We start from the raw sequence: 121,896 nt of genomic DNA, 5'->3' as shown, positions 1-121,896 counted from the left end.
AAAACCCTTTTGTACTTATATTAGCACAGCTGAACACTGTTGTTAAAGAAGCAATGAAACTGGTCTTCTTAAGACTAGTTAAGTATCTGGAGTGTCAGCATGTGGGTACAGGCTCAAAATGGCCAGAAACAAAGACTTTCTTCTGAAACTCAGTCTGTTCTTGTTCTGAGAAATGAAGGCTATTCCATGCGAGAAATTGACAAGAAACTGAAAATCTTGGTACAACGCTGTGTACTACTCCCTTCACAGAACAGCACAAACTGTCTGTAACCAGAATAGAAAGAGGAGTGGGAGGCCCCGGTGCACAACTGAGCAAGAGGACAAGTACATTAGAGTGTCTAGTTTGAGAAAGACACCTCACAAGTCCTCAACTGGCAGCTTCATTAAATAGTAGCCGCAAAACACCAGTCTCAACGTCAACACTGAATAGGCGACTCCGGGATGCTGGCTTTCTAGGCAGAGTTGCAAAGAAAAAGCCATATCTCAGACTGGCCAATAAAAAGAAAAGATTAACACAGACACGGGACAGAGGAACTCTGCCTAGAAGGCCAGCATCCCGGAGTCGCCTCTTCACTGTTGACATTGAGACTGGTGTTTTGCGGGTACTATTTAATAAAGCTGCCAGTTGAGGACTTGTGAGGCGTCTGTTTCTCAAACTAGACACTCTAATGTACTGCCTGCTTAACCTGGAAGCCAGCTTCACCAATGTGTCGGAGGAAACATTGTTCAACTGAGGACCGAGGTCAGCCTGCAGGTGCCCCGGCCAGCCACAAGGTGTCGCTAGAGCGCGATGAGCCAATGTTTAATAGCCCCCCCCCCCAAACCCTCCCCTACTCGGATGACCCTAGGCCAATTGTCCCGATCACGGCCGGTTGTGACCACAAACACAACGTTCTAACAACGTTCTAATCAAACGTTGTTTTTGAAGTTTTCTGATGTTCTCATGCATTTGGTATGGAAGATTGATCTACCAAGCTAGAAATAGCTAAATGACTGTAGACATGGGGAAAAAAGGAATGGTTATTTATGGGGTCACACAGAAGTTGGGGTCAATGTGAATGTAATAACATTGATGAGAACTGTGAAAAAGAAATGCCCCTAGGCCACAGCAGGGAGACGTCGTCGAGGATCTTGACAGAGTCTGTGACAGCGAGATCGAGACATTTTAGTACCTAGGATGACTCGTTGGTTTTGTTCTGTGCAACACACGAGATGGGCCTTGGGACCATTGTCTAATTTAATGGGTTTTGTGAACATCCAGACATTCTTAGTATTGAAGTTGCTATACTTATATTCCTTTTATATGTAATAAATCCCTCCAGATTAACTAGTTCATTAAATAAGTTATCATGAATTCACTGTTACAATGGATTCTAATTTACTATATTTCTTGATGGTGGAAGAAAAAAAAACTCAAGGATAAGTCGATTTGGACGAGCCAAACATTCAGTAAACACCACTATAAGAGCCATGCACTTCAGTACTTGCATGGGCTGTTTAACTAAATGCACTCCCGACCTGCATTCCTTAGCTCTCCTCTCGTTTCAAAACACTTAGATTATAGAGTGATTCAAAATAATTTAAAACATCTTAAAAAAAAAAAGGGATTACATCTCTATGCGTATTTCTACATATTATTACATGTACACGTTGAGCACAAAATGAGCGAATAACATTTAATTGAGCAAAAACCATCCATCGGCTCCTGATATGGCATTGTGGCTGTTTAACAGTACAGGTTGTTGTGAAGATGTGACATGAGGATTGGTCTGCGAGGGTGTCGCTGAGAAAGAGTAGAGGGACAGGGTCTGTGGGAGGGGTGTGTGTGCCGCCCTCATTCCCAGGGTCCTTTGGGGGCAAAGCTAGGCGTAGAAGGTCTCCACTTTGACTGCATGGCAGAACATCGTCATAGAGAACACCAAACCCAGAATCTACACAAAGGGATCACATACACAACCAAAATCAATGTGAGACAACTACATCATCAATAAAGTGGCCCGTGTCCAAATACCCGTACTTGCGTCCTAAATAGTAGGCCATTTGAGTACACAAATGTTTTTACATTTTATAGCAGGAAATCTAGTTTACTTTAAATGCCCGGATGTCATACTCATTTCGGCTTTGACAACAGCTGATAATCAGCTATGGGGATTTGCTACAGAAATGAACAGACGCATTCTCAGTATGCGGAAATAGAAAGTTTTATAGTATATACACTACTGGTCAAAAGTTTTATAACACCTACTCGTTCAAGGGTTTTTCTGTATTTTTACTATTTTCTACATTGTAGAATAATAGTGAAGATATCAGAACTATGAAATAACACATATGGAATCATGTAGTAATCGGAAAAGTGTTCAACAAATCAAAATATATTTTATATTTAAGATTTTTCAAATATACTTTATACTTGAGATTCTTAAAATACCCTTTGCCTTGATGACAGCTTTGCACACTCTTGGCATTTTCTCCTCAACCAACTTCATGAGGTAGTCACCTGGAATGCATTTCAATTAACAGGTGTGTCTTGTTAAGTTAATTTGTGGAATTTCTTTCCTTCTTAATGCGTTTGAGCCAATCACTTGTGTTGTGACATGGTAGGGGTCGTATACAGAAGATAATATGGGCTTTGTCTTTTACCAAATCATGCTATGGTAAGAATAGCTCAAATAAGCAAAGAGAAACAACAGTCCATCATTACTTTAAGACATGAAGGTCAGTCAATATGGAACATTTCAAGAACTTTGAAGGTTTCTTCGAGTGCAGTCGCAAAAACCATCAAATGCTATGATGAAACTGGCTCTCATGAGGACCCCCACATGAATGGAAGACCCAGAGTTACCTCTGCTGTAGAGGATAAGTTCATTAGTTACCAGCCTCAGAAATTGCAGCCAAAATAAATGCTTCAGAGTTCAAGTAGCAGGCACCTCAACATCAACTCTTCAGAGGAGACTGTAAATCAGGCCTTCATGGTTGAATTGCTGCAAAGAAACCACTACTAAAGGACACCAATAATAAGAAGAGACTTGCTTGGGCCAAGAAACACGAGCTATGGACATTACATTTTTGGTTCCAACTGCCATGTCTTTGTGAGACGCGGTGTGGATGAACGGATGATCTCGGCATGTGTATTTCCCCCTGGGAAGCATTAAGGAGGTGTGATGGTGTGGGGGTGCTTTGTTGGTGACACTGTCTGTAATTTATTTAGAATTCAAGGCACACTTAACCAGCATGGCTACCACAGCATTCTGCAGCGATACGCCATCCCAGCTGGTTTGCACTTGGTGGGACTATCATTTGTTTTCCAACACACCTCCAGGCTGTGTAAGGGCTATTTTACCAATAATGAGAGTGATGGAGAGCTGCATCAGATGACCTGGCCTCCACAATCACCTGACCTCAACCAAATTAAGTGAAGTAAAAGCAGCCAACTACTGCTCAGCATATGTTGGAACTCCTTCAAGACTGTTGGAAAAGCATTCCAGGTGAAGCTGGTTGAGAGAATGCCAAGAGTGTGCAAAGCTGTCAAGGCAAAGGGTGGATATTTGAAGAATCTTAAATATAAAATATTTTGATTTGTTTAACACTTTTTTTGGTGACTACATAATTCCGTATGTGTTGTTTCATAGGAGGTGTGATGGTGTGGGGGTGCTTTGTTGGTGACACTGTCTGTGATTATTTGTCTTCACTATTATTCTGCAATGTCAAAAATAGTAAAAATAAAGAAAAACCCTGGAATGAGTAGGTAGTGTACATTTAAGAAAATCTAGGATGTTTATACTAATTTCAGCTCATCATCTAGTAGAATTCGATGCACACTTTCCCACAATGCATTGGAAGAGGGGCGCTGTGAGTGACGAGCCCAAGTTCTCGTCAAGTAACCAAACAACAAAACTATGCTACTTAATTGGGAAGATGCCGATAGCGAAGCTTCTGCGGTGGTGTTCACGAATATTGCATCGTAGGCTACATCATTTAAAAAAAAAACTCTTATTTTATTTTACCTAACATGGATTTCTGTTTTCTCATAAAGTGTTTCTTGTTCTCTTGGCCTTAGTCAGAGCTTTTAAACTAAATACTGAAACATGTTGATTTCTGAGTGTGTCGGCACCGGGGACTCGGGATGTGGCTGCGTTATTGATTTCATGTTAATCAGGTTTTTTGTTTTGAACATATGGATTGTTTAGGTTTTGTAGGCTACCTGTTTCATTATTTAATGTATGGATCAAGCCTTAACTCCTTCCCAATGATCAGTGCTTTAGTTCATTATGTTGCTGTCCAGCGGTTCTGAATTTGCGATGCGCCCATCTGTCCACGTTTTTCTGTGCAATAGCCTTTTGATTTGAAAAGTTTTGGTGTGTGTACTAGGCTAATGTATACGATACAGCACTTTGGTTTCACTAAGAAATATGTTGAAATGGGACCAAATTATTTGTTTCGGTCTTCAGTCCCTTTGAAATAGGATAGAATGGCTATATGGGCTACGGTATACTGTTGGATAATGCGATGCAAGAAAAATCCACCCGCACTCAGCCCCGCCCCACGTACTCAGCCAGTCAGGATCCACCACTACGTTGCGGTCGCGGCATACTGTATACTTATTACTATGCGACGATGAGTACATAGCATGCAGTTTAAGTATATAATAAGCTAGTAAGGGTATTCAGACACAGCCAGTCTCCATTGAGAATAAAAAGGTACAACCTCATGAATTTGAGTTCACTGTAATAGTTAACAATAGTGGCTTACTTTCAAATCATCTAATTTCTTATCAATTGTTAGTGATATTAGCCTGGTTCCAGATCTATACAATATGTGCTTTTACCCAACTCTCTCGACCTGACTTTTGTCGTCATGCCATTGTCTGACCCCAATGCAAGCTACCGTAAAACGTTCAGGTGCGCAGATATTTGGAATGGGGTCTGTGTATAGCAATGACAACCAATGGTCAAAGTCGGAAAAGCAAAATGCCGATCTTCTGGTGCCAAGCTAAGATGCTGTGGTTCCCTGTCAATAGACATCTCTCTATAAAATGTATTGGTCACATACACGTGTTTAGCAGATGTTAATGGGGGTGTAGCGAAATGCTTGTAAACTGTACAATGGTGTCACCAGTGTCTGTACCTGTGTGAGTGCCGTACACATAGCAAAGATCCACAGGGCCACCAGATTCTCTTGTAGCCAATCCTTCACCCGTTCGTAGCATGGCTGTGGAGGCACACAAGAATGGAAACAAATATTTTAAAGCACATTATACAAAACCCCCGAAGTGTAGCCTACAGCAGGGTTGAGATCAATTCCATTTCATTTCAGTCAATTTTTAAAATTTAAAATTTAATTTATCCGTTATTTTAACAGGTAAGTTGACTGAGAACACGTTCTCATTTGCAGCAACGACCTGGGGAATAGTTACAGGGGAGAGGAGGGGGATGAATGAGCCAATTGTAAACTGGGGATTATTAGGTGAATAGAACAGCCATAGAAAAAAGTGATTTTACCTGAAAGGTTAGAGAAAACAAAAACTAACATTTTAATGTGTTTCCTCATTCACTCCATCTGGTGCTAGTCTTGGTAGACTTACAAGAGTATTGGCCCACAGACTCTTTTATACACTGGCCAGCACAGTGACGCATCCCACACACGCCTTTTCCTCTGAAAATCATCTCCTTGTCATGTTAGCTAAGTGGGTCCCTTGCCTTCCACATTTCGCCCAACTCTGCTCTGTTGTTCCCTGGGATGGCTAACATCCCTATCTAGTGCGATGGATGGAAGGATGGGAGTGACTTGCAGATACCATCACTCTGTGCTGGGACAACATTTAGACAAGTGAGTGAGCTGAATTTTTCATGGCCAACTCGAACGGGATATACACATAGGCGACGTCAACCAAAGTTTCTCCGACTCTCCCTTTCCAACATTCATTACGTGTAACACTGAAAAGGATGATGGACCACTAGACAACTACAAGTCCTTATGTAAAAAAAAAAAAAAAAAAAAAAAAATGTGAATAGTTTATATATCCTCAAAGTGGTTGTTGTAATAATTCAAGATAGTGGCATAGACAATGGCAGACAGTGATGGGACTGGCACAGAGTGCATGAGCCTGGCATGGTACACGGCAGAAAGAATGTACGCCTTACAAGGGAACCCAAACCGGCTGCACACATGCACCATTGTACATAAATGTATTTTATCCCCCCACACCAAATGCAATCACGACACGCAGGTTAAAATATCAGAACAAACTCTGAACCAATTATGTTAATTTGGGGAATTTGGGCACTTGCTAGCTAATTTGTCCTATTTAGCTAGCTTGCTGTTGCTAGCTAATTTGTCCTGGGATATAAACAATGAATTGTTATTTTACCTGAAATGCACAAGGTCCTCTACTCCGCCAATTAATTCACACATAAAACGGTCAACCAAATCATTTCTAGTTCTCTCCTCCTTCCAGGCTTTTTATTCTCTGGACTTTATATTGCGATTGGCAACTTTCATAAATTAGGTGCATCACCGCCACCGACCTTGTTCGTCTTTCAGTCCACCACGTGGGTATAACCAATGAGGAGACGGCAGGGTACCTGCTTCTACAAACCAATAAGGAGATGGGAGAGGCAGGACTTGCAGCGCAATCTGCGTCAGAAATATAACGGATTTCTATTTTAGCCCGTGGCAACGCAGACGCTCGTTTGGCACGCGCAATAATTGAATAACACAGATTTCTACATTTATTTTGCAACGCGAGCGGTGTAGTCAGCCTGTTGGTCTGTAGCACTGCTGTTTTTCAGTCTTCCCTATAATCATGGATTTAGACCTGGGACACAAGTTGAGTGGATTCTCTCGCCGAACACGGGGATTATTCAAGTAATTATATATTAACTAACTACCAGGGGCGAAAGAAAGTCAGCACTGCTGCTGCAGACCTCGAAGCCGAGATTTCAAAACAGAGTTGATTAACATAAACAAATCCACATCAAAATCTGTCTAGAGATATATCTGTGGAAATACTACTCTGTTTGTCAGACCAGGAAGCATCCTGAGAATCGGTCTATGACCCCACTATGGTGTTCTCCGTTTTTTTTCCATATGACTCCCACAAGTGTCACGGGACTAGTCTAAAGGTAACCCGGGACCAGTTTAAAAAATGAATGAATGTATGGAAGTAGTTTTGTGCCCCCAAAAAAGGGGTTAAATGTGTCCCCCCCAAAATTATACAATTATTCCTGAGCTTTCTCCTAGATGTAAACCTTATTCTTTATGATACATTTTTGACTGTCTGTTTTGCCATTTAAGAGTGTGCTATTACTTGTGCAGTAAAGACACCCCCCCCCCACACACACACACACTTTTAGGGATTAAATACCCCTTATATTTGAATATGCTTTTTACCCCAGGTATAAGGAATATGAGAACAGGTAGTTCTCCTCAGCACAGCAGTTTCCCAAAGCATGGGTAGGGTTTTAGCAAAAGCTCTGTGGACTGTGTGGATTGTCTGAGATTTTTCGCAGTATAATGTTTTGCTTAGCTGGTTGGTCACAAGGGAGGCTTTTAGACAAAACATTTTTTTTTAAACATTTGGACACCAAAAACTACAGAATAACATTTGGGAACGAACTAGTGTGCATGCGCGTGTGTATTCATTTCAGAGAGACAGAGTGTGTGTGTGCATATGTGTTTGTTCGTGCATGTTTTTATCCTGTGCATCTTACCGCAGTCCACCAGGTCCCTGGGTTCTCGAGGCCACAGTTGTCGCTGTACTCCAGACAGCAGGAGTCAGGCACACGGCTGGCGTTGTACACATCAAACCAGTCCGTATGGTTGGTCACGCCACAGCAGCGGAACTACACCAGACAAGGACACTGCATGTCAATGACAGAACAGAGAGGAAAACCGAACATGCTACACACTAAAACCATTCTGCATGATTCATAAACGATCGTTCTCAGGCACTGACATGTTAAACATATCTGTCACATCGTTTTTTTCTTTTTAGATAGTTCTCCCTCATCACTCCAAATGGGCCATTACTGAATGGGAACTAGATTAACATTTTGCAGTGTGGTAATGTATTCAGTGGGGTGTGGAGAGGGTAAGCTTGGTTTTATGGAATGAGAACTTTTCTTGCTGCGGTTTTGACATTTGACCCAATCTAGAATTTCACGTTGAACACATGGTCACTCACATACACACACACATACACACACACATACACACACAACTAATGCACACTACAAACAATCAAACTGGACTCTGTAATGTAAAAGTGGCCCCTTCTGTGATAAACAGCCCAAAGTCTGATATCGTGTATCTGAAGTCTATCGGCAGCTTTCAGCATTTTTATTAGCTCCTTTTGTTCAACCTTTCCTCTATCTTTCCTCACCTTGTGTTTCCTACTTTCCTTTGCCCATGATTTGAGCATTGGATTCTTGGTCATGAATAATACAAAGCCGAGCACATCAAAGTCAGTGTTGAAACAAACAGTGTTGTTCTTCGGGGAGCGGTCCAATTTGCATTCCTCTTACTGATTGACAGCCTATTTAAAGAATCGAAGGCTGTTCTTATTGGTTGGAATCAGGTTTGATTGTATAATCCCTTGTCCCTATGAAGTGGTACATATGATAATGTAATTAGCCTGCAGTACTGTATTTCTCCAAGCTTGAACTGTTTTAACACTAGCCTGGCCCCAGATCTGATTGTGCTGTCTTGCTAACTCCTATGGCCATTGTCATTCAGTGTCATAAACCGATCTAGGACCAGACTAATTTAAGACTGTACTGTTCTACTGTTGACCACCAGGGGGAAGTCTAAGCAGGACAAGTTGACTTACATTTAACATTTTAGTCACTTAGCAGACGCTCTAGATGACTTACAAGAGCAATTAGGGTTAAGTGCCCTGCTTCAAATAAAATAACATTTTATTGGTCACATACATATGGTTAGCAGATGTTATTGCGAGTGTAACGAAATGCTTATGCTTCTAGATCCGAGAGAAGAGCAGTATCTAACAGGCAATATTGAACAATTCCACAACAAAACCTAATATCTAACAAATTCCACAAAACCTAATACACACAATCTAGTAAAGGAATGGGATGAGAATATATAGGTACAAAATATATGGATGAGCAGTGACAGAGCGGTTAAGATGCAATAGATAGTAAAGAATAGATAGTGAAGGATACAGTATACAGCATATACCGTTGAAGTCGGAAATGTACATACACCTTAGAAAAATACATTTAAACTCAGTTTTTCACAATTCCTGACATTTAATACTAGTACAAATTCCCTGTCTTAGGCCAGTTAGGATCACCACTTTATTTTAAGAATGTGAAATGTCAGAATAATAGTAGAGAGAATTATTTATTTCAGCTTTTATTTGCCTTTAAATTGTTTAACTTGGGTCAAACGTTTTGGGTAGCCTTCCACAAGCTTCCCACAATAAGTTGGGTGAATTTTGGCCCATTCCTCCTGACAGAGCTGGTGAAACTGAGTCAGGTTTGTAAGCCTCCTTGCTCACACGCGGTTTTTCAGTTCCGCCCACACATTTTCTATAGGTTTGAGGTCAGAGCTTTGTGATGGCCACTCCAATACCTTGACTTTGTTGTCCTTAAGCCATTTTCCACAACTTTGGAAGTATGCCTGGGGCCATTTTCCATTTGGAAGACCCATTTGCGACCAAACTGTCTGATGTCTTGAGATGTTGCTTTAATATATTCACATAATTTTTCTACCTCATGATGCCATCTATTTGGTGAAGTGCACCAGTCCCTCCTGCTGCAAAGCACCCCCACAACATGATGCTGCCACCCCCATGCTTCACGATTGGGATGATGTTCTTCGGCTTGCAAGTCTCCCCCTTTTTCCTCCAAACATAACGATGGTCATTATGGCCAAACAGTTATATTTTGTTTCATCAGATCAGAGGACATTTCTCCAAAAAGTATGATCTTTGTCCCCATGTGCAGTTGCAAACCGTAGTCTGGATTTTTTTATGGTGGTTTTGGAGCAGTGGTTCCTTGCTGAGTGGCCTTTCAGCTTATGTCGATATAGGACTCGTTTTACTGTGGATATATATAATTATGTGCATGTATCCTCCAGCATCTTCACAAGGTCCTTTGCTGTTGTTCTGGGATTGATTTGCACTTTTCGCACCAAAGTACGTTCACCTCTAGGAGGCAGAACGCGTCTCTTTCCTGAGCGGTATGACGGCGCGTGGTCCCATGGTGTTTTCCAAGCTGTTTACAGTCACAGTCAATTTAGTCAATTTAGTGTATGTAAACTTTTGATACAGTGAATTATAGGTGAAATAATCTGTCTGTAAACAATTGTTGGAAAAATGACTTGTGTCACGCACAAAGTAGATGTTCTAACTGACTTGCCAAAACTATAGTTTGTTAATTAACAAGAAATTTGTGGAGTGGTTGAAAAACAAGTTTTAATGACTCCAACCTAAGTGTATGTAAACTTCCGACTTCAACTGTACATATAAGATGAGTAATGAGAGATATGTAAACATTCTTCAAGTGGCATTATTTAAGTGACCAATGATTTCAAGTCTGTAGGTAGGCAGCCGCCGCTGTGCTTGTGGTGGCTGTTTAACAGTCTGATAGCCTTGAGATGGAAGCTGTTTTTCAATCTCTCTGTCCCAGCTTTGATGCACCTGTACTGACCTCACCTTCTGGATGGAATCAGGGTGAACAGGCAGTGGCTCGGGTGGTTATTGTCCTTGATTGTCTTTTAAAGCCTTCCAGTGACGTCGGGTGTTGTAGGTGTCCTGGAGGGCAGGTAGTTTGCCCCCAGTGATGCGTTGGGCAGATCGCACCACCCTCTGGAGAACCCTGCGGTTGTGGGTGGTGCTTTTGCCATACCAGGCGTTGTTGCAGCTCAACAGGATGCTCTCAGTTGTGCATCTGTAAAAGCTAGTGAAGGTTTTCGGTGACAAGCCACATTTTTTCCGCCTCCTGAGGTTGAAGAGGCGCTGTTGCGCCTTCACCACACTGTCTGTGTGCGTGGACCATTTCAGTTTCTTGGTGATATGTACACGAGAAAATTAAAATTTCCACTGCCGTCCCATCGATGTGGATAGGGTCCCTTTGCTGTTTCCTGAAGTCCACAAATATCTCTTTTGTTTTGCTGACATTGAGTGAGAGGTTATTTTCCAGATACCACAGTCCGATGGACCTCACCTCGTCGTTGTTGGTAATCAAGCCCACTACTGTTGTGTCGTCTGCAACCTGATTATTGAGTTGGAGTCGTGCATGGCCACGTAGTCATGGGTGAACAGGGAGTACAGGAGGGCTGAGAACGTACCCTTGTGGGGCCCCAGTGTTGAGGATCAGCGGAGTGGAGATGTTGTTTCCTACCTTCACCACCTGGGGGCAGCCCGTCAGGAAGTCCAGGACCCAATTGCACAGGGTGGGGTTGAGACCCAGGGTCTCAAGCTTATTAAAGGATGAGTTTGGCATGTACTATGGTGTTGAATGCTAAACTGTAGTCAATGAACAGCATTCGTACATAGGTATTCCTCTCGTCCAGATGGGTTAGGGCAGTGTGCAGTGTGATGGAGATTTCATCGTCTGTGGACCTATTGGGGCCTTAAGCAAATTGGAGTGGGTCTAGGGTGACAGGTAGGGTGGAGGTGATATGATCCTTAACTAGTCTCAAAGCACTTCATGATGACAGAAGTGAGTGCTACGGGGCGATGGTCATTTAGTTCAGTTACATTCGCTTTCTTGGGAACAGGAACAATGGTGGCCATCTTGAAGCATGTAGGGACAGCAGACAGGGATTAGTTGAATATGTCCGTGCATGCATTTAGGACGTGGCTAGGGATGCCGTCTGGGCCGGCCGCCCTGCAAGGGTTAACACGTTTAAATGTTTTTTTCACGTCGGCCACGGAGAAGGAGAGCCCAAGGTCTTTGGTAGCGGGCCGCGTTGGTGGCACTGTATTGTACTCAAAGCGCCCAAAGAAGTTGTTTAATTTGTCTGTAAGCAAGACGTCGATATCCGCGATGGGGCTGGTTTCCTTTTTGTAATACGTGATTGTCTGTAGACCCTGCCACATACGTCTCATGTTTGAGCCATTGAATTGTGACTACACTTTGTCTCTATACTGATACTTTGCTTGTTTGATTGCCTTACGGAGGGAATAACTACATTGTTTGTATTCGGCCATGTTTCCAGTCGCCTTGCCATGATTAAATGCGGAGGTACGTGCTTTCATCTCCTATCCACTTCCTTATAAACTGGCTCACTGAGTCCGCATGTACGTCAATGTTATTTTCTGAGGCTACCCGGAACATATTCCAGTCTACGTGATTGAAGCAATCTTGAAGCGTGAAAGTTTCCTAAGGACTAGAAACAAAACTGCCATCTCTATCGGTGACATCTTGTGTACACACACACACACACACACACACACACACAAACACTCTGCTTAAGGACTTACATCCGTTTGTACGATCATCCAAGCGTTGGTCAAGCCCACGTTGCCCTCGGTGCCAAAGAGCTGGAGTCCCCTCTTCAAATCCCTCTGGGCATAGTGATCAATCTGGATACAAGACACACAAAGACATCAAGGTGAAGACACACACACAAAAATTCTGTCTCTGTCTCCGAAACACATGACTTAACCTTATTTACACATTCAGACAGTCAACAAACAAGATATCAATCTGATTGATCGCCATTGCTCTCTCAAAAACTGTGCCAGTAGAGTAATGTAGTCTTTTGGCATGTTTGTGTAGAGGGCTACAGGCTGATACCCTCAGTGGTCTGTTCAACCCACTGTCAAAAGGGTTTTCCCACTCGACTAAATCACATCTGTTTACATCCGTTTCAACACAGCCGCAATGTAGCATGAGTAATAGACTCTACACCTGATATTTTTCTGAGCAATATAATATACTGGTACAATGTAAAACACAAAGGTAACACAAAGGATCAAAGAGCATGGGTAAGGCCTTCAGGGGAAGTTACTAAAAAACAATTTCATTAGTTTAGCTTTGTACTTGTCTTGTATTCCCTTTCTGAAAATAACAGGAGCAACTTAACTCTGACTTTTGCGTCATTCATTGACGTTAATGGGAGACAAATTTGAGTTTAGTGCTATCTCAAGTCAGAATATGGCCCAGAGCAGATACTGTCTCAGACTTCCAATCATGCCTCTGCTGACACTGCTGTAACTTTAAAAAAAAATGCATGATCAAATATGTCTGGTGAAAGACTAATCAAATCTGATATTTTTTTTAAACTTCTACTCAAAGTTTGACTTTTCAAGCTGAGCCTAATAGACTCTCATTAGTAGGGAGTGTGAACTGCTGTTTCACTGTTAGCTCGGTATCGATGTTGACCTTGGGACTGCCGTCGCCTCCTTGACTACACCAGGCAAGGTAAGGAGGGAGGCATCAATTACTTAGAAGTAGAGAGAGAGAGCGTAGGTGAAGGGCAGAGAGAGCAAGATAATGGGATAATGGGATAGAGAGAAAAGGGGGAGAGAGAATGGAAGAGAGAGCAGGAAATAAATGAACTTCTTATGGCTGGGGGGCAGTATTGAGTAGCTTGGATGAATAAGGTGTCCAGAGTAAACTGCCTGCTACTCAGGCCCAGAAGCTAAGATATGCATATTATTAGTAGATTTGGATAGAAAACACTCTTAAGTTTCTAGAACTGTTTGAATGATGTCTGTGAGTATAACAAAAGTCATATGGCAGGCAAAAACCTGAGAAAAAATCCAACCAGGAAGTGGGAAATCTGGTTGGTACAGTGGGATACAGTGGGATATTGGTCATATTGCACTTCCTAAGGCTTCCACTAGATGTCAACAGACTTTAGAACCTTGTTTGAGGCTTGTACTGTGATGTGGGGGCGAATGAGAGGGGAATGAGTCAGAGGTCTGCCAGAGAGCCACGAGCTGGTGACGCTCGTTCACGTGAGAGCGAGCTCTGTTCCATTGCATTTCTACAGACAAAGGAATTCTCCGGTTGGAACATTATTGAAGATTTATGTTAAAAATATCCTAAATATTGATTCTATACATCGTTTGACATGTTTCTACGGACTGTAATGGAACTTTTTGACTTTTCGTCTGCTCATATGCTTGCGTGTCATGAATTTGGATTACTGGGTTGAACGTGCTAACATAAAGGAGGTATTTGGACATAAATGATGAACTTTATTGAACAAATCAAACATTTATTGTGTGATTCCTGTGAGTGCATTCTGATGAAGATCATCAAAGGTAAGTGAATATTTATAACGCTATTTCTGACTTCTGTTGACTACACAACATGGCGGATATATGTTTGGCTTGTTTTGGTCTCTGAGCGCCGTACTCAGATTATTGCATGGTTTGCTTTTTCGATAAAGCTTTTTTGAAATCTGACTCAGTGGTTGCATTAAGGAGAAGTTTACCTAAAGTTCCATGTATAATACTTGTATTTTCATCAACATTTATAATGAGTATTTCTGTAAATTGATGTGGCTCTCTGCAAAATCACGGATGTTTTTGGAACTACTGAACATAACGCGCCAATTTATACTGAGATTGTTTTATATAAATAGGAACTTTATCGAACAAAACATACATGTATTGTGTAACATTAAGTCCTATGAGTGTCATCTGATGAAGATCATCAAAGGTTAGTGATTAATTTCTCTCTATTTGTGCTTTTTATGACTCCTCTCTTTGGCTGGAAAACATAATCGTTTGTGGTGCTTTCGCTGTAAAGCCTATTTGAAATCAGACACTGTGGTGGGATTACAAGAAGTGTGTCTTTAAAATGGTGTAAAATATGTGTATGTTTTGAGGAATTTTAATTATGATATTTCTGTTATTTGAATTCGGCGCCCTGCACTATCACTGGCTGTTGTCATATCGATCCCGTTAGCGGGATCTCAGCCATAAGAAGTTTTAATAGCAGAGGCAGCATAAGATAAGGTACACAAAAAATCCCCCAAAACAATACGGAAGACCATAATTCACTGCTTTTGCAGCTGCGTCCTGAAAGTAAACATAAACAAAGTTTGCATTATGTGGGTAGAAAACGCATTGTCGTAGGCGGGGTAAAATCCATTTCAATAAAACAAATTTAAAAAAGATGTCATTCATGGCATCAGGTCAACAGAAGGAGAGAACTTGTGAAAGAAGTATCTTTCCAGTGAAACCAGCACTACAGACAAACATATACATTTTCTCTCAAGTCAGGAAGAAACATAGAAAGTGAGAGGTAATTGAAAGGAAAAGGGGGCTTTAAATACAGTAGGGGGAGAGACATGAGCATATCCTCTGTGTATTGCCTTGGAACACACTGACTCATAATATGCCGGGTCACCACAAGACAGCTAAACCTGCCATATAAGATCATTTTTCAGCAACTGGCAAAGCTTTTCCAATCAGTGCAGTGAAGGGAGAGGAGAAAAGTTTTTATTTCAGACATTATATTCAGAAAGTATTCACACCCCTTGACTTTTTTCATATTTTGTTACGTTACAGCCATTTTCCAAAATTGATTCAATTGTTTTGTCCCCCTTCTCAATCTACACACAATACCCCATAAAGAAAAAACAGGTTGTCAGAAAAAAACGTAAAAACCTCCAAATTTACATAAGTATTCATACCCTTTACTCAGTACTTTGTTGAAGCCCCTTTGGTAAGAATTACAGTCTCGAGTCGTCTTGGGTATGACGCTACAAGCCTGGCACACTTGTATTTGGGGAGTTTCTACCATTCTTCTCTGCAGATCCTCTCAAGCTCTGTCAGGTTGGATGGGGAGCATCGCTGCACAGCTATTTTCAGGTCTCTCCAGAGATGTTCTGGCTGGGCCACTCAAGGACATTCAGAGACTTGTCCCGAAGCCACTCCTGCGTTGTCTTGGCTGTGTGCTTAGGGTCATTGTCCTGCTCTGGGATTTGATCTTGCAAACTTTCAGTTACTAGTCCAACACTCTAACCACTAGGCTACCTGATGCACCATGCTTCACTGTATGGATGGTGCCAGGTTTCCTCCAGACGTGACCTTTTGGCACCTAAAGGGCTGTCGTGTGCCGTTTGCTGAGGCTTACGTCTGGCCACTACCATAAACGCCTGATTAGTGGAGTGCTGCAGAGATAGCTGTCCTTCTGGAAGGTTCTCCCATCTCCAAAGAGAACCTCTGGAGCTCTGTCAGAGTGGCCATCGGGTTCTTGGTCAACTCCCTGACCATGGCCCTTCTCCCCTGATTGCTCAGTTTGGCCGGGCAGCCAGCTCTAGGAAGAGTCTTGGTGGTTCCAAACTTCTTCCATTTAAGAATGATGGAGGGGCCTCCCGGGTGATGCAGTGGTTAAGGGCGTTGTACTGCAGTGCCAGCTGTGCCACCAGAGACTCTGGGTTCGCGCCCAGGCTCTGCCGCGACCGGGAGGTCCGTGGGGCGACGCACAATTGGCCCAGCGTCGTCCGGGTTAGGGATAGCCGTTAGGGATATCCTTGACTCATTGCGCACCAGCGACTCCTGTGGCAGGCCGGGCGCAGTGCACGCTAACCAAGGTTGCCAGGTGCACGGTGTTTCCACCGACACCTTGGTGCGGCTGGCTTCCGGGTTGGATGCGCGCTGTGTTAAGAAGCAGTGCGGCTTGGTTGGGTTGTGTATCGGAGAACGCATGACTTTCAACCTTTGTCTCTCGATGAGACAAGATAGTAGCTACTAAAACAATTGGATACCACGAAATTGTGGAGAAAAAGGGGGTATTTTTTTTTTTTTTTTTTTTTTTTAAAGAATGGAGGCCACTGTGTTCTTGGGGACCTTCAATGCTGCAGAAATATTTTGGTTCACTTCCCCAGATCTGTGCCTTGACACAATTCTGTCTAGGAGCTCTACGGACAATTCCTTTGAACTCATGGCTTGGTTTTTACTCTGACATGCACTGTCAACTGTGGGACGTTTCTAGACAGGCCTTTCCAAATCATGTCCAATCAATTGCATTTACCTCAGGTGGACTTCAATCAAGTTGTCGAAACATCTCAAGGATGATCAATGGAAACAGGATGCCCCTGAGCTCAATTTCGAGTCTCATAGCAAAGGGTTTGAATACTTATAAGTAAGTTATTTCTGTTTTTATTTTAATAAATGAGCTAACATTTCAAAACCTGTTTTCTCTTTGTCATTATGGGGTATTGTGGGTAGATTGATGGGGGGAGGGGAGGGGGGGTCTATTTAATACATTTTAGAATAAGGCTCAAATGTAACAAAATGTGGAAAAAGTCTAGGGGTCTGAATACTTTCCGAATGCACTGTACTTCAGACATGGTACTGTGTGACATGTTTATTGGACAAGGAATCAGGAAATATGAAGAGAAGGGGAAGGCTCTGTGCATCGTCCCAAAATGGCAAACTGCTTATCTGTGCTCGTCTGTGATAGCTCCTTGCAAGGGGTGAAGTGTGAAAATGGGGCCTTTTTTGGATTCTATTCTCTCTGGAGTCATTCCCCTTAATTTCGTATGTTCATTCAAATGCATTCATATGTATTCATAGGAAAACATTGACAGAAGCTGTTCACGTTTTGTTATCCACAGCCTATTTTCCTCAATGCTGCTTTGCTCCTTTCTAGTTCTTGTATTATGGTTTTCTCTCAACCTGATTGCAATATTGAATTAGACTGTTTTCCTACCTGACGGTTTGTACACAACCCTCATTCTGGCTTATGGGGCTCCCGAGTGGTGCAGCGGTCTAGGGCACTGCATCTCAGTGCTAGAGGCGTCACTACAGACACCCTGGTTCGAATCCAGGCTGTATCACAACAGGCCGTGATTGGGAGTCTCGTAGGGCGGTGCACAATTGGCCCAGCGTTGTCCAGGTTTGGCCGGTGTAGGCCGTCATTGTAAATAAGAATTTGTTCTTAACTGACTTGCCTAGTAAAATAAAAAACAATTGTGCCTACGAAGTTCGAATCAACAGATACTTTTCCCAGACGTGGGGTCAAATAGGCTAGTATTTGTACTTTGCGTGTTTGGTTGAGCCTGCCTGCCAGTTAATCCTGCCAGAAGTCCAGCTAAAGCTTTTGAAACGAAACAAATACCATTTGAACCCAGGTGTTGTTGTTTTTTACTGTCAACACCACTACAAGATTTCACCAATGGGTTCCTCCTTTTCACATAAAGAGCAGAACATTTGACATGTTTTGTGGGTAGTCCAATTAATTAGTCATTTCATGTTTCCATTCATTTAATGGGTAAATCAATATGATTAGTGGTGCGTTTTACCAATGAAACATTTCTCTCAGCGTGAAATGAAACTTTTCCATGCTTGAAATTCATTCAGGCAGTGGGTTACATGACTCAATTTCAAATTGCTACATTGAACCTCAGAAGTCCCATGTTGCTGAGGTAAAATGTGCACCTTGTTAATCTAAGAAATATGATTCATACTAAGATTAAATACAACAAACTGAGTTATGCCAACGTCAGTTCTAAAAGAAACAGTGACATTGAAGAAAACATCACTGTCTTTCATTTAAAATATGAGAATAATATTGACAGGTGTCTCAGTGAATTGAGCAATTTGGATGTATAATTGATTTATTTTATAATGTGTAAACTAACTGAAAATGACTGACAACTTCCATTGAAGTGAGTCTGTTCTATTTTTAAAAACATGTATTGAACCTTTATTTAACCAGGTTAAAACCCATTGAGGTTAAAAACCTATTTTGCAAGGGTGACCTGGCAAGAAAGCAAAACAGCAGCGAGTCCATAAAACATGACAGAAAAATACAAAATGCACACAAAAGACAACGTGTCACAAGTTAAAGATACAACTGAAGATCAGAAACAACTGCAGTTGTCGATCAGAGTCTTAAAAACAGGCAAAGACACTAACTCCCCTAACTTTAAGGTCTTCTGAAGCATGTTCCAGGATGAAGGCATTATGGGATTTGTATTCTTTTTTTCTTCCCCATCTCGGTTCTAGACTTAGGAACAGACAAAGTCAGCAGCGACTGTGAACTATATTGAGAGACTGATCTGGCCAGTAAATAACAAGAGATACAAAGGGAGTTGTCCCATCAATGCTTTGTACACAAGTGTACCAGTGCTTTAGCCTCCTGGTGGAGAGAGAGGTCCCTTTCACCATAGCGTACAGATCACAGTGATGGGTGAGGGATCAAGCATTTGCAATAGATCTTAAAGCACCATGATACACTGTGTCCAGAGTTTAAGGTACTTGCTGAGGCCTGCATATAGACAATATCCCCATAATCCAGCACAGATTTTTTTTTAAAGTGCTTTGAACAAGATATTTTCTGACTAACATTGAAAAGCAAGATTTGTTCCCGTAATAGAAACCAAATTTCAACTTCAGTTTCTTGGTCAAGGTATCAATGTGCTGTTTAATATTCAACTTTTCATCTAATCAAATCCAAATATAATTATAGGAGGTGACCCTATCAATTTGCTGGTGTTTTATAGTTAAAATATGCACGTGACTCCATCTGTTTACTTTCAGGGAAGAGAAAACCATAATCTTTGTTTTCCTTTCATTAAGCACAAGTTTCAATTTGAAAAGTTGCCTTTGAATAACATCAAAGGCCAACTGTAAGTCCTGAAAAGCCTTCTCAATATTAGATGCGCTAGAATAAATAATTGTGTCATCAGCATAAAGATGGAGATTTGCAGAGTCAACAGTCTTCCCTAAATCATTTATATACAGTGTAAAAAGGATCAGACCTAAAAAAATTGAGCCCTGGGGAACTCCTTTTGTAAGTCTTCGAAACTCAGATTTCATACCCTCCTGAGTTACACACTGTGTTCTGTCAGAAAAGTAGTTTTGGACCCAATCCAATGCATCAACACTTAAACCAACCTTTTTAACCTATACAACAGCACGGCATGGTCAACAGTGTCGAAGGCCTTCGATAAAGTCAAAAAGTGAAACAGTGATTCTCCTTCACCTACAATCTTACTTACAGCTGTAATTATACTATGCTCGGCTCTAAATCCCGGCTGGATTTGAGATAAACTGAGTTATTATAAAGAAAGTCTTTGAACTGTGAGGTCACCAAGTTTTCCAAAACTTTTGCCAGCGCAGGCAGTTTAGATAGTTCTCCAACTGGGACGGATCTACACCTTTATGTAAAGGCGTGACATCGGCTGCTTTCCAGACTTTTGGAATGGTATTACTCACCAATTAAAGATTTAATATATGAGTGAGAGGGGCAGCAATGATCTCTGCACCATTTTTTGTTTTTAGAAAATATGGGTTTAATTCATCTGGGCCAGCTGCTTTCTTAATATCATTAGATTTGAGTTCCTTTACAACTCCTGAAAGCTCAATCTCTGTAAAATGAAATAAATGAACCGTAGGTCGGCATGTGGCAGTTTCATTCACAGCCTCATTTGAGATGGTTGGAAGGAGTTCATTACCAAATAAATGCCCAGCTTTAGCAAAATGCTCATTAAACATGTCAAGCAGTTCATTCTTGTTAGTCATATCCATTGAATTTGAGGTCAATTTCAGCAGAAGACCAGAGGAGTTTGTGTTAACATTCATGGATTTAATGGTTTTCCATAATTTTGTCGGGTTATTGAGGTTTTCCTTGGTATATTCATAATAGAAGCTAGATTTGCATTTCCATATTAACAAGGTGCACTTATTTCCAAGTGCCCTGAATAACTGTCATTCAGTCTGGGAATTACCCTTCCTGGCTTTGGCCCACTGTGTATTTTGTTTTTGGATTAAATCAGATAATTCTGTAAACCAGGGATTGTCTACCCCTTGCCCGGTACTTTTTGAGAGGGGCATATTTATCACAGATAGTAGAAAACATAGAATGAAAATAGGAGAATGCCTCTTCGATATCTGGAATAAGTGCAATCCTGTCCCAGTTGTATATGCATAAAGTTCATGCAGGAAAGCATGCTTACAGAACTGCCTAAAATGTTGTTTGAATATGAACCGAGAGGGCACTTTGGGGATTTTGGTGTCTTTAATGCAAGCAACTGCACAATGATCACTTAAAATCATTAGCGAAAATCCCAACGGCCGAGTATTTATGCAGATTGTTTGTTAGAATAACATCAATAAGTGTTGGCTTAGAGATGTCTTTGGGATTGAGTTTTGTAACCTCATTCATCATTTGAGTAAAATGAAATGTATTGCACAGTCCTCTTATGGCCTCAGAGTTTGGAGATAACCAATCCCAACTTAAAATCGCCCATAAGGACCATTTCACCCCCCCCCCCAACCACGGATCAGTTCAGCCAGAGAATCCACTTTTGCAGATGGAGGTCTATAACAGCCTATCAAATCTAAGTTCACAGCCTTCGATAACTGCAGCTTCAATGCTAAAAACTCACAAACTGTTTTGGTTTAGATAAAGACCTTAGTTCAAGAACCACATATGTCATTAATATAGATGGCTATACCCCCCTTACTTTGTCGGTCACATCGCTAAACATTAGAACCATCCAAGCCTATAGACTGATTTAGAACAGATTTCTTAAACCGGGTCTCGGACAGTACTAAGACATCTGGGTCAGCAATCCATCCAATTGAAATTGTCCAATTTCAGCATCAAACTCCTCCTGATATGCATCAGTCCCAACCCTGATCTAGTTTTAAAATAATTTGGAGTGGGAAGTTCATCCATAGCCAATGGTCCTGGGTTTGGGTGAATGTTTCCTGATCCATAGACAATGGTCCTGGGTTTGGGTGAATGTTTCCTGATCCATAGCCAATGGGCCTGGGTTTGGGTGAATGTTTCCTGATCCATAGCCAATGGGCCTGGGTTTGGGTGAATGTTTCCTGATCCATAGCCAATGGGCCTGGGTTTGGGTGAATGTTTCCTGACACCAAAAGCAGAAGAATAATAAAACACCTCAATTGGTTTCTTCCTAAAATCTCTCTGCAGATCATCTTAGATGATTTAAAATAATCCAAACTACAGTCATCTGATACAGCAAACAGTTTCTAGCCAGACCAAACCCTGTAGATGAGAAGGTTTTATGTGCCCGTCACAGTAAGAGTCAAATGGTAACACAATCTGATCCCTCTGAAAGATAAAAGCTGCTATACTATCAGTCAAAGTAGGGTTTAGAGGCATCTCTGGGTTAGGGAGATGAGATTTGTTTTTGAGCGTTGTTGCCTTAGTTAGAGCGGTCAGAGCGTTCAACAACCGCTGCAGGAATGTACTGACAGGGGATTTTGCCCAGTGTGTGGGTCTAGTCGATGCACCCAGTCACCTTGCAGTAGGCTACCGCAGAGCGGGCCCAGTAGACCAGCCAATCACTGGTTGCTAGTCCACCTGGCAGGGGTATCCTGGGCTAAGAAGCCTAGGAGACTCCGGTAGAATGTCGAAACACCGATAAAAACCTGACCGTCGAGGAGTATCCAAGGCTAGTTGGCTCAACATGTCGAGACCGTCAGTCACAGCACAGATGTATCCTCTCTCGGCTTTCAGGGAGAGCACCACACCGGCTTTATCTCCTCATGTAGAAAACAGCAGATGTCAATTTAACGCCTTAATTGCTTTGATCCTGTAGGATTTGAGATTTTGCCTGTTGTTTAATGCAGCCTATAATGGTTGTGCTAAGTAATTAAAAACGTGTAACACTTGAAACAAACAAACAGTGTGACACAACACGCTCGGCAAAGCTGCCCTGCCGCCATCTTGAACTAGTGTCTAGTTTGAGAAACAGACGTGTTTATGGACACCGGACGGATCACCCTTTTCCTACAGTAACTTAATTGGTTTGACTAACAAGGTTTCCTAGTTGGAAAGGAAACCCTGCCTGGCTGCCGTAACTTTTTTTTAGTGACCCTATTTGATTAGGTGGTTATGTGACTAGCTGGTGATGAGACTAGGTTAGCGTTTCTCGATCCTGGTCTTGGGGACCCCTGAGGGGAGCACATTTGAGGGTTTTTTCTCCCAAAGCTAGCACTACACACCTGATTAAAATAAACAAAAGGCTTGATGATAAGTTGATTATTTGAATCAGGTGTGTAATGCTAGGGCAAAAACAAAAATATGCACCCCTTGTGGTCCCCGGGACCAGGATTGGGAAACACTGGACTCGGTGGTACTGGCATGACTGCCTGGAGTTACAGGGATTGAAGTCAGTCAAAGATGGCAAGGTTGGCAGCTGTAGGCTGGCATTAGGTGCCACGGGCTGATGTGGTGATGAGACAGCTGGGAGTGTTCCAGGCCATCAGTGGAGCAGCAGAGTTGTGGGAATGAGACCCGGCAACAGAATACTGATGAGGGATCAGGGAATCAGCTCTCTGGGCAAAGTTTCCTCGTTATTTCGTACTTTCTCAATCATGTTGAACCAATGTTGCTGGTAGGTTGAATATTTCTGAAAAAGGCAACAACATACTGTACGCTGTTTTAATGTAACAGATTTGCAGTGGGAACTGATAAATTTGGCTATAACGCAAGTTGACATAACCGTTAACGTCACGTACCAACTCATCTGATCACCAAGACCGTGCTTAATCATGTGTGTTAGTGCTGGGCTGCCATAAAAGCCAGCACACACACATCTCCCTTCCAGTACTTGGAATGGAAAACACTTAAAAAAATAGCCTTCCCAACAATAACATTAACATATAGCTCTTCTGTACATGTGGAATGACTCCCTGCTGTTCAAGAACAACGTAGAGTCCATTTAAAATAGCCACTAGAGGACCATTCCCCCTTTGTCTTCCTTCCTAACAAGTCTTACAGTACATCTACAGTACGCCTGACTCTTACAGTACTCCCCTCGTTTACTCAGTTTCTCGTTGCACTGCTTTGTGTAGAACAGTTAAGAACGGAATCAAAATAATTCAGACACGGAATGGAGGATAGGGAAACAGGGGAATGCTAGACATAGGGACTAGGGTGGGGACGGAGGTAAGTTAACATTCATAACGGATGGGATGTAGTGGCTGAGAGCCCAGGAAGATGCTACCAATCCAGGAACTCTTCTAGAATTACACAGCGAGTGAGACAAACCAAAGGATTATAATGGCTGTGGGGCGGGGGATTCCGATTTAACAGAGCCTGTATGGGTTTTATTACATAACCACAGATAAAAAGCTATACACAGTACGAGAGTGGGGGAAAATGTAATACACTCAAAGGAAATAAAGAGGGTGGAGAAAAATATCAAAAGGATAGGATCATTATTTACTAAAAGGTACAGAAAGAGACTTTAGACACCAACAGCCTTTGTCCTGGCCCCCGGGGTAGCGAGGACGCCACAACTCATGCATAATGGAGTGGCGTGGTCGATAAATTGGAGGGTGTCCCGTCATTGGAGCAACGCTAGTTTAGACGGATTGAATTTGGAATGCCGTGAATTGTATTACTGTGTCTGTGCGTGCCAGCATATGCGTGCGTATGTAGGAGCAGGATGTGTGTGTGTGCGCGAAATGCATTATTAATACCTTCCCAAGTCGGAAATGCTCTGATGTGTAGTGTAGAGATTGATTTATGTTGAAAAGCCATTGCTCCTCTGCCTTTCAATCAGACTTGCTTATTGTACAGGGGGGGGGAAAGCATATAGGATTAGTTTAAATCAATATATATTATGTTATTATTCTGTGATACTTAACTGTACCGGAATCGACCACAGTAAAAGAAATAAGAGCGAGACGTCGCCTTACCTGGTCTTGGTAAACAAAGAAGAGCGTGATGGACAGAATCTCCAAGAAGAAGATCAGAAGGAGGAGGATGAAGAACTGTGGAGAGAGAGAGAGATGGAGAGAGAGTGCATTAGAACTTTAACTTGAGAAACAAAGATACATGATACATGGGAGAGACAAAAGTGTCAGGAAGAATGAGTTGAAGATACATGGGAGATCCAACCCCTTTGGATCATTCCGCCTTATATATTTATATATATATGTATTTATTTATGACTGACAGAGAAGGAGAGGAGTGGGACAGTAATACTCAGAGCGACAGATTGGGCCGTGATACAGTGAGATCCAAATGTATTGGGACAGTGACACATTTATTATTGTTTTGGCTCCGTACCTCAGCACTTTCAATTGATACAAAGACAATGAGGTTAAAGTGCAGACTGTTAGCTTTAATTTGAGGGAATTGTCATCCATATCGGTTGAACTGTTTAGAAATTAGAGCACTTTTTGTACATAGTACCCCTATTTTAGGGGACCAAAAGTATTGGGACAAATTCACTTATGTGTACTTGAAGTAGTAAAAATGTAAGTATTTGGTCCATTATTCATAATATGCAATGACTAAATCATGTGACTCTACAAATATCATACCCCCCCAATAATGCTAACTTCCCCTGTTATTGTAATGGTGAGAGGTTAACATGTCTTGGGTGTATATTTGTGCATCTGCAACTTTCCCACTCATCATTATTCACTTAGGATTGTCCGTAATCATGTTAGCATCCACATTCATGTAGAAGTGTTTAGATACACGTTCTATTCTTATTTACAATAAAAGTGACTCCAAAATGACACAACACATTATTTACCATTCATTTCTATTGGGCACAAAATAATCTAAATCACAACCGAAACAGAAAATGCATCCAACAAATTTGTAGAGTCACAAGCTCGACGTAGTCATTGCGTGCTATGAATATGGGACTAAATACTTAACTTTTTACTACTTTAAATACACAAGTGAATTTGTCGTTACTTTTGGTCCCCTAAAATGAAGGGACTATGTGCAAAAAGCGCTTTAATTTCTAAACGGTTCACTCGGTACGGATGAAAATACCTTCAAATTAAAGATGCCAGTCTGCACTTTAATCTCATAGTCATTGATTATCTCAAATCTAAAGTGCTGGAGTACAGAACCAAAACACTAACAAAAAATGTCCTGTCCCAATATTTTACGTGATATATAACCTAACCTGTATGCCTTTCATATTTGGAAATGCTCACATATTTTAAATCAACAAACCCTACCTTCTTGATCGTTTGCTAGATTAGATGTATTACTCAAACTGTTCCCCCCCCCCTACAGGCCTCACGCGAGCGCTCAAAAAAGTTACCACCCAATACATCCTACCCCCGCAAAGCAATCGTTCCGTCCCTCTCGCAGAAAAATACTTGACTAATCTCAAACGGAGAGGAAAGGAGAGAACATGGGAGGGTGATGGAATGACAGCGAGTTTTCGAATGTCAAGGGAGTGAAAGTGTGAGTTTACGAGTGTGACTGTCACGCCCTGACCTTAGAGAGACTTTTTATTTCTCTATTTGGTTAGGTCAGGGTGTGATTTGGGTGGGCATTCTAGTTTTTCTATTTCTTTGTTGGCCGAGTATGGTTCCCAATCAGAGGGAGCTGTCTATCGTTGTCTCTGATTGGGGATCATACTTAGGCAGCCTTTTTTCCACCTTTAGTTTGTGGGATCTTGTTTGTGTGAAGTTGCTTTCTGCACTGCATGTAACTTTACGTTTGTTTTATATTTTGTTGTTTTTCGGTGTCATTTAAAATAAAGAAAGATGTACTTCTACCACACTGCAACTTGGTCCAATCCATCTCTAAACGAGCGTGACAGCGACTAAGTCTGTGAAGACAATACTTTGGTTTACTGCAGTCTGGTGTATGGTGCATTTGTCTTTTCTAACTGCTAAAGCGTCATTTTCAGGCCTTTCTAAGTGTGAAAGGCTAGTTAGAGTGGTTCTCACAGTCCTCATCAGGTTTGGGTGGACGTCGCCTTCAAGGACTGCTTGGCAGAGCTTGTTTGAATGGGAGACCAAAGCAGGGAGGATAAAAAAAACAACAACTCTATATTATAAAAAAATGGCTGACTTAGTGAAGACCTTGCCTCTGCTCTCTCCTCGACTCAACCAGGAAGAAGCTGTTCTATGAGCTTGTCCTTTGTTTCCAGACACACGGGCTGCGTGTGCCGGCTTTATTAATGCATTACTTCAGTGTCTCCCAAACTCAGTCCTCGGGACCCCGTTTTGTTTGTTGTCCTAGCACTACACAGCTGATTCAAATAATCAACTAATCATCAAGCTTTGATTATTTCAATCAGCCGTGTAGTACTAGGGCAAAAATCGAAACGTGCACCCATTGGGGTCCCCAGGACAGAGTTGTGGATATGCTGCATTACCGTTATGCAATCGTGTGGGAAAACGATCATTTTAAAAACACAAGGCTGAAGGGGTCATAGAGAGAAAGGAAAATGGTGCGGCAGGTAGCCTAGCTGATTGAGAGAATGCCAAGAGTGTGCAGAGCTATCATCAAGGCAAAGGGTGGATACTTTGAAGAATCTCATATTTTCACTTGTTTAACACTTTTTTGGTTACTACATGATTCCATGTGTTATTTCATAGTTTTGTTGTCTTCACTATTAGTCTACAGAAAATAGTAAAAATAAATAAAAACCCTGGAATGAGTAGCTGTGTCAACTTTTGACTGGTACTGTGCGCGCACATGTACATGGCTGTGAGGGAAGCCCCCCACTACAGTAGCCAAACCAGCCCTGTTATTTATGTTATGACTTGTTTCTCCCCTCGTCAGGCTTTACTGATATCCCAGTTTAGTGGAGATCAATGCCTTGTCAGGGAGAGCGATGAGGAGAACTATAATCAAACTGCTGGTCTGCCATTGATCTCGGGGGGTTTATCGACTCTCTGTGATTCCCATTCAGCATGAAAGCTACCGAGGCTCTTTGTTGATAGACGGACAAGGGAGAAACTGAAGGCGTGCCACTGTTAGACGGTGCCTCCCAAATCAATACCTTGAGGAATTCAGCTGTGTCGGACCGGTAACGAACTAACTTGGGGTGGCAGGGAGGTTACAACTGTGCTAGGTCCCAAATTACTCTCAAATGGCAGCCCCTTTTTGCTTTGTTCTGTAGCCACTGATCTGAAAGGACTGGCTAGGCGAAAGCAATGTGGTCGTGTTTTTCAAGATTGTGCCGGAATCTGGCCTTGGTGCACTAACTAAAAGCCAACCTCCAGCTCATCACCTTTGATCTCGGGCCAGTCTTGCACGTCGCATTTTACACCCATAGAGATTTAGTGGAGATTTAACTCCTGAACTGTGACTTAATGCAGTGAGTCTGCGGTGGAGGTAGAAGCTTCCAGAGAGGCTGTTTTTAGCTGGAGGCAGGGCTCTAAAGTGTGACCTATTTGTTCACATATGCAACAAAATATTTTTCTGTGCGACCAGGAGTTTTATTTTGGGAGCACTGTGCCCCTAGGAAAAAATCTCCCAGATAATAATTGCTGTAATAATAAGGTGAGTGCAGATTCGATAGCGTCGTGGTTGCACCATTACTACAGCGAAAACGGCTTGCTTATAGCCCAACTTGGTCAAAAGGTCCGACCCATATTCCCGGCACAATATTTTTATCTCCCTATAGTGGATTGCAGGGACCACATTTTACATTCCTTAGCCATGTCTTGGGCATTTCTAAAACTACTCGCGCGTCATTTACACTTTGTTCAGTCATTTCATCTCATTGGCTAGCTAGCTAGCTAACAACCTGGTAACATGACCAGTATCTCCAAACATTTGGGGCCACAGACAGAAAGGAAAAGGTCATAGCAATGAATAAATGACAGATCTCTTGCATGTCTTCGTCACCAACCTGACGTTTTTAAAGAGACAGTGCACAATTTTCAATGTAATGCATCTCAATAGGAAAACAGTGCTTTTACACAATGCAGAAACCGATTATTCCACAAACAACTTTGTAATATCAATGACAGGTATTCGTATCAACATTTGAGCTTTTATAATAAACAAATGCCTTTACCGTGTCACATATTACCCACTGGGCACAGACCTCAATTCAACGTCTATTCCACGTCATTGCATTGCAATGACGTGGAAACAATGTTGATTCAACCAGTGTGCCCAGTGGATAGTTTCTTCTTTCTAGGGAACAACATGTGCTTAAAGTAGCTAGAATTCATATAGGCTGTATCTCAATCAATTAAAGAAATCTAATATTCTGGTGCTACCAATGAAAAATGTCATTTAGAGCCCTGGTTGCAGGTTAACCATAATGGAACGCTCGACAACCCAGTTTAGAGCGACCTGGTTCAAATGGACTGAAATGTGTTATCGGATCTGAAATTTGTCCCTACAAGACCACTTCAGAGCATTCAGACTAGAAGGAGCAGTCTCCAGTGTAAAAGTATGGCAGTCCACCAAGATGGCTGTTAGGCTACGTTCCATATTAGTACACTACTTAGAATGTGTGCCTAAAGCTTTGTTCCAATGTGCATTCTAGCAAACCACTTGAAATGTGTGCACAAGGGCAAGGCTCAGTGGTGATACATCATTCAGGGCAGGTGGGGCAGAGCCTGTTTTGAGCCCCACCTTTCTAGCCTGTTTTGCATGCTATTTTGGCATTAATACGTGTCACATATCAGTTTGCAAACAATGTAAAAAAATTAAAATACATTTAGTTCATAAAGCCGCATACAAACATGGTCTTTTTTTGTGCTTTCTTGAGTAAAGCGGCTCCAAAATGCATGTGTTTCAGCCTAGCTCAGTGCTTTCTGTGGTGGTGGGGCAGCCAGCGGAAAATACGGAGCATAGGGGTTGGTAATGTTCTCTAGTTGCACCGTGATTGGCTCAGTGTTCTGTCACTCATGGGGACACTACGTCACCGTCAAATCTAAGGGTAGAGCTCGAAAATTCAAGCCCCTTGGATGCTGCCATAGAGTTACATTAGAAGTGCACATCCAAGAAGGCTCAAGGTCATTGGCCACAGGTCAAATGACGTTATATCTATAGCAGCTTTGAAGTTGCAAGCTAGCAGTCATCATGAATTAAGTCGACAATCTACTTGCAAATCCTTTTTAATGAAGAGAAATGATAGATAAAACGTATCGGTGCTCATCGGCCATAAACATCACACAACAAGTTGGAAATCACAAATTCAGCAATGTGTGGTTTGAAAGTAATCGGTGGCTAACTGCAAGCATTGCAAAGCAATCACTAGCCAGCTATTCAGTGAAGTGTGTGTGTGGTGCCAAGTCTCTTTTCCAAGCTTAAAAGGATAAACATTAAAAATTGGCCATTGTGTCAATCCAGCATGTTTGTTGTCGTGCTGAAAACAACTGGAAACTCAGAACTGGGAAATCAGATTTCAGTGAGTTCAAGACAACTGGAAACTGGAAAAAAAAACTCAGACGGGGAAAATAAGCTTTGAACGGTCATCTCGGAATTGCAAATCGGGAACTCGGGTCTCTTTCTAGAGCTCCGACCTGAAGATCACTGACATCATCATGATTTGACCCTGTTTTTTTCCCCCGAATTCCCAGTTGTCTTGAGCGCTATGTGACCAGGTCAAACGTAGTGCACTACATACAGTGGGGCAAAAAAGTATTTAGTCAGCCACCAATTGTTCTCCCACTTAAAAACATGAGAGAGGCCTGTAATTTATCATAGGTACACTTCAACTATGACAGACAAAATGAGAGAAAAATATCCAGAAAATCACACATTTTTTATGAATTTATTTGCAAATTATGGTGGAGAGATTGTAACATTCTTTGTTACACGGCAACATGGCTCACTCGGGATACGTTATCAGAGTCGGTACAGCCACCTGGTTTCTTCATGCATCGATCCGACAGAAACAAACATCTCTCTGGTAAGAAGAAGGGGGGGTATGCCTTATGATTAACGACTCATGGTGTGATCACAACAACATACAGGAACTCAAGTCCTTTTGTTCACCTGACCTAGAATTCCTTACAATATAATGCCGACCGCATTATCTACCAAGAGAATTCACGTCGATCATAATCACAGTCGTGTATATCCCCCCCCAAAGCAGACACAACAATGGCCCTGAAAGAACTTCATTGGACTCTATGGAAACTGGAAACCACATATCCTGAGGCTACATTTATTGTAGCTGGGGAGTTAACAACATTAATCTGAAAACAAGGCTCCCTAAATTGTATCAGCATATTGAATGCGCGGCCTGGGCTGGCAAAACACTGGATCATTGTTATTCTAACTTCTGCGACGCATACAAAGCCCTCCCCCGCCCTCCTTTCGGAAGATTTGACCATGACTCCATTTTGTTGCTCCAAACCTATAGACCGAAACTAAAACAGGAAACGCCCGTGCTCAGGTCTGTTGAACGCTGGTCCGACCAATCGGATTCCAAGCTTCAAGATTGCTTCGACCACGTGGACTGGGATATGTTCCGGATAGCGTCGGACAATAACAATGATGAATACGCTGATTTGGTGTGCAAGTTTATTAGCAAGTGCATCGGTGATGTTGTACCCACAGCGTCTATTAAAACCTTCCCCAACCAGAAACCATGGATTGATGGCAGCATTTGCGCAAAACTGAAAGCGCGAACCACTGCTTTTAATCAGGGCAAGGCGACCAGAAACATGACCGAATACAAACAGTGTAGCTATTCCCTCCGCAAGGCAATCAAACAAGCTATGCGTCAATATAGAGACAAAGTAGAGTCGCAATTCAATGGCTCAGACACGAGAGGTATGTGGCAGGGTCTACAGTCAATCACAGACCACAAAAAGAAAACCAGCCCCGTCGCAGACCACGATGTCTTGCTACCAGACAAACTAAACAAGTTTTGCTCGCTTTGAGGACAATACAGTGCCACCGACACGGCCCTCTACCAAAGCCTGTGGGCTCTCCTTCACTGCAGCCAACGTCAGTAAAACATTTAAACGTGTTAACCCTCGCAAGACTGCCGGCCCAGACGGCATCCCTAGCCGCGTCCTCAGAGCATGCGCAGACCAGCTGGCTGGTGTATTTACGGACATATTCAATCAGTCCTTATCCCAGTGTGCTGTGCCCACATGCTTCAAGGGGGCCACCATTTTTCCTGTTCTCAAGAAATGTAACTGAGCTAAATGACTACCGCCCCGTAGCACTCACTTCCGTCATCATGAAGTGCTTTGAGAGACTAGTCAAGGACCATATCACCTCCACCCTACCCGACACCCTAGACCCACTCCAATTTGCTTACCGCCCCAATAGGTCTACAGACGACGCAATCGCAATCACACTGCACACTGCCCTAACCCATCTGGACAAGAGGAATACCTATGTAGGAATGCTGTTCATCGACTCCAGCTCAGCATTTAACACCATAGTACCCTCCAAACTCGTCATTAAGCTCAAGACCCTGGGTCTCAACCCCACCCTGTGCGACTGGGTCCTGGACTTCCTGACGGGCCGTGGTGGTGAGGGGAGGAAACAAGATCTCCACCCCGCTGATCCTCAACACTGGGGCCCCACAAGGGTGCGCTCCCAGCCCTCTCCTGTCCTCCCTGTTCACCCATGACTGCGTGGCTATGCACGCCTCCAACTCAATCATCAAGTTTGCAGACGACACTACAGTGGTAGGCTTGATTACCAACAACGATGAGGCGGCCTACAGGGAGGAGGTGAGGGCCCTCAGAGTGTGGCGTCGGGAAAATTATCCTCACACTCAGTGTGAACAAAACAAAGGAGATGATCGTGGACTTCAGGAAACAGCATATCCACATCGATGGGACAGTAGTGGAGAAGGTGGAAAGTTTTAAGTTCCTCAGCATACACATCACGGACAAACTGAAATGGTCTACCCACACAGACAGCGTGGTGAAGAAGGCGCAGCAGCGCCTCTTCAACCTCAGGAGGCTGAAGAAATTCGGCTTGTCACCAAAAACACTCAAACTTTTACAGATGCACAATCGAGAGCATCCTGTCGGGCTGTATCACCGCCTGGTACGGCAACTGCTCCGCCCACAACCGTAAGGCTCTCCAGAGGGTAATGAGGTCTGCACAACGCATCACCGGGGGCAAACTACCTGCCCTCCAGGACACCTACACCACCCGATGTCACAGGAAGGTCAAAAAGATCATCAAGGACAACAACCACCTGAGCCACTGCCTGTTCACTCCGCTATCATCCAGAAGGCGAGGTTAGTACAGGTGCATCAAAGCGGAGGCCGAGAGACTGAAAATCAGCTTCTATCTCAAGGCCATCAGACTGTTAAATAGCCATCACTAACACTGAGTGGCTGCTGCCAACATACTGACTCATCTCTAGCCACTGTAATAATAAAAAATTGGATGTAATAAATTTATCACCAGCCACTTTAAACAATGGCACTTTATATAATGTTTACATACCCTACATTACTCCTCTCATATGTATATACTGTACTCTATACCATCTACTGCATCTTGCCTATGCCGTTCAGCCATCGCTCATCCATATCTTTTTATGTACATATTCTTATGCATTCCTTTACACTTGTGTGTAGAAGGTAGTTGTTGTGAAAATGTTAGATTACTTGTTAGATATTACTGCACGGTCGGAACTAGAAGCACAAGCATTTCGTTACACTTGCATTAACATCTGCTAACCATGTGTATGTGACAAATAACATTTGGTTTGATTTAGGGAACAGGGTGCCATTTGCGATGCAGTCTCAGTGCCGTAATCCTTTTAAGAGTTTATTTGCTGAGAAAAAGAAAACTCTCCAAGGCTCTAGTCTATTCATTGTGAAGCCAGACTGCCGTCCCTTTCAATAGATGAGTATAATACAGTGTGTTGGTTATACTTGAGCACTTACTTTTGTTAAATTGGTCTGCTGATGGGTGTTATGCTATGTCTGATGTCCTTGTGGTAAAATGAAAACTAACAAAAGCAGCAAAAGAAGTAACTATCAAAAGTAAACGATGGCAGTTCTATATATTTTTCCAAACAATGTCAATGTAGCCTACCATCTTTTAAATTGAAAAGCACATGCTTGAGAGAAAGTATAGTGATGAAACCTTCATTATGACATATTTTTGTGATATGCTAGTGTGGCTATTGGAAAAAATGCTTTGTATTCTCCAATGAATCTCATGGAGATAATAGAATAAAACATGAAAACATAACCTCATTAATAGACTTACAAGACGTTTAGTACACAACTGTTGTAAGTTATTGCCATGTTACAAATTACCACTCAACCTTATTACTTTGAATTACAACACATATCAGGCACGAAACACCACAGCAATTAGCACTGTCAAATCTTGATCTATTTCCCCCTCAATGATCAGTTCAGTTATCAAATCTCTAATTGTTTTTTTTTACCCTGTTTTCTCCCCAATTTCATGGTATACAATTGGTAGTTACAGTCTTGTCTCATCGCTGCAACTCCCGTACGGATCAGGAAGAGGCGAAGGTCGAGAGCCTCCGAAATACAACCCAACCCAAGCCAAGCTGCACTGCTTCTTGACACAATGCCCACTTAACCCGGAAGTTGCACCAACGTGTCGGAGGACACACTGTGCACCTGGCTACCGACTCAGCGTGCACTGCACCCAGTCCGCCACAGGAGTCGCTAGTGCGCGATGGAACAAGGACATCCCTGCCGGCCAAACCCTCCCCTAATACTGACGACACTGGGCCAATTGTGCGCTGCCCCATTGGTCTCCCGGTCGCGGACGGGCCTGGAGCCTGGACTCGAACCCAGAATCTCTGGTGGCACAGCTAGCACTGCGATGTAGTGCCTTAGACCACTGCGCCTCTCGGGAAGCCCCTAATTGCTTTTGTAATGAAAGCAGAGGGTTAGAGCTGTCTCTTTTGAAATCGATGTGAAGGCTCAAGATGATTCGTCAGTCGCTGCGAAAAAGCCTTCGCGAACATCGTCTTCCAATCACATCGACACAGTGGTTCAACCGGCAAGGCGTTCTGGGAGAATGTGAAGGCTGATACTAATGATGGGCTTTTGCTCTGCGATACGTTTGATGGTCGGTCCCATGGGGCAAGTAATTGAGCCACCTGCTGCGCTGATGTCATAAACTTTATTTAAAACGTAGGTTTAAAGGCTAAATTAACAGACAGTTGTTTGAATTAAATAAAATGATATGGTTTGTTATACGATGTGAGACTTGTTCTTATCAACCAGAGACAATTTTGACTTGAAATAGTGTTTTTAAATGGGAAGATGGAGTTATGAATGTGTGGTTCCAATGACTGGGTTGAAGCATGGTGCTGGTTGTGGGTTTGATTCCCGCACGGGCCGCATATACTGAATATCGTCATACCCTGATCTGTTTCACCCGTCTTTGTGCTCGTCTCCACCCCCCACCAGGTATCTCCCCTCATTATCCACAGTGTGTTTATACCTGTGTTCTCTGTCTGTTGCAATTTTGTCAAGCGTTTTTCCCATGCTCCTGTCTTTTTCTAGTTCCTGTTTTCTAACTTTCCAGTTTTTTGACCATTCTGCCTGCCCTGACCCTGAGCCTGCCTGTCGTTCTGTACCTTGTGACACCACCCTGGATTACTGACCTCTGCCTGCCCTGACCCTGAGCCTGCCTGCCGTTCTGTACCTTTCGGACTCTGCTCTGGACTACTGACCTCTGCCTGCTCTTGACCTGTCATTTGCCTGGCCCCCTGTTTTTGTAATACAATTTTGTTACTTTAAAACTGTCTGCATCTGGGTCTTCTCCTGAGACTTGACAAATATACACAATGTGTCACTGTCTGTTGAGGTTGACATTTGTACATTGCTTTGGATAAAAGCATCTGCTAAATTGTAAAAGTGTGAATATAACATGATGCTTACAGCAGAAATGTGAATGTTTATAAATACTAATTATCAAGGGTATTTTTGTCATCAAGAATGGCAGATACTCACGCTCAGCAACAGCGGACGACTTTCTTTGACAGCTCCGACACAGCCGAGGCAACCAATCACCATGATGATGGTCCCTACCACAATGAGTAGATTGGCTGCTGAGAGGGATGGGAGGGATGAGGAGAGTGTGGCAAAGTTGCCCTGGGTCACTGACAGCCATACCCCCACGCCCAGTATTCCACAACCCCCCAACTGTCAGAGAAAGAAGGAGAGAGATAGACACAAGAAGAAGGAAAGAAAGAATAGAATAAGTGAGTAGCATATTAAAAAAAACACACAACATAAAATACTTTGGGATTATTTGGTGCACACATATACATTTACACACAACACAACACACACAAATCCCAAGGCGATGCCAGGAAATGCATTGCCCGGCATGCTCAACCAAGACATGGAGACTCGATTTGCGTGGTTAAATATGTGATTATTGTTTTTCTCCCTAACTTCTATCCCAACTGTACAACCACACCAGATCGGTTTTAAATCAGCTATTGAGGTCAAAGTAGGGCAGGTCATGAATAAAACTGCTCTGAAGCACTGTGTACTGCCGCTCCAATCACTCCAATCACTTAGACAGGTTGGTGCAAGTCATCCATCACCCTCCACCATGATCAGAATACTAGAACAGCTGGAAATTAGAGGATGATTATACTGCTGTCTCTCCTCATACAAGCCTATCATCATACCCCTGAGAGAGAAGTCAGAAGGGAATCAGAGAGAGAGAGAAGTCAGAAGGGAATCAGAGAGAGAGAAGACAAGGAAATTGAAAGACACAGAGACAGACAGACAAGGGTTCTGCAGTAATGTACATGAAATAACAATGACAAGGTAAAACAGATATGATACATGCTCCAATGCCCTATTTTATCGACACATAGCGCTTTACATACGTACATACCACATGCTCTGTGCCTCAGTCGATACAATGTCATACTTAAAATTAGAGGTCAACCGATTACGATTTTTCAACACCGATACCGATTATTGGACGGCCAAAAAAAAGCCGATACCGATTAATCGGCCAATTTATTTATTTATTTGTAATAATGACAATAACAACAATACTGAATGAACACTTTTAATATAACTTAATATAATACATCAATAAAATCAATTTAGCCTCAAATAAATCATGAAACATGTTCAATTTGGTTTAAATAATGCAAAACAAAGTGTTGGAGAAGAAAGTAAAAGTGCAATATGTGTCATGTAAAAAAGCTAACGTTTAAGTTCCTTGCTCAGAACATGAGAACATATGAAAGCTGGTGGTTCCTTTTAACATGAGTCTTCAATATTCCCAGGTAAGAAGTTTTAGGTTGTAGTTATTATAGGAATTATAGGATTATTTATCTCTATACCATTTGTACTTCATATACCTTTGACTAGTGGATGTTCTTATAGGCACTTTAGTATTGCCAGTGTAACAGTATAGCTTCCGTCCCTCTCCTCGCCCCTACCTGGGCTCAAACCAGGAACACATCGAAAACAGCTACCCTCGAAGCATCATTACCCATCGCGCCATAAAAGCCACGGCCCTTGCAGAGCAACTACTTCAAGGTCTCAGAGCGAGTGATGTTTGAAACGCTATTAGCGCGCACCCCGCTAACTAGCTAGCCATTTCACATCAGTTACACCAGCCTAATCTCGGGAGTTGATAGGCTTGAAGTCATACCTTGCGAAGAGCTGCTGGCAAACGCACAAAAGTGCTGTTTGAATGAATGCTTACGAGCCTGCTGCTGCCTACCACCGCTCAGTCAGACTGCTCTATCAAATATCAAATCATAGACTTAATTATAACATAATAACACACAGAAATACGAGCCTTAGGTCATTAATATGGTCAAATCCGGAAACTACCATTTCGAAAACAAAACATTTATTCTTTCAGTGAAATATGGAACCGTTCCGTATTTTATCTAACGGGGGGCATCCCTAAGTCTAAATATTGCTGTTACATTGTACAACCTTCAATGTTATGTCATAATTATGTACAATTCTGGCAAATTAATTACGGCCTTTGTTAGGAAGAAATGGTCTTCACACCATTCACAACAAGCCAGGTGGCCCAAACTGCTGCATATACCCTGACTGCTTGCACGGAACGCAAGAGAACACAATTTCCCCAGTTAAAAGAAAGTCATGTTAACAGGCAATATTAACTAAATATGCAGGTTTAAAAATATATACTTGTGTATTGATTTTTTTTAAAAGGCATTGATGTTTATGGTTAGGTACACATTGGTGCAACGACGGTGCTATTTTCACAAATGCGCTTGTTAAATCATCACCCGTTTGGAGAAGTAGGTTGTGATTCAATGAGAAATTAACAGGCACCGCATCGATTATATGCAGTGCAGGACACGCTAGATAAACAAGTAATATCATCAACCATCTGTAGTTAACGAAGTGATTGTGTTAAGGTTGGTTGTTTTTTTAGAAGATAAGTTTAATGCTAGCTAGCAATTTACCTTGGCTTCTTGCTGCACTCGCGTAACAGGTAGTCAGTCTGCAACACAGGCTCCTCATGGAGTGCAATGTAAGGCAGGTGGTTAGAGCGTTGGACTAGTAACCGGACGGTTGTAAGATTGAATCGTCGTTCTGCCCCTGAACAAGGCAGTTAACCCACCATTCCTAGGCCGTCATTGAAAATAAGAATCTGTTCTTAACTGACTTGCCTAGTTAAAAAAATTATAATTTAAAAATAATAATAAAATGTAAAAAGAAATCGGCCACAATCGGTGTCCAAAAATGCCGATTGCCGATTGTTATGAAAACTTAAAATTAATCGGTCGACCTCTACTTAAAATATCACATGTTCTGTGCCTCAGTTAGTACAACATCTCCATAACATGCTTTTGCTGAGAGGGCCTCATACTGACATCTACAGTATGTGGGCTGCCCTCTAACCCTGAACTGTGACGGAGAGACTAGAGAGATGTACAGATCAGAACGCCTGACAGCGCCAGAGGGTTGATAAGGAAATTATCTCTGGAGTCTTCGAAGAACTCCCGTCTGCCCTCCTTGAGACTACACTTCCCTCTTTTCATGGTTCATGAATCCATGGTGTTCTATGTGAGACACATCTTGTATCACAAATGGCACCCTATTCCCTATATAGTGCACTACTTTTGACCAGAGCTCTATGTGACCAGGTCAAAAGTAGTGCACTACATAGGGAATAGGGTGCCATTTGCGATGCAGACTCTGTGCCGTAATCCTTTTAAGAGTTTATTTGCTGAGAAAAAGAACTCTCCAAGGCTCTAGTCTATTCATTGTGAAGCCAGACTGCCTTCCCTTTCAATAGATGAGTGTAATTCAGTGTGTTGGTTATACTTGAGCACTTACTTTTGTTAAATTGGTCTGCTGACGACGGTGTTATGATGTCTGATGTCCTTGTGGTAAAATGGGAAAAAGCAACAAAAAAGTAACTATCAAAAGTAAACAATGGCAGTTCTATATATTTTTCCAAACAATGTCAATGTAGCCTACCATCTTTTAAATTGAAAAGCACATGCTTGAGAGAAAGTATAATGATGAAATCTTCATTATGACATATTTTAGCCAGCAGATGAGCTGTGCCAACTCAAGTTTTGATAAGGGCATGGCATCATGAACACACCATAAAATTACTTTCAACTGGTTATTTTATTGCTTGGAATATAATCTGCCAGTCTATGTCTTAGTGGTGTAGAAATTGTCACACCCTGATCTGTTTCACCTGCCATTGTGCTTGTCTCCACCCCCCACCAGGTGTCTCCCATCTCCCCTCATTATCCCCAATGTATTTATACCTGTGTTCTCTGTTTGTCTGTTGCCAGTTTGTTTTCTTTAAGTCTACCAGTGGTTTTCCACTGCCTCCTGTCTTTTCTATAGTTCCTGTTTTAGACCATTCTACCTGCCATCCTGTACCTTGCCACACCACACTCGATTACTGACCTCTGCCTGCCCTTGACCTGTCGTTTTGCTTGCCCTGTCATTTTGCCTGCCCCCTGTTCTAGTAATACACTTTTGTTTGCATCTGGGTCTTCCCTAAAACATTTAAAATGTCATCTTTATTTAACCAGGTAGGCCAGTTGAAAACAAGTTCTCATTTACAACTGCGACCTGGCCAAAATAAAGCAAAGCAGTGCGACAAAAACAACACAGAGGTACAGATGGGAAAGGTAAACATACAATCAATAACACAATAGAAAAATCGGTGAGTGCAAATGAAGTAAGGAGGTAAGGCAATAAATAGGCCGATAGTGGCAAAGTAATTACAATTTAGCAATTTACACTGGAGTGATATATGTGCAGATGAGGATGTGCAAGTAGAAATACTGGTGTGCAAAAGAGCAGAAAAACAAATATGGGGAAGAAGTAGGTAGTTGGATGGACTATTTACAGATGGGCTGTGTACAGCTGCAGCGATCGGTAAGCTGTTCTGACAGCTGACGCTTAAAGCTAGTGAGGGAGATACAGTTGAAGTCAGAAGTTTACATACACCTTAGTCAAAAACATTTAAACTCCGTTTTTCACAATTCCTGACATTTAATCCAAGTAAAAATTCCCTGTCTTAGGTCAGTTAGGATCACCACTTTATTGTAAGAATGTGAAATGTCAGAATAATAGTTTTTTATTTCTTTCCTCACATTCCCAGTGGGTCAGAAGTTTACATACACACAATCAGTATTTTGTAGCATTGCCTTTAAATTGTTTAACTTGGGTCAAATGTTTTAGGTAGCCTTCCACAAGCTTCCCACAATAAATTGGGTGAATCTTGGCCCATTCCCCCCCTGACAGAGCTGGTGTAACGGAGTCAGGTTTGTAGGCCTCCTTGCGAGATGACATCAAGGTTTTTATTGACTATTCAATTCGGGACAGGTTGCATCCCACATCATCAGGTTCAAGTCGTTTCTTGTCAGCAGCTAAGAACAATTCACCATACTTAAAGGCTATAGGCTACATCTCAGCAGTCCTATTCAACAGAAACCCAGTACACTTATAATCGGATTTAGATGTGTATTAAAACTAACTGTTTATTCGGCATGGAAAATATTGCAAAGGTAATTATGGAGAACTTCAGCATTAATTACCGGTGATTAATTGGACAAATTGATCAAATCAGTAAGGGACTCATCCTATTGAATCTCTCACCAGCAGCGAGTTGGTTCAACACCAACACCAAAATAATTAGTGAGTCTAAGCAGATTGTTCATTCTTTGTTAAGTGGGTTGGGAGAGGGAGCTGACTCGCTCCGAGGCCTTCTGGTGTCTATAGCTAAAACTTGGGCCAAACAACTGTTTTTTTTTTTTTAGCCTCTTCCTAAATCTGTTTGCTTGGTCTTGCCAACTCCTATATGACAATCACCATAGAAGTTGGCAAGACCGCACAATCGGATCTGGGACCAGGCTACTGATTTGTATCTTCTTACATATCAGTAATCATAACATCATCTCTATCCTCCAGATGTTGTGTTATAGATCTCTATCCAGGAGTCCCCACAGTAATGCTGTATTATCTGCCAAATGTTGCCCTCCGCTCTGTGACATCTCCCACAATCTGCTTGTATATGTGGGAGTTAGAATAGATAAAGGGAAAATGCTTTCAAGTATGCATCTATGGTGTTTTGTGCTAGTGGGAAATCTCTCATTTAAATCCAGGTCTCAGATATTGGAATTTAGACACTCCTATTCTCAAGCAACGTAAGAAAGCACCAAGGGAGCACGTGTTTCAGGATGTGATTTGGTGTCGTCATAAAAAATAAAAAAGTGTGGTGGTAATTTATGCCAGAAGAAAGCAAAGCCAATAAAGCTCTCAGCATTTTAATGTTTTAAACAAAAAACAATGACTATATGGACTCTGCAGCTGATGCAAAGCAATATACAGTAATCTCCCTGTAGAGTAGAGCCAAGGTTCATAAAAATAATACTCTATAATAATAATACCCCCCCCCCCAAAAAAAACAAATGGAGGCACACAGGAGATCATCTGATGAATACACAGCCTGAGAGCCAGTGGAGCTCTTGAACACCTCCTGGTAGTGCTAGTGAGCTTGCTTACATCCCCCTAGTACTGTCTTGAAAAGCTAAAGGGTCTTGAATATTAAGATGCTCTCATCCTCAGTACTATAATGTTTCCCCTTCATGTTGAATAGAGAGCTCTCAGCTGGTAGCTAGCCTCCTCATCACCATATTCCAGTGGGGGCTACACATTGGCGGTAGAGGAGGGCATTCACCTCACATACAATGTAGAGCGTTCTGAGACCTTGGTCGAACGTAAAAATGCAATTTATCACTCAGGTCGGTGGTTCGTTCAAGACTGAGGGCCCAATTCAATCTAAATGCTTGTCTTTAACAAGAACGCAATCCAGGAGGAGGAGGATGCATTGCATCTTGAGACCATAGCTTTTTCAGTAGTATAGCCAAGTGGGGGTTTGAAACTGAGTGAGAGTGTTTAATAGTCACAGAGTGGCAGGTGTGATTACAGCAGACAGAGAAAATCTTAGGCTTCGAGCTCCAACATGCAGGACTAGTGAAATAAAATAATGAAAATGGTCATAAACAACAATAGAAATAGCACTATATACTTAATAGTAACTGTGGCAGTGATGACAAAATACAGTTGAAGTCGGAAGTTTACATACACCTTAGCCAAATACATTTAAACTCAGTTTTTCACAATTCCTGACATTTAAACCTAGTCTTAGGTCAGTTAGGATCACCACTTTATTTTAAGAATGTGAAATGTCAGAATAATAGTAGAGGGAAGGATTTATTTCAGCTTTTATTTTTTTCATCACATTCCTAGTGGGTCAGAAGTGTACATACACTCAATCAGTATTTGGTAGCATTGCCTTTAAATTGTTTAACTTGGGTTAAACGTTTCAGGTAGCCTTCCACAAGCTTCCCACAATAAGTTGGGTGAATTTTGGCCCATTCCCCCCTGACAGAGCTGGTGTAACTGAGTCAGGTTTGTAGGCCTCCTTGCTCGCACACACTTTTTCAGTTCTGCCCACAAATTTTCTATTGGGTTGAAGTCAGAGCTTTGTGTTGGCCACTCCAATACCTTGACCTTGTTGTCCTTAAGCCATGTTGCCACAACTTTGGAAGTATGCTTGGGGTCCTTGTCCATTTGGAAGATCCATTTGTTACCAAGCTTTAACTTCCTAACTGATGTCTTGCGATGTTGCTTCAACATATCCACAATTTTCCTCCCTCATGACGCCATCTATTTTGTGAAGTGCACCAGGCTCTCCTTCAGCAAAGCACCCCCACAACATGACAATGCCACCCCTGTGCTTCACGGTTGGGATGGTGTTCTTCGGCTTGCAAGCCTCCCCCTGTTTATTTTGTTTCTGGTGTCCTTTGACAGCTCTTTGGTCTTGGCCATAGTGGAGTTTGGAGTGTGACTGTTTGAGGTTGTGGACAGGTGTATTTTATACTGATAACAAGTTCAAACAGGTATCATTAATACAGGTAACGAGTGGAAGACAGAGGAGCCTCTTAAAGAAGAAGTTACAGATCTGTGAGAGCCAGAAATCTTGCCTGTTTGTAGGTGACCAAATACTTATTTTCCACCATAATTTGCAAATAAATTAATAAAAAATCCTACAATGTGATTTTCTTGATTTTTTTTCTCCATTTTGTCTGTCATAGTTGAAGTGTACCTATGATGAAAATTACAGGCCTCTCATCTTTTTAAGTGGGAGAACTTGCACAATTGGTGGCTGACTAAATACTTTTCCCCCCCACTGTAGATACTTTTGTACCGGTTTCCTCTAGCATATTCACACGGTCTTTTTCTGTTGTTGTAAGTGAGAATTGAGGGTGTGTGTGGGGGGGATGTCCATTAGGGGGAAGAGTGGGGGATGTACATGGGGGGAGTAGCAGGGGGAGGGTAGCTGACTATTCAGCAGCCTGATGGTCTGAGGGTTGAATTTTACAAAATGTAATGTAACCTTTAACTAGGCAAGTCAATGAAGAACAAATTCTTATTTGCAATGACGGCCTATCCCGGCCAAACCCGGACGATGCTGGGCCAACTGTGCGCCGCCCTATGGAACTCCCAATCACAGCCGGATGTGATAAACTATTGGCCAGTCTTTCAGTTTTTGCCATGATGCTCTTGTACTGTGTGCGTCTGAGTGATTGAAGCTGGGAGAACAGGTCATGGCTTAGGTGGCTGGGGTCCTTGATGATCTTCTTGGCCTTCCTGTGAAACCTGGTGATGTAGGTGTCCTGTAGGGCAAGCAGTGTGCACCCAATGGTGCGTTAGGCTGCACGTATCACCCTGTGAAGAGCCTTGCGGTCCGCGGCGGCGGAGTTGCCGCACCAGGCTCCGGTGCAGCCCGATAGTATGCCCTTAATGGTGCTCCTGTAGAACACTGTGAGGGCCCTAGGGGACAGGCCACATTTATTCAGCATCCTGAGGTTGAAGAGTCAGTGTCATGCCTTCTTCACTATGGTGTACATGTGGTTAGACCATTTCAGGTTCTGTGAACACAAGTACACAGCGGTGGTGCATAATATGTGTCAAGCCTCTGGTGAAATTCCACCGAGTTCCACAGCTTCTTGCATTGATGCAGTGGTTGGTTGTAGGCCTATTAGAGAAGAAAGCTCATCTCTTCACACTGATGCTGTGATCTCGGCAGATGGGAAGAGCTCCAGCAAGCATGGTTTACAGAAGGCGGGGTACGATTGTCTCTTTTGGAGCACGGCACCAAACAAAATAACACAGCCCCTGCAAAACCCTATAAATAAACTGTGGCTGTTCGAAAGAGGGAGCGAGGACGAAATAGAGATTGAGAGGAAGAAAGATGTAGAGAGAGATGGGAAGGGAAGGAAAGAGAGCGAGGGAGGGAAAGAAGGAAAGAGAGGGGAGGGTTGAGAAAGAGAGAAGGACGCAAATGGTAATCAATAATGCTCTCATCTCTAGGGGATTCTCCCTTGTTCCTGCTCTACTTCCTACTCCTACCCCCTTGTTCCAATAGCAGGTACCATACACAAACACACATGGCTCACACATACACAATCACGGCTCACACACACACACACACAATAGCATGTACTGTACACACGGCAAAAGCACACACTCACACCCACAAGGCTCACACACAGGTACCCCAGAGTCTAGGCTCATTATATCGACTCTGCTTGGAGAGAACAGTGATTTGTTGTGGTAGCTGCCAAGTTCGTCAGACCTTGTCACACTCCCCCTTAACAGCAATCAACTCTGTTCATGTCACTCAGCAAAGGCCCGGGTCTCCGGCATTAATATGCTAGGATAATTTTGCTAACGTTGTGTTTAAGCTAGCTCGTAAACCATTGGAAGTACACTGAACAAGAATATAAATGCAAAATGCAACAATTTCAAAGATTTGACTGAGTTACAGCTCATGTGAGGAAACCAGTCCATTTAAATACATTAATTAGGCCCTAATCTATGGATTTCACATGACTGGGTATATAGTTATGCCTTTGTTGGTCACAGATACCAACAACAACAAAAAGGTAGGACCATTTGCCCCATGCGGCGCGACACATCTCCTTCACATAGAGTTGATCCAGCTGTTGATTGTGGCCTGTGGAATGTTGACCCCCTCCTCTTCAATGGCTGTGTGAAGTTGCTGGATAATGGCAGGAACTGGAACACGCTGTCGTACACATGTCTGGTGAGTAGGCAGGCCTGGAACATTTTCAGCATCCAGAAATTGCGTACAGATCCTTGCGACATGGGGGCCGTGCATCATCTTGCTGAAACATGAGGTCATTGTGGCGGGTGAATGGCACGACAATGGGCCTCAGGATCTCGTCACGGTATTTCTGTGCATTCGAAGGTTTTGCATTTGCACACGGAAGTCGGTTACGACGCCAAACTGCAGTCCGGTCAAGACCCCGGTGAGGACAACGAGCACGCAGGACAACGAGCATGCAGGTGAGCTTCCTGGAGACAGAATTGCTGCACAAACTGTCAGAATCATTGGTTGTGCAAACCCACAGTTTTATCAGCTGTACTGGCGGCTGGTCTCAGAAGAAGACGGATGTGGAGGTCCTAGGCTGCGTGGTTACAGGTGGTCTGCAGTTGTGAGGCCGGTTGGACGTACTCCCAAATGCTCTAAAACGACGTTGGAGGCGGCTTATGGTAGAGAAATTAACATTCAATTCTCTGGCAACAGCTCTGGTGGGCATTCCTGATGTCAAATCAAATCAAAATGTACTTGTCACATGCGCCGAATACAAAAGGTGTAGATCTTACAGTGAAATGCTCACTTACAAGCACTTAACCAACAATGCTTTAAAAAGTTAAGAAAAAAAATAAGTGTTAAGTAAAAAATAGATAAGTAAAAATAGAAAATAAATGTAGCAGTAAAATAACAATAGTGATGCTATATACAAGGGGTACTGGTAGAGATGCAATGTGCGGAGGCACCGGTTAGTCGGGATAATCAAGGTAATATGTACATGTACGTAGAGTTCAAGTGGCTATGCATAGATAATAAACAGAGAGTAGCAGCAGCGTAAAAGGGGGGTCTGGATAGCCCTTTGACCAGCTGTTCAGGAGTCTTATGGCTTGGGGGTAGAAGCTGTTAAGAAGCCTTTTGGACCTAGACTTGGCGCTCCGGTACCGCTTGCCGTTGCCGTAGCAGAGAGAACAGTCTATGACTAGGGTGTCTGGGGTTTTTGACCATTTTTAGGGCCTTCCTCTGACACCGCCTGGTAAGAATGTCTACAAAAAGTCTACCACACAACCTTTAAAAAAAGTAACATCAGAAGCTATTTACTGTACTTGCCAATCAAATTTCGAACACAAATGTGACACTCTTTTCTTTCCAGATTTCTTTCATCCTCTTCGATAAGGGTTCCATATGGCCCGGACTCAGACGTACTCTCTGTGTGCCTGAGAGATAAAGGCATCATGGATGACACACATTAGTGACATGACGGGGGATGAGATTTTCTCAGGGTTGAGCCAACAATGAGTGTATGAGATCAAACAGCAGGGGAAGGAAGAAAGAAAGAAGTAACAGCACAGATAGAACAATGAGTCAGACATTTCCCCGAATGTGTAAATGTGAATCATCTGGTTGCCGTTTCCACTCACTACCAAATATGGCGGTGAGAGGAACCCGTGGCTGGAAGTGGGAGATGATGAAGCGAGACAGATTTTTTGGCCGACATTCTGCAAATTTCCTCATCGATAAAACATTTTGAACATACATTCTGGCCTAATGACGACACTTTTGTGGTGTTTTTGTGTAACAGATGTCTCTATCCATTCATCACTGTTTGGAGACTGGGAATATGTTGCGAGTGGATGAACGTGCGCGTTCCGCCTAGTAAAGGAGCCCTTTGAAGTGCTTGTATGACACAATATATATTTTAAACGTTTTAATGACAAAACCTTTATGACTAGGCCCACAGAGATCCTATTGAATGAATAAGGGTTCTACAGTATATGTAATCGCACCGGGAAGACATGTATTCTACTTTTCACCACTGTATATAGACCTAAGGCCGGGATTAAAAGAAGACACAGTGGCTGAATAAATTCAACCATACCTTTGTTTCATCCCAAAACCGGAGAGAAACATCTGTCTGGTGATCAAGCAAGTTCATGTTTCCAACATTTTTGGACTACAAAACTACTGATTTTGAACCACTGAGAGTTACCGCAAGTCGCAAAGAAAACAGGAGCTGCCTCCACTAATCACTATTGCAGCACTATTTCAACTGAAACATCATCAAATCACCTCTGCTTAGTCTAATACAGTGACCACTAAAAGATACAAAAAAACAATTTAGTCCAATCAACGCAAGCTAAATATGATGTGGTTGTCCATGGTAGCCTACATCTAGCTACATATTGAACTTCCATCCTCTCAGGCCAGGGGGGCACAGCAATGTATGACTTAATGGTTGGATCAGAATCCCCATTATAATCATTGGCCAGTACGGAGAATTAAGTAAAACCACAAGTCCAAATCTCTTATCTCCATCTATGGCTAATTTAGGAAAGGGACCATTTTAGTTAGCTAGCTAGCTAGCCACTGGAGGACAACAACACAATGATATGCAACAATTCAAGTTTTCTTCTGTCAATGACTTTTTGCTTTTGATGTGATGTAATTGGTGTGAAGCCAAAATCCAAACTGGTTTCCCTTGACACTTTTTTTGGGGGGGGGGGATGCACAGGGACCCAAACTCAAAGGAAAATGATGAAAACACAAAGACTAAATCAAGTAATTGTATGTTTTTTTTTTCTTGGTAAATGTTTTGTGGGAACCTGGCTTCCCTTGGCATCGATGAATACACGCCACTGGCAACGAGAAGTGTACTGCAGAATGGCAGTTGCATAACACATTAATAATGGAGGGAGGAAGAAGAGCGCGAGCGAGAGCAAAAGAGACATAGAAGCAAACAGTGACCCGTGAGAACTATACAATAGCCTGGCGGTAGCAGCATAACAAATCTGTGAGAGGAAGGGAAGGATGAAGGAAGAAGATTAAGAGAGAGAGCAGGTGCAACACAGAAAGAACAAGGGAAGAAAAAAATAGGCTCAACTCGAGGAAGCTAGAGAGCGAGTTAAGATGGGAGGAAAAATGGACTCAGCGAATCTGACGAGCACACATTGGAGTTTCATTAGGCTGGTGACTTATCCTGAAATGGGTCAATTTCCCTACGTTTACAGTTAACGGATGCACTCCCCCAAGGGCCCCTTCCATGGAGGCACTAAATCTCTGCGCCTAAGAAAATCATTTATCAAAATGTGTTCCAACTCATAAGCTAGCAATCAAACACCCCCGACCACGACACCTCACTGTGTGTGTGTGTGTGTGTGTGTGTGTGTCTGTCTGTTTCCGTGCGTGCAGACTTCCCTAGTTCAATCTCGGAGTGTGTGTGTATGTTAACACTCAATTTGAGTGAGACTGGACACAATTCCCTTGTCCTTCCTTCCTCCTCCTGTTCCCCTCTCTCTCTTTCTCTCCATTCCTCCCTCCCTCCCTCTCCCTCCCTCCCTCACTTCCTTTCTCTCATCCACCCTATGGTAGTCCATATTTCCCACTGCAGCCTTAATCATCCCACGTTCACACATTTTTTTCCTTCTCTCCAAATGGCAAATCTACCCTGGGTGAATAGCTTATAAAAGTAACAGGGGCATCTCAACCAGCCAATGCTGCTCTGAAGAGAGTGGCATGGGAAGAGCACATTTGAGGATTACTATAGAAGGGGTTTCAGGCTAGTGGGAAGGTTAGTTAGTGTCGAACATTTCAACAGGGTTCGGCGTCAAACGGAATGAGGTGGGAGCAAAATGGCAAAAGAGGGGTTGTAAATTCCCCTTTTGTCAAACAACTTTGTATCTGCTAAGGAACAAAACGAGTGCATCGGAAGATGTGACCTGATCATACACACGAGCGGCGCGTGGCTCTTGGCGGAACTGTAATGACTGATGTCTCAATAGTACTGTATATAATTTAAAATAACCATGGTAAAATAACACTTCACTTATAGCCACCGTCATAAGAGCTACACTAGGGCTATCATGATAGAATACCTAGTCATTATTAAAGGGGAATGGCAGGTGGTTGGCTTAGCTAGCATCATTTATGAGCTGATCTATGAGCTGATCTAAAACAGCATGAAACAATCCACATTGTCACGGGTCACAGCTTAAGACTATCACAATGACGCGTCATTGGCTACCCCGTGGGTGAGTAGACTGCTTAGGGGGCGTGCGCTGCTGGAGTCTGACTTACAATCAGTTGGCACACCATTGGCCTGCTTACTTTGCTAAGCATTTAGAAAAGCCATACATAATTAACAGTCCTATCACCAGCTGCAGCATCAACTAGCTGGCTAGCCGCAGAAGAGCCCAGTTCATTTCAAATGAAATCAAAGAGTGCAGTTCAAGAAGAAGAAAATATTTACCATGTAGACTAAAATAAAAAGTAATAATAAAAAGTAACACAATAAGAATAACGAGGCTATATACAGGGGGCACCGGTACCGAGTCAGTGAGCAGGGGTACAGGCTAGTTGAGGTAATCTGCACATGTAGGTGGTGGTGAAGTGACTATGCATAGGCAACAAACAAACAGTGAGTAGCAGCAGTGTACAAAAGGGAGGGAGGGTGTCAATGTAAATTGTCCGGTGGCGATTTTATGAATTGTTCAGCAGTCTTATGGCTTGGAGGTAGAAGCTGTTGAGGAGACTTTTGGTCCTAGAATTGTCGCTCCAGTACGGCTTGTTGTGCAGTAGCCGAGAGAACAGCCTATGACTTGGGTGACTGGAGTCTCTGACTATTTTATGGGCTTTCCTCTGACACCACCTATTATATAGGTCCTGGATGGCAGGAAGCTTGGCCCCCGTGATGTACTGGGCCGTTCGCATTACCCTCTGTAGCGGCTGACGGTCAGATGCCAAGCAGTTGCCAGTTGCAGTGGGAGGGGTTTAGTCCCAGTCTAGCTTAGTGATGAGCTTCGTGGGCACTATGGTGTTGAATGCTGAGCTGTAGTCAATGAACAGCATTCTCACATAGGTGTTCCTTTTGTCCAGGTGAGAAAGGGCAGTGTGGAGTGCGACTGAGATTGTGTCATCTGTGGATCTGTTGGGGCGGAATGCGAATTGGAGTGGGTCTAGGGTGTCCGGATGCTGTTGATGTGAGCCATGACCAGCCTTTCAAAGCACTTCATGGCTACCGACGTGAGTGCCACGGGGCGGTAATCATTTAAGCAGGTTACCTTCGCTTCCTTGGGCACAGGGACTATGGTGGTCTGCTTGAAACATGTAGGTATTACAGACTCGGTCAGGGAGAGGTTGAAAATGTCCGTGAAGACACTTGACAGTTGGTCCACGCATGCTTCGAGTACACATCATTTGACTGGCAGTCAAGGCTGAGGGAATATACTTGACAGTATCCTCTCTGCTAGTGTATGCCAGCGACTCGCTAGCAAATATTTTGAAGAGAGAAAAGGAAGCCACTAGTGACTACTACTACATTGGTAGATGGTGTGGCCTTTCAAGATAGAATTATCCTGTATTCATTCTCTATTTAAAAACACACAAAAACAAGGCCTAGGCTAGAGGTTAGACATATGAACCAGAGTCGGAGGGTTGCCATTTGAATGTCAGGCCTGGCAACAGTGGGAATGAGACATGAAGTGGCAAGCTGATGGTTGCTGTTACCATGTACAGTACATCTGTTGCCCTTAGGCAAGGCACTTAACACCTAAATTGCTTATGTGGCACTGCACTGTTGCTGACCCTGTGATTCCAACCAACACATGGGTGTCTTTCTAGCCCGGACTGGGGTTGGGAAAAAGCAAAACACTACAAATATCAGAATCTGAATCTTAGAAAGCCTACCGTCAACTGCCATTAGGCACTCAACACCTAAATTACTTAGGCTAACACCTGCAGTTGAAGTCGGAAGTTTACATACACTTAGTTTGGAGTCATTAAAACTTGTTTTTTCAACCACTCCACAAATTTCCAATGACATTCGTCACTGTTGCAGTTGTTAATATGCATATTATTACTTTTTTTGTTTGTTTCATTTCACTCAGTGGTCATGCTGTTGCTCCCACTATGGTCATTCCACCCCACCCCGTCAACTGTCTTTACTCTGCCTCCACCCCAATGGACATGTACAGTTGAAGTCGGATGTTTACATGCACTTAGGTTGAAACTCATTTTTCAACCACTCCACAAATTTCTTGTTAACAAACTATAGTTTTGGCAAGTCGGTTAGGACATCTACTTTGCGCATGACACAAGTCACTTTTCCAACAATTGTTTACAGACAGATATATTTCACTTATAATTCACTGTGTCACAATTCCAGTGGGTCAGACGTTTAGACACACTAAGTTGACTGTGCCTTTAAACAGCTTGGACAATTCAAGAAAACGATGAAACTTCTGACCCACTGGCAATGTGATAAAATAAATAAAAGCTGAAATACATCACTCTCTCCACTATTATTCTTGGCATTTCACATTCTTAAAATAAAGTGGTGATCCTAACGGACCTAAGACGGGGAATTGTTTACTAGGATTAAATGTCAGGAATTGTGAAAAACTGAGTTTAAATGCATTTGGCCGAGGTGTAAACGTCCAACATCCACCGTCCATCGCTCCAATGCTGCTGCATTGTGGCTGACCCCTGTAATTATCTCGCAGACTCAGTTGTATTCTCCTCTTATGTTCCTCCACCAAAATATTGATTTTGGAAAAGAGGCGACACTTGACCGTTTCATTGTGATAACCACAAAGGAGGTGTATTTTGAGTAATGTGACTAAAGCATCCTGAAAATCATAGGATCTCAAAAGAATGTGTCATGATTCAAATCGACCAGTCTCCTTGAAAAGCGCGTTTCTTTATCTCCGGCATTGAAGCACAATACTGTAAGGCCAGACAGAGCCCCATCCATGTAAGCAGAAACAGACAGATCGGGAGGAAAGGGAGGCTTCCCAATGAGCAAAAAAGATACTGTGCATAACTTAGGAGGGGACCATTAAATATTAGAAACCTTCCCTATGTGGCAGCCAGCAAGGTCATATTAAGTGTATAATTGTATCAATATATCATGGGGTTTAATAAATAATAAATCAGACCAAAATACTTGTGTATTATTTCATACCTGCGCTACTAGATATACTGATCAATAGACGCATCAACTAATTGTGAATAACACAGACCTTTGGCTATTAGGATGGAATGGTGCGAACTGCTACAGAAATCTGTATCCATATTGAGTTTGCTTCCATTTATTACAGCATGGAGCTCATTTTCCATTAACAAGCTCATTCCGGTCCTTACATGATCATCAAGGTGGTTTATGAATCAGTTGGCCTGACCCTTTCCATAATGTTCCCCTCCCCCTACGCCTCCTGCTGTTACTCCACCTGTTCCCTTGACCCACCGATATGCATCCCTACATCCTTCTCTCGTCCCTCGTCTCCACCCTCTTCTTTGCCTTCTTCCCGAGGCAGTCGGCCCGGTATTTCGCTCACGGGCCCCACAGTGTTTACAGATTTGCTCTTTCTATATCGATGCCATTAGGACTCCCTGCTGAACCTAATGCATTATCGTTATATAGCTTGGGTCGTCCTAATTCATTTATGCCACTGTGTGCTTAGTGTTTGTCTTTCTAATATGAGGCACCTTTCTCGCACGGGCTGGGCTGTCCGTCTCAGTGTTTACTGCTCAGGCAGTAAGGCAGCTTTCTGTGGACTTCTGCTCTGCAGAACCAGGCTGGCTCAATTACTGAACAAGGGCATTAGGGACGAAAAACCAGGCTTTGTCTCTCTCGAGGGCAGGAGAATCGCAGAGCTGAGAGCCCACTCCACGCTGAGCCACTTCCCAACTACATCCCTGATCCCCTGCTCTTTCTTTATCATTTCCCCCCTGCTTGGGATAAAACTTTAATGCCTACTTGCTTCCCCTCTCCCTCCACTCCAGCTTTCCTCTCTCTTTCTGTTTTCCTCTCTCCCTGCCCCTCTTATTTCTTTCCGGAAACTCTCTCTCTCTCAATTTCCTTTGTCGATAAGAAGATGCATTTTTATCTGTGTTAATAAACCCTCTATTTTTATAGCCTGGCAGGGGATTAGGGTCCATGTCTTCTGCCAGTGTGTTTGTGTGTGTGTGTGTGCACGCGAGTTTTGAGAAAGAGAGAGACAAAATAAAGCAAGAGGGGAAAAGGCAAGCATGATACACAAATATCTACAGTACCAGTCAAAGTCTGGACACACCTACTCATTCAAGAGTTTTTCATAATTGTAACTATTTTCTACATTGTAGAATAATAGTGAAGACATCAAAACTATGAAATAACACATATGGAATCATGTAGTAACCAAAAAAAGGTGTTAAACAAATCTAAATATATTTGTCACTAGGGTGGGCAATCTATGTTATCTATTTCTTTGTTGGCCAGGTATGGTTCCCAATCAGAGGCAGCTGTCTATCATTGTCTCAAATCAAATCAAATGTATTTGTCACATACACATGGTTAGCAGATGTTAATGCGAGTGTAGCGAAATGCTTGTGCTTCTAGTTCCGACAATGCATTAATAACCAACGAGTAATCTAACCTAACAATTCCAAAACTACTACCTTATACACACAAGTGCAAAGGGATAAAGAATATGTACATAAAGATATATGAATGAGTGATGGTACAGTGACATCGGGTGGTGTAGGTGTCCTGGAGGGCAGGTAGTTTTCCCCCGGTGATGAGTTGTGCAGACCTCACTACCCTCTGGAGAGCCTTATGGTTGTGGGCGGAGCTGTTGCCGTACCAGGCGGTGATACAGCCCGACAGGATGCTCTCGATTGTGCATCTGTAGAAGTTTGTGAGTGCTTTTGGTGACAAGCCGAATTTCTTCAGCCTCCTGAGGTTGAAGAGGCACTGCTGCGCCTTCTTCACGATGCTGTCTGTGTGGGTGGACCAATTCAGTTTGTCTGTGATTACTGTCCCATCGATGTGGATAGGGGGGTGCTCCCTCTGCTGTTTCCTGAAGTCCACAATCATCTCCTTAGTTTTGTTGACGTTGAGTGTGAGGTTATTTTCCTGACACCACACTCCGAGGGCCCTCACCTCCTCCCTGTAGGCCGTCTCGTCGTTGTTGGTAATCAAGTCTACCATTCTAGTGTCGTCCGCAAACTTGATGATTGAGTTGGTGGCATGCATGGCCACGCAGTCGTGGGTGAACAGGGAGTACAGGAGAGGGCTCAGAACGCACCCTTGTGGGGCCCCAGTGTTGAGGATCAGCGGGGTGGAGATGTTGTTACCTACCCTCACCACCTGGGGGCGGCCCGTCTGGAAGTCCAGTACCCAGTTGCACAGGGCGGGGTCGAGACCCAAGGTCTCGAGATTGATGACGAGTTTGGAGGGTACTATGGTGTTAAATGCTGAGCTGTAGTCGATGAACAGCATTCTCACATAGGTATTCCTCTTGTCCAAATGGGTTAGGGCAGTGTGCAGTGTGGTTGAGATTGCATCGTCTGTGGACCTCTTTGGGCGGTAAGCAAATTGGAGTGGTTCTAGGGTGTCAGGTAGGGTGGAGGTGATATGGTCCTTGACTAGTCTCTCAAAGCACTTCATGGTGACGGAAGTGAGTGCTACGGGGCAGTAGTCACCGCCTTTGAAAGTTTCTTCAAGTGCAGTCGCAAAAACCATCAACCGCTATAATGAAACTGGCTCTCATGAGGACCGCCACAGGAAAGGAAGACCCAGAGTTACCGCTGCTCCAGAGGATAAGTTCATTAGATTTTCCAGCCTTTGAAATTGCAGCCCAAATAAATGCTTCACAGAGTTCAAGTAACAGACACATCTCAACATCAACTGTTCAGAGGAGACTGTGTGAATCAGGCCTTCATGGTCAAATTTCTGCAAAGAAACCACTACTAAAGGACACCAATAATAAGAAAAGACTTGCTTGGGCCAAGAAACACAGACTGGTGGAAATCTGTTCTTTGGACTGATGAGTCCAAATTTGAGATTTTTGGTTCCAACTGCTGTGTCTCTATGAGACGCAGAGTAGGTAAACGGATGATCTCGGCATGTGTGGTTCCCACCGTGAAGCATGGAGGAGGAGGTGTGATGGTGCTTTGCTGGTGACACTTAGAATCCAAGGCACACTTAACCAGCATGGCTACCACAGCATTTCTGCAGCGATACGCCATCCTATCTGGTTTGCACTAAGTGGGGCCATCATTTGTTTTTCAACAGGACAATGACTCAAAACACACCTGCAGGCTATGTAAGGGCTATTTGACCAAGAAGGAGTGTGATGGAGAGCTGCATCAGATGACCTGGCCTTCACAATCACCCGAACCCAACCAAATTGAGATGGTTTGGAATGAGTTGGACCACAGAGTGAAGGAAAAGCAGGCAACAAGTGCTCAGCATATGTGGGAACTCCTTCAAGACTGTTGGAAAAGCATTCCAAGTGAAGCTGGTTAAGATAATGCCACGAGTGTGCAAAGCTGTCATCAAGGCAAAATATGGCTACTTTGAAGAATCTAAAGTATATTTTGATTTCTTTAACACTTTTTTGGTTACTACATATTTCATAGTTTTGATGTCTTCATTATTATTCTACAATGTAGAAAATAGTAAAAATAAAGAAGACCCCTTTAACTATTGACTGGTACTGTACAGTATGTTCCAAAGCTCAGCAGACAATCCTACTCCCTGCTTGATTAGAAGCCTGATTCTTCACTACGCTCTGATAACTCTAAGCTGCTCAAATATATGCTCTATCCTACAACCAAACCACTAGCAGTCTTTGCCTCATGCACAACATATGTCATCACCTGGTTGGCATCTGTTAAACCCAGTAAGGTAATCAAACGTGTTCGAGAGGGTATGCCTGAGCAAGACACTTGGCAGACTAGACGATCTACAAACCACAGTGCATTCTAAACGACTACCCATTAAGTTTGGAAACTTTTTCCGCTCAGGCCCCCCTTCTAGCATTGGGGAACATCCCGCACCACCCTGCACGCCACAACTATTTATATGGGCACAAGCACTGTTCATGACACAAACTCCTCTTGTTGGCGGAGATACACTTTTTGTAGGTTTCCTGCAATTATACACATTTTGTCATGGGGTTGCAGAGAAAATGTTGCAGTTTAAAAGCTAATTGTCTTGCAATTCTATACATTTTGCCATGTCTAATGTTTATTGATGTGATATTTGAGTGACTCAAACATTACAACGAAATCTATGGGCAAAAAAATAGCTCTCTAAGGTGACTGATGTGACAAGAGGAAAACTGATGATGCACTACCCAATTTCTACTATTACAACTTTCAAGAGTAAGTTGAAAGCCGGACTGAGTTCCTTCAAGAAATATATTCTATTATTATTATTATAATTTTTTTTTTTTTTTTGGGGGGGGTAATCATTCTTGCTGGGCAATCATTATATAAAAAAATGTTCTCTCCATAGGGCCTTAAAAAGTTAGGCACTGCATCCCAGTTCAATCACTTTCGGGAGTAGTCTTTTTGCCTATTCACTCCATTATGACTCCAAAGCACTGTGATTCTGGAGCGATACGAGACTAGCTCAACCGTGGCAGGTGCTGGATGGATGTAATCATGAGGAGAATGTCGTTCGCGTAATTCAATTGTGGTTGACGTATTTTCTTGACAACGGTGAAGGTTTGTTCAGAAACCGCCGGTGACAAAGAACCTTTCTCAGGCTGTAAATGTGTGATTAACATTATCAAATCAAACCATTAGTACTTATTCAGCAGAGTGGAAGGTTATAGAAAGATCAGATAGAGATGTATTGTCTAGACCAGCCATGATTCTCTGTTGTGTAGAATGGAGATTTGCATCCACTCTATCCATTTACCTTTCTATGTGAAACATTGAAACCAGTCCCACTGAATAAGCCCTAAACCACAACATCCAGAGTCCAGATGTATTTAGAATGGGAGACGAACCAAGAGTGGTAGGTCTGTGCATGTACTATGAATATACCGTATCATTGATAATCATGTGATCATGTGTTGGACATGTGCTGACAATCCAATTTTTATTTATTCTGCCTTATGCTTGAACATATAATAAACAATTGACCCCCCCCCAAAAAGGAATAGGATTCCTAATTTCTCTACAGCGGTAATGGCAACCGACAAGGGGTGAGAAATGTCAACATAAAACGTGTCTGCCTTTTACACGTCCAGAGATGAATGAGTGTGTTGGAACAGCCACCCCATTTATCAAAGAGAATCCATTTATCTTCAAATTGACATTACTTTTACTCTGTGGCTTGTTCGTTTGGAACAGCTCTCTCTTTTTTACTCTCACAGTCGCTCTTGCTCTTGTTTAGTATTGTGTGTACTATACCCCTGTAAACCCTAGTGATGTCATTTTGTTGTAGGATTATTAAGGGGACCAGTACCTTTCCCACTGGCTCCCAGTAGCAGTGGTATATCTGTAGCTTTACCTTGTGTAATCCAAGGCCACAGACCCTTAACATGTCTCATTGTTTATTTAATTTAACCTTTTTTAACTAGGCAAGTCAGTTAAGAACAAATTCTTATTTACATTGACGGCCAACACCGGCCAAACCCGGACGACGCTGGGCCAATTGTGCGCCACCCTGGGGGACTACCAATATCATTCGAACCCGAGTGTTTGTAGTGACGCCTCTAGCACGGAGATACAGTGCCTTAGACCGCTGCCCCACTCGGGAGCCCAGTGTGAAGAGATGCTTGTGTCTGCTCCCTAACAATGTCGACAGAGCCGAACGGCGTGCTCTCCAGCTCCCACCTATTCCTCTCTTTGGATTAGTGGATACATCTCATTATTTGAATACCTGTTTGAATATTCGATGAGGGGTGTTGATGTCAAACGCCTGTATTCAACGGAGAGTGAGATGCTAGCCTCAAGAATATGCATACACTCTTAGGTTAGAGATAACAACTTTTTTTCCTAAGAGTGTAGACCGTCACAAATTTCAATAGCGACAACTCCGATATAAAATGTTTTTTCTCAAAGTGGCCGGGATGTTACACTGAGTATACAAAACATTAAGAACACCTCTCTTTCCATGACATAGACTGACCAGGTGAAAGCTATGATCCCTTATTGATGTCACTAGATAAATCCACTTCAAATCATTGTAGATAAAGGGGGAGGAGACGCGATAAAGAAGGATTTCTAAGCCTTGAGACAATTGAGACATGGATTGTGTGTGTTCCATTCAGAGGGTTAACTGGAACGCTGCTGTTTTTTTTTACACTCAACAGTTTCCCGTGTGTATCAAGAATGGTCCACCACCCAAAGGACATCCAGCCAACTTGACACAACTGTGGGAAGCATTGGAGTCAACATGGGCCAGCATCCCTGTGTAATGCTTTCGACACCTTGTAGGGTCCATGCCCTGACAAATTGAGGCTGTTCTGAGGGGAAAAGGGGGGTGCAACTCAATATTAGAAAGGTGTTCCAAATGTTTTGTATACGCAGTACATCCGTAACAACTTAATGAATACATTTCTATTATATCAAATAAGCCTTGTGTATCAAAACAGCAATTCATTTTTATCATGACTAAATTCGACACACTCGCATTGCCTCCCATAGAAAAACTCCTCACTTGCTTAATAATTAATGATTTGCTTAACGTAGACAGATTTTGGGTGGAGTAAACCCCCTTTGCTCACCAAGAGTGGTTGGTCTGTGCATGTACTATGACTATACCGCAGTATGGATTATGATGTGAGCACGTGTTGGACGTTCGCTGACAAGCCAATTGATATTTGTCCAATTATGTTTATTCTGTCTATTGCTTGAACATATAATAAAACAATTGATCTAAAAAAAAATTTAAATGCAAGAGTTCGAGACACAATTTCTCTACCGGCGGTAATGGAAAGCGACATGGGGTGAGAAATGTCAACGTAAAACGAGTCTGCCTTTACGTGTCCAAAGATGAACGAGTGTGTTGGAACAGGTGTCTAATTTCTCTTCAAATTAACTTTCACTCCATGGCTTGTTCGTTTGGACATCCAGAGATTCATATGGTGCAGTACAATCAGTGGTTTGATGAGGAGTTGATGAGTGGGATCAGGTGTATAATGCTAGGGGGGGGGGGAACAAATGTGCATCCTTTTGGGACCCAGGTCCAGGACCACACTGTTCTAAGTCAACAGGAGGAAACATGAGGTTTGACATAATGTTGCCTGACAAACTAAGGCAATCAATCCGAAGGACTAGTTTCTGTTAGCGAGTTGTAACGTACGGCATATACATATCCCACCTGATTCAGATCTATACTGAACAAAAATATAAAACGCAACGTGAAACATGGAACCAACACTTTACATGAGCTGAAATAAAAGATCCCAGAAATTGTCAATATGCACAATAAGCTTATTTCTCTTAAATGTTGTACACACATGTTTTAACATCCCTGTTAGTGACCATTTCTCCGTTGCCAAGATAATCCATCCACCTGACAGGTGTGGTACATCAAGAAGCTGATTAAACAGCATGATCATTACACAGGTGCACCTTGTGCTAGAAATAATAAAAGTCCTTTTGAAAATGTGCAGATTTGTCACAACACAATGCCACAAATGTCTCAAGTTGAAGGAGCATAAAATTGGCATGCTGACTGCAGGAATGTCCACCAGAGCTGTTGCCAGAGAATTTAATGTTAATTTCTCTACCAATGGCATTTTTGAAAATTTGGCAGTCCGTCCAACCAGCCTCACAACCGCAGACCACATGTAACCACGCCAGCCCAGGACCTCTACATCAGGCTTCTTCACCTGTGGGATCGTCTATACGACCAGCCACCCGGACAGCTGATGAAACTGTGTTTGCACAACTGAAGAATTTCTGCAAAAACTGTGAAAGCTCATCTGCGTGCTCGTCGTCCTCACCAGGGTCTTGCCATGACTGCAGTTTGGCGTCATGAACCGACTTCAGTGGCCAAATGCTCACCTTCGATGGCCACAGGCACGCTGAAGAAGTGTGCTCTTCAAGGATGAATCCCAGTTTCAACTGTACCGGGCAGATGGCAGACAGCGTGTATGGTGTTGTGTGGGTGAGCGGTTTGCTTCTGTCAATGTTGTGAACACCCTATGGTGGCAGTGGGGTTATGGTATGGGCAGGCATAAGCTATGGACAATGAACACAATTGCATTTTATCAATGGCAATTTTAATCCACAGAGATACCGTGACCAGATCCTGAGGCCGTTGTCGGGCCCTTTATCCACTACCATCACCTCATGTTTCACCATAATACACTGCCGTGTCGCAAGGATCTTTACACAATTCCTGGAAGCTGAAAATGTCCCAGTTATTTCATGGCCTGCATACTCACTAGACATGTCACCCATTCAGCATGTTTGGGATGCTCTGGATCGACATTGTGCCACAGCGTGTTCCAGTTCCCGCCAATAACAAGCATTTCGCTACACTCGCAATAACATCTGCTAACCATGTGTATGTGACCAATAACATTTGAATTTATTTGATATCCAGCAACTTCGCACAGCAATTGAAAAGGAGTGGGACAACATTCCACAGCTCACAATCAACAGCCTGATCAACTCTATGTGAAGGAGATAAAGGTATCTGTGACCAAGAGATGCATATCTGTATTCCCAGTCATGTGAAATCCATAGATTAGGGAATAATTTATTTTATTTGACTGATTTCCTTATATGAACTGTAATTCAGTAAAATCATAGAAATTGTTGCATGTTGCATAATTTTTTTTCTGTGTAGTAACATTTGGTACTCTGATCTGTGCAAAAAACAGATTCTGGTACCTCCCAGAGTGGTCGAGTGGTAGTGCAGTATCCAAGACCATACTATCAACTATATTCTGATGTGGCAGCACGAGTCAAAGACATTATTGCCTGCTGTAAACAATCTAGCATTTAATGTGATGTAGAATGTGCAAATACCCTGTTATTTACAGTTCTCATGCGCTAGGGAACCACAGCTGGTATACCATGTGAGTGTGCATGTTAACAAATGTATAAGTAGACTAGGGACAGGAAGACCAGGTTTGCCAATAGCATAAGTGATACATGAAAATGTAAAATCAGCTACAGTTGCAACATGCACTCAATGGGGGGGTCATTGACACCACAATGCAGCAACAATCATCTCATATACATTTTTACATTTCCACTTTACAAATGCAACCCAGAAGATGTCTCGTCTTACTTCTCATGAGCCTGGCTTAAAACACATAGAGCTGCAGATGCATACATCACACATACCAACCTCCACCAAAGCAGCAAGCTGCGGTCTATAAGCCTGAGCTACAATGCAAGTTACTGTATGTTCCTACTGAATGCGATCGATGGTCTGGAGGAGGCCAGGGGAAACTCAGCTCACAAGGCAGGGAAATTCCCATTGATCTGACTAAATCAAGGAAGACAGAGTGGAGCTAAGAATTACAGAACTCCAGGAATTGGGAGCCTATGGATCCTGTAGACTGCTGGGTTCTGACCTACATAACACAGGCAAAAAAAACAACAACAAAAAACTTTTGAGTACAAGGAACTTCAATCCCTCTCTTTTTTTCATTTTCCCATACTCCATTTCTCTTTCTGTCTTCCTCTCCATTTGGGTCTCACCAGGCCCGGGAGCAGGATTAACTCGGAAAGGGGGCATCAGAAATTACTAAGGGGGCACAACTATTTTCGCTTGCCGGTAACATAGGATGGATAATAATCGAGAGTACAATTACACACAATGTATTTGCAGCCACGCACGGCTGTCTAGTCACAAGAATACAGGACACTGCACCGTTTCACAAACAAAAATGCATAACCGTCTCGAGAGATGGCAAGTTACGACAACGCTACACGCACGATACCCATCAATGCAATGCAAAACAGTTGCTAATTGCAGCAATAACACTTCCACATGCCAATACAATGTATTTCCAATCGCGGAAAGCAAACAATAATGTGCAATGCGCACTACCACAATTTATCAGTACAATGGAGCTTGGACACAAGTACCAAGCTATCTTCCCACAAGAGTGCCGTACTATGCTGCGTATGATAAGAGAAATGTGTATTCTATAGCAACGAGTTGTTTATAGCAACACTATGGCTACATTGTTACTCAACCATTGGTCAAGGTCTGTCTACCCTCATCAATGTAATGCAGAGCACCTCTTCTACTATATAAAAACATTAAAAACAACCCCATTATATTACAAACCAAACATTTCCAATCCTATCACGTCACAGAAACCAAACAGTAGACCTGCCAATAAAGAAAATCACGTCTACGCCTCTGACATTTGCCACACTTTTCCAAAAGCTAGCAAATGACAAAACAATACCAGGCCAGCCAGGCTGCCTGTTCTTACCCAGATTCAAAATATTTGCAGCCTCCTTGGTGCTGTGTTCAACCTCCTCAGAAATCTCTCGTTCCACTCCCCAGGGAATTTGCTTGCAAGATCCCTCTCAAAATGCCAGGTGAATCAGCATGTGCTTTCCTCCTGTGCACCATGCTCCGTCTGTGCTCACTGAATACATTTTTTCAACGTTGAAAAAGAGTTCTCGCAAATTGCTGTGAATTCTCCAAATGTTAATCCCAGCTTCAATGCCATCATCATAGTAAGCATAGCTGTTAGAGGCCCAGGGTATCTATCCAAAATGCTCTGCATAATGTTAGTCCAATTTTCTTCTCCAGATTGGGCTATTTCAGTCTGTAGAAACTGGCGTGCGACAGTAAACTCAATTGCCACAAAATCTCCAGAGATGAAGTCCAGCAGTGGTCTCACCTTTTCCACATCCATAAAGGATTCATTCTCTGGGTGCAAGGCACACAGGGCCTCAACAAGTTGGCTGTTTCGTTTGTTAAATCTCGCTGACATTTCTCCCAGTACAGCATCCAGAGTGCTGAAAAACAGTCTTTTGCACTCCCTCTCATTATCCTCTTCTTGCTGGCCCATTGTTGTTTTCGACCACATATTCTTTCAGACTACTGCTCACTACTCTTTGCTTGGAGCGGGGGTGTCCGTGTGCTTGTATTTCCTTGCAGGAATATTCCAGCCACTCTCTGCCTTTAAACCACGCGTTACAAAATGCCAGTTTTCTCCCACAGTACAGGCGGGTTGGGTATCTTGGAGGTTTGCAAGCCCCTCCTCGGGTTGGTTACCTCCTGTGTCACCAGGCTGCAAGACGGTTGTGCAGGTGCCTTTGCTGCTGGGCTCGACGGCCTTGGCCTAGGTGATTAGCGTCGGCTCAGCGGCCTTGGCCTAGGTGATTAGCGTCGGCTCAGCGGCCTTGGCCTAGGTGATTAGCGTCTGCTCAGCGGCCTTGGTCTCTGTGGCAGGCTTCTCCCTCTCCTCGCCGCTTTGATCCGATGCTGCCATTGTGCTTTCTAATATCCATGCTATCAGCTACCTAACTATCTGTTAACGTTAGCTAAATTCCACCCAGCTGTGCGGTGAAACATCATTTTTTTGTTGTTGGTAGTAATTAACATTGAAAGTAAACCTAAACAGTCAAATTCCCCCCAACCCCCTCTAGTGCGAAAGCCAATAGTTTTTTTCAACCGGTAAAATGTGTATGACGTACGTATGATGCATGCAAGGGAGTTGCATGAATGAAGCATACACAACAAATCGGTTGGGCATGACGGAGGGGGCCTATTGTGGGACAGAATAGGGATACAAAACTGAGGGGGCACAATATTCAAACTTTTTGCACCCTCGTGGCGCAAGGCCTGGGTCTCACCCGTGGGTCCCCGCAGTATGAGTACACCAAGTCCGCACTAACGAGATTTATTACATAGTGACGGTAATTAAGTGACTTATTGGGGTCTTTGCTGCTACTGTACGTGTGTGTGTGTGTGTGTGTGTGTGTGTGCCCTTTGTGGCTCAAGTGCGCTGAGGCTGCCGAAACCTATATGATTAGCGCCGTGCATCCTGGCGTATTTTGGGAGGCCCACTGTTATTGTAATTCTTCTGTGAAGTCATTTTGGCAACATTTGGGGGCTGGTCGCTTTTTTCCCTGTCTTTTCTACAGCTTGTCTGGGAAGGACTGATATACCCCTTGTGCCTCGCTGCAGTTCAGAAGACGCTAATAGTCCAGGGTAGAATGACAATGTATTAAGCTTATTTCAGTCAGTTAAGGTAATGGGGAAGATTAACATAAGGATAACTGAATTTAGCCCCGGAGTAAGTCAACGCTTATTGGATTTCAATTTGAGTGGAGTGTCTTAGTGCCAGAAAGGCCACACACACAAAGTCTCTCTTATACACTCCCTGTTTGACACACACCTGACACAATCCCCTTTTTAACATGCTTTCAACATCAAAAGGACAAAAATCCTCGCTGTAACCAAGGTCATTATAGTGGTAGCGGTTGATTTTATTCTTCAATAACGCAAACGGTTGATGAATCTTATGGTATCCCCTTATCAGGAATGTAAGTACGGCATTCAGCACATGTACCCCATGTTTGCCTGCGGCATAGTGTAGAGAAAGAGCTCGAAACGTACTGACGCCCGAGTGTCCCTCATCCTGCTGATGCATCTCTGTGTTAGAATTGGAAACACCACCCACATCCTGTCTTAGGAGGAAACTCACAAGGAAAATCCTTTCAAACATCTTTCACTTGTCTGCGAGACAATAACATTCAATCGTCCTATTGTCAAGGTAATCATTCACATAGTCCTTTAAAAGTGACCAGCTCTTCCACATTGGTATCAGTCCCACATAGATAACTATTAGAAATGATGTTCTGACAGTCTGCCGGTAGTGAGGAATTCTTCTTCTGTTCCACTGGTTGATGAGGACGTCTCCAATGAACACTTCACCAGTGATCTTGTATCGTTTTAAGTACAGTCCCTGGGTTAAGGGACCTTGCTTCAGCATTCACACAGTAGATTCTCATCATCTGTAACGAAGGAAACAAAAAAGTGAAAGTAACACGTCCGCGTTTCAAGAGAAATGGATATTTCACACAGATTTCCCTAATATGCCGACCTCGTTATGAGAAAAACTTGATAAGGACCTCCCCATTTTGGACCCAGTGTGCCTGTTACATATTTGTTTTACCATCATGGGTAACTCCTGAAAGCATACTTTGAGTCTGTGTAGGTATTAGCCGTTTTTCCTTCTGCCTGTTTGCGTGCTTCTGTCAAAGCCACCAGTGTTGATGTTCCTGCAGCTAATGTGCCTGTCACTATCCCATTGTCCGTTGCCCAGCCTAGTTTCTTCACACCCACCTCCACAACGCTTGAACAGTCTGTGTATAAGATCAACTCAGGGTTTTCCAACAGGTGACTCTTAATAAACCCGCCAGAGAGCTGATCCAAAACCGACTCCCAACAGTCGTGTTCAATGTAATGTGGCATCTGGAGGAAGCATCAGAGGAGCTGGATTACATGGTGTGCCACGTTGGATGATGATGTTAGGAACCTCCAACACAATTGACCGTTTGTTCCAACGAGCAGCTGTGACCTGTGCAGCTCGATTCATTGTCAAAAGAGTGTGAACAGCATGTGGACACTTGATAGTAAGACGGTGGTGGAGAACAAGCGATGCCACCATCGACACAGTGACGTAAGTAGCCTGCATAGCTCTGAGACAGGGACCCCTTCCCAAACACACAACATCCAGCTTCTTCGAATAGTAGCCTACAGGATTCTGACAATCACCGTGGTATTGTGTCAGCACTGAGGTCATGTGGCCATCTTTTTCAGGAACAATGAGGGTGAACGGTTGGCCTGAGTCCGGAATGCCCGAAACCGGCACTGATGACAGAGCTAGTTTAAACTTGCCAAAAACCATTTGCTGTTCTTCCGTGAAGGCTACAGAGTCTTTGAATCAGGATCTCCCTTGAGGAGGTCGTTAAGGGGTTGTGCAATTTCGGCGAAGGGGTCCACCCAGCATCTGTTATAGTTGCACATTCCCATGAAGGAGCCAAGTTCTTTAATAGTAGTGGGCTCTTTGGGCAGCTTGTATGGCAGCCGTACTTTGTGTCATCTCTCTCTTTCCCTGTGAGACCAGTTGACCAAGGTAGATAACCTGTGATTGCATGAGTTGGGCCTTCTTAGGGACAGCTTTATGGCCTTTGGCATGCAAGTGGTCTAACAGTGATTTTAACATGTGTTTCCTCATCTTCTGATGCCAACAATATATCATCAACATATTGTATGACATCTGAGGGAGATCTTGGAGATGTCTCTGCAATGCCTGATGGTAAATCAACGGACTATTATTAAGGCCCATAGGAGTCCTGATACTGTTGACCAGCCACAGAAAAGGCAAGCCATGGACGGACCTCTGGATGTAAGAGTACCAACCAGAACCCATTAGCCATATCAATAACTGAGAACCCAGAGTGAACAGGTGATAATGAGGAAAACAATGGTTGAGGTGTCAGCCAACAGTGGAGTGAGCTAGGAGATGGCTCTATTTGCATTCCTACAGCTGATTTTTTTCACTGGCCATACTGGGCTATTAGAGGCAGAATGTGTCTTTTCAACTATAACCCTGTCCCATAGATCTTTAATCACTACTTTAGTAGCGCCCATAGCTTCCTTGCTAATGGGATATTGTTTTGTGCAAGGTGGGACAACACCTGTCAAGCACACTGGTTCCATATCAAATGTTCCACACTCGTTTTTCTTCGCAGTCCAAATAGGATGGTTCTGAACTGTAGAGCCCTGCAGTTGTCTAATTTGCCACATCACCTTTCCTTCAGAGATGTTCAGTGTAGAGTCAAGTTGCATTATAACATTAAGGCCTAAAATAGGCTGTTCAAAGGAACCTATCCACACCCCTGCATTATTCTTCATTGGACCAATAGAAATGTATAATGGTTTAGTCTGTTTCATATCTGTCTCACCCCCCCTGTAGCTCTCATCTTCTTGCCCGTGTACTGAGGACATATCTGTTTTGCATAAGATATGGGCACTCATATCTACAACAAACAAAAAAGTTGTTAACCATCATGTTCACATATATTCCATCCAATTTCATATGTACACCATCTGAGATAGGATGTAAGAGGGGGTCTGTTAGTTTACCTCCATGGCATCCAGCAAACTCTGCTGCTGAGCCGGAAAGAACTTCTTATATTTCTGCATTAGCATTGTGTCGTTGGGGCTGTTGTTCTGTTTCTAATTTTCTCTTAGATGGACTCTGCTTCTCCTGGCCATTCCTCATAAGGACAGGTTTCCTTTCCCGACAATCTCATTGCCAGTGACCAGAAATCCCGCAATAATGACATACACCGGGTTTCTCTTCTGCTGAACGAATAATGTCGGTTTCACGTGGAACCTGCACAACTCTGATGACAGCTCGTTTATCATGTTGATTTATGTCCCTGTCCAGTCGTGACCGCCTGTAAATGAAGTTGCCATAGTTTTGTCTCTCCCAGTCAGTAGTTGTGGAAACAATTTGTTTTCTGCAAATCATTGTGTATGGATTGCATCAACTGATGGGTGACTGCCCCATTTTTGGAGGAATTGAGTGCATCTCCATCTTCCATGTCAGGTAACCCACTGTGTCTAACCACCTCTGCTCTATAAACCTTCTTCAAGTACGCCATGTTCTGGGTTGCTCAAAACAAAGGCTAATAACTGTAACCCATCATAAGGATATCGATTGTAGAGTTTCTTATATCGCTTCAAATGGTCCCACGTCTTCATACCCACGTCTCGTGGATGCTTCAGTCTTTGACCATTCATCCAACTGTTTTGGAGATGCTGATTTGTGTGTGAACCATATCACTGGAGGTTTGTCTTTAGTACCTTTTTACAGCCTGTGTTCTGGTTGGCCTAAGACATTGTTTCGTCACCGCTGTCAGAATCTGTTGACTCAAAGCCAGGTAGTGCTGACCAGATGCTTGAAACCTGATCTGCCTTCTGCCTTGCGCAATTCAGTGCGAGGAATAGATGGAGGGAACAGAGAGCCCCCAGGTGGGGGTTAAGTCTTACTTTTTCACACGTGTCTCCTCCTACAATAGTTGAATTTCTCCTTTTAAGGTTTTTATCTGTTCACCAAGAATCCTCAAACTCTCTATATCTCTCTGCAATGTCAATGAGTTAGACATTCTCTGTATTTTTCCCCGAGCGTTTTGAATTTCAGACATATTCCATCTTTGTCAACAATGACAGAATATCAATTTATTATCTCGTGCCTACTTTCCTCTACTTTGAAATGGTTCTTTATATCACTAGACAGTGAATTCAAAATCTCTTTTATATTCACATCCGTATCAGCCGTTCCGCCCTTCTCCAGAGTGGTTTTCTCACTTAAAAATGGCATTACATTAATGTCAAAAGTTGTATAATATATATCTTATATATTTATTTAACCTCATATATATATATATATATATATATATATATATATATATATATATATATTACATACATACAACCCCATGAGGACTCTAACCTCTTATCTTCTAGAACACTAATTGTTTCTGCAGGGCCTGGTTAACCATAAAAACGTGTGTTCACTTCAAAAGCTCACAAGGCTTACATTTCCCACACATGTAAAAATTGCTACTCAAATAGCAACTCACTTCTATGCAACAGGAAGGTTTCACACCCTTAATCAATTATGGCTTATTTAACTGAGAGGGCTTTAACAAAAGCACTCAAACCTTCAATAGAGAAAAGGACTAACCTTTAATAAAAGGACTCAAACCTTTAACTAGAGGACTCAAACCCCTATACATCACAGATACGTATCACTCATTGCATGTACTCATTTTAATCTGCTTTGGTTCTTCTAAATGACATAGGTCTAGACTCACCCAGGAATATGATATGTCATCAATCAGGAGATTAAGAGTTGACTCCCATGGTGGGTTACGCTCAGCCCTCTCTCTTTCACCCAGGGTCAACACACAGCTGATGAGTTGTTCCTTGTTGTTGGTAACGACCAATTCATCCGGGTCATGGTACCAAGTGTTATCAGTTGATGTTATTCTTCAATAACACAGATCCCAAAGCAAATCAGGGGGAGAAATATAGGTTTATTCAAAGAGAACAAATCATTGATGTTATGCTGGGAAGCAGATGTTCATTCGTCCCTGTTCTCAGTGTTTTCGAACCAATGAAAACTTGCCACATGTAGCTATGAGTCCAGGACTGAAACTCCTTCACCGATTCTAAAACAGATGTAGAAATGAAAAACAACTATTTCCATTGATTGTTAATTCCCGATTGACCTCTAGTCCTCTGTGTTGTGAATCATCTTAAAATATTTTTACAATAGTAAACTAAAACTAATCATGAAAAAACAATTTAGTACACTGAAATAAAATAATTTACAATCCTGTTTGAAAAACTCTCTTTGACTCCAAAAGTAACAAAAAATAAATGAAAATCACCATAAGTTCAGTTTAGTTTTTTGGGGGGGACAATAACCTAATGGGTTTAGTGGGGTTTTCAAGCTTCTGAATCTGGTGGGTCACATTGAGTTTGGGTGCGTTCATGTTGATGACCGCCTTTAAAAGTGTGTTGCATCGTGGGTAAGACAATTGTCCGACTTGCACCTCATGTCGACTGCATGAACAAAACTCATGTGATCAAAGGTCATAAAGTTGTGCTAACACTATGCTATACTCATTCACTGCCACTGAAGTGCTGGTTGTAGCGTGTCGAAGTAGGGAGAATGTGCATTTTACGGCTTGTAAAAACATTGAACAAAGTGTTGACAGTGCTGGATAACAACTTAAACATGAACTTACACATAAAACAGACGCTTTTTACTCTCTAGTCATGGTTTTAAAAGTTTCGAAATCTTACAGTATCAACTTCGCTGTGCGTTTGAGGCTTCTTTTTGCAGTCTATGGCTAAAGAAAACTGTGCAGACACGAGCTATCTGATTGGCCAGCGGTAGGCCTATAGGTACACTTGATTTGCTCTCTGGGTCTGCCGGGTAGGCAGAGTTCTACTTTCAGACACATGAAATGGTTCAAATTGGGAACACTTTGCCTTCCCGGTGCTAGGGCTGTTGAATCAAGTGCACCTACCACGAACAGCGCAAAACGTATATAAAAAAATTTGAATGCAAGACTGTTTGTTTTACAGAAATGTTTGGTGATCAACTAGGAAAGCCTTGGAGATTGACCAGTCGTGATCGACCGGTTGGTGACCGGTCGATAGATAGTTAGATAGTTCAACTCTCCAATAGTAGGTCCTGCCCTGCCTATAGTTTTTTTCTTATAGTGGATATTACATTGATTGTATTTTACAGCATAGATTCCACATCACAATACGTTGACAAATTACGCTAAAACAACATTGACTCAACCAGTTTGTGCCCAGTCGGGTTGATGTCACACAGAGTATCTGCGCATGTGCACGGGTGCGCTTCATTCTGCTACAACGTGGTAGCTACGGGACCAAAACAGCTGAGAAGTTTAGAGTCGCGCTTCAACGCTCCTGGATGTTGCGGAAATTGAACCACTACCACTGTTAACTTCATACATTACATTACATGAGTCTACCTTTGGGGCGACAGGTAGCCTCGTGGTTAGAGCGTCGGGCCAGTAACCGAAAGGTTGCTGGATTGAATCACCGAGCTGACACGGTTCAAATTTGCCCCTGAACAAGGCAGTTAACCCACTGTTCCCTAGTAGGATGTCATTGTAAATAAGATTTTGTACTTATGACTCGAAATATACATTTGTTTTTATAAAACGAAATAGAAACTAGTAAAGTGACTTTGAAATTAAAATAAAACCTTTAAATCTTAACCTAACCTATGACCTGACCCATCACTTCATGTATTACTTCCCCACAGTGGCAGGATGTGATGTCCCAAAATCCTCCCAAAATCCATCCCAAAAGCCTCACAGTCATAGGTTACTTTCTGTCCCTAACACAAAAACGGACACTAAATAATATAAAATTGAAATATACATTTGTTTTTATAAAAATGTAACTAAATAGAAATGAGTAAAAAGACTCTGAAATCTTATTGAAACTAAACTGAATTTCAAATAAAACTCTTAAAACGAATAGAAATAAAAACAAACACAAAAACCCCAAACTATAATAACCTTGGCTGTGACCTTTTTTATTGTCTGTGTATGAGGAAAATATGTTTCATAAAAATGTATTAGGTGCAGTGTGTGTTTATATGAGAGCGAGCAAGAGAAAGCATGTGTGCGTGTGTGTGTTTGAGTTTCTGTCTGCTGGTAATGAGCATGCTTTGTGTCTGTGAAAGTGTGTTTATAGTGTTGACAGTTGTAATAAACAAACAGCCAGGCGTTAAAGGTGAAGTTCACCACAAAACACTTACGGCCCTTTATAAAACACTTGCCTTGCTGATTGTCAGTACCCCAGACAGTCTCTGGTTCCATTGTTTGAGTATTTAGATTTCTGTATTTTTATATCAAAATGCTGAATTTCCCGAAATTAACTAAAATGCATAAAAAATGATGTATTTAATATTACATAAACAATGACTGGTGTCTCGGCATTGAATTGCCAAACAAAGAGACGAGAGAGGGCGCAAGGAGTATGCAATTGAGATCTTCCCACAGAATTCTACACGCCCGGGCCAGATTAATCTAATCTCCTCATTGAATAGAACGGGTGATCCCATTCAAGACAACGATGTCATAATGGGTGGACTGCAGGCTATTGCAAACGTACCCATAGGAGCCGTGCAGTAAGGAAAAGCAGGAAGTGCACCCATCAATCTGTGCTGTGGGTTGTTTAATCAACTCAACTGAAATGACAGAAAATACATTCCTTTGCATGAGCCACATCAGTTAGCATCATTTGAATGAACATTTCACATTACCATGGAAATTATTGCATCACGCACAGCAAGCGGTACTGATGTACCAAGTCTGGAACCAACAGGACCCTAAACAGATTCTGCCCCCAAGCCATAAGACTGCTAAATACACTTGAAGTCAGAAGTTCACATACACCGTAGCCAAATCAATTTAAACTCAGTATTTCACAATTCCTGACATTTAATCCTAGTAAAAATTCCCATGTCTTAGGTCTGTTAGGATCACCACTTTATTTTAAGAATGTGAAATGACAGAATAATAGTAGAGAGAATGATTTGTTTCAGATTTGATTTCTTTCATCACATTCCCAGTGGGTCAGAGGTTTACATACACTCAATTAGAATTTGGTAGCATTGCCTTTAAATTGTTTAACTTGGGTCAAACGTTTCAGGTAGCCTTCCACAAGCTTCCCACAATACGTTGGGTGAATTTTTGCCCATTTCTCCTGACAGGGCTGGTGTAACTGAGTCAGGTTTGTAGGCCTCCTTGCTCGCACACGATTTTTCAGTTCTGCCCACAAATGTTCTATAGGATTGAGGTCAGGACGTTGTGATGGGCACTCCAATACCTTGACTTTGTTTTCCTTAAGCCATTTTGCCACAACTTTGGAAGTATGCTTGGGGTCATTGTCCATTTGGAAGACCCATTTGCGACCAAGCTTTAACTTCCTGAATGATGTCTTGAGATGTTGCTTCAATATATCCACATCATCTTCCTGCCATCTATTTTGTGAAGTGCACCAGTCCCTCCTGCAGCAAAGCAGCCCCACAACATGATTCTGCCACCCCGTGCTTCACGATTGGGATGGTATTCTTCGGCTTGCAAACCTCCCCGTTTCCTCCAAACATAACGGCCAAACAGTTATATTTTGAATCATCAGACCAGAAGACATTTCTCCAAAAAGTACGATATTTGTCCCCGTGTGCAGTTGCAAACCATAGTCTGGCTTTTTATGGTGGTTTTGGAGCAGTGGCTTCTTCCTTGCTGAGCGTCCCTTCAGGTTATATCAATATAGGACTCATTTTACTGTGGATATAGATACTTTGTACCGGTTTCCTCCAGCATTTTCACAAGGTCCTTTGCTGTTGTTCTGGGATTGATTTGCACTTTTCGCACCAAAGTACGTTCATATCTAGGAGACAGAATGCGTATCCTTCCTGAGCGACGGCTGCGTGGTCCCATGGTGTTTTTACTTGCGTACTATTGTTTGTACAGATGAACGTGGGACCTTCAGGCGTTTGGAAATTGCTCCCAAGGATGAACCAGACTTGTGGAGGTCTGCAATTTTTTTTCTGAGGTCTTGGCTGATTTCTTTTGATTTTCCCATGATGTCAAGCAAAGATGCACTGAGTTTGAAGGTAGGCCTTGAAATACATCCACAGGTACACCTCCAATTGACTCAAATGATGTCAATTAGCCTTTCAGAAGCTTCTAAAGCCATGACATCATTTTTTGGAATTTTCCAATGATTGCATGACGTTACTGATGGCGTTCCACAATATTACACTGCCATCATTCGGCTAGCTAAAGTTAGGCTGAACGGTTTTTACCACCAGCTCCTCCTTGGCTGTTTTTTCAACCGGGGCGATGTTGGGAGGTAGGTTTGGTGTGTCAACTTTGAAGTATGGGTCTTTGTATATGACCTGTTAATCTTCCCGCCACTTGACAGCCTGCTGGACCAACCGGGTTCTAAAGTTGAATGTCTTCAGTTCAGACACTCTTCTCTACCCAATCCTTATCGTTATGTTATCCTGTCCTACTGCCTATCCTGTCAATCTGCACATGGCTTTCATCCCATTGTCATTGTCAGTGGTTTCAAGTTTGACAAATTGATCATAGCTTAAAAAGTAAAATTGATTAGTCATAGGAATCTGGACAACAAAGCCAATGCAAACAGCCTGTTTAACAAAATGGTGGGCCTACCACATGGATAGGCAGCAGTGGAGGTTCCTCTGAGGAGGAAGGGGAGGACCATCCTCTTCAGTGAATTTCAGAAAATAAATGGGCCTAGGCCTATAAAACATAAAATATTACAGGCCGAGGGATAATTAGCCGTATTGATGATGGCACAATATATTTACATTTACGTAATTTAGCAGACGTTCTAATCCAGAGCGACTAACAGGAGCAGTTAAGATTAAGAGCAATACTCATGGGCACAGACAGATTTTTCATCTTCTCGGCTCTGGGATTCGAACCAGCAACCTTTCGGTTACTGGCCCAAAACTCTAACCGAAAGGCTACCTGCCACAATGCTATTGATGGCTCTCTTGGTCTTGTATACTTGAGGAATGTATAGCCAACTCACTGCTCAAAGGGTGTTAGTGGTCAAGTGTGAGGATGTTTGTCTTCCTTTTGTTTGTGGGTTTACAGTCTAGTTAGGATGTTATTGGTATAAAAGCTAGACTGGCAATCGCAAGCAACATGTTCTCCTCTACTACCACTATTAACTTTATACTTATTACACTGTTTCGTAATATACATTCATGTTTATGTAGACCCAGATTCTGAAGTGCGTGTGTCCCATACATTATTTTTCTATGGCGCACATCCACTCGTTAGCCAGCATGTCGTCATTGTCAGACAAACTTGAAGGGGAGTACAGTAGGCAGTTACATTATGGGGTGTAGGCAGGATACTCGAAAATACAGCTATTTATTTTCATCTTAGAGAGCAATATAAATATATACGCTGTGAGTAATATTGGCCAAAACACTTACGCTTCAGAGAGCTTCCCATTTGGACTGTGAAGTGTGGCATGGCGTTTCCAAGGTGATCCTGGGCATTCTAAAGAAAGTCTCCAACACACCAGGATTGATGAGGGACAAGAAATCGTAGTGGTTTAGTTACGCACACACACGCCATCTTCAGCTGGATCGTCAGTCTGATGTTCTATTTCCTCCATTATCGGAAAAAGTCTGTTGGTATGTCCAGCAACTGCACCAGCAGTCGTCATGCGTTCTGGGAAGAGCCTGTGTTTCCTCAACATTTGCTCGCTCCTGTCTCTCTTTTCTCTCGGTCAGCCCGCAAACGGAACAACTCAGCCTCAGTATACTCCGGCTCAAACCGATATGGTACTACAGTACCATTCTGAAAATAAGGCAGGTCTTCAATTTCCTCTTGGTTCTCGAATCTGACATTCTTTACTCTAATCAAATTTGACGAGGGCAGTAAATACTGTGAGGGAGTGAGAACAGAAAATTGAATGCTTTACATCCTTCAGCCACGCCGACCTAGGTCTCGACTCGCATGAATCCATCCCTGTCATTTAGCTTCAGACATTCAAAAGGCCAACCATTTCCAGTTGAAGAGCTCTGCCAGAATCAGCACATTGTAGAGACCCAAATTCCCAGGGCATGCAGAGAAAAGGATAAAGGAAAGTCATAAAGGGCGAGTAGAGAGAGAATGCTAAAAAAGAGAAAGAGCAGTAAATTTGAAGCATAATGGTCACATTTGAGAGCTGTGCAGACGTCAAAATGGAGTGAGGGGACGGACGTTATCGCCGTGAGACTGACACGGTCAAACAGACACAGACAGTCAAGAGCCCCCGAGTGTAAAAAGATAGGATCGTGTCGTAGACGGACCGAGTTCACAGCAGCCACTTTTGCAAAAGAGTAAGATAGATGGGATAACGAATTAGAGAGTGACTATTTCAATAAAGTGATAGTTGCAATACAAACAGGTTTTCGCATGCATTTTCTGAACACAAACAGGCAGAAATATACCCACATAGAAATACAAAAACTAAATTTAATGAAGCACACCCACACAATCACTCATATAACACCTATACAGACAGACAAACACAGTCAGACAGACACACACGCATACACACACACACTGGACTCACCAAGACTTGCCACATTGAAAAACACCCCCACCACAAACACACTCAAAATACCAAAAAGCTGGACTCACCCAGAAGAGGAGGTTGAAGAAGACCATGCCGTAACGCAGGCCCCTCATGCATCCCTCAGCCATCCTGCAGCGCCGCAGCTCTAGGAGGAAGATGAAGGAGAGGTCCAGGTAAAACACCACATACTTCTTCCCCTGCGAGGTGTTGTAGCGGCCTTTAGCCGCCTGCGGCCCAGGCGCCGTGTGGAAGCCAAACGCAAAGGGCGGACGTTTATACTCGTACTCGCCACTGTAGCTGTGGAAGCCCGAGGTGAAGGGCGGCGTCTCGGGCTTGCTGTCCAGTGAGGGACTGCGCCGGTACGGCGTCTCGTCCGTGCTCGAGCGCCTCATGGACGAACTGGAGGTGAGACGCTAGCGACAGCTGAAGTTTTAATTCAACCCGTTCCTTCAAGAGCTTCAAGTGGTCTTTGAGAGCCCACACAAAAAAAGTCACTTAAGACCTGAACAGAGACACAAAGTCCAAACAACGTGTCCTCAGGGGACAAATGTTCAGAGTTGTGGTGCCAGTAATGTGGAACAGCAACTGTTCCCAATAGTTTCTAAGCTAACCAGCCTACCGTGTTTTCACCACAGAAACTGAAGCACGATCAGGCATGTAGTCCAACTGTGCCCCTGCAGTGATAGACCAGCTAAGATTAAAACACATCACCTCAAATTTCTTACGTTGCTTAATCCTACAACACCTGTATATTCCGGTTTCCTTTTGCTTAATCCTACAACACCTGTTCGTTATTATGTTCCTTTCCTGAATCCCACAACTACTGTACAGCTGTCTATCACTTGAAAAATAAGATTTTGTTTTTCCAATTCCTGCTAATCTTAGATCAATCGGACGCACATAATCGCAGGAGCGCTTGGCACTACCCGAACTGCTCTAATCTGGTCGGTTGGCTGAGTGATATGTCACACCTGGTAACATTAGAAATTCCGGAGCAGGTGCGCTCTGGCAGAGAAAACAGCTACTGTCGACGACGACAGTGTTTTAGCCAATCAGTCTCTTTTACACCAGAACCACTTCTTCATTAAGAACGCACGCTAGTACTCCATCCAGTTGGAATTGATTCTGAATGTTCACCAGTGCCCATTGTCTTGGCTTCACTTTCCCTCACATGCAGAAAAGTTCAAAAGAGAGAAGATGTGCAGACCAAGAGACAACACTGAGGGTGAATGTGTGGGGATGAGTGAAGGGAAAGATCCACAAGAAAAGGATAGGTAACTGAAATGAGGAGAGCATTCTTTGGTTTCCATTAGGTGAGCGCTCTACCACTTTCCTTGTCTTGTTTTCCTGTTCGTTCTTTTTCCTCCTCTCTAACTCACCCTCTCTGCTTTTCCTCTGTCCCCCCTTCCCGCAGCTGCTGTTTTACAGGTCTACCTGCTACTTGTCTCACTGCCTCTCTCTTTCTTCACCTCGGCCTCCCTCCCTTTCTGTCTATCCGTTCTGATGTAGACACATTTCGTTAATTTCCACAGTCCAGCCCGTAGTGCGTTGTATTAGGGCAGGGTTCCCTCTCCTCCTCTTTTCTCCCTCCCTTCTGTGCGCCTGTTCATTTGTTTTCTCCTCTTTCTCTATGGGTGGGTAACGAGAGTAAAGTATCCGCCAGGGTCATGGCCAGAAGAAGAAGAAGAGAGACACATTCCTTGGAGAGAAAAAAAAGACTGCAGTGTCATAGCAACCGTCCAGCCTGCCTAAAGCTCTCTCTCTCTTTCTCTCTCCCTAGCTCACTCTCTCGCTTACTGTCTCGCATTCACTCACACTATTTCAGCGCTCCCCTTCTACTCCTTGATAACTGTCCCCAAATCCTGACAGTGAGATGGGTTGGAGCAGTCATTCACAGCCTATAGCCACACCCTACTACAGAGCTGAGCCAATCCGCTACCTGCATCCCATCCTCCCTCTCTCTCTATCCCTCTCTCTCGTTCTCTCCCTCTCTCTCTCTCTCTGACACACACAAACACGTGAGCCTTAACCCCACACAAAAGAGGACCTGCTCCTTGGTTAATAACATACCAGCAAGAAGCTAGTGCTCCCTCTCTCTCTCTTTCTCTCCATCTCACTCCACATTCCACGGTGCTTCTCTCACTCAAACCTGCACTCTATATACGCTTGACTACAGTCGTGTTTTCAACCTCTATCCCCCGACAGGACCAAACATACCCACACAGTGCAGCTAGAATCCCATGCTGCAAGCAACTCTCCCTAGACGTGCAAAAGCATTAATATAGATGGGAAACGCACTGCCTCACACTGCTGCACCTGACAGATGATCAGACAAAACAACAACACGCTCCACAACTCCGACGACCATCTGGGTCAAAACAATGAATTGTGACGAAGGCTTTGTTTTTAATAACAAAAAGGCCCATTATGATTGAACTTGTATTTTACTCACCAAGATGCCAGTAGCAGAATATTGAACTTTCCGTTTGTTCTTAGACGCACATGTTAGACTGCAAGGCGGCGAGTTACTGATAAGCCTATAATTGTTCATTGCTTGCTATTGATGTTCGGTAATTGTGTGGATCATCTAAAACATAGCATTTGTGTTGATATAAAGCTCAATCCTATACTGTGTAATATACCTATCAAAAATGATTTTCCATAAATCCTCACGTATTGCTGAACATACAAAATAAGGAAGGCATAAATGTCCTGGAATGTAGCACAGTTCCCTGTAGATATGCGTATCAGTCCATCAGGTTTACAGCATAACCTCCCTTCTGCAGGCATAGAGAACCATGCCTGGTAGCCCCATCTCAAATACAAAACCAAGCAATGATAAACTACATTATGACAATGTAATGATAAACTAACATAGCAGTGGAGGCTGGTCCAGGTGAGAAGGGGAAAACTGACCTCTTTTGTACATTTGGGTAAAACACATAAAACATATTCAGACAATATGGATAATTTTATGTAAATACTATACACATACAGACACATTAATGTTCTACCTCTATACCCTTGCTATTGTAGGCTTGGCTTTATTTCAGACCCACAGAGAATGAATGAGTACCAGGCTATTATACATGTGACTTGATCGGTCAGTTGGCGCGTTGACAGTTTACAGTGAAACTCTGAGGCTCAGCAGGTGGTTAAATGCACTACACGTTAGAAGCCACTTTCAATAAAACAGATTAAATGACCAGGAAATACAATAGTCTTAAAGTAGGGGAGAAGACTGTGAGGCTACATTGTAATGTAGTCATCGTAGATTAGCAGAGCCCCTACGTCCTAGACAAGGACACTTAATAGAAGAGTAATCTATACCGCTGGGACGTGAAATTATTATTTTGTGAAGGGAACTAATGGTTATGGTTGTGGAGGGACATCAATACGTTCATGCTGAGGCCAAGTCAATGGCGTGCTAGATCAATATTAATGATCAACGCTTGAATATTGAGAGCGGGACTGTCTCAATGGGATGTAGATGAATGGTCCCGAACTGTGGGTCGGAGACCCAGTGGTGGATCGTGACTGGAGTACAGGTTGGTTGGAGGATTTAAATAAATAAAATATGACTATGTAGTTAATTCCTTCAAGCTGGCCAAAAGATGTCCTTAAAATGTCCACGTTTTCCATCAAAGATTCATTTATTTTACTACATATTATCTTTCTATTGCCTCTGTTTTTCAGCTGCACAAAATCATATATGGTGAGTCCCATGTAGTGGAAAATGTTAATTGGACGAAGATCCAGGGGTTTTATTGTGGAAGGAGGCATGAGGAAAATTGACTTTCCACACAGCGGAGATCAGTACAATTACCAGATACCAAACACTGTAAAAGAAAGCAAGAGAAAAACAACAGTTGACATCTATATTTGTTCCCCTCTGAAGAGCAACGGTAGATTACCTCTCCTAGTGTGAAACGACAAAGGAAATGGAACTTTAATAATTCAACAAATCTACCACAAAGCCTCCACACACAGCCTCCATGGAACTGATTTGTATTTGATTTGCAGTCATACTGGGCAGTGCGTATCTAAACACAGTTCCACACAGTCCACACTTACAGTTGAAGTCGTAAGTTTACATACACATTCGCCAAATACATTTAAACTCAGTTTTTCACAATTCCTGACATTTAATCCTAAAACAAATTCCCTGTCTTAGGTCAGTTAGGATCACCACTTTATTTTAAGAATGTGAAATGTCAGAATAATAGTAGAGAGAATTATTTATTTCAGCTTTTGTTTCTTTCATCACATTCCCAGTGTGTGAGAAGTTTACATACACTCAGTTAGTATTTGGTAGCATTGCCTTTAAATTGTTTAACTTGGGTCAAACGTTTCGGGTAGCCTTCCACAAGCTTCCCACAATAAGTTGGGTGAATTTTGGCCCATTCCTCCTGACAGAGTTGGTGTAACTGAGTCAGGTTTGTAGGCCTCCTTACTCACACACACGTTTTCAGTTCTGCCCACAAATGTTCTATAGGATTGAGGTCAGGTCATTGTGATGGCCACTCCAATACCTTTACTTTGTTGTCCTTAAGCCATTTTGTCACAACTTCAGAAGTATGCTTGGGGTCATTATCCATTTGGAAGACTCATTTGCGGCCAAGCTTTAACTTCCTGAATGATGTCTTGAGATGTTGCTTCAATATATCCACACCATCTTCCTGCCTCATGAAGCCATCTATTATGTGAAGTGCACCAGTCCCTCCTGCAGCAAAGCACCCCCACAACATGATGCTGCCACCCCCGTGCTTCAAGGTTGGGATGGTGTTCTTCGGCTTGCAAGCCTCCCCCTTTTTCCTCCAAACATAATGATGGTCATTATGGCCAAACAGTTATATCTTCGTTTCATCAGACCAGATGACATTTCTCCACAAAGTACGATCTTAGTCTCCATGTGAGGTTGCAAACCATAGTCTGGCTTTTTTATGGTGGTTTTGGAGCAGTGGCTTCTTCCTTGCTGAGCGGCCTTTCAGGTTATGTCGATTATAGGACTTGTTTTACTGTGGATATAGATACTTTTGTACCTGTTTCCTCCAGCATCTTCACAAGGTCCTTTGCTGTTGTTCTGGGATTGATTTGCACTTTTCGCACCAAAGAAACAGAATGTGTCTCCTTCCTGAGCGGTATGACGGCTGCGTGGTCCCTTGGTGTTTATACTTGCGTACTATTGTTTGTACAGATGAACGTGGTACCTTCAGGCGTTTGGAAATTGCTCCCAAGGATGAACCAGACTTGGTCTACCATTTTTTTTCTGAGGTCTTGACTGATTTAATTTTATTTTCTGATGATGTCAAGCAAAGAGGCACTGAGTTTGAAGGTAGGCCTTGAAATACATCCACAGGTACACCTCCAATTGACTCAAATATTGTCAATTAGCCTATCAGAAGCTTCTAAAACCATGACATCATTTTCTGGAATTTTCCAAACTGTTTAAATGCACAGTCAACTTAGTGTATGTAAACTTCTGACCCACTGGAATTGTGATACAGTGAATTAGAAGTGAAATAATCTGTCTGCAAACAATTGTTGGGAAAATTACCGAGAAATTTGTGGAGTTGTTGAAAAACGAGTTTTCATGACTCCAACCTAAGTGTATGTAAACTTCCGACTTCAACAAGTATATCAACACTGGGTGATATTCAATCAAACTCACACTGCAGGAAACCATGCACGGCACTAAATGGATTTAACAAATGTGGATCCAGCACCCAACTTTTTTTGAAAGAATAATTTGTAAGTGAGCACATTGTCTATTATCTCATCTTAATTACAGCGAATAGTGAAACAAACATCAAAACAGAACATCGGTCTCGGTCCTAAATAAACTATAGTGATATGTGAGAGGGCACCTGCCATCCATCCATTACACTTCCCAGCCCGGGGACAGTGTCAAAAGGTGCCAGCCTGATGCTGATCTCGTCACACCTTCTAACAGCCCCTGTGAAAACCTCTTCACCCGCCACAACCAGGATGTACGCATATCTGTCAGATCTCTCAGTGATGTTACGAGCCTAATCCATATTCACCGACATCAGATTTATTTCCCTGTTATAGGAGAATAATCTTCTCCGCTCAATTTCTATGCAGAGTCGAGGAATGCTTTCTTTGTGCATCCGCACATGCAGATTGCGAACATTACTGGGAATGAGTGAGTTTCTAATGAATGGGTGTTGAGATGGGGTAGATGTAACGATTCTGACAAAGAGGAGTAGTAGGAAGGATCGGAGGACCAATGCTCAGCGTGGTAAGTGTCCATATTGTTTTAATAAGAATAATGAACACTGAACAAAACAATGAACAACAACGTGAAATAACAAAACCGAAACAGTTCCGTGTGGAACAAACACTGACACGGAAAATAATCACCCACAACTCAAAAGTGAAACCAGGCTACCTAAGTATGGTTCTCAATCAGGGACAACGATAGACAGCTGCCTCTGATTGAGAACCATACCAGGCCAAACACAGAAATCCCAAAACATAGAAAAAGGAACATAGACAATCCACCCAACTCACTCCCTGACCATACTAAAACAAAGACAACAAAAGAACTAAGGTCAGAACGTGACAGTAGAGGATGTATGTGAGACTGACACAGGGACACAAAACTGGGGTTAGGGGAGGTGTTGGCTCATCGCAAGTCTAATCCTGCAGCCATTGTCTCAAGAGGAATTAGATGAGATTAGGGGAGAAAATCCCCTTTGAGGACAGGGTGTAAGGATTGCAGCACATCATCCATCTATCACACATACACACACTCATAGATCCCTCATGCCCCCCCCCCCACACACACACACTTATACTGCTTTTACATAGGATTTATGGTATTTTGCCTATAAAACAAATTGGGCAATGTTTATATGACCCCCTTACAAACAGGCCCATTTTTACCGCATTCTTGCCGGCATATGCCTTTTATACCTCCCGCGTGCATGCCTGTAAGTGTTAGTAGTGGTGCGCAGATGTGGGTGGGCATTTATTTGAATAAATCCATTGAATATACATCATCAAAAGTAAATCCATTATTCACTTGTTTAGGTGGGTGCTAGGAAACATATATATAAAACTGTATTTGTAAAACAATAGCATGGTATATTTTGAATTGAATTATGTTACATTCAAATGAATGAAATCAATAGTTAATTAGTTTTACTCATTAAAAAACAGACAAGGCACACCTGCCTCGATCACAGTCTATATACATATATACACAAGATTTCTGGCTCTCACAGACCTGTAACTTCTTCTTTAAGAGGCTCCTCTGTCCTCCACTCGTTACCTGTATTAATGGCACCTGTTTGAACTTGTTATCAGTATAAAATATACCTGTCCACAACCTCAAACAGTCACATTCCAAACTCCACTATGGCCAAGACCAAAGAGCTGTCAAAGGACACCAGAAACAAAATTGTAGACCTGCACCAGGCTAGGAAGACTGAATCTGCAATAGGTAAGCAGCTTGGTTTGAAGAAATCAACTGTGGGAGCAATTATTAGGAAATGGAAGACATACAAGACCACTGATAATCTCCCTCGATCTGGGGCTCTACGCAAGATCTCACCCCGTGGGGTCAAAAGGATCACAAGAAAATCCCAGAACCACATGGGGGGACCTAGTGAATGACCTGCAAAGAGCTGGGACCAAAGTAACAAAGCCTACCATCAGTAACACACTACGCCGCCAGGGACTCAAATCCTGCAGTGCCAGATGTGTCCCCCTGCTTAAGCCAGTACATGTCCAGGCCCGTCTGAAGTTTGCTAGAGAGCATTTGGATGATCCAGAAGAAGATTGGGAGAATGTCATATGGTCAGATGAAACCAAAATAGAACTTTTTGGTAAAAACTCAACTCGTCGTGTTTGGAGGACAAAGAATGCTGAGTTGCATCCAAAAAACACCATACCTACTGTGAAGCATGGGGGTGGAAACATCATGCTTTGGGGCTGTTTTCTGCAAAGGGACCAGGACGACTGATCCGTGTAAAGGAAAGAATGAATGGGGCCATGTATCGTGAGATTTTGAGTGAAAACCTCCTTCCATCAGCAAGGGCATTGAAGATGAAACATGGCTGGGTCTTTCAGCATGACAATGATCCCAAACACACCGCCCGGGCAATTCGTAAGAAGCATTTCAAGGTCCTGGAGTGGCCTAGCCAGTCTCCAGATCTCAACCCCATAGAAAATCTTTGGAGGGAGTTGAAAGTCTGTGTTGCCCAGCAACAGCCCCAAAACATCACTGCTGTAGCGGAGATCTGCATGGAGGAATGGGCCAAAATACCAGCAACACTGTGTGAAAACCTTGTGAAGACTTACAGAAAACGTTTGACCTCTGTCATTGCCAACAAAGGGTATATAACAAAGTATTGAGATAAACTTTTGTTATTGACCAAATACTTATTGTCCACCATAATTTGCAAATAAATTCATAAAAAATCCTACAATGTGATTTTCTGGATTTTTTTCCCCTAATTTTGTCTGTCATAGTTGAAGTGTACCTATGATGAAAATTACAGGCCTCTCATATTTTTAAGTGGGAGAACTTGCACAATTGGTGGCTGACTAAATACTTTTTTGCCCCACTGTATTTTGTAGTAAGTATATAATGGAACTTAACATAATAAAGATACAACTTGAGTCACGGGAAGATGTGGAACAGCTTTCATATTTAAAAAGTGCTAAAAAGCCCATGTCTCATCTTTTTCCTACCCACTTTGTTAGGGAGCAGGCGTACGGTCTTACATTGAGAGTATCTTCATCATGATACTGATAGAAAACAATAGCAATCCTATTTTCAAAAGCATGTGACCCCCGCGTTAATATTTCAACCTCGTGTTGTTGCCTATATGCGAAAATGAAAGGCCTAAACTTGATTTGGGCTACATTATTGCATGCTGAATGTTTCTGATCGGTGATAGATGAGCAAACGAATAGATGAGCTATACCACATCCACTTGTTTTTTTATTTATTTAACCTTTATTTAACTAGGCAAGTCATTTAAGAACAAATTCTTATTTACAATGACGGCCTACCCTGGCCAAACCCTAACCCGGACGACAGTGGGCCAGTTGTTCGCTGCGCTACGGGACACCCAATCACAGCTGGTTGTGATACAGCCTGGAATCAAAGCAGGGTCTGTAGTGACGTCTATTTCACTGAGTTGCAGTGCCTTAGACCACTGCGCCACTCGCCACTTGGGAGCCCAACCAGAAACCATTTTTTGCCCAGCCAGAAACCAATTGACCAAATAGCCTATACAGACAGAGATTCAGTGAAACAAACTCACATTGATTGAGACAAGTCAGTGGTCTCAGGCTTTTGGTCAAGAGAAGGCCTAAGCTACTAAGCGCCTGAAGAGTAAAAATCATCCACATGTTAAACTACATAACATGCTGGCAAAATGTTCCAATAGATGAGCCAACTAGACAATATGATCATGAGCAGCACTCACCTCAACTTAGCTAGCTAGCATTTCCCCAGCGTAATTGTAGGCTAACCAATATGAAAACGGAGATTCAGTCCCCGCAATGGATCTGTCCGAATCAAAACGGTGCTGAGCTCATCATCTAGTTGACCACACTATTGCTTGGATGACTTCGGGAGTTTCAGTAAGCAACAACTTGATACATGCCTTGAATTTCAATAGCCTACTTTATTGCAATATTTTTGCCATTCAGTGATATTTACTCCCACTGCAATTCTTTATGGATCCATCCAGTTGGGGTTAAGAAAACAGTGCATGCTTGGTGGTGGGCTATGCCGTGAGACATGACATGCTTAACAAAGTTTAGAACTGGCAGGAGGATGGTTAACTGGTGCTGCCTAGCAACCATCAAGAGATAACCATTTAAGAGCATAGTGCGTGCCAATGCTGCCTCAGCATTAAGGCTACGTTTCATACTAAGGCATGCTTCGGTTCGGCTGGCGCCTAGCAAGTGTGCTCGCAAACTCCCTTAAAAAGATATTTGCTTGAAAAAACGGAGAGGAAAAAAATCGACAATATTTCTGTGTCTATCTTGAGACGCCGTAGCCAGAATAAATCTAAAATAACTCAAGAAATCTGTCATTAATTTTTACGTTTTTGCCAAGGAGATTTTAGTCGCACAATTTTACATCTAACTAAAAGGTTTGGTGAATAATCCCTACTGTTGACTAATCACCAATGTACCTACTTCGGCTTGCCGCGAGACAAAAATTGTGTGCGCACGAACAGCCGAAAAACCCTTGTTGCAGACCAAAACGAACAAAAACATCACATAAAGGTTGTCAATATATATATATATGCACAAACTTTTTCAGGTGGGAAGTATTCGGACGCCTTAAGCAGAAGTTTACTGAAATGATTACTAGGTTGTTAGGTCGAAATAAAAGTTTCAGCTTTGATACCCTTCAGATATAAGGAAAAGTTGGCGGTATGGTAAAGTTGGCAGAAAAAAACGTCTTGGTATGAAAGGGATCTTACACAAATGCAGAAAGCCCATTCAGAACGCACCTGGCACACATCTAAGCATGCATACAGCCCCACACACACCTACACAAGCCACTGGGCTCACTTACATCATAGCGTTAACACAGTATAGCAGGTGAATAACGGCGAAGGGACTGGAATCGCAGTATGAGTAATCTCGTCACTAGCTTTCTCTGACAGATTTTGGCGACAACCAGAGAACTTGATTAAGAGGGAAAGCAAGGAAAGTGGGAAAGTGACAATGGTAAAAGAGAGTGGTAAATGCAGATTAAGACAGAGAGTATTGGGGGCACATGTCAGGTCAGCGGGCAGTTGTGTGTGTGTGTGTGTGTGTGTGTGTGTGTGTACTGTGCATTACTTCGTCTTTGATTATAACCAAAGCCATTTCCTTCCCAAGGATCATTCCTCATTACCCTCTCCACGTTAGATTGCACTAGATAGTTCAGCAGATACAAACACATTACTGCCTCATATCTGTCTTGCATTCACGTGTAATGGATTCCCGGTTCCCAAGGGTATATAATCATCCACTTAACCTGGCAGTATAAAGAATGAGAACCAATATGCTGTTGTTTGATTATGGTAGCTACCAGTTTAGCAGGCCTTTCCTGGTGCAGACAGTGTTGCTGGTGAGCTAAGGCCAAACAACATGGCCAATGGCATAGGGCTACACTCTCAGAATATAGGAGAACCCTTTTTGCTTCTCTTGGTTCCTCTGTGAAAAGGGTTCTACCTGGAGCCAAAAAGGGTTCTTCAAAGGGTTCTTCTATTGGGACAACCAAAGCACCCTTTAGGTTGTAGATAGTTCCTTTCTTTTTCTAAGAGTGTAGAATTCAATCAAACTCTCACTGCAGGCGTAGCTCAACTGTGGTAAAGCTGGCCTCATCATAATCAGTGCAAGCTTAGAGACATTGAGTTAAAACTGAGGTTCTCACCATATAGAATTAATTATCGTAGAAATATAATTAGACATTCTATTGCTGCAGTTCACACACCCGCTGTGGGAACATAACAGAGTTCCGGTGCCGTAACCCGGACGATCGTGTTTATTAGTTGAAACACCGGCTGGTAAGTAATTAATGTTTGAAATTAATGAATTATATTATAGTCCTCTGCATATGCTCCCCCACATTTCCTAACAGAGTGACTGGTCGAAACACACATCATGTTTGTTTCGCAGTACTGGTCTGATAGAATCCAGCCCTAATTATGTTCACTTCAGTTAGCGAGTGTTTGCAATTTAGCTCGCTTCAAAAAAATATATAACAAAATAGACTAACTCAAAGGAGTCCGAAAAAGTTACTCACAGAAGACAATCAAATACACTTCCCATTGGGCAAAATGAATTAAAGTGTGTGTGTGTCCCCCCAAAAAAGAAAAGTTAATGTGATGATGTTCACAATCAACATGGAAAACTGATTGGATTTGAAAAAAAGTCATCAACATAAGGGATTTAAAAAACAAATTATAACTTTTAACCTAAATCCAATGACATGGTGATTTTTTTGGGTTAATTTCCCATTGAATTTCCCGTTGAACCAAATGTAAATCAAAACTAGACGTTGAACTGACGTCTGTGCCGAGTGGGTTGGATGTTTAGTTAATGTACTAAAATGTTAATTGAAACACCGAAGTTGTTAAGTAGCAAAGAAATTGAGACGAGTTAACAGTGGTGGTATATTCTTACAAATTCTTTCAAGGACAAAAGCCTGTGAGAACATAATTATCAAAATCATAATTACTGTTGGTAGAGTTAGTGGAGGACTGTTGGCATGGAAAAAGAGAATGCTAATTAGTAGACTCACACAGAACCGTAATAATAATAATAATAATAAACAATAGGAAAACAATCAAATAGAAAGAACAGTAATATAGAGAGATAAGCACTCCAACAGATTGTGGGCCACTCCTCCACACATCTTTTCCAATAAACATATAGTACCATTTCAGTCATGTTGTCTTTACCCGTATAAAAAAAATGATGCACGTATGACTGTACGTCTCTTTGGATAAAAGCATCTGCTAAATGGTATATATTTTTATGTGATATAAAAGAGTACGATTCAGTTTGAAATATTACAAAAAAAAGTGGCGAGTCCAACATTGATCTTCCCTCTTTGCACGGCAGGTCTATAGCTTGTGAGATAACTCATATCTTCACAGCCAGAGTTGCGTTAAAAACACCTCTTTTTATCCATTTGTGCCTAAAATGACATCCCCAAATATTACTGCCTGTAGCTCAGAACCTGAAGCAAGGACATGCATATTCTTGATACCATTCGAAAGGAAACACTTTGAAGTTTGTGGAAATGTGACATTAATGTAGGAGAATATAACACATTAGATCTGGTAAAAGATCAACTCAGCAAAAAAAGAAACGTCCCCTTTTCAGGACCCTGTCTTTCAAAGATAATTCGTAAAAATCCAAATAACTTCACAAATCTTCATTGTAAATGGTTTTAACACTGTTTCCCATGCTTGTTCAATTAACCACAAACTATGAATGAACATGCACCCAAGGAAAGGTCGTTAAGACACTAACAGCTTACAGACGGTAGGCAATTAAGGTCACAGTTATGAAAACTTAGGCCTCTTTAGTGTCAAATCAAATCAAATCCCAAATCAAATTTTATTTGTCACATACACATGGTTAGCAGATGTTAATGCGAGTGTAGCGAAATGCTTGTGCTTCTAGTTCTGACAATGCAGTAATAACCAACAAGTAATCTAACTAACAATTCCAAAACGACTGTCTTATACACACAAGTGTAGGGGGATAAAGAATATGTACATAAAGATATATGAATGAGTGATGGTACAGAGCGGCATAGGCAAGATACAGTAGATGGTATCGAGTACAGTATATACATATGAGATGAGTATGTAAACAAAGTGGCATAGTTAGTGGCTAGTGATACATGTATTACATAAAGATGCAGTAGATGATATAGAGTACAGTATATACGTATACATATGAGATGAAAAATGTAGGTTATGTAAACATTATATTAGGTAGCATTGTTTAAAGTGGCTAGTGATATATTTTACATAATTTCCCCTCAATTCCCATTATTAAAGTGGCTGGAGTTGAGTCAGTGTGTTGGCAGCAGCCACTCAATGTTAGTGGTGGCTGTTTAACAGTCTGATGGCCTTGAGATAGAAGCTGTTTTTCAGTCTCTCGGTCCCAGCTTTGATGCACCTGTACTGACCTCGCCTTCTGGATGATAGTGGGGTGAACAGGCAGTGGCTCAGGTGGTTGTTGTCCTTGATGATCTTTATGGCCTTCCTGTAACATCGGGTGGTGTAGGTGTCCTGGAGGGCAGGTAGTTTGCCCCCGGTGATGCGTTGTGCAGACCTCACTACCCTCTGGAGAGCCTTACGGTTGTGGGCGGAGCAGTTGCCGTACCAGGCGGTGATACAGCCCGCCAGGATGCTCTCGATTGTGCAACTGTAGAAGTTTGTGAGTGCTTTTGGTGACGAGCCAAATTTCTTCAGCCTCCTGAGGTTGAAGAGGCGCTGCTGCGCCTTCTTCACGATGCTGTCTGTGTGGGTGGACCAATTCAGTTTGTCTGTGATGTGTATGCTGAGGAACTTAAAACTTGCTACCCTCTCCATTACTGTTCCATCGATATGGATAGGGGGGTGTTCCCTCTGCTGTTTCCTGAAGTCCACAATCATCTCCTTAGTTTTGTTGACGTTGAGTGTGAGGTTATTTTCCTGACACCACACTCCGAGGGCCCTCACCTCCTCCCTGTAGGCCGTCTCGTCGTTGTTGGTAATCAAGCCTACCACTGTTGTGTCGTCCGCAAACTTGATGATTGAGTTGGAGGCGTGCGTGGCCACGCAGTCGTGGGTGAACAGGGAGTACAGGAGAGGGCTCAAAACGCACCCTTGTGGGGCCCCAGTGTTGAGGATCAGCGGGGTGGAGATGTTGTTAACTACCCTTTGGGCGGTAAGCAAATTGGAGTGGGTCTAGGGTGTCAGGTAGGGTGGAGGTGATATGGTCCTTGACTAGTCTCTCAAAGCACTTCATGATGACGGAAGTGAGTGCTACGGGCGGTAGTCGTTTAGCTCAGTTACCTTAGCTTTCTTGGGAACAGGAACAATGGTGGCCCTCTTGAAGCATGTGGGAACAGCAGACTGGGATAGGGATTGATTGAATATGTCCGTAAACACACCAGCCAGCTGGTCTGTGCATGCTCTGAGGGCGCGGCTGGGGATGCCGTCTGGGCCTGCAGCCTTGCGAGGGTTAACACGTTTAAATGTTTTACTCACCTTGGCTGCAGTGAAGGAGAGGCCGCATGTTTTGGTTGCAGGCCGTGTCAGTGGCAATGTATTGTCCTCAAAGCGGGCAAAAAGTTATTTAGTCTGCCTGGGAGCAAGACATCCTGGTCCGTGACTGGGCTGGTTTTCTTTTTGTAATCCGTGATTGACTGTAGACCCTGCCACATACCTCTTGTGTCTGAGCCGTTGAATTGAGATTCTACTTTGTCTCTATACTGACGCTTAGCTTGTTTGATTGCCTTGCGGAGGGAATAGCTACACTGTTTGTATTCGGTCATGTTTCCGGTCACCTTGCCCTGATTAAAAGCAGTGGTTCGCGCTTTCAGTTTCACGCGAATGCTGCCATCAATCCACGGTTTCTGGTTTGGGAATGTTTTAATCATTGCTATGGGAACGACATCTTCAACGCACGTTCTAATGAACTCGCACACTGAATCAGCGTATTCGTCAATGTTGTTGTCTGACGCAATACGAAACATATCCCAGTCCACGTGATGGAAGCAGTCTTGGAGTGTGAAATCAGATTGGTCGGACCAGCGTTGAACAGACCTCAGCGTGGGAGCCTCTTGTTTTAGTTTCTGTCTGTAGGCAGGGATCAACAAAATGGAGTCGTGGTCAGCTTTTCTGAAAGGAGGGCGGGGCAGGGCCTTATATGCGTCGCGGAAGTTAGAATAGCAGTGATCCAAGGTTTTGCCAGCCCTGGTTGCGCAATCGATATGCTGATACAATTTAGGGAGTCTTGTTTTCAGATTAGCCTTGTTAAAATCCCCAGCTACAATGAATGCAGCCTCAGGATGTATGGATTCCAGTTTGCAAAGAGTCAAATAAAGTTTGTTCAGAGCCATCGATGTGTCTGCTTGGGGGGGAATATATACGGCTGTGATTATAATCGAAGAGAATTCCCTTGGTAGATAATGCGGTCGACATTTGATTGTGAGGAATTCTAAATCAGGTGAACAGAAGGACTTGAGTTCCTGTATGCTTTTGTGATCACACCACGTCTCGTTAGCCATAAGGCATACGCCCCTCTTCTTACCAGAAAGATGTTTGTTTCTGTCGGCGCGATGCGTGGAGAAACCAGCTGGCTGCACCGACTCCGATAGCGTCTCTCCAGTGAGCCATGTTTCCGTGAAGCAAAGAACGTTACAGTCTCTGATGTCCCTCTGGAATGCTACCCTTGCTCGGATTTCATCAACCTTGTTGTCAAGAGACTGGACATTGGCGAGAAGTATACTGGGGAGTGGTGCACGATGTGCCCGTCTCCGGAGTCTGACCAGAAGACCGCTTCGTTTCCCTCTTTTACGAAGTCGTTTTTTTGGGTCCCCGGCTGGGATCCATTCCGTTGTCCTGGGTGAAAGGCAGAACAGAGGATCCGCTTCGCGAAAGTCATATTCTTGGTCGTACTGATGGTGAGTTGACGCTGCTCTTATATTCAGTAGTTCTTCTCGACTGTATGTAATGAAACCTAAGATGACCTGGGGTACTAATGTAAGAAATAACACGTAAAAAAAAAAAAGCATAGTTTCCTAGGAACGCGAAGCGAGGCGGCCATCTCTGTCAGCGCCGGAAGTCTGCCTGTCTGTGTCCTTTCTACTGATTCTGAAAAACACCAAAAGAAAGATGCCCAGGGTCCCTGCTTATCTGCTTGAACATGCCTTAGGCATGCTGCAAGGAGGCAGATGTGGCCAGGGCAATCAAGTGCAATGTCCATACTGTGAGACACCTAATACCCTGACTACAGCGACGCAAGCGTTGAAAAATAAATTTAGAAATATATATTGTTCACTTATTGCACCCACACTGCTCGCATGCGCCAACGAGCGTCTGCGTTGCCAAGGGTTCAAATGGAAGTCAGTTCTATTTGTGACACAGATCATGCTGCAAGTCCTGCCTCTCTCATCTCCTCATTGGTTTATAGGAGCAGGTACCCACGTGCCATTTCCTCATTGGTTATACCCACGTGGGTGACTGAAAGACGAACGAGGTCGGTGGCGGTGATGCACCTAATTTATGAAAGTTGCCAATCGCAATATAAAGTCCAAAGAAGAAAAAGCCTGGAAGGAGGAGAGATGCCTAGAAATGATTCAGTTGACTGTTTTATGTGTGGATTAATTTTCAAAGTGTGCATTTCAGGTAAAATAACAACTCAATGTTTATATCTCAGGACAAGTTAGCTAGCAACAGCAAGCTAGCTAAATAGGACAAATTAGCTAGCAAGTGCAAGCTAGCTAGCTAATTTGCCAAAAATGTTAAATGCTTTTCGACCTGTTCCCAAATTAATGTAATTGGTTCAGAGTTTATTTTGATATTTGAACCTGCGTGACGTGAACGCGTTTGGTGTGGGAGGACAAAATCCATTTATGCACGATGGCGCACATGCGCAGTCAGTTTGGGTTCCGTGTAAGACAGCGCTACAGGGAGACAAGATGGACAACTGATCATCCTCGCAGTGGCAGGCCACGTGTAACAACACCTGCACAGGAACGGTACAGCCGAACATCACACCTGCGGTACAGATACAGGATGGCAACAACAATTGCCCGAATTACACCAGGAACGCACAATCCCTTCATCAGTGCTCAGACTGTCCGCAATAGGCTGAGAGAGGCTGGACTGAGGGCTGTAGGCCTGTTGTAAAGGCAGGTCCTCACCAGACATCACCGGCAACGTCGCCTATGGGCAGAAACCCACCATCACTGGACCAGACAGGGCTGGCAAAAAGTGCTCTTCGCTGACAAGTGGCCACACCAGATACTGACTGTTACTTTTGATTTTGACCCCCCTTTGTTTAGGGACACATTATTCAATTTCTGTTAGTCACATGCCTTTGGAACTTGTTCAGTTTATGTCTCAGTTGTTGAATCTTGTTATGTTCATACAAATATTTACACATGTTAAGTTTGCTGAAAAGAAATGCAGTTGACAGGGAGAGGACATTTCTTTTTTTGCTGAGTTTACAAAGAAAAAAAACGCTTTTTTTTTTTTTTTGTCTATCATCTTTGAAATCCAAGAGAAAGGCCAAAATGTAATTTTCCAGGTTAGGCGCAATTTAGATTTTGGCAACTAGATGGCAGCAGTGTATGTGCACAGTTTAAGACTGATCCAATGAACCATTGCATTTCTGTTCAAAATGTTGTATCAAGACTGCCCAAATGTGCCTAATTGGTTTATTAATACATTTTCAAGTTCATAACTGTGCACTCTCCTCAAACAATAGCATGGTTTTATTTCACTGCAATAGATACTGTAAATTGGACAGTGCAGTTAGATTAACAAGAATTTAAGCTTTCTGCCCATATCAGATATGTCTATGTCCTGGGAAATGTTCTTGTTACTTAAAACCACGGTTGAGCTAACGTAGGCTAATGTGATAAGCATGAGGTTGTAAGTAACAAGAACATTTCCCAGGACATAGCTGTCCAACATGACTCCAAACCAAAGATGTTAAACAGTAGGCCTACACAACAGTGGTGGCTGGGAGAGGTGGGGAGGATGGACAACTTATTTAATCGGCAGACAATTTGCTCCAACAGAATGTTGATAGTCATAATACGTAATACATCCCAATTGGCTTATTTGTCTCAGGTCGGTCTATTTTTTTTTCTGCATATCTATCTGACTTATGCTAATGTTCTGGTGACTGGTGAAAAGAAATAGCAGGAAAGAAAACTGGAGCACATATGGAAATGAAAGGAGGTGAGAAAAGAGGAGGAGTGTAGAGTAGAACACTTATTTATGTTTTGGGGAATGAGATCGACAGAGGGTAATTGTGGGACGAGGGAACCAACTCCAGTAGTTGATGTAATGATAAAAAGGGCAAAACACTAAAGAACTACCAAACACACAATCCCTCAGACTATTTCATTCACACACACTACCATGATGTTTCTTGACCATGTTTATATGAGGTGAGACACACTTCTGTTTGACTATCTTTCCCACTGGTGGTCAATTTAAACACTGCACGCTCACAGAAACGTTACACTATATCCCGACAGTGTCAAACCTGCTGATGCAGTAAGTCCTTTGTGGCCTCATTCAGCTTTTAAATCAAAGTAGCCATAACACCACTGTCACCCAGGAAGTAAACAATGCCAGAGTGAGCACAAAATGTGTCTGTTTCATAAATAACGTCCCCTGCCTCCCTCTCCAAGCATAGGAACGCTTGACAGCCGACATGTCATTATCCCTAATTGCATCTTCACTCTCTCCAAAGACAACAGGAAGAGTAATTCAACTGCACAAAAAACAATGAGAGTCAGTCAACTACTGCAGATTAACAATATCTAATCAGGCTAATCTATTAAATGTTCAGAAAACAATTGAGAACAGACAGACAGACAGACAGACAGACAGACAGACAGACAGACAGACAGACAGACAGACAGACAGACAGACAGACAGACAGACAGACAGACAGACAGACAGACAGACAGACAGACAGACAGACAGACAGACAGACAGACAGACAGACAGACAGACAGACAGACAGACAGACAGACAGACAGACAGACAGACAGATACAGACAGAGAGGTACTGAGAAAGAGAGAGGTACTGAGAAGGAGAGAGAGAGAGAGAGAGAGGTACTGAGAAGGAGAGAGAGAGAGCGGTACTGAGAAGGAGAGAGAGAGAGAGAGGTACTGAGAAGGAGAGAGAGGTACTGAGAAGGAGAGATAGAGGGAGAGAGGTACTGAGAAGGAGAGAGAGAGAGCAGGAGAGGTACTGAGAGTAAGAGGTAGACAGAGAGAGCCGGAGAGGTACTGAGAGTAAGAGGTAGACAGAGAGAGCCGGAGAGGTACTGAGAGTAAGAGGTAGACAGAGAGAGCAGGAGAGGTACTGTGAGTAGAGGTAGATAGAGAGAGTCCGAGTAGGAGAGAGAGACTTTGCCCTGGGACTCTGATCAGGCTCACTATTTTTTCAAAAACAGAGGGAATACTTGATCTAGGAAAATCTATGGCTGTGTGAACCGTGTCGCAAACTTACCCAGAACGTATTTCCGAAAGAAAGCTCCAGCTTTCAGCTTCAGCATCAACACACTCTTCCCGATTTTCAACAGATTTGTTGCCATGGCAACTAAACCCTGAGCTGAGCAAGTAAAACGGCACCTTGTGAACTTCTCAATGAGGGAGCGAGTCACTGTGGACTGTGGTGTGGGGGACCATGCATGCTAATGATATAATGGAGGACCTTGTTAGGGGTGAAACTAATAGAAGCAAACACATTTACAGAAGTTTCCATTTGGTTGATTTGATTTGTTGCGTTTAGTATACTTACTTGTTCCAACCATGGACCTCTATTTGCCTGAATGAAGACAGCAAATCACCATCGAGCAACTCTTCGCAAGATGAAACACCCATCCATGACGGGTGATCTGCATGTACCCTACATAGAGTCCGGTGTGGCTCAGTCGGAAAAGCGCGGCACTTGCTGAGTTGTGATCGTCGGTTTGATTCCCACTGAGGCCACCCATATGAAAATGTAGACATTAAGTCTATAAGTCACTTTGGATAAAAGTGTCTGGTAATTGGCATATGCTGTATTTCACTTTCAATACATTTGCAAATAATGTCTAAAAACATGTTTTCACAGTGTCATTAATGGGATTCTGTGTGTAGATAGATGAGGGAAAAAAACTGTTTAATTCATTTTGTATTGAGGCTGTAAAACAACAACGTGGAATAAGTCTAGGGGTGTGAATACTTTCTGAAGGCACTGTATACCTCACATGCGACCTACGAGCTGACACGGTAAAAGTTAAATAAAGGTCTAATAAAACATTTTAAATGATAAGACTATGTGATGTGTATGTCAACAAAGTCTATTAAACTGAATAGCTGACCAAATTTAACATTCTAGAAAAACCGTGTGCAATTAAGTATTATGCGTTTAGCTGACTAAGATCAAGGAATGGTCATGAGAAACGAATATCAAAGCAAGTATTTTAACTTTGCAAAAATGAATGGATTCACATACAAGGCATAAAGCTTAAGCTACAAGGCAATACTGACATTAACAAAACATAATTATAGGTAGTATTCAGACCCCTTGACTTTTTCCACATTTTGTTACACTACAGCCTTATTCTAAAATGGATTAAATTGTTGTTGTTTTTCGCCCTCGTCAATCTACGCACAATACCTCATAATGACAAAGAGAAAACAGGTTTGCAGATAACATAATATTACATAAGTATTCAGACCCTTTACTCAGTACTTTGTTGAAGCACATTTGGCAGCAATTACAGCGCCGAGTCTTCTTGGGTATGACGCTAAAAGCTTGGCACACCTGTATTTGGTGAGTTTCTCCCATTCTTCTCTGTAGATCCTCTCGAGCTCTGTCAAGTTGGATGGGGAGCTTCGCTGCACAGCTATTTCCAGGTCTCTCCAGAGATGTTCGATCGTGTTCAAGTCCGGGCTCTGGCTGGGCCACTCAAACACATTCAGAGACTTCCCTCCGAGGCCACTCCTGCATTGACTTGGCTGTGTGCTTAGGGTGATTGGCCTGTTGGAAGGTGAACATTTGCCCCAGTCTGATGTCCTGAGCGCTCTGGAGCAGGTTTTTATCAAGGATCTTTCTGTGCTTTGCTCCGTTCATCTTTCCCTCGATTCTGACTAGTCTCCCAGTCCCTGCCGCTGAAAAACATCTCCACAGCATGATGCCGCCACCACCATGCTTCACCGTAGGGATGGTGCCAGGTTTCCTTCAGACGTGAAGCTTGACATTCAGGCAAAAGAGTTGACAGGCAGAGAATCTTATTTCTCATGGTCTGAGAGTCCTTTCGGTGCCTTTTGGCAAACTCCAAGTGGGCTGTCATGTGCCGTTTACTGAGGAGTGGCTTCCGTCTGGCCATTCTACCATAAAGGCATGATTGGTGGAGTGCTGCAGAGGTGGTTGTCCTTCTGGAAGGTTCTCCCATCTGCACAGAGGAACTCTGGAGCTCTGTCAGAGTGACCATCGGGTTCTTGGTCACCTCCCTGACCAAGGCTCTTCTCCCCCAATTGCTCAGTTTGGCCGAACGGCCAGCTCTAGGAACAGTCTTGGTGGTTCCAAACTTCTTCCATTTAAGAATGATGAAGGCCACTGTGTTTTTGGGAACCTTCAATGCTGCATACATTTTTTTGGTTCCCTTCTCCAGATCTGTGCCTCGACACAATCCTGTCTCGGAGCTCTAAGGACATTTCCTTCAACCTCATGACTTGTTTTTTTCTCTGACATGCAATGTCAATTGTGGGACCATATGTGTGTGCCTTTCCAAATCATGTTCAATCAATTGAATTTACCACAGGTGGACTCCAATCATGTTGTAGAAACATCTTAAGGATGATCAACAGAAATAGATGCACCTGAGCTCAATTTTGAGTCTAATAGCAAAAGGTCTGAATGCTTATGTAAATAAGGTGTCTTTTTTATAAATTTGAAAAAATGGATAAAAACCTATTTTCGCTTTGTCATTATGGGGTACAGTGTGTAGATCGATGAGGATTTTTGAAATGTAATCGATTTTAGAATAAGGCTGTAACGTAACAACATGTGGAAAAAGTCAAGAGGTCTGAATACTTTCCAAATGCACTGTAGATCCTAAGGTTAACTGACAAGACAAAGCATGAACAAAGAGATGCCCACTAGCCCAGAGGCCTAGGAAATTAGAATTGATCATACAACCTTCCTCCGTGGACTAGATATAGTATAAGAGACAGAACAAAGGTGTCTAATTCCATTGGTAACATCTGAAGGTCAAACGATGTATAGCATCTGAAGGCCATTCAAACGATACCAAGTTTACAGTAACCTGAACACCCACAGGGTGTCACAGCATATAAAGGCTTGTGTGGCGGGATGAGACCAACGTAAATAAGACAGAATTCCTGAGAAGACAATAAAATCCCTTTGTATAGAGTCATTAAGAGTTCCACCGGTACAGATACAAGTTACCTTTGATATCCTACATCCATATAGGATGGCATAAAGGTTATCCTCAGAGGACAAGTTTAGATAGATACCAGACATGGCTGCTGTAGAATTATTATATCACATTAAAATCAGTCCTCTGGATACTATAGAGAGAGATATATATTTTGGCCCCTTAGAGGGGGGAAGGGCTGACTGATCCTTGGGAATTGTCCGTTGTGTCTTCCTTGTGCGCCTGGGCCATTTGGAATTCAGCCCCAGATGACAGACAGCACATACTGTATCTCATTTACATAAGTATTCACACCCCTTCGCTATGACACTCCAAATTGAGCTCAGGTGCATCCAATTTCCTTTGATCATCCTTGAGATGTCACTACATCTTGATAGGAGTCCACTTGTGGCCAATTCAATTGTTTGGACATGATTTAGTAAGAAACACACCTGTCTATAGGGTCCCACAGTTGACAGAGCATGTCAGAGCAGAAACTATACCACGAAGTCCAAGGAACTGTCCGTAGATCTCTGAGATGAGACATATATCTGGGGTAGGGTATAAAACAATGTATAGTGTTGAAAGTTTCCAAGAGCACAGGGGTCTCCATCATTGGGAAATGGAAAAAGTATGGATCTACCCAGACTCTGACTAGAGCTGGCCATCCAACCAAACTGAGCAACCAGGCAAGAAGGACCTTGGTCAGGGAGGTGACCAAGAACCTAATGGTCACTCTGCCAGAACAACAGAGTTCCTTGGCTGAGATGGAGAATCTGCCAGACAGAGAACAGTCTCTACAGCACTTCACCAATCTGGGCTTTATGGGAGAGCAGCCATACGGAAGCCACTCCTGAGAAAAAGGCACATGACAGCATACCTGGAGTTTTCAAAAAGGCAAGTGAAATCCTCTGAGAGCATAAGGCAAAATAATCTGTGGTCTGATAAGACAAAAATGTAACTCTTTGTCCTGAATGCAAAGTGCTCTGTCTGGAGAAAACCTGTCTAACAGCGTCCCTACCATGAAGCATGGTGGTGGCAGCATCATGCTATGGGGATGCTTTTCAGCGGCAGGTACTGTGGGACTGGTAAGGATAGAGGGAACAATGAATGGTGCCAAATACAGGCAAATTATTGATAAGAACCTGCTTCAGAGTGCAAACGACCTTAGATTGGGGCAAAGATTTGTGTTCCAACAGGACAATGACCCCAAGCATACAGCGAAAGCAATGCTGGAATGACTTCAAAACAAGAATGTGAAATCCTTGATTGGCCCAGCCAAAGCCCAGACTTGAATCCCATTGAAAATCTGTGGAAAGACTTGAAGATTACTGTTCACCGCAGCTCCCCACTTAATTTAACAGATCTTAAGAAAATCTGCATGGAAATATGGGAGAAAATCCCCCAATCTAGATGTGCAAATCTGATACAGACATTCCCATAATGACTCAAAGCTGTAATCGCCTGGCCTCCCGGGTGGCGCAGAGACTCTGGGTTCGCGCCCAGGCTCTGTCGCAACCGGCCACGACCGGGATGTCCCTGGTGCGACGCACAATTGGCCCAGCGTCGTCCGGGTTAGGGAGGGCTTGGCTGGTAGGGATATTCTTGACTCATCGCGCACCAGCGACTCCTGTGGCGGGCCGGGCGCAGTGCACGCTAACCAAAGTTGCCAGGTGCACGGTGTTTCCTCCGACACGTTGGTGTGGCTGGCTTCCGGGTTGGATGCGCACTGTGTTAAGAAGCAGTGCGGCTAGGTTGGGTTGTGTATCGGAGGACGCATGACTTTAACTTTCGTCTCTCCCGAGCCCGTATGGGAGTTGTAGCGATGAGACAAGATAGTAGCTACTAAACAATTGGATACCACGAAATTGGGGAGAAAAAAAATTTAATGAAAAAAAAGCTGTAATCGCCTAAATGGTGCTTCTACAAAAAACTAATTCTGATTGGCTGGGCCTGGCTACCAAGTGGTTGGGCCTATACCCTCCCAGGCCCACCCATGGCTGCGCCCCTGCCCAGTCATGTGAAATCTATAGATTAGGGAATAATGAATTTGTTTCAATTGAACTGTAACTCAGTAAAATCTTTGAAATTGTTGCATGTTGTGTTTATATTTTTGTTCAGTATAATATGCTTAAATGCGAACAACGTGCGACAGACACTGGGAGCTAATTGAGGATATAATTACATCAAACACCCTGAACTGGAATGGATATTTGTTCAATGAGGAAGTGTCATATTAGCTGCACTGTGACACTTCAGCTGTATTTATAATACTTGCAAACTGGAGGAGAGCAGTGGGGAGGATGAGGTGAAAAGGGGAATGAGTCTTTTAAAAAGGACTTATTTGCAATAAATAGATAGATAATGCAGCAACCATGTCGCTAAATCTAGCACTCTGCGGCCTGCTGACTATCAAGAGCAGGCTCTTCAACAAAGTGCTTGTGGATTGTGCTGACATGCATGAGGTCCCTGGTTCAAGTCCAGCTTCTGGCTCTATCCCCCAAATTCACAACAGCGTGTTAAGCATTTTTTTAGTGTTATAATACTTAATGTCATACAGTAAAGAGCTTTTTTGCTCATTAAAAGGCGCTATACAATATAGCATAAGAGCATTATCACAGTATACACCAGGCATACACAACACCACCTGATCAAACCGATCAGATCTGCAAGAAAGCTCCTCAGTCAGCTGATTACACATTCATGTGTGACAGAGTTTTACCATCGGAGTATTGAGTTGTGGACTGAATGAAGCCGCCATCTTTACAAGCACTCAATCTCACTACTATGCCAGATTACGGGGTACTCTTGATACCCTGTCACTCTCCAGAGGTCTAAATAGCCCCATGTAAACCATCAAAATATTAATGAGCCTTCTATTGCAAAGTGTACTCATTTTGAGGGAACTTCCCACAGAATGATTGGCAAAAAAACATTCATTCGTGACATTCTGGACAACAGCGTTTGAAATGAAGCAAAGAGTAAATCAATGTGGTCTCAATGAAATACAAAATAAATATAATTGAAAACGAGAGAGAGAGAGAGCGTGAAAGAAGAGACACTGAGCAAGAGACAGATGCTGTCATTGTTGCCCAAATATTTATTGTTGTGTAAAGGGTGTGTTGGTGAGACTGAGAGGGAGGAAGAGTGTGTGGTTGAGGCATTTGGTTTTTCACTCCACTTAACGTCAGCACTCTCCCACACAATAGGAAACAAACAAAAGACACTTCAAAATAGGTCCAACATGGCCTTGATCACATCGGCATCTGATCTCACAACCAACCTGACAAGAGGCACAATGGTACATTTTGTGAAGCGTGTGTATGCAGTACAGTGCCTGTCTAGTACTAGCACCTGTATGTACAAATTCTTCCTTCCACTTAAAAGGACTTCTCTGTGCATTGTCCAGAAACACACACACACACACACACACACACACACACACACACACACACACACACACACACACACACACACACACACACACACACACACACACACACTTTACTAGTGGTTAGAGTTTTGGGCCAGTAACCAAAAGGTTGCCCCCACACATCTCTTGAGCAAGTTAATCAAAAAGCCCCCACACATCTCCAATTCAGAGGGGTTGGGTTAAATGCAGAAGCCAAGTTTCAGTTGGACCTCGTGTGCAACTGATGATACAAAACATTTATTATGACCTCTTTCTCCCTCTCTTTTACACACATACACACTCCTACTATACAGAGTTGGGTTGGCATGTTCACCCTCAGTGGAGCCAGTGTTTGTGATAATTATCCCGACCCGAATGTTGGCACACCAAGAGGGAGCTACAAGTCGCCCACAAAACTCTCAAGGACAAAAACAACACCAGCTGCAGGAGCATAACGTAAACACTCCCTCTACTTTCTCCACACCCCCCTCCCCTTTTTTTATCGTTCCTGTTAAAAACTGATTTTCATATACTTTTTTAAAACCTTGGCCTTGTTAGGGAACACAACAGGAGAAAAAAAACATGGCTAAATAGAAAAGGCCAAAACTTGGGGAATGCCTGTTCCATTTGCTCTCGGCTCGTGCAAGTCAACGTAAACAGTGGGCTACAGCCAACTGAGAAGTCAGAGTTCATCAGTTCACCCGCGTTGGCCTGTTGAAGCGTGGGAGCACATATGGAGGAGGCGGTGTCTGTGACCTCACTACGTTTACTAAGCTCGGCATTGTCATAACACCGACACGTTCTTAAGCATTTTGCTGCAATATACAACATCAACAACAAGAGTTCCATTGATTTGAATGACAAGTCACTTTGATGGTCCTCAGTTGGTTGGTCAAAACACACAGTGCATTCGGAAAGTATTCAGACCCCTTGACATTTTAGACATTTTGTTACATTACCGACTTATTCTAAAATGGATAAAATTGTGTTTTCCCCCCTCATCAATCTACACACAATACCCCATAATGACAAAGCAAAAAAAACATTTTTGTACTTCCTTGGCAATGATTACAGTATTCTAGGGTATAATGATACAAGCTTGGCACACCTGTATGTAGGAAATATTTCCCATTCTTCTCTGCAGATCGTCTCAAGCTCTGTCAGGTGGGATGGGGAGCATCACTGCACAGCTATTTTCAGGTCACTCCAGAGATGTTCAATCGGGTTTCAGTCCTGGCTTGCCCACTCAGAGACCTGTCGTGAAGCGGTGTGTTGGCTGTGTGCTTAGGGTCATTGTCCTGTTGGAAGGTGAACCTTCGCTCCAGTCTGAGGTCCTGAGCGCTCTGGAGAAGGTTTTCATCAAGGAACTTTCTGTACTCTGCTCTGTTCATCTTTCCCTCAATTCTGACTAGTCTCCCAGTCCCTGCAACTGAAAAACATCCCCACAGCATGATGCTGCCACCTCTATGCTTCACCGTAGGGATGGTGCCAGGTTTCCTCCAAACGTGACGCTTGGCATTCCAAGCGGGCTGTCATGTGCCTTTTACTGAGGAGTGGCTTCAGTCTGGTCACCATAAAGGCCTGATTGGTGGAGTGCTGCAGAGATGGTTGTTCTACTGGAAGGTTCTCCCATCTCCACAGAGGAACTCTGGAGCTCTGTCAGAGTGACCATCGAGTTCTTGGTCACCTCCCTGACCAGTTTGACAGATGGCCAACTCTAGAACGCGTCTTGGTGGTTCCAAACTTCTTCCATTTAAAAATTATGGAGGCCCCTGTGTTCTTCGGGACCTTCAATGCTGCAGAAATGTTTTGGTACCCATCCCCAGATCTGTGCCTCGACAAAATCCTGTCTCAGAGCTCTATGGACAATTCCTTCGACCTCATGGCTTGGTTTTTGCTCTGACATGCATTGTCAACTGTGGGACCTTATATAGACAGGTGTGTGCCTCTCCAAATCATGTCCAATCAATTGCATTTACCACAGGTGGACTCCCATCAAGTTGTAGGAACATCTCAAGGATGATTAATGGAAACAGGATGCACCTGACCTCAATTTAGAGTCTCATAGCAAATGGTCTGAATACTTATGTAAATAAGGTATCTTTTTATATTATATTATATATATATATATATACATTTGAAAACGTTTCTAGAAATCTGTTTTCACTTTGTCATTATGGGGTACAGTGGGTAGATTGATGAGGACATTTAAATATATATATATATAAGTATTTTAGAATAAGGCTGTAAAGTTACAAGATGTGAAAAAATCAAGGGGTCTGAATACTTTCCGAATGCACTGTAGAGAATTGAAGTTAAGACATTTGTAACAGAAAAAAATCCAAAGTTCCTAAACCAGCCTGTAAGACCACATAAAGTATTCTTGTCCTATGATGAAATTGTACTGTAGGGCTGATCAGCCTGGCTTTATCTGTGGGTATGAGTTGGGCAGTCAGTGGGGCTCAATGTTCCTCTTCCAAAAGAAGGAAAGTCAATACAAGGGAGGTGACAGCTGGTGACAGGTGACAGGAAAGTGTATTTCTGTATTTTATCCTAAACCAGGGGAATGTTTCTCTCTGACACCCATTCTTGTTCCTCACTCCACAGCTACACACTGTATATTGTAGTCTCATTATTGTAATTTTATTGTCTTCTTTATTTTTTTTTTGCTAAATATTTTCTTAGAACTGCACTGTTTGTTAAGGGCTTGTAAGTAAGCATTTTACAGTAAGGTCTACACTTGTTGTATACAGCACATGTGACTAATAACATGTGATTTGATTTTGATTTGAAAAAAACAAAACCTGAGATAAATTTGAATCATCACGTGGTTGCTATGGGATTGGATAAATATTGACTTAGTAAATTAGTAGTCTTTGTGAAGGAAAGATACCACTATAATGCTAACTCTCCTAAGGGATATTTGTGTGATTTTTGAAGATGTTGCCATGATGATAAGAAATTGCTTGTTGCCATGACCATGTATCCAAAACACTTCCCAAAAAGTATTAAAGTTGCAGTCATAATAATAAATAGTTATTATCTGTGTGTGTGTCAGAAAATATAAAATTAACATAGTTTGCCCAGCACATTAGCATCAATTAGTATGTTAGCTACGTCTGTAATCTGGGAATTGGCAGAAAATAGCACTATTGCCAGGGAAATGTAGGCTTACCTCTATCTTTTCTCGTCAATAATGGTCCTCCCTGTAGGATACTCGGTGAGTAGTCTAACTTTCAGTCTCTCTCTCTCCCTCTCTCTAGTTGTCTCTCTTGTGCGTGAGGTTTCCGTTGTAAAACTAGAACCACTTTAAAATATATCAGTACTGTAGAAATAGTAGCCTACACATTTGAATCCCCGTTGGGCGAACACGTTTCTGGAACTCCTCAATGGTGATAGGCTATATTTCAATCAGTTTACATTGCGCTCCTTCTCCAGTACAGAAGGTGGCGGTAACACCATTTCTGTTTCCCTGTTTTACTCTGTGGTTCTAGACTCAGTTCCAGGAAGTGTTGATTAACGTCATGGTAGCAACATTAGCTGGATCACCATTAATACTTACGGTTTTCAAATTTAGCCTCCAAAATAAAAGTACGCTGTAAACGCTATGTGTATGCTATAGCATCCCTTTGGTTCCTGCATTAACGCCATACCTAAGTGCACCACATTGGTTCCTGTATGAACACACCCGTATCCCCCTTACGCCTCGATCACACCGACAGGGTTTTACATTTTGGATACACCAGAAATAAATTCATTTCTGATGGAACTCTGCGTTTGCCTTGCATCATTGCTTTGCAGAGGCAGTTGCAATGCGTTCTCTGTGGTGCATACGTTGGATTTATCGAACATATGTGTCAAACTGTATGTGAACACAGAAATGGTAGCAGAAGGTGAATGTTGAACTTTTGTTGTACATATCAAGACGATGCTGTGTAGCATTTTGTGCAGGAACACTGTAGGTGTGATCATGGCATACTAAAAGCCTACTGGTTAAAAATAAATCTGCAATTCATATTTTTTTTAATCATTATTTGCGTTGTATGATTCTTGTTTATTGACTGGTGCTGTTGTTAAAGGATGCGATTTTGAAATGTCATGTTTATGAAAAGTCGTACTGTATATTTGTTGTATTGCACAAAAAAATTGCACTGTACAGGAAAAACAATAGATTCTGTGTCTATAATACACATGTCCAGTCTACTCACTAGAGTCCCTAGAATACAAATCAGATGAGTTTGAACAAAAAAAAATAGGTCATAGGAAGTGTTGCTGGGCTTTTACTGTGGTCAAATGAGGTGCCTGGACAGTATATGGTACAAATATAGCACTGTACATGAAAAACTATTCTTTGTGCCGATGTAAAAAAGTGGGGTGGGGAATACTCAGTAGGGTTTGTAGAATCTATATATGGTTTCATTTCAATAATAATACGGAGTGTTGCTGGCCTTTTACTCCACCCATTACATTGTCCACAATGCAAAGCACCTCAGTGGTGGTTGGTGCCGTTTAAAATGAGGGAGGATGATTTTTTGATTTTTTTTACGAGCATGGCCTTATTTCTATTGCAGCATATTGGATAACTGTCATTCATTTGCCTAGCTCAATGTAACATTGATAGGTTTAGGCTACTACATTTTCCCTGTACCCATCATGAGGTTGCTACAACCTAGCCCATGAATGAATGTTTACAACGTAGGTAGACGGGTCGAAAGAATTTTGAGTAATCAAAGTGACTGACAGTGACACATTCAATACCACCTTGCACATTCTTGCCTGCATCTAGCTGATTTAGGGTGCAATCATTAGTCCAACAGTCACAAATGAGAGTTTCTATTGGCAGTAGAGGTGCGTGGGTAAAATCACTGGGGAAATCAGCGACGTATGTGTTGTTATAATTGTGTTGTTTGCTCTATAACCTGTTAGTTCATATGCCTTGCGACCGTGATATATATTATAGGCCTAAATCAGAGACAATAAGAAGACACGGTGGCAGAATAAATTCTTATACCACAACTTTGTTTTATCACAAAACCAGATAGCAACCTCTTTCCAGTGAAATCCACAAAGCATATTGCACGTACAGTAACGGACGGGTACGTGACCTACAGCATGGTCAAGCAAGTTCATGTGTTTGACATTTTCGGGCCACTAAACAACTATTGATTTTGAACCACAGAGAGTTACAGCAAGTCGCAAAGGAAACAGGAGCTCCCTCCACTATTCCAGCACCATTTCAACATCATCAAATAAATCAACGACGCTAAGTCTAATACAGTGACAACTAAAAGATACCAAAAACAATTTAGTCCAATCAACGTAAGCTAAATATGATGTTGCTGTCCATGGTTCTGATTTCTCTGTGTGTGTGTGTGTGTGTGTGTGTGTGTGTGTGTGTGTATGCGTGTATGCACGTTCACGCAAGTAGAAAACACGTTGACTCACCCTACCTGTACAGAAAAGCCAATGCCATCCTCCTCTATTTAATGTTGACGAAACGTCCTACCACTGTCACACAGTACACACTTTTATTTTTTGTTGTCCTAGGCTACCGGGCTAAAATGCTTGCTCGCTAGCCTAACTTCCATTCATGGGCAAAGTTAGCTAGTTAACACTTGCCTTCTACATCTAGCTACATATTGAACTTCCATCCACTCAGGCCAGGGGCACAGCAATGTATGAATTAATGGTTGGATCAGAATCGGAATTATAATCATTGGCCAGTAAAACCACAAGTCCAAATCCCTATTTCCATCCATGGCTAATTTTGGAAAAGGACAATTTTAGCTAGCTGGCTATCTAGCCCTTGGAGGACAAAAACACAATGAGATGCAACAATTAAAGTTTTTCTGTAAATTACTTATGTTCTCAATGGGATTTGATAGGATTCCAACTGGCTTCACTTGTCACTTTGTTTTGTGCTCCAGGACCATTCACAATTGCGCTCGCTTAGTTTAGCTCAAAGCTGATTGACTAATTTTATACTTTTATTGTCAAGGGACGCCAGATGCTAGCTGGCTTCTCTTGCCTTCAATGTTACCGGCGGCAACAATGTCATACTCGTTTGGACCAGACAGCATCAGATACATGGCCTACACGCAGAGACAGAGGGCGCTGTTTCGTTCGCTTATAGGCCTTCTCCTGTGAGATGCATTCAGCCTCTTGCAAATTGAAGAAAAATTATGAAACACAGAAACGAACGATACATATTTTTTATAATATATATTTTTTAATTTTCTTATTGGTCAATTTTGGGTGGAAGCCTGGCTTCCCTTGGCATCTATGAATTTGCTTCCGTTTAAGAAATGTTTTTCAACATAATCGGTAGAATGAATACATCCCTGATCACACGCAAACACAGTTAATTTTCATAGCAACCACATAGAAACAGCATGATCACTTTCCTTGTTATATAATTCCTTCTCACAACTATCTACGTGTTTTCACTTTGCTTGTGGACTTCAGTGCACAACACATCAGCTGTCTCACACCAGGCAAAAAACTTCTCTCTCGGCATGTCCAGCCCACTCATTATCTCAGCCAAGCATGGATAGTGGGAAGGTTGCCTCTTGTTCTGTGGCTTAACCAACAAGGCTCGTAATTGAACCATTTTATTCATATGGCATACAAGTTTGTTATTAAGACGCATGAAAGTTCACATGTCCCAGAAGGCATTTCTGCCCAAAAACACATTTTTATAAAAAATGTAAAAAATTGGGTTGTGCGGGGTTGTGCAGCAATAAAGCGCTGCATTTTTTTTCCTTTTTTTCTTTCGGATACCTATGGGTATACCCGATACAGACCTGACCCGATTTGGATCCAAATCTCCCTCATCTCGGATATATTTTGAGTCGGATCTGGTCCACCTCGGACCTGAATCGAATGGGGTTTTGATTTTCACGCAAAACAATGTGGGTCCTGCCCTGTGTCGGGATGGGAATTTCACAGGTCCAATTCGGTTCCGATTTCAATTTCTGGATCTGAGAAGACCTCTAATATACAGTACTCACAGTCACTGGTTCAACTTCAATAAGAATTTCTCATGGTGAAAATCACAAACCTGGAACTTAGCCTGCAGAAAGACAGAATGCATAGTCATGGTAAAAATGTTTAATGAAACCTGAATTAACAAAATAGCTAAAAATAACAGTGAATAGTTTTCAAAGTGAATGAAGCTCACTCACCTTTTGCAAATTAAAGCATGTTCTTCCTGAAGTCTACAGTAATGTGCAAGGTTGCATGCTGCAGCAGATAGAAAAGCATTACAGTCCAGTTTGCATTTGTCCTAATGAAAACATATATCTCCAACAAAAATATAGAGATAAAACAAGCTCTCAAAAACGGATGACCAAAATATGATTTAAAAAAATGCATAAAAAATGTAAATAAAGCGTGATTCTCTTATTTTGACAGTGGAAAAGAAAGTTGACAACTTTCCGAGCCTTGCTCTCCATCTTGTTTCTATTTAAGTTGATTGTTCAAGTAGGAAATTCAATGGTCATACAAAAAAGTGAGGGGGAAAAAATCCATCTCTGTTGTCCCAATGATAGGGGAGCTATGGACTCCTACTTCTTTATCCCCTAAAATCATATTCTCCCAAATTACAAGAGTTGTTTTTTTCCTGGTGAACTAAGCCATCAATCACATGTAAGCCACAGAAATGCTTACAAGGGACATCATTGTCTTTTCAGTGGAACTAAAGGCAACATGTTTCTCAACTATCAGTGGTAGGATGTCTGATCTGTATTCAGCGAGGATTTGTTCAAATCTCTTTTCAGAACCGGTCCCAATACCTTTAAGGAGAAGTCAGTGGGTCCATTATCCTGGCTGTTTCATCTGTTTTGATAGAGGTGGTCTCTTCAGCATGCAGAGACCATACAGTTCCTGCATCAACGACCAGATATTTCAAACCGATCTTGCTAACCATCTTCTCCTCTGTATCATTTGCCTCTTGTATCCTTTTCGAATCCAATATTTTTGACAATCTTGCAGGTGGAGTAGCTTCTTTTTTCTTGCATTGCTTAGCCACAAGAGGTATTATAAACACTTACTTTTAAAATTCTTCATTTGTGACATGTGTTTTTCTTAAAAATGCTACTTTCTCCCTCACCTCAAACTTTCTAAATGCCTGTTGTTTTTCGGTTACAGCTCATGAAGTACGCTTCATCACCTTCTCACCCTCATCTCCGTGGCCAGGCTTCTCACTTACATCTTCACAATTGTTCTGGGGACACGCAGCTGTAACTGGAAAACTGCCTTTCCACTCTCTACTGTCTTTCAAGAGCATGCGTTGTTGCTGTAACTACTGTAGCAAATTGGTTGTCTCTTCTCTCTTCAGTCACATGCTGCATTCTGTTGTTTTGTGAACGATTGGCTGAGCCTTGGATACAGCCAGTATTGCTCCAAACCGGCATCTCTCGTTTGCTTCCAGCCAATAGTGATCCAAAGCCCCCCTCAAAAAAAAGTTTCTCATCGGATCTACACGAATCACGTAGGTCGCCAAAAGGTGACTAGTTTGCATCCCTGACATTTACAGCTGTTTGAAGTTGAGCACCAACAGTTATTGGATTAGTTTTAATCTCCCTATCACTTGATTTTGTATCTTCTAACGGACCACAAATAAGGCTTTGTTTTGTTGTGTCGTACCAATTTTCAGCATATGAATAACCTGCATCAAAGTGTCAGACCAAATGATAACTGGGGATATCTCCACCTCATCCTCCTCTGGCTTTATATCTACATCCATCTCACACCAACTAAACTATCTATCTGGGTGACAGCCAGGGTCCATTTAAATGAAGTAAGTTAGGCTAGACCTAGTCATTTCCAAGTGGCTGACCAGGCCTCCTGCATCTCCTTAAGCCTATCAATCAAATAGATTTTATAAAGCCCTTTTTACAACAACAATGAAAATGAGGAGATTCTGAGGAAACAATTTCTATAATATTATAAATAACGTTAGTGGTGTAAATACAGTTGGTTCCAAGTGTAACGTTAGGCCTATAACAACTGACCAAGAGAGTAGCCTTCCATACGACAGTTGGGAATTTGAAAACAATTTGGTCCTACGGCAAAATACCCCATCTTCCAGGTGGGTAACTGGTTAACTGAGTCCAACGGTGCATATCGAAACATTTAAAAGTCATTCGAGACACTTAGCTAGCATCTTAGTCACAAAAACATAGACAAGTTGTGGTTCCGGGTGACCTAGCTTCCTTTTCCGGATGTGGGAACTCCGCTCAAGTGTTATGATTCCAGGTTCGTCTTTCTCGCTCCAGATTCAAGTATGATTAACTGCATACTTGGAGCAAAGATTTTTTTTATCTCTAACCCAAGATAGAGCCTGTCGTTTCCAATGGGAGCAAATTAATGATAGAACAAGCAAGGAGGTGTGCAGAGTCACGCACGAGATAGTGAAATCCTATTGGTACGTTTTAGTATTTATTTGCATATTTCCGTTAGGGAATGACTACTCTGATGTGCGCGTGTGCAGTAACTCAGTTTGCCCTTGTAGTCCTTCTAAGCAACTTTGGCAAAGGGTAAAGTCTGCAAAACGCAGTCCACGTTGTTTGTTACAGATTAGAATTTGGGAAACAGAAAACTGTATGGAGATCAAATGTTTCATCGATGAGAAAATGTGCAGAATGTAGACCAAAATCCATCTCTCTCCATCTTCTCCCACTTGCCGGCCCCTGGGCTTCCTCTCATCACCATATTTAGCAGTGAGTGGAAATGCCAACAGGATGCTTCACATTTATACATCCCGTGAAATATCTGGCTCATTGTTCTATCTGTGCCTTGAGTGTGTCTGAAAGTGGGCGTTGCAAAAGAAAGGGGTGATTAACAGCAATGGTGTAACATCAGTGGGTGGATCAACAGCGATGGGTGTAACATCAGCGTTCCATTATTGCTTAGACTGGCCATAGGGTGCAGCGGGGGTCAGCTTAATGTTTATATAGCAGGCTAAGAGAACTTACATAGCAGCTGCCAAAGAAGAAGAAGAGTTTGCTCGGGTTGGGACATGCTGCAAATGGTGAACAAGAAAAAAAGGAAGAAAGTGGAATATTTTATGTATAAATATGGAGTAGGGGATTGCACAAGCCTTCTGGAAGATCTGGTAAAGGAGAAGACGGTGGACAAGAAAAGAAGGAGAAAAGTGGAATATGTTTTGAGTGAATGGAAGATTAAGTGCTTTTGGAAGACTTTGAGGAGGAGGTTTAACGTGACGAGAGTGAGGATGAATTAACTGTGGCAGTTGCAGTGATGACTGCTGAGAAGAAGTTGAGTGTAGAGGGAAGGAGTATGGTGAGGAAGTTTGGCATTGAGTGCAAAAAGAGAGGATACACGCCCAAGTACTTCAGAGATGGAACCTGGCGAGAGTGAGGATGAAGTACCTGCGGTGAGGACCGCCGAGTTCGGGCCTCATCCCGAGGATGATAAGGATGATTCAGTCCCATTTGGAGTAAGACTTGTAGAGAGAATAGATCCTTGCATTTTTTTAACCTTTATTTAAATAGGCAAGTCAGTTAAGAACAAATTCTTATTTACAATGACGGCATACCCCGGCCAAACCCGGACGACGCTGTGCCGATTGTCTACCTCCCTATGGGACTCCCAATCCCGGCCGGATGTGATACAGCCTGGATTCGCACCAGGGACTGTAGTGACACCTCTTGCACTGAGATGCAGTGTCTTAGACCACTGCGCCACTCGGGAGCCCATATGTGGTGTCAGGCTGGGTGGAGGAGAGGTTGGGAACTGTTGAGTTGGTGAAGGTAACTCGGAGTAGACTCATGATGATTTACTGTGTTTCCTCCACTCAGAGGGCGCGGGTGCTCCGGATTACGAGACTAGGGACAAGAATTGTGACTTGCTTAGCTCTCTGGAGCGGGGCGCCTATGAGAGGTGTTACAACGGAGTTGGCATTAAGTGTTGAGGAGGAGCAGTTGAAACTGAAGATTCCCGGTGTCTGTGACACCTGCCGTTTGGTGAGACGTAGAGCCGGTGGAGATTGTGGGGAAATGGAAAAGGCATTATCTGTCATGCTGAGTTTATATGCCAGATAAGGTCAAGGTAGGAAATGTTAGTTATCCCGTGAGAGCTTTTGTTTTCTGAAAATACTATGGTTTTAGGTTTCAAGTGTATGGGTATGTTGCAGCAATGTGTAGGAGGGAGATGCCTAAATGTGAGAAGTGTGCAGGAGGGCATGAGACGATGGAATGTGTGGTATCTGTGGAGAAAGTTGTGTGTTAGTTGTGGGGGTGTGTGTTAGATCGGAGGTGTCCGGTGAGAGAAAGGCCGATTGAGGTTTCCATGGTTAGAGTAGTACAGAAAGTGTTGTATGCCAAAGCAGTGAGAAAGTGTTGGGATCCTGAGAGGATTTGTGTGAGTATGCAGGAGAGAGTGATGGGAAGAATATGTTCTTTAGTAAAGTGGACTTTTTTTTAGCGTGTATAGCCATGGTTGTCAATTGTACTGCAGGAATGGATGGAAAGTCACAGAAAATAATGGTAGCGGTGGCAGCGGCAGAGAAGTACTTGGGATTGAGAGGATTTACTGCATAACAGCTACAGGGGGTGTTGAGTGGTAGTGTTATGTTCTCTCAGACCGTTGGTCTGGAGTAGGACTAGATTGAATTAAATAGTGGAATTGGGTGGTGTATTATTTTGTGATATTTTTTTCGAGAGGGCTAATAGTTAGCAGGGCAATTTGAATTTTTCACAATTTTGTATTACTGTATCAAAGAATTTCATGTAGTTAATGGCCTCACACACCAGTACAGTAGGTGGCGGTGTATGCACCTAAAAATTGGATGCTATCCTCCAATCAAATCCCAAAGAAGAAAAATGTAGCAGGCTAGGAGAATTAACATGGCAGGTTGGGAAAATGAACGTGGCAGGTTAGGAGAATGAGGTTAAGGTTAGGAAAATGAGTATGCTTAGCTAAATTGCGTAGCAGGTTTGGATAATTAACATGGCAGGTGAGGAAAATGAGGTTATTAAGGTTAGGAAAAGAGTTAAGGCTTAGCCAAAATGCTACAGTTGTCAATGATCTACACATAGTGAAGCTCAGACACGCAAAACTGTCTTGAGTGGCAACAAATCTGCCCAATTAGCTGATTCACTTTTCATACACCCACTTCTGCTGATCCTCCCACTTTTGTTGACACACCCACTTTCAGACACACTCCATGTATGCAGCCCATGACCCATGATACTCTAGATTGGACATTTTTTAGCATTTACAGTCATAAGCTAATTTGTAGAAAGCTGTAAACATATTTATTGTATGTGCAAGCAGCTAACTCTCCCTTTTTAAGTGTTGGTACCTTTTGGGTGAGGAAAGAGTCCAATTCATCCTTAGTTTCTGTGTACATTTGTTTCCAAAAGCACACTTTCTCCTTTAACTTCACCAACCTGGGGTCTGTTTCAGTTCTCACATTCTCCCTCGTTACACACAGACATCTTAGATAGCTTCTTGTATCTACTGAACAAGAACTTGTTGTCCTTATAAGCTCTCTGAAGTTGCACTCCTCTCTCTTTCTTTGCCTCTTGCCTCTTTCAAATGAGCTTTGTGCTCTTTCAGGGTGTCACATTTTTCTCTCAGGATCTTGATGACAAGTCGCTTTCTATCAATCGCCTTTTTGAGGTTGTATTCGTCTTTCACTAGAGATATGGCGCTGCCCTCAACGTCGACGTCGGTTTCACTGGACATCACTGGTGATAGTACGCCTACACCTCTAGCATGGGGTCACTTTTTGGGGGGTTATTGGTATCAGGCAATGTAAACACTTGCTCCTGGTATGAAAGCTTCTCTGCCAAGCGGACAAACACCTTAAATGGACCCCTCACTCTTTTAAGTTTTAAAACTACTCTCTTAGAGAAGCCTATTTCCTGTTGCTCACTGTCCAGACAAAGATCAAGATTGGACTCTAAAATACTTTGGGCTGCATATCTGTAAACTCCATCTGACTTTTTGGCACAATTGTGAACTTCATACCTTAATGCCATTTGTCAACACATGCGGGTCAAGTTTTTTAAATTTTCAGTAGACTTTGATTTCAAATCCAGGTCAAATCCTATTTGCTTGCAGAGAGGATAAGAGTTATTGTCGTCTTCTGTGGTAGATACTGAATGTGCTAGTGCCTTCCCTAGCCTCCAACTAAGCATTCACTTTCCTGATTTCCTCTTGCACTGGAACATTCTTTCTGGCTTTTAATAACAGGAGGAGCAATCCGTGATTGATCTTGATTTTCCAGTGCATTATTATGACTCAAGACTGTAGATAGTGGTTGCAATACAGAGGGTTGGGAACAGGTGTGTCCAAACATTTGACTGGTACTGTATGTATATTTGTTTTGTTTAAATGGGTGTGTGCATGCGAGTGTGTGAGAGTTAGCCTATATGGAGGAGATTACTGAGTAGTTTGGTTCATCAGTCTGACCCCCAGTCTTCCCTTGAAGTTATTGAGGGATGATGACATTTTGGCAATGTGAAGATGAGAATTCCAGACTATGGTACCTCTATATCTGATAAAGAATTGATTATGTGAGGTGCGGCAGTGGGGAGGGTGAAGGTTATCGTGACTTGTGTTATATAGATGGATTTAAGAATTAACTTGGAAGAATCCATTGAAGGGTTTAGGTCAACTGTCTGGGAGGTATGAGTATTTGTAGATGAAAGTGCATAATGGGCGTACATTAATGTCATAAATATAGAAGATATTGAGTTTCTTAAATAAAAGGTGGAGATGGCGCCAGGTAATTAGAGGGGGAGGCTAGTCTTGCAAATGTATTTTGTATGATGAGTAATTTGTGTAGGTAGGTGGAATACAGTGCATTCGGGAAGTATTCAGACCCCTTGACTTTTTCCACACTTTGTTACCTTACAGCCTTATTTCTAAATGGATTAAATATTTTTTCCTCATCTACCCACAATACCCCATTTTATTTGCACATTTATAAAAAATAAATGAAATATCACATTTACATAAGTATTCAAATCAAATGTTTTAATTGTCACATGCGCTGAATACAACAGGTTACCGTGAAATGCTTTACAAGCCCTTAAAACTTCTTCGGGATCAGTGTCCCTTCCACAGGACAGTTGAGCTAACATAGGCTAATGCGATTAGCATGAGGTTGTAAGTAACAAGAACATTTCCCAGGACATAGACATATCTGATATTGGCAGAAAGCTTGAATTCTTGTTAATCTAACTGCACAGTCCAATTTACAGTAGCTATTACAGTGAAAGAATACCATGCTTTTGTTGGATGAGAGTGCACAATTTTGAACATTAAAAGTTATTAATAACCAAATTAGGCATATTTGGGCAGTCTTGATACAAAATGTTGAACCGAAATGCAATGGTTCATTGTATCAGTCTAAAACGTTGCACATACACTGCTGCATCTAGTGGCCAAAATGTATATTGCACCTGGGCTGGATTATTATTTCTCTTGCATTTCAAAGATGATGGTACAAAAAAAATACAAAAGAACGTTTTTTTTCCCTTTGTATTATCTTTTACCAAATGTATTGTATTATATTCGCCTACATTCCTTTCACATTTCCACAAATTTCAAAGTGTTTCCTTTCAAATGGTACCAAGAATATGCATATCCTTGCTTCAGGGACAGATTTGAGTATGTCATTTCAGGCGAAAAAAAAAGGGATGGATCATTATTAACCAACAACGCAGTTAAGAATAAAAGTGTTAAGAAAGTATTTACTAAAATAAACTAAAGTAAAAATCAAATAAATGAAATAAAAAACAAAAATAACAAATAATTACCCAGCTAACAAGGAACGCAACAGACATTTGTAACGTTCCACATTAAGTCTTGTAGAGGTACTGAATGTCATAGCCCGTTTGGGACATTATAGGCACATTCATAACGTTTCTAATAAGTATTATAGAGGTTATAAATACAGTGCCTTGCGAAAGTATTCAGCCCCCTTGAACTTTGCGACCTTTTGCCACATTTCAGGCTTCAAACATAAAGATATAAAACTGTATTTTTTTGTGAAGAATCAACAACAAGTGGGACACAATCATGAAGTGGAACGACATTTATTGGATATTTCAAACTTTTTTAACAAATCAAAAACTGTTCAAAAATAAAAAATTGGGCGTGCAAAATTATTCAGCCCCCTTAAGAATTAATACTTTGTAGCGCCACCTTTTGCTGCAATTACAGCTGTAAGTCGTTTTGATTTGGGTATGTCTCTATCAGTTTTGCACATCGAGAGACTGACATTTTTCCCATTCCTCCTTGCAAAACAGCTCGAGCTCAGAGGTTGGATGGAGAGCATTTGTGAACAGCAGTTTTCAGTTCTTTCCACAGATTCTCGATTGGATTCAGGTCTGGACTTTGACTTGGCCATTCTAACACCTGGATATGTTTATTTTTGAACCATTCCATTGTAGATTTTGCTTTATGTTTTGGATCATTGTCTTGTTGGAAGACAAATCTCCGTCCCAGTCTCAGGTCCATTGTCAGTTAGTTGAGTGGTGGTGTACTTGTAACATTGTATTTCTGACTACATATGAGTATCAGTTACGTTTTCAGTAAGACTTCAGGACACTTTGGTGACATTTTAGTAGCATTTGTAACGTTCACAGAAGGTTCCTGAAATGTGCTTAATTGTCAGGTCACTTTGCCAATATTCTACATAACATTCCCCAATGAGTCCAGTGAATGTCAGATCACTTTTGGGATATCAAAAGGACATTTAGGAATGTTCCTTTGAGAGCCCTGGTGTTTCTCCAAACAACATTGCAGTTGTGTTACTCAAAAGACTTAGGAATATATATTTATTGTGCAGTACGTCCCTTACTGATCTATATGTCACATTTTCTTTCTGAGCATAAGGGGACATTATATATTTTTTTTAAAAGTCTAGGCAAGTTAAAAAATTACTTAAACAATATGATGATTTTGGTGACATTTTGGGAATCTTCATAACATTCCCTGTTAGTCCTTTCATTGTTCTAAATGTCAGGTGAATGTTGGGATATAACAATTCAGAGCGTTTGGTATAGAGCCATGCATAGTTACATCTAAAGTTGCAATGAGAATTATACATAGACATAATGGAACATTGTCAGTAGGGCAAGTGGTGGTATATCTGACTACATATGGATATTAGTTACGTTTTCAGAAAGTACTTTGGAGGTTCTGAATGTCAGGACACTTTGGTGACATTGCAGTAATTGTAATGTTCCCAAAAGTTCCTCAAATGTACAGCATGTCGGACTACTTTGTGAATATTCAAATAACATTTTGAAATGTTCATTTGAGAGTTGTGATGTGTCTACAAACAATGTTGCAATTGTGTTACTAAAGAAACATTTAAAAATGTTACTTAACATCTTTCTAAACATTTCATAATGTTAACAGAGATATATACATAAAGTAATAAATATCCATTCTGGAATATATACACTTAATGTAAATACAGTGTTTATCATAATACATATATTAAAACAATACTAAATCAAATAAACATAAAGTAAAATGTTGCTAGGGCTGTCCTTTGTCTACTCTCTAAAGAAGACATGCAGGAAAAGTCAGGAATTTAAGTATCCACCTTAACTTGAATGTGGCACAATGCAGCTTTGCTTTCATGTCAGGGACCAGATTGCCAATGGCCATGGATGACAGCCTGCATGGACCCTGGAGAGTGCTGCTTGTGGTTGTGGATCCATGTGAAGTTGTTCCATGTGTAACGGAGTAGCCCTGTGTGTGAATAAACTTGAAACTGAGCGAGGATAAATACCTGACTGCTCCAAAGTAGTCTTGTAGCAGCAGTGACTCTGGGGAGGAGCTGGTCTTGGAACCTATCTCCAAATACAGTTGAAGTCGGAAGTTTACGTACACTTAGGTTGGAGTCATTAAAACTCGTTTTTCAACCCCTCCACAAATTTCTTGTTTACAAACTATAGTTTTGGCAAGTCGGTTAGGACATCTACTTTGTGCATGACAAGTCATTTTTTCAATAATTGTTTACAGACAGATTATTCACTTATAATTCACTTTATCACAATTCCAGTGGGTCAGAGGTTTACATACACTAAGTTGACTGTGTCTTTCAACAGATTGGAAAATTCCAGAAAATTATGTCATGGATTTAGAAGCTTCTGATACGCTAATTGACATAATTTGAGTGAATTGGAGGTGTACCTGTGGATGTATTTCAAGGCCTACCTTCAAACTCAGTGCCTCTTTGCTTGACATCATGGGAAAATCAAAAGAAATCAGCCAAGACCTCAGAAAACAATTGTAGACCTCCATAAGTCTGGTTCATCCTTGGGAGCAATGTCCAAATGCCTGAAGGTACCACGTTCATTTGTACAAACAATAGTACGCAAGTATAAACACCATGGGACCACGCAGCAGTCATACCGCTCAGGAAGGAGATGCGTTCTGTCTCCTAGAGGTGAACGTACTTTGTGTGCGAAAAGTGTAAATCAATCCCAGAAAAACAGCAAAGGACCTTGTGAAGATGCTGGATGAAACAAGTACAGAAGTATCTATATCCACAGTAAAACGAGTCCTCTATCGATATAACCTGAAAGTCCGCTCAGCAAGGAAGAAGCCACGGCTCCAAAACCGTCATAAAAAAGCCAGACTATGGTTTGCAACTGCACATGGGGACAGAGATTGTACTTTTTGGAGAAATATCTTCTGGTCTGATGAAACAAAAATAGAACTGTTTGGCCATAATGACCACTGTTATGTTTGGAGGAAAAAGGGGGAGGCTTATAAACCGAAGAACACCATCCCAACCGTGAAGCATGGGGGTGGCAGCATCATGTTGTGGGGGTGCTTTGCTGCAGGAGGGACTGGTGCACTTCACAAAATAGATGGCATCATGAGGGAGGACAATTATGTGGATATATTGAAGCAACATCTCAAGACATCAGTCAGGAAATTAAAGCTTGGTCGCAAATGGGTCTTCCAAATGGACAATGACCACGTGCATACTTCCAAAGTTGTGGCAAAATGGCTTAAGGACAACAAAGTCAAGGTATTGATTGGAGTACCCATCACAAAGTCCTGACCTCAATCCCATAGAAATGTTGTGGGCAGACCTGAAAAAGCGTGTGCGAGCAAGGAGGCCTACAAACCTGACTCAGTTACAGGAGGAATGGGCCAAAATTCACCCAACTTATCGTGGGAAGCTTGTGGAAGGCTACCCGAAACGTTTGACCCAAGTTAAACAATTTAAAGGCAATGCTACCAAATACTAATTGAGTGTATGTAAACTTCTCACACACTGGGAATGTGATGAAAGAAACAAAAGCTGAATTAAATCATTCTCTCTACTATTATTCTGACATTTCACATTCTTAAAATAAAGTGGTGATCCTAGCTGACCTAAGACCGGGAATTTTTACTAGGATAAATGTCAGGAATTGTGAAAATGGAGTTTAAATGTATTTGGCTAGGGTGTATGTAAACTTCTGACTTCAACTGTAGGTCTGTAGCAGTTTGGGTCTAGAGTGTCTCCCCCTTTGAAGAGGGGGGTGACAGCGGCAGCTTTTCAATCTTTGGGGATCTCAGACGATACGAAAGAGAGCTTGAACAGGCTAGTAATAGTGGTTGCAACCATTTCGGCTGATAATTTTAGAAAGAGAGGGTCCAGATTGTCTAGCCCGGCTGATTTGTAGGGGTCCAGATTTTGCAGCTCTTTCAGAACATCAGCTATCTGGAAATGGGAAGGCTTGGGCAAGTTGAAGTGAGGTGTGCAGGGCTGTTGACCAGGGTAGGGGTGGCCAGGTGGAAAGCATGTAGAAAAATGCTTATTGAAATTCTCAATTATTGTGGATTTATCGGTGGTGACAATGGTTCCTAGTCTCAGTGCAGTAGGCAGCTGGGGGGAGGTGCTCTTATTCTCCATGGACTTTACAGTGTCCCAGAACTTTTTGGAGTTTGTGCTACAGGATGCAAATTTCTGTTTGAAAAAGCTAGCCTTTGCTTTCCTAACTGCCTGTGTATATTGGTTCCTAACTTCCCTGAAAAGTTGCATATTGCGTGGGCTATTCAATGCTAATGCAGTACGCCACAGGATGTTTTTGTGCTGGTCAAGGGCAGTCAGGTCTGGAGTGAACCACGGGCTATATCTGTTCCTGGTTCAATTGATTTTTAATGGGGCATGCTTATTTAAGATTGTGAGGCAAGCACTTTTAAAGAATAACCAAGCATCTTCTACTGACACAATGAGGTCAATATCCTTCCAGGATACCCGGGCCAGGTCGATTAGAAAGGCCTGCTCGCTGAAGTGTTTTAGGGAGCGTTTGACAGTGATGACGGGTGGTCGTTTGACCACATACCCATTACGGACGCAAGCAATAAGGCAGTGATGGCTGAGATCCTGGTTGAAGACAGCAGTTTTTTTTGGAGGGCAGGTTGGTTAGGATGATATCTATGAGGGTGCCTGTGTTTATGGTTTTGGGGTTGTACCTGGTAGGTTCATTGATAATTTGTGTGAGATTGAGGACATCAAGCTTAGATTGTAGGATGGCCGGGGTATTAAGCATGTCCCAGTTTAGGTCACCTAACAGCACGAGCTCTGAAGATAGATGGGGGGCAATCAATTTACATATGGTGTCCAGGGCACAGTTGGGGGCAGAAGGTGGTCTATAGAAAGCAGCAATGGTGAGAGACTTGTTTCTGGGAAGGTGGATTTTTAAAAGTAGAAGTTCAAATTGTTTGGGCACAGACCTGAATAGTAAGACAGAACTCTGCTGGCTATCTCTGCAGTAGTTCTATCTTGTCAGAAAATGTTGTAGTTAGGGATGGAAATTTCAGGGGTTTTGGTGGCCTTCCTATGCCAGGATTCAGACACGACTAGGACATCAGGGTTGGCAGAATGTGCTAAAGCAGTGAATAAAACAAACTTTGGGAGGAGGCTTCTAATGTTAACATGCATGAAACCAAGGCTTTTACGGTTATTCTCCACACTGGCTATTATTCTATTGAGCCCTGCCTCCAAACAACATATTTTGTTTGGTCTGGACCGGAACAATCACAGATAATCAGAAGTCACAATCACAAGTTTGCCACATAGTAGAGCACAGTGCAGTATAGTTTGGCACAGTAC

General features: G+C 42.5%; 1 protein-coding gene across 3 annotated transcripts; it reads right to left on the bottom strand.

Annotated features, from left to right (window-relative positions):
• Window positions 1–1,009: 1,009 nt before the first annotated feature.
• On the bottom strand, window positions 1,010–105,174 carry LOC112232283 (tetraspanin-4). 3 transcript variants are annotated; one of them, XM_024399203.1, is made up of 8 exons: window positions 104,962–105,174; window positions 75,774–75,853; window positions 35,588–35,779; window positions 24,620–24,694; window positions 12,452–12,553; window positions 7,710–7,841; window positions 5,125–5,208; window positions 1,010–1,931 (listed from the first exon to the last, which is right to left on the bottom strand). In XM_024399203.1, exons 2-8 carry the CDS (start codon window positions 75,834–75,836, stop codon window positions 1,863–1,865), a joined length of 717 nt encoding a protein of 238 aa, XP_024254971.1. In that variant the 5' UTR covers window positions 75,837–75,853; window positions 104,962–105,174; the 3' UTR covers window positions 1,010–1,862. The 3 variants fall into 3 exon arrangements, with proteins under 3 accessions (XP_024254971.1, XP_024254970.2, XP_024254969.1); XM_024399202.2 differs by lacking the exon at window positions 104,962–105,174 and adding an exon at window positions 95,458–95,551; XM_024399201.2 differs by lacking the exon at window positions 104,962–105,174 and having other exon boundaries at window positions 75,774–77,580.
• Between the last annotated feature and the right edge of the window lie 16,722 nt (window positions 105,175–121,896).

This window comes from Oncorhynchus tshawytscha, linkage group LG12, assembly GCF_018296145.1.
Source record: "Oncorhynchus tshawytscha isolate Ot180627B linkage group LG12, Otsh_v2.0, whole genome shotgun sequence".
Taxonomy (NCBI): Eukaryota; Metazoa; Chordata; class Actinopteri; order Salmoniformes; family Salmonidae; genus Oncorhynchus; species Oncorhynchus tshawytscha.
The sequence above is the reverse complement of the archived record's forward strand: the minus strand, read 5'-3'. Positions and strand labels throughout refer to the sequence as shown.

Excerpts from the sequence above, each read along its gene's own strand:
- LOC112232283 (XM_024399201.2), bottom strand. The coding sequence starts at position 76,100 with ATGAGGCGCTCGAGCACGGACGAGACGCCGTACCGGCGCAGTCCCTCA. Across the intron at positions 24,695-35,587 it reads GTCGTCCGCTGTTGCTGAGC|TTCTTCATCCTCCTCCTTCT; the intron begins GTGAGTATCTGC and ends CTCTCTCCACAG. Across the intron at positions 7,842-12,451 it reads GGATGATCGTACAAACGGAT|TTCCGCTGCTGTGGCGTGAC; the intron begins GTAAGTCCTTAA and ends TGTCTGGTGTAG.